This window comes from Pleurodeles waltl, chromosome 12 (genome assembly GCF_031143425.1).
Source record: "Pleurodeles waltl isolate 20211129_DDA chromosome 12, aPleWal1.hap1.20221129, whole genome shotgun sequence".
Classification (NCBI taxonomy): Eukaryota; Metazoa; Chordata; class Amphibia; order Caudata; family Salamandridae; genus Pleurodeles; species Pleurodeles waltl.
The window spans coordinates 218,237,133-218,381,311 of record NC_090451.1 but is presented as its reverse complement, the minus strand read 5'-3'; the positions used below and the strand labels follow the sequence as shown (position 1 = coordinate 218,381,311).

At 46.6% G+C, this 144,179-nt stretch overlaps 1 protein-coding gene across 1 annotated transcript; it reads left to right on the top strand.

Annotated features, from left to right (window-relative positions):
- Window positions 1–66,855: 66,855 nt before the first annotated feature.
- LOC138268300 (cadherin-1-like) lies at window positions 66,856–143,596 on the top strand. The gene is made up of 4 exons (XM_069217813.1): window positions 66,856–67,080; window positions 81,703–81,817; window positions 83,115–83,329; window positions 140,494–143,596. The coding sequence occupies exons 1-3, from the start codon at window positions 67,039–67,041 to the stop codon at window positions 83,219–83,221; spliced, it is 264 nt and encodes an 87-aa protein (XP_069073914.1). The 5' UTR covers window positions 66,856–67,038; the 3' UTR covers window positions 83,222–83,329; window positions 140,494–143,596.
- The last annotated feature ends 583 nt before the right edge of the window (window positions 143,597–144,179 follow it).

Sequence of the window (144,179 nt, the reverse complement as noted above, 5' to 3'; positions counted from 1 at the left end):
TGCTTATTTTATCCTGGAGATTAATGGTTACTTTTCTGCCCTGACTGCAACGTTAGAGGATTTAATAAAGTGTGCTGTGGAATTAAGTTTGTGACGAATTAGCGTAAAAAGAATCACACTAATTCGGCACAAACAGAGTCCTGTCTTTTACTTTTTTAATTTACAGGCCCTGGGCACATGTAGTGCAGTTCACTAGGGACTTATAGGTAAATAAAATATGCCAATTGGGAATTAACCAAAGATACCATGATTAAAGGAGAGAGCATATGAACTTTAGCACTGGTTAGCAGTGGGTACTGTGAGTCCTAAAACCAGCAAAAACAGTGTCAAAAAAGTTGAGGGAGGCAGGCAAAAAGTTGTTGGATGACCACCCGAAGGCTGTCAGGTCTAACATGTGTCCCCACTCTCCCCAGCTGAAAGAGGGGAGAGCTACCCAGTACCCTGGGAGCTCTCAGCACTCCACTCTGAGCATTCACATTCTACATTCGTAAAGCTTTGACGTGAGTGACACTGCCTTCAGTTACATACCCGCAATAACACACCACTTTCTATTTTTTGCATTGACGACATACACAACAATGTGATATAAAACACTGCAGTAATTAATGCTATTTCGCTATACCTTGCTTCCAGATTCAATGTGCGTGAGTGGTAGAAGGTTAAAAACACAAATCTGGTTTCATGCTGACCAAATTGTCCCCCATGAAACCAGTGTAAAAATGGTTAAATTCACATTACTCTACTTCTGCAGTCCATCCTCACAGAACAATTACATGAAGTGGTGGTACTAATTAAATTGAGCGATTAAAGTAACAAAGGCGTAATGAGTGGTAGTTTTGCCAAAAGTGGGTCATTTGAGAGGTGTAAGTTACAGCACAGTTTGAAGGTCACATTGTGTATTAAGCTGTGAAACCGATGTGATCACACAAGTCCTTTGCCTATGCAGGTTTGGACTAAGTATTCTTCCTGCACCTCTGCAATGTGTCGGTCAGCATTCTTATCCATTACCAGATGTAGATCCTGTTCACAAGGCTTGTAAGGGACAATAAATTGGTAATGTTATGTGAGAGGCTAGCTTTTTCAGGCTCTTGTGGACTGGGGGTAAAGTGGGCAAGTAGTTATAATTAACCTGAGTGCTTCATCCGAACAAACATACACAACCACAGGAATGGTTGTTTTCTGAAAGCACTTTCAGAAAAAGGAAAAAACATACTGGTTTAGTCTGTGGACGTTCATTCAGCAAAGCCACTGGAGTCTGCATCCTTATGTACTGGTCAACATGTGTTAGTGCAAATGGCATTGAGCAAACGACCCACGTGGTGCCCGTTCCAAGGTGGGTGGGTACGTTTTTAGACTAAATGAATGGTGGAGGTACTTGGTAAAATGATTGGTAACCACCTGCAGTGATCAAAGGCTCAAGCTGTGAGGACTCGGCAGAAAAGTAATACTATGCAATACATTCTAAATAAGGCATTTACCCATAAGGAGCGGAGCCTGGTGTAGACGAAAAGGCAGGGTGTAGTAGTGGCTGAATTATCAAACCGCGGATAGCAGTGCTAAATCTTGCTGTCCGAGAGGAGATGTTTGCACGGAGTAGAGTCGGTATTCCCCCTTAAAAGTATCGCACCAGCACAGACAAGTGTCGCAGTTTTACGTTTCAAATGTAAGAAGTACAGGTACTCACCGGACAGTACCTTCTCATATCAATGAAGTTAATATTTTATACAGCAAAACAAAAAAGAAAAAATTGAATGTTGCTAACATAATTCTTTAGTTGGCTGCCAAGCACCTTTAACTTTGGGACTCTCATATCATAAGTCATATCGTCAGATGGCTTAAGGAGCAAAGAGAAAGCCTGTGTCACAAGCTCTAAGGGGCGTGGTCGACCCAGGGATGACTGCACGCTCCTGCCTACTTTGTTTCTGCGTCGAAGGGATGGGTTATCCCCTCTAAGCGCTACGCGCTCTCTGTCTCATACAGAGCTTGCTCTCTCTCTTGGACTGGACGCCGGCCGGAACAGGGTCCACAGTAGGTCAGTGCTTAATATTCGTTTTTTACCGCACGTATCAATACACTCTTGTGTTTTTGTTTTATCGAATCTGTCGAAAGTGCATAGTTGCGTTTTATAAACCGCTTGATTTTAGGAGACGACAATGCCTTGTGGAATCTCAATACAGAGAATGCCCCAATTTAGTTTTAATCACTGGATTTCAAGAGGAAATTGGTACTATTGAGTACCTACACTTCTTTAATTTGAAAGAGAGAGTACCTGCGCTTCTCAGTACTGCTGCTATACCGTTCATGGGAAAATACAGGCACTTCCTAGGAGCAAACAGGTACTCTAAATAATGAGTACCTGCACTTCCATTTTTCAGTTTAAAGCACTGATACAGTGCTTACTACCCCCTCTGCCTCAACCCCAGAAGTGGTTCGTGTTTACAGCTCATTTAAAGAGCGAACAGTTTTTAACTGTTTCATCTCATAAATAACGATGTGAAAATGTGTTCAGGGAGATGATTTTCTCCTTTGATGAAAATAAAAGTAGATGACGGGACTAAACCTTTTAGCCAAACCATTATCTCTTTAAATAATTGCAGCACATTTTATATACTCCGATAAAAGGCAGTTTTTAAATGGATTTCCCCCAGGTACAATAATGTAGATACTCTGAATCTTTTCTAAGCTAAAATTTGTATGTTAGTATCATACCAGTGATTTATAAAAAATAAAAAAAATGAAGTCTGCAATGATTCTTTCACGTTTCCATGTTGTCTGTATTTCCTTTGGCACTTTTGTGCAAAGCTTTGAAGAAAGATAGCAGAGGCTGGAGCGTGAAAGGTTGAGAAACGGCCTCATTATACTGGAAACCAGCACGCCTAAAACATCCCGGAACACTACAATGAAATGCTGCTGTGCCTTGCGAGTTCTCAGCACGTTTTTCTTTCACAGATGCCTTCTGTGTCCCCGAGACCCTCTAAATACACGTACCTGCTTGAATGCAGTGATGTGTCCTCGGGTGGCTTCACTTTCGTTTTCATCCTGATCAACAGAAGTCTGTGAAGATGTCCTTCCTGCTTGCCGCGAAGAGTGACACTGTTTTCGCACTGTTTCTATTTTGTAAATGCAGTGCTGACGTCCTCTCTCCGGCATGATGCAGGCAGCGATGTGATATTGCAAAAACATGCATGCTTGACAAAGGGGCCTGCGCGGTGGGGGAAGGAAGGGTGCGCACGCACCTTACAGAGAACATTGGATGTCACCCATTCCTGTCAGGCCACAAGAAGCAAAAATTTGGATGAGGAGTTTCAGTCCCAAGCCCCTTTCATGCTCCTGAAGGTGGGTGAGCTCTAGTCGGGTCGTGGACCAGACCCTAGCAATAATGGTACCCTGCACATGCAAGTGTGAGAGTCAAAGTGCTTGGTCAGTTGCTTCCCTAACAGCACAAGAGCAGATCAGCCTGCCTTGTGTTACCGTTCTGCCCTCACCCCTTCATGGGAGCCCAATATGTCTTGTAGATTCCAGAGAACCTTGCTCTTTAGCAGTGAATGCCTTTTCAGGGTAAAACAGAGACAATGTAGTGATAGGAGATGTACTCTGCTTACATTATTTCAGCTAGGAGGGCAGCATGACATAGGTTTTGGTAGTTCTCATAGGGTTAATCTTAGAGTTGTGAGCTTCTGAAAAACACATTTCATAAGTATCTCCACAAGCTAATTTTCTTTCTGATGTCCTCTGTTAGTCCCTTCCCACCTCCCTCTGTACAGAATGGTATTGGTTATATGCATTTTGCTCACCAGATGCCTCCTTCTACCCCGATTTATGTCTTTCCAAATGTTTTTGGATCTGGTCCACGGTCTTTGATTTACAAATAGACACTTTTCAGATAGCTTGAAGAAACACTCACTCCCAACACTAGATGGCAGGTACTCGTCTGTGTGCAGGAGTACTGGGCATTAGCAGAGCTCTCAACAGGGAAGGATGCAAGGATTAGGAATAAGGCCCTCATTACGAACTCAGCGGGAAATCCGCCGAGTTCGGTGCTGGCGGTCAGAACAACGACCGCCAACACGTTGAAGACCCCGCCGGCCCAATAAACAACATTCCGCTGGTGGGTGGAAAAGCAGAAACAGTGTTTCCGACAGCCGGCCCAGCAGAATGCTGGGCCCGTACATTGCCGACGGCTCCACATGGAGCTGTCATAAGTGTAGCAGTGCAGCAGGTGTAGCAGCACCTGTCGCGCATATCACTGCCCATAAATTGGGCAGTGACATGCGCAACGGGGCTGTGCACGGGGGACCCTGGGCCCCCATTCCGCCAGCCTTTCCTAGGCGGTCTAAACCACCATGGAAAGGCTGGGGGAACACAGGTTCATTATCTGGCGGGCAGCGCTGACCTGTCGGATAAGGAACTCGCCATCATCAGGAAGCCTGGCGGTGGCAGAGTTCAACCTGTGGCAGTCTCCCCTTGTACATTATATGGCGGTCCGGACCGCCATGCCGGTGGGGGTAATTTCCGCCGGCACGGTGGTCCGGACCACCATGTTCATAATGAGGGCCTAAGTATTAAAATAGCTTTCAACGCCCTGCCTGGGTGTTTGGGGAATAAGGGTCCAGCCAACATACATTTGCATTGGCAGAGAGCTTAGATCCATTAAAAATGGAACCCCTTATTAAGCCCTGAAGACTGCTGCACTGATCAGTGGAGACAACCACCCCACTGTTGACTGTCAGTGGGTGCTAGACAGGCACATACTGGAGACACCTCCTGATGCAATTATATAATCTGCAGATGGGGAAATTGACCAATACGATCTTTCACAGGAGACGGTTTCTTTCAAAAATGACATATATGGATATAGGGGCAAGATAAGTACAAATGAAGTCACTTACTCATCAGGGTGTATGTGCAACGGCAGGCTCACTGCTGAGTAAGTTATAGGGATCACTGCTACATATTATAACTTTTTGCCAGATGACATGTTTGGAGTGAAAGGATGCGTCCTACACAAGATTACGTTGGCATTGAGCTTAGATACTGCAGAAAGTGAATCCCTCAGTGAGATCGGGAAAGCGTCACCAATGGGACGGTCAGTGGTTATTAGGAATACTGGAGATGCCCTCTGCTGATGGAAAATTATAACCAGCAGCTGAAAAAAAACCACACAATAGGTTCTTGCACAGAAAACGGTTTGGTCATATATATATATATATATATATATATATATATATATATATATATATATATATATAAAATTCACTTAATTCGCTGGAAAAACCAAAGGTCACAGGGACGTTATAGTTAGGCTCACATTTTAAACGTACGAGATCATATACATTCAGTTATCTAAAGTAACTATAACTCATGTTCCCGCCATGCACAATTTTTGTTTGTCAAAATGTTTACTGCAAATATTACATTGGTATTATCAATGATGTTATCAAAGATGTCATGAGTGTCGTAATTTGTGGGGTAATTAGCAGTGTATGGCGAGGGCACGAGTTATAGTTACTTGACATAACTATAACAGGAGAATTTCTATGGTTTTGTAGGTTTAAAATGTGAGGCTACCTATAACAACCCTGTGACCTTTTTTTTTTTTTTTTTTCACGTGTGCGGCAGTGGACGGATTAACATATAGTAATGAAAATTACTTTTTGCTAAAAAAAACACAGAAATTCACTGTGCACAACCCCCCAACCCCCCAAAAAATATTTAGGATGCCGGGCCCTGGGGTCAGGGTCACTGGGGCCAAAATCAGACGGGGAAGGGGTGTGCAGCTCCCCCTTGACACCCCCCCCAAATACATTTCAGAAGGTTGGGGCCAAAATCGGCTGGGGGATGGGAGTCACAGACCACGCTTCATTTATGGAAGGCCAGGCCCCAAGGGATGTGGTCTCTGAGGCCGAAATCGGCCGGGGGAGGGTGGCCATGCAGCACTGCGGCCAACTCCTGCTGCACATGACAAAGGTTGTGCGCAGCATGGGGCTGACTCATTAGGGGAGTTGAATGCAGAGACTGGCCGCAGGCCAGGTCATGCGGCCAAACCCTGCAATGCACGGGCGGAGGCTGAAGCAGAGCCCCAAGATGGCTGCCAACACTTACTGGCTGAAGTGCTGGCAGCCAATCAAAGCTCTGCAGATCCATGCACGAGCTCCTATTATTTGCGATGCCACTGGATTTACATTAATACCACAAAGTGTAATCTGCATACTGAAAGCTACCTTTCTCCCAAATTTGGTGTAATTCTGTCCAGCAGTTCGGGCTGTAGTTGTGTTCAAAACTCCTATGGGAATTAGTATGAGAAATGCACATTTTTTTCCACCCCCCCACTTCTCGGCCCCAGTTGACAGATCACCAAGAAACTTTCCGTTTGCAACAAGAATCACCGGCACACTTTTTTGGGGAAAATTTATTGATGATTCGTCAAATGGCGTCAGATATAGGCAAGTCAAAAACACACTTTTCTATGAAAACATGGTGCTAACTATAATTACCTACGGGCGCCCGCAACGACATTATACTTAGGAAAAAGAATTAGAAAACCTTAGAAATTCACTAAAAAAACAAAGGTTACAGGGACGCTATAGTTAGGTTCAGATTTTACAAAAGCAAAACCATAGAAATTCAGCTGTTATAGTTAGAGCTATTTCAAGTACCTATAACTTGTGCCCTAAGGTAACTAAAGTGCACTGGTAATTACCCGAGATATTACATCACTCATGACATCTTTGACATAATTGATAATAGTTGTAAGAAACCAGGAACGTTTTCAAGTAGAACTTTGACTGCAACAATGAATGACGGAGTTACTGTCTCCTGCCTCCCCTTCTATGCACTCTTTACTATCTATTACATATATTTTTATACAAAACAATATGCCATTATGACTAATTTTGCCAAAAATCTCTTTCAGGAGAAGCCCCATGTGCCCTTCGAAAGATGATTTTCGAGCCCTATAAATATCCACACTTACATACTTAAATTGATTGAATATACCTTAAATTCCCCAATTAAAGTTGCTCTTTTAAAGGCCTACTTCATTTTTAACCAAAGCCTATGTGCTGTAAAATGTACCACATGCCAGTATTGTCCTCCATAATTGCAGAGATGAAAACCAGAGAGCTGGAATGAAGGGAGAACCTGCTGGATCCCCACTCCAGCAGCTATTATTCATTCGGATCAGGGAATCGTCAGAAATAAACTGAATTAGTCCTGGTGTCTTTTGCCAATATGAGGACACAATTCAGGAGCGCCCACAAGTAGTCTGCATTCTGCATGAAGCAGCAACATGCAGGCTGTGAGGGGGCTGTTTTATTTTCTCTTCCAACTTCAGCCCAAATCAAAGGGCAAATTTAAAGGGCCATCAGCCCTCCTTTTGTTCTATAATCCTGCTGGAAGCTATCTGTACCTTAACACCTAGATGCCAATGCAAAGGGGAAACAAAGGCACACAGATTGTTATCACTTCTCAAGTACTTAAAGGAAACTATGGTTTGGAGCCAGGTTTTTGACTTTGTGCAGCCCCTGTATGTAAGAGATATACATGCACTATAAGAATGTCAGAGATGTATCTGTATGTACCACTATTTACATGAGTAACAATTTAAATAGCACTTGCTATTTGTTTTATTTAATACTTTTATAGCGCTACTCATCGCACTCGAGGGTGTCAGAGTGCTTTACATCACACAAACCCATTACACATTGACAATAAAATAAACCAATGTACAGGATGTTACATAAGACTAAGAGGGTTTCATTGTCTTCGCTGGTAGAGATTATATGCTAAAATTGTATAATTGGGAGAAATACAAAGTCGGCATTTAAAAGTAACGCAGTGCTTGAGGCTGTCCCTACTAATAAGACTGTATTACTACTCAAGGAAACCCTTTTTAGTAGCCTTAGGATAACAAAATGCGAAAAAGCAATAAGGTTCAAATCCCATTTCCTGCAGATTGCATACGGGCCCTTGAAGGCAGTTCACAGTTTACTCTGCTATTGATTGAAATTAAGTAACTGCAAGTAAAAAAGGATCTCTATGTCAAAAGCAGTCACTTACCTATCTACATAATATAAAAACCTGTCATCTGCATGTTAATATGCTTTACAAGAGACACATTACGCCACAATGCTACTGTGACTAAACAAAACAGAGATCTCTCCAGCAAATCCTTCAACCACCAGTTAGCTTATCATCATTATTTTTCCCTGAGATTGGTCCGGCATACAAATCTCTCCGCAGCAGGTGGTTCAACCCATAGGATATTTTAAAATGCAGGCTTTGCAACCAATTCAGACAGAACAGATTTACTGTCACACCTCTCCTTGGTGCTAATTTATGTAACAAAGTTTAAAAAAATACAAGTTTACATTTACTGTCAGACTACTTCTTATGGTGCCACCCATTGTGGCATTTTTGTTGCCAGGGTAAAGTTTTTCCAACGCCAGCACTGGAAGCCCAGGAAAGAGAAGTCACTACTGCTGTACATAGGCCCCAAGAAATGTTCCAATTGTCATTGTAAGTGTAAAAATTCAAACTGTACTTAAAATGTTTTGTTTCTCCACGTTGAGAAAAGGTATATTCTTAATATCATAACACCACATGCATACATGTAAACATTTTGTAAGAGGTAAGTGTGAGATTTTAAAAAAATAATCAGGAGAATGTATTTCACCCATTGACATATTGACCGAGAGGCAACTTCTGGCGGGAGACAGCCAAAATAAAGCCATTTTTTGCTTCAAAAACCTGGGGTCTCCCGCCTGAATCGGGTCTGTTGACATGCATGCACTTGGGAACCAAATGCAAATGTGTGGGGCGAATTACAGTGTGGAATACTGCTCTGCACTGTTTTAAGTGGGCTGGTGTTGGGGAAACAGCGTACCCAATCATACCATCAAGAAAAATCTCCTTGAGAAAGAGCTGCATGGCAGCTTGGACCTGCCAAGGCATGGGCGACGGCATGTAATGCTCCCCACTGCCAGCCAATATTCTCCGCTCACTCCCCCACCCTTAGAACACTCTCCCTCTCCCGCCCCACACACGTGTCCCTGGGGACATGTACCACCTGCTAAAGGCAGGTAGTAAATGTCTGCTTTAATCACCCACCGATCGGGAATTCCATGCAGAACTCTGTCCGGTAATTCCAAATCTACACAGTTATTCCCCACTCGGAGGAATCTACCCCTAAATGAAGAAATCCTCTGGGGAGATTCCAGCCAGTTTACAGAAATCACAGCCGCCCGCAATCTCGACAGATGATTCCTCATAACTTGAAATCAGACTGCAACTGCTAAATATTGATTGTTAACTATTAATATTCCATAAACAGAAAAGGAATAAAAGAGTCTGACAATATATGACAATATAGGGCACACACTGTAATCCGAAAAAAGGATGCACAGAATCACCAAACAATAAATATATCGAACACTTATTTTGAAAGCATTGATTTTTTTCTCCACGTAGGAAATGTAAAAAACAGAGGTGTTCTAGTGCCATCTTGAGATTTCCTTGTGAACTGCAGCTGTAGCCACTGTTCGTCGGATATGTGAGCTGGTTAAAGGCCCACTTCACAGTTAGCGGGTTACTTTACACATAGTATTGAACCGTTTATATAGAGCTTCAGACCCCATTGTTGGGCATGAAATACCTCATCAGGCAGGCAACATGCTACGCGTGGTGGGGGCGGTTAGGAGTGGTTGGAAGAGTGCTGCATTTCTAAGCATTGTGAGTCTGGGACAGAGGAACAAGCAGACATACTCCCAGACAACTCAGAGAAAGAAAACACATCAACACAACATGTCAGTATGACATAATTCTCTTTATGTAGGTATGGATGATGTAACCCTCCCTTGAAAGAGAATCAAGCCAGGACCAAAAGTTCACACACATGGTATACTAAAGATCTTAATGACGAAAGACACTGTCTCAGACTCATCGAACACCCACTGGATGAAACCTTCTAGGAGTCACTGTAAACTTTTTTGTAGCTCTAAACAAACATACAAGAAACAGCTCTTCAATAACAAATATGAGTCCATTAGGTCTCAGGTCGACCTTGACGACCCAAAACGCTTCTTACCGTTGTCAAAGCTGCAACCAAGCCCAGGATTCACCTGGTGACACCCAATCTAGATAGGAAGTACAAAGAATGGACCATGTTTTTAGACACCAATATCGAAAATATTGAAGATTTGCTCCCCATGACACCCACAAACTCCTGCAGTATCCTCAGCAGGGAATCACCCAATAAGTGGTCTACGATTAGGGACAGCCCTCAGCCTGAACTATGTGACATCTTCTCCAAAATGACTCAAATCACTTCATCAACTCTTCTTCCACCTACCTGGCTAAAGAAATGAGTAATTTTCTTCTAACAGCTAGGATAGCCTCTGTCCCTATACTAGGGATTTTATCCTGACTGCTAGACATTTGGTCACGTTTCTCTACTTCTAAGATAACAGATGATCTGGATAAGCTTACCTATCGTCCAATTTCAAGTTTTCCTTTCCTAGCCAAAATTCTTCAGAACTGCGTCAATGTGCAACTAAACCAATTCATAAAGGACAATAATCTGGGTTCAGGGACAGTCAGAGTACAGAGACTGGTATTTTGCAGATAACTCTGGACTATGAATAATGGTAACTCTTGCCTTCTTATTCTTCTTCATCTCTTGCCGGCTTTAGATACAGTCACCCACAACACCCTCATCCTCTCTAGGTTAAAGTCCTCCTGAGGGAGACCAATGTACAAGCAAGGTTGCCTGCATTGTTCAAAAGATTACCAACATTGACCATTCTCACTACCTTGTGAACAAATTGAAGTGTTCACCAGGTAGCTCGTCAACTTCAGACTACTGCCTCACATCTTCTAGAAGTCCATGCATTCAAAAAAATGGGGACACTGAATCAGTCCTTCTCAGGGTGCACACCCAACAGCCCAAAATCTGGAACTCACTACTTCGTAATAAATGGACTATAAACTTACATCCAGCATTCATAAATGACTGAAAGATGATCTCTTGCTGAAATTCTTTCTGAACGTCACTCCCTACTAGTCCTGAGCCAAGTTCAGTTGTGAATAATGGTGGAAATTTATCTCAGGATGGTATATAGTTTCTAATTTGTACACAAATAGAGGGACGCAGAGATGGCCTTCTTTTGAACCTTGTTTTAAATGTAATTTTACTTTCCAGAGTAAGTCACTATGGTTTTAGCAGCACTGAAGAATGGTTTTAGCAGCACTGCAGTGCACTAACTTGTGCAAAAAAAAAAAGTAACACATAATACACTATTATTCATGGTGGGAGGGGGGAGGGCAGATAACATGTAGGTGCAGTATGTGAATTCCTTGGAGGTACATGGTTTGCGAGGTCCAGCTCTTATTTGTAAAGAATAATAAAAACGCTATTTATAGATCTGGATATAAAAGAATGTTTTAATGGGTATGAGTGGCTCGCAGTCGGTGAATAACACATTCGATAATTTAGAAATTGTCCAAAAATGTAGCATAATGATGGAAGAGTGGGGTCGCTAATCGTAAAGGTATGTAAAGGCAATGTGCAGAATAAAAACGTTCAGACTGTTAATGTACTCTAGCTATACAGTGTAACTCAGTAACACTAATGAGAAACCCAAAGGTAGAATTGCATACTTGTGGAGTCAGTGAATAATGCATTACAAATGTTGTTCTATTCTTTTGGTGTACATATATTCGGCATCTTTGTAATGTCTGCTACATACAAATAAAATTGGTCGCCTTTTACTTAACTGTAGTAGCTTGATGCATTAAGCAATTCCAGCAGCCAGCCCTGTGTTCTGTGAAAGGAGAGTGTGCCCAGCTTGCCATAATTTAAGAAGGCACTTGAGTTTGTATGCTGTGCTTTTGTTCTGGAGCATATCCCTGGTGGCCACACTCTTGAGTGTGACTTTGAAAGTCTCATTAATTATTTCCATTTTCTAAAGCCGTCTGTCAAACCTGGGGGTTCCAGATGTGAAGGGAACAGGTTGCACCAATCACTGCGTGAAAAATCCACATCTGTTATGCTTTATCAGGAGTCCTTTAGCAATGTGTGTGAAACCGTGCAAACTATGTGATACTAACAGGAAGGTGCTTTTGGCATTCCACTGTGCTTTTATGAACTGGTTGTTCTTTAGTTGTCAGCCTCGACCTTATCTCCTTCTCCGTGGACAGCAGAGGGAATGCCAAGAACCTGGTTAGAGCAAGTAAGTAGTACATTTTCTTAGCCCTGAAGCTGTTGTACTGCAAAACAGGATTGGAAAGGCCAGTGAATCTGTGTATTGCCGGTTCTTGTGGTTTGTACTCAAGCTGTATAGTATATCGGTGAAATAAAAGCCCATGATGTGCAAAGTGGTTAGACCACCTCCTTGGATTCCCATGCGACTTGAGCTCAGCAAAAGGGAAGAAGTTGTCATCTTTTGACAACAGCACCCACTAGCAAACAGAAAAAAAAAGCTCTAATGAAGTTAGCAGAGCAGCCAGAGAGAGGGGGGGTGGGGTGGGGGAGGGGGGTGGGGGGGGGGGAAAGAGAGAGAGAGAGAGCGAGAGCGAGAGAGAGAGAGAGAGAGAGAGAGAGAGAGAGAGAGAGGCAGGCATATGGTGTTTTTATTTAGTAAAATAAGTTTATTTTAGGAGCCGTTTATCTAGTAAAATAAGCTTATTAGTAAAATAAACTTATTTTAGGAGCATGTCACGACATGGGAGGATGTCCGAGGAACGGAATGCTGCAATAAAATGCAGGCAGCTACCAGCCTAAAACACCCACAGTGAAAGGGGGGCGCCAAAGAAATGTCAAAAATAGCCCGCCAAAGCAACAGATGGGGAAACCAAAGTGGAAGGATACAGTAGTAGGTCACTGATCTTAAACAGAAAAAGGCAGAACTGATCACTAGCGAGCAAGAATTTTTAAAGGACAGAGCAACCGATAAATTAAATTGCTTTAACCCACTGTATAAGTATATTACAAGTATACACTAGGTCGAACGCTAACAGTGAACCTAAAAACTGCTTATAATAGCAAATATTTCCATTTAGTCTCCTCCATAAAAGTTTAGAAAGTAATTGTAACTGTATTTGTATAAAGCTTCATACCACAGATGAGGAGCATACCATTTTGTTCAGAGATTTATGGCCTAATTGTGAGTTTGGCGGTTGGGTTACTCCATCAAAATGCAATGGATATCCTGCCCACCTTTTTAAAAGTACCACAGGATATAATGAACTTGTAATAAGGGGTGTGCTCTCTGAATATTGAGCCTAAAATACTATAGTATAGAAAATGTGAGGACAAAATAATGAAGAATGAAAAGAGTGTGACAATAGATGACATTATAGAGCATACACAGTAAACTGAAAAAAGGATGAACAGAATCACCAAACAATACATCTAACACTTATTTTGAAAGCATTGATTTTTTTCTCCACATAGGAAATGTCAAAACATGAGTGTTCTTCTAGAACCATCTTGCCCTTTCCTTGTAAACTTCAGCTGCAACTACTGTTCAATGGATGCCTGCTGATTAAAGACCCACAGCACAGCTGGTAGGTTACTTTACACACAGATTTGAAGCGTTTATATAGAGCTTCAGATCCCATTGTTGGGCATGAAGTGCCTCCTCAGACAGACAGCATGCTATGCGGGGTGGGGGGGTTAGGAGTGGTTGGAAGTGTGTTGCATTTCTAAGTATTGTGAGTCTGGAATAGAGGGACAGGCAGACATACCCCCAAACAACTCAGAGCAAGCAAACACATTAATACAACATGTCAGCACGATATAATTCACTTTATATATGTATAGATGATGTAGCCCCCCCTTTTAAAGAGAATCAAGCCAGGAACAAAAGTTCACACTAGTGGTATTCTAAAGATCTTAATGACGAAACACAGTGTCTCAGACTCATTGAACACCCATTGGATTAATCCTTCTAGGAGACACTGTGAACTCTTTTGTAGCTTTAAGCAAGCATACAAGAAACATATCTTCAATAACAGGACTCAGCTGGTGACACCCAATTTAGATAGGAAGTACAAACAATGTACCTTCTTCTTCAACACCATTATCGAACATATTGAAGATTTGATTCTCATGACACCCACAAACTCCTGTAGTATCCTCAACAGGGAATCGCCCAATAACTGGTCTACGAACAGGGACAGCCTTCAACCTGAACTATGTGACATCTTCTCCAAAATAACTCAAATCACTTCATCAACTCTACTTCCATCTACCTGGCTAAAGAGGTGAGTAATTTTCTTATAACAGCTAGGCTAGCCTCGTGAACCTGTCCCTATACCAGGAATATGTTCCTGACTGCCTGACATTTGGTAATGTTTCTCTACTTCTAAAATAACAGATGATCTGGATAAGCTTAACTATCATCCAATTTCACGTTTTCCTTTCCTAGCTAGAATCCTTGAGAGCTGCATCAGTGTGCAACTATACCGATTCATAAGGGACAATAATCTGCTTGACAAATCCCATTCGGGGTTCAGGGACAGTCAAGAGTACACAGACAGTTATTCTGCAGATAACTGATGGTGCACTCTGGACTATAAATAATCATAACTCTTGCCTTCTTATTCTTCTTCATCTCTCAGCGGCTTTAGATACAATCAGCCACTACACCCTCATTCAAACCCTGAAAGTTCACACGGGCTTCAGAGCAACAATATTAAACTCATCAAACCTTCATTGAATGCTGCTGGTCACTGAAACTGGTTATTTCAAATGCATCACCTCTGTCCCGTCGTCTCTAGGTTAACTTCCTCCTGAAGGGAGACCAATGTACAAGCAAGGTTGCCTGCATTGTTAAAAAAACTTACCAACATTGACCATTCTCACTACCTGGTGAACAAATTGAAGTGTTCACCAGGTAGCTCGTCAACTTCAGACTACTGCCTCACTTCTTCTAGAAGTCCATGCATTCAAAATAATAGGGACACTTAATCAGTCCTTCTCAGGATACACACCCAACAGCCCAAAATCTGGAAATCACTACTTCGTAGTAAATGGACTATAAACTCATATCCGGTATTCATAATTAACTGAAAGGTGATCTCCTGCTGAAATTCTTCCCGAATATCACTCCCAACTAGTCCCGAGCCAAGTTCAGCTATGAATAATGGGGGAAATGTCAACCATTCCTCATGATCTCGATTATTCTCTTTATGATCCGCCTTACGCATCTTGTTCCCTCTTTAACAGCCACTGTTACTTTAGTCATGTCCTTGGTTATCACTACCCATGTTTGCAGAGTCTATCTTCACTGGTTACTAGCTTTTATATCTGTTAACCTGTAAGATATCAAGCCTTTGGGTCTTCAGTATTTCCAAATTTTGCTCATTGGTCTACCTTTTTCAGTTCAATTACTTTTGTATTCTCTCTACAGTTATGTGTAAAGAGCTCTGAAGCTCTACTGCCCAGTGTGTGTCATATAAAAACCTGAAATAAATAAATAAAATATATGCTACATAATAGATGTATGAAGCTGGCTCTGTATAAACTATATCAAAATGAGATATAGGGGGTCATTCCGACCCCGGCGGTCAAGGACCGCCGGGGCCGGGGTTGGCGGGAGCACCGCCAACAGGCTGGCGGTGCCCCGCAGGGCATTCTGACCGCGGTGGTTTGGCCGCAGTCAGAACAGGAAAACCGGCGGTCTCCCGCCGGTTTTCCGCTGCCCTGGGAATCCCCCATGGCGGCGCAGCTTGCTGCGCCGCCATGGGGGATTCCGACCCCCTCACCGCCATCCTGTTCCTGGCGGTTCCGCCCGCCAGGAACAGGATAGCGGTGAGGGGTGTCGTGGGGCCCCTGGGGGCCCCTGCAGTGCCCATGCCAATGGCATGGGAACTGCAGGGGCCCCCGTAAGAGGGCCCCACTTTGTATTTCAGTGTCTGCTTTGCAGACACTGAAATACGCGACGGGTGCCACTGCACCCGTCTCACATCCTCCACTCCGCCGGCTCCATTCGGAGCCGGCATCCTCATGGAGGGGTGTTTCCCCCTGGGCTGGCGGGCGGCCTTTTGGCGGTCGCCCGCCAGCCCAGTGGGAAACCCAGAATACCCGCGGCGGTCTTTTGACCGCGCAGCGGTATTCTGGCGGTTCCCTCCAGGCGGGCGGCTCCCGCCGCCCGCCGGGGTCAGAATGACCCCCATAGTGTGCACAGAGTCCAGGGGTTCCCCAAGAGGCTTAACAGAAGCTAAAGTAGATAATACTAATGCTCTATTTGTGGTAGTGTGGTCGAGCAGTTAGGCTTATTAGAGGGTAGTGTGAAGCATTTGTTGTACACACACAAGCAACAGAAGAAACGCACACTCAGTGACTTAACTCCAGACCAATAGGATTTTATATAGAAGAATATATTTTTGTTACTTTATTACTAGAACCATAAGACTCAGTTCAGAAGTAAATACTGTTGCACGTAAGTACTTAGCATAGACATCAATGTCACTTTGTTTCACTTTAGTCAGGTAAACAGTTTTTAAGAAAACAGAGAATATCTATTTTAAAAGTGGACACAGTGCATTTTCTGAACAGTTCCTGGGGAAAGAATGTAAAGTACAGTTTTAGAGGTAAGTACATGACTTACAGTTCCAGTCCCCGGGTTTCAGGTAATCTGTGGTTGGGGGTTCAAGTTAACCCCAAACACCCACCACCAGCAGCACGGGCCCGGTTGGGCGCAGAGGTCAAAGTTGAGCAATTTCAACGTGAACTCCTATGGAGACAGGGGGTACTCGGAATTCGGTCTGCCAGCAGGTAAGTACCTGCGGCTCGGAGGGCAGACCAGGGAGGGATTGGAGAAGCACTGGAAGGGCCCCAAGTAGGCACCAATCCCACACCCTCAGCGGCACAGGGGCGGCCGGGTGCAAACAGGGCGTCAGGTTTCCAATGAAACCCTATGAAGAGACCCAGGGGGTCACTAGGGCGCTGCAGGCGATGTCCGGAGAAGGGGGTGGGGTGGGGGGGTGAGGGCAATGTCTCAGCACCCCCCCCGGTCAGACAGGGAAGAGGGCCGCCTGTTGATCGTCGCTGCACCGAGTGTTAATTCCTCCAAGGCCTGGGGGCTCCGGGTGCAGTGGGTCCTTTGACGTTGGTTTTCTTTGTCCAGGGCAGTTGCGGTCAGGGGAGTCTTAGATATTCCCTCTGCGGGCGTTGTCGTGGAGGAGTGGAGAGGTCAACCCGGGGTGGGCACTTGGTCACCGTCGCCTGGGGGGCCTCTCTGGTCGGTTTGGCCCTGGATTCAGGCTGTGGGCGTCGGGTGCAGAGTTGTTAGGACTCACGCTTCTGGAGTGAGGTGGGAGTCTTTCAGAAGAGGTTTCTTCTTCTGTTCTTCTTTGGACAGGGCCGCTGTCCACAGGAGTGCTTGATCCTCTGTGATGGAGGCAGTCCTCTGGAGGTTTTTCAGAGGTCGCTGGACCTGCAGGACGTGTCACTTTTCTTCTGCAGGTTCTTTGAAGCAGGAGACAGGCCGGTAGGGCTGGGGCCAAGTCAGTTGTTGTCTCCTTTCCTTCTCTGCTGGGGTTTCAGCTAAGCAGTCCTTCTTCTTCTTGTGAGGTCGTCAGGAATCTGACTAGCTTGGTTCAGGGAGCCCTTAAATATAAGATTTAGGGGTGTTGTAAGGGTCAGAGGGCAGTAGCCAATGGCTACTGTCCCTGAGGGTGGCTACGCCCTCCTTGTGCTCACTCCCTTTGGGGAGGGAAGCACATTCCTATCCCTATTGGTCCCTGTCCTCCAAACCAAGATGGAGGATTCTGTAAGGAGGGGGTCACTTCAGCCCTGGACACCTTAGGGGTGGTCCTGGGTGAGGTGGTGACTCCTCCTTGTTTTTCCTAATTATCCCTCAGGACTTTCTGTCAAAAGTGGGGCTTTGTCCAGGGGCTGGGCATCTCCACTAGCTGGAGTGCCCCGGGGCATTGTAACATGAAGCCTGAGTCTTTGAGGCTCACCACTATGTGTTACAGTTCCCGCAGGGGGGAGGTGTGAAGCACCTCCACCCAGTGCAGGCTTTGTTTCTTGCCTCAGAGAGCACAAAGGCTCTCACCCCAGGGGGTCAGAAACTCATCTCTCAGTGGCAGGCTGGCGCAGACCAGTCAGTCCTGCACTGAAGGATTGGCTAAAATACAGGGGGCATCTTTAAGATGCCCTCTGTGTGCATTTTTTAATAAATCCAACACTGGCATCAGTGTGGGTTTATTGTTCTGAGAAGTTTGATACCAAACTTCCCAGTATTCAGTGTAGTCATTATGGAAATGTGGAGTTTGTTTTGACAAACTCCCAGACCATATACTTAATATGGCCACACTGTACTTACAATGTCTAAGAATGGACTTAGACCCTGTAGGTGCATATTGCTGATGCAGCTATGCCCTCACCTGTGGTATAGTGCACTCTGCCTTAGGGCTTTAAGGCCCGCAAGAGGGGTGACTTATCTATGCCACAGGCAGTGTTTTGTGTGCATGGCACCCTGAGGGTGATGTTATGTCGACTTTTCCTTTTTCTTCTCACCAACACAAACAATGTGCAATGGCAGTGTGCATGTGTTAGGTGAGGGGTCCCTTAGGGTGGCACAACACATGCTGCAGCCTTTAGGGACCTTCCCTGGTCACAGGGCCCTTGGTACTGCTGGTACCTTTTACAAGGGACTTATCTGTGTGCCAGGGGTGTGCCAATTGTGGAAACAATGGTACATTTTTAGTGAAAGAATACTGGTGCTGGGGCCTGGTTAACAGGGTCCCAGCACACTCTCAGACAAGTCAGCACCAATATCAGGCAAAAAGTGTGTGTGTGTGTGGGGGAGGGGGTAATTGCAACAAAGAGCCATTTTCCTATAATAGATAATTGTGTAGTATGGGCCTATCTTGTCATTGAGAGGCTCTGGTGACATTTACAAACCACAAGGCTTAAGGGCAAGTGGTTTATATTTGTCACTTGAATCCTGAGAAGGCAATACAGGGCTATATTACGCATGTTATTTGTTATGTACTCTTAAAATTACATGAGTTACTAATTGATTTTGGCACAATTTATTAAGATTTGGAGCATTTGGGCATTATCCGTTTATCATTCATTGTTTACCTGAGACTGGAAATATGTCTGTCAATGTTGTGAGAAATGTGTCCTTTTTTTGGGAATAATGTGCTAATACTCAGAATGTGTTTTATGCAACAATGTTTGTTATAATAAATCAAATTGTACATGCAAAGTGCTTTGTAAGAAATTTAAAACCTACATTCTAAAATGTGCTTTCGTTTGCAGTGCATTGACACTATAGGGTAGGGTTAGCTAGACCTATACAAGGAAAGAAAATAATATGCAATGTGGAACAATGTACATTTTTGCTGACAGGGTTGTGTGTTTATAATATTACATTTCACACACATTGAGAGTTCAAGTGAAGATGCCTGCAGCAAAGAAGGCCTGCAAGACTGCGCTTGTCAGATGTGCTGATTAGTGTGGTAAGAGCTGCAATGCCACTGTGAATGCATTTTTATATTACCAGCATTGAAAGAAAGGCAAAATACTGTGGAACTCTTTTATTTGTTTAGGCAAATTAAGTGTCCTGCAAGTTAATTCAGCACTGAGAAAATACAAGTTTGAAACCACAGACAAACATTCAATAAGATGGCTTCACGTGTGTGTTTGTATGTGTGTTGCAGTGCTTGCGCAGCACAAACACTTATTTTTGGGAGCCGGCACTTATTTTTCTGCATCAGGCATTTACTGCTAGCAAAAAGTCACATATGGGAAAGACAGTGGAAGAGAAAAACGAGAAAGCGTCACAAAGGAAGAAAACAGAAAGCTGCCCGAGATGGCTTCAGGATTCCGTGCTCGCACATTTATTTGCAGCAGCCGTGAGTTTCAAAGGAGAACTTTGGGAACTGGCACGTTTGTATTTACAAATTAAGCACTTGTGTGTTGTGTGTGAGTGTGAGCCCTAGCTGGGCATTATAAGGGCATTGCAAGTCAGCAAGAAGCTTCGTGACGCCACAGAGAGATCCTGGAACTCTGAGATGACTAGCAACATCCTTATAATGGATACTACGGCCCGGATTTACTACAAAATGACAGAGCGTGGCACTGCGCCAAATTTGGCAGCGCCACGCTTCGTCATTTGCAAAACACGGGCATGCAAAAAATCTGCCCACATAGAAAGAGCTAAAAACGAGGAGAAATGAAAGCATTTCTCCTTGTTGCGCCACTCTAATGCCACCCTTGGGGTGGCGTTAGATTTTGATGCTGCCTCAGGTATAAGAAATATCATAAATATTAGGCACCATCAAAATGCAATGGGTGTTGCTGTGGCATGCCCACAGCAACACCCATTACATGCCCCTTCAACGCAAAGTGCTGCGTTTGAAGGGGGCGTATTTACAAAGGGACGTTAAGCCACAAAAAGTGGCTTACCGCCACTTTGTAAATACTGCGCAGGGTATTAGGGCCTTGTAAATCTGTCCCTACATTCCTTATAATAGGCTTCCACTGCTAACCTGAAGACATTGTCCCCTCCCAAATTTGCCATGTAGTCATGTGTCATCAACACCACTTGTAGTCTGCCCTACCATTCTTGAAACAATCATAGGGTTTTTTTTTACTATAATTTTCAGGAGTAAGAACTAAGCACACAATTGCAGGACATAACATGTATTTAGCTAAAAAGTCAGGAGTGGCTGAAGATGTGACAAATGAGAAGGTGGGGGGGCACTTGACAGATATGGAACACGGTTATGGGCAAAAATCTATAATCTATAATAATTGTGACAACAAATAAAGTAGGTACTTCCCTTAAAATCCATAAAAATGCTTGTAATAGTAACGATTTCCATCAACTCTCCTCTATTAAAATATAGAAAGTATTTGTAATTGTATTTGTATTAAGTTTCATGCCACAGATGAGGAGCAAACCACTTTGTTCAGAGATTTATGGCCTATTTTTGAGTTTGGCGGTTGGGTTACTCCATCAAATTGTGATGGATATCATGCCCATCTTTTTAAAAGTGCCATAGGATATAATGAACTTGTAATAAGGGGTGTTCTCCCTGAATATCGAACCTAAGATATTGTGGTATAGAAAATTAGAGGCAAAATAACAAAAACAAACTACTGAAATGTAAGTATAGATTTTCTATTCCTAACTCCACATAAATGTACCTTCACACTATATGTATCTTCAAGATACAAAGATGTAGACTGGTCTATCTGCTGCTTGATGAGGAGATGACGGCAGAGAGCAGCAAAAAGGGGGTAAGTATAATGTTATCTGTCTGCAATCGCATAACTCATATTTTTGTTTCCAGAACCACTATATAAGATGGATTAATGGTTGCTACAGCACAACTCTAACAACATACATTATTGAGATATAAGTATTTAATATGCATTTATTGGTATACTGTATTATTCTCTTTCTGTTTTTAGAACAGAATTCAAATTCTCACAACTATGATAATGTTTTAAGAAATGGTGCTAACCGATATGTACATGTGCACAAGGTGTGTAACCCACCATATTTATGTAAGGTGTTGAAATATATGCTGTTTGTGCATTACTACATCAAGAGTTAGCGACCTTTCTAAATTTTTGCATGAAGGAGTGGTTCTGTGATGAAGGCATTGGGAAAATGTGGATATGGATTGTAACAAACACGATGTGTGTTCATTTCTATAGGTTGTTTAGTTAATATCTACTAAAAAGCTCTTTGCATATTGGGTGTTGGCTGAGTGTCAAAAACTAGCATACACCACACTGGCTTTAGCAACCTCATGTCTTTACCTGCCAGACTCAAGCAATTGTAGGGTCATCAAAGAATGGTGTCAAGTCCCTTTGTGAGTGTGCTGTAAGCAGCTCTGTGAAAGGTAAGTTTAACAGGGAATATTTCCAACACACCTATCCAGGCAGGATGGCCCATTCTGCCAACACCTAAGCCACATTTCCACCCTGTATGGAGTTAATATAATAAGAACAGCTGCCAAACTATTTAAACACAATTTATAGAGGGCACAAGGCTGCAGGCACCGAATGGTAATGGTAAAGTAATGTGAATTTTCTTTAAGCTCCACTTGAGTTAACATGCAACTAACCATTAAAGTGGATGTTACATTACCAATCGTAGCATTTAAACATGGTTTCCCTACCTGTTCCCTATCCAAGCTTAACTTGGCATTTCACATTAATTATCACAATGTTAAACAATGGGAGAGGTAGGCCTTACAGTACAGAAAAATACACTTAGGAGCTTTTCCATACCTGGACATTTGAAAGTTAAAAATATATGTTCAACTTTGTATTTATACAGCACCCTGCCATATGGGCTGTGTGGGTCCTACCTCAGGGGTGGCTTATGTGTATTAAAAAGGAACGATTAGGCTTAGGCAAAGGTTACAAGTGGCAAGTCCTCCACACAGGCTGGAATTGTAAACCTGAAATATGCTTTAAAATGCTACTTAAGTGAGTGGCCTTATAAGTGCTAAAAGACCACTAGTAATATATCAGTTATATGGTCTAGGTCCATGTAGTTTGACTGTACTAGGTCCCTAAAATTCAAATACAAGTACCAATTTGCGGTAAGGCAATTCTAACAGGTTTCAAGGATAGTGCGCCAACACTTTAGCGTGCTTAACTAGTCGTAATGTGTACAAACTTATTAAACCTACCTTAATCAGCATCCTCCCTCCTGCTACCCTAAATTTTGGCCAAAACACAGCCACTAAAATGCAGTGGTCTCCTTAACGCCCCGGCACATCAGCTCCTACACCTGTCCATCCCAGCAGTGATGTCTGAGGAAGCTCTAAAATTGTTAAGAAGCTTGTCTGTAGGCCAGACTGCACTGCTGTGTGCCATCTAGGTGTAAGTCACCAGCTGACTAAATTATTGGCCTTCGAGGATGGCATACACAGTGCAGTCTGTGCTATACAGAGAGGCACGGTCCACATCAGATCCCACTCAGAGATCACTGCCTCTCGCCCATCTCCAAATGCCCCTTCCTCTCTTGATACATCCTCTTCCCAAGCCTATTCTCCAACAACCACTCCATACCATCACCTCTGTCCCAACAACCACATCACCAGAAACCAGTTACACACTCAACCACACACACAGACATTAACACACAGAAACTCCAACTAAAAAATAAACACACACACGCACAAACATACACATACAGACACTCAAACTAGCACACCACCATCCACCATCACAGACACATCCGACACATGCAGAGAATCACATACATACATACATCCGCCACTAATCCCTAAAATCAATCTGATACACACAGCCTCAACCACAACCACAACCTCACACAATCACACCCCTCAGCAAAACACACACCATCACCCAAGCCAAAATCCAAACACTCACCCACAGTACAACACACAACCAATCACATATTCAAGTCCACAACCACATGAGGCAAAGGCATCAGAAACACACTCAACTTCACAACATACACATATTTTAACAACCACAGCAACCATCGCAGCACCTTCTACCCAAGGAACCCAGTACACACACCCCATCTACCCCTACTCCCACCTTCCAATCCACCACTTCTCCCAAAGCCCTTAAGGAGTAAATCCTGCCCCTCCATAATTATTTGAGATGCCTGACTTCCACCAGCTTGTGGAGTAAAAAAGCCCCTTTAGGAGAAGGATTTATTACTATGTAGCATGGACTCGGGAGGTACGATATGTAGCTGTTATGCTGCCTCCCACAACTGTGAATTCAGTTGTGTGTATTTTTTGTTTTGTTAAAAAAATAATAAAAAATGTATGTAGAAGGAGTTCTCAGTTGCTAATAAAAATATTGTTACACCATGTTTTGTTTTGTTTGTAACACATATGCAAGGAACAAATGTCATTGTTTTATTACAGTAACAGTTTACACATACTTTCTGTTGTGCTTAACATGAAATGTTTAGATATATCCTTTCACCTGCATTGAAATTTCATAGCAAAGCATAAGACATCTAAAGTGTACAATAAATAAAGGTTACAAATGTTTGTTATAAATTGGGTTGAGGAATTTGCAACCATACTCAAGCAACACCCACAATCCTTGTTAAGGTGAACCACAAAGGTCACTACATAGTTTAGGTTTGGCAGTCACATTTGCAGCTTGCAACCGCACAGAGGCTGGAATGGTAGGCTTGAAACATGTTCGATAAGGACTACTTAAATGGGTGCCACAACAAGTGCCACAGGCCCACTAGTTCATGTAATAAACAGGCCCTGGGTACATGAAGTCGCAGTTTACTAGGGACTTTTCAGCACATCAATGTGTCAATTGGGAGAAAGGCAATGTTACCATGTTTAAAGTAGCGAGAAAAATCACTTTAGCACTGATTATCACTGGAGAAGGGCAGAGAGTACTAAAAACAAACATGTTCTGTTCACATAACAGGAGGGGTGAAGGCAAAAATGTTTGGCGGTGATCCTTCAGAGAGGGCCGAGTCCAACAGGTTTGAAAAGTAGAAAAACTAACAAAGTGACCTAAAAGATATGATGATTGCATTTCTGAATATTTTAAATATGTAATATGGATTTACAACTGCAATAGAATGTCAATATGACACACACATATAAGTGTAAGTGTAATTAAAATGATTTACATGGTATTACTTAGATTTATACTTTGACAGTCATGTAAAGGTAAAATATACGTTGGATATTTGGTGTGTGCTTCTGTCACGATGACTCACAAATGATATTACGCTTGTATGATGAACATTTTTATAAGAATGTAAAACACAATTACTTATTGTTAAAATGATACAGGACAATATTACATTTGTATCACAAAATACATTTAGTAGGTGATGAAAACTTTTGATATGGCAAGATAATGAAATTTTAACAGACTACGTGTCAATTTGGAACAGGTAAGGTAAATGCAAACTTGAATAAAAACATACCTCTTACAATGGCGGCGACTTGGTGGCTCGTCATCCATATTGAGAGGCAGGTAAGCCACACCATGCTACATCAGTTACCTGGTGGAAAATTGGGTTGGAAAGACAGGTAAGGTCAGTTAAACCCTTTTAAAGGTTTGAATCCGCCAGATCAGGAGTGGAGGTTTAACCGCCGTGGTTACGCAGACATAAGTAAATCCTAATTGAGTGCGCAGAGTTGTGGCTGACATGTCTCCATCGACGGAGGACTATGCACACAACGGAGGTTTGACAGAGCTTCACCCCTCATACTGCTAACATATATATCAGGAGGTTGAACAATTTCAACGGTGGACGGATTGAACGCCGGTTTTCGGCAGTCCAGGCGCATTCGCCAGCATATAAATCGTGTCCTTAGTCTTGCAAATTGACCACTTTCTGAGGGGTCAGCAGTGTTAATTAACAAGACGGCAAGGAGGAAGCCAGACACATCAATCCAAAGCTAGAAAAAACAAAATGTACACACACCCCGGTGTGCATATCAACCCTTGAGCAGACAAGTTCGGTCAAGAACAGGACCTCCAGAAATCACGCCCTAAATCAGAGGCCTGCAGCAAGGAACTAATAAGCTCCCTCCATGAGAAGGGTCTGCCCTTGCCCTCTGCACAATCAGGGGTGTTGGCTGGAGCCCATAGCTAGGCCCCCAAACCAAAGACTCACAGGGATAAAGGCACAAATAAGCGCGAAAAAGAAGGTGCTTAACAGAAGTAAAAGCACACCAAGCCCATTTCTAAGCCTGCTAAGAAGCACTGGGAAAGTCCACCACAACAACCATAAACAGAATAGAAGAGAAGCTAAAAGGCTAAACAAGAAAGGGTACATCTAACAGAAGAAGCATATCCAAGGCACTGTCCATCCAAAGCACCAACGTCCAACAAATTATAAAACCACAGAAGCCCAGAGGTGCCACCAGAGGTCCCAAGGTGGAAACCAAACAGAGGAACAGCAGACCAGATCAGTGGAGTAGCAACCTCTTGGAGCAAGCAACCTGGAGCAAAAACTAAGAAAGGACTAAAGAGTGGGAAGGGTAAGACCATCACAGATGGCACACAACAGGAGCTGAGCGGGCCCCACATAAGGCATAATATCCTAGGCATAGGACATCTTGCAGCCACATTACCCAAACACAAAAAGGGACACCCACAACCTAAAGAAGATGACACAAGAGAGGGTGCACATCCCACAAGCGCCAAACCCAAAAGGGAGCAGAGACGAAGCCCAAGGCCAGCCTGCAACCCTGGAAAAAAGAGAGTCAATAGCCTGTTCATCAGTAAAAGGGACCCAAGCTACTAAACCAGCAGGTACACCACCCCATCTCTTACCCAGCAGGACACACGTGGAGGGATGCAAACACCTTCCCCACAACCATGGGCAACACCACTCAGGAGATGTCTTCAACGTCATCAACAAAACTGAACACTAGCTCCAAGCCCGGTAAGGAGTAATGGAAGGGTAGGTAAAGTATTATAACAACATAACTACACTGTCATTCACAACATGCCCAGTAAAGAAGCTGACACACACAACAGACTACATAAAAGGCAAAGAGAAAGAGAGACAGGATGATCAGAACTCCAACCCTAAGTCCAGCAGAGAGCCAGTGAAGGACAGGTGATATACCAGTGCTTCACAGCCCTAAACACATTCAGCAGGTAGGCATGGATGCATTCACTGTTAGAAGAACCCTGGCCATATACCCAGTGGGGAATCAGGAAGCCAACAATAGCAGGAACACAATCCACAGCACAAAACAACTATCAGCATTAAGGATAAAAGGCCCATACAGGGCTCCAATACAGGGGTAACCACCTCTCAGAGGAGACAGAAATAATAGGAGTCCTGGAAGAAGTAGTACACCTGGAAAGAGAGGAGTTTAAAGGTTTGCCCATCCCCAAAGAGTGGACACAACTCATATTTGGACTGGGTTGAGGAGGTGACAAGAATATCACACCCCAATTGGGGGGCCTCAGGGCAGACTGTGGCTACTGGGCATCAATCATGGTGGCTAAGATCGTTCGCCACTTGTGGCTCTGGGTCTGACATGCTATGGCTCTGCCAACTGGGCCATGTACAACATTTTCTACACTTGACTCTATAAGTAGTGAAGGCAAGTAGTCAACTGATTCTCAGTTTGTGTACAGGCCTAGAGCTCAGAACTCAAAAGACAACCAACAGAAACAATAACATATGGTCCAGACTAGTGCTTAGCTGTTAGTTAAAAGAAAGTAATGTATTCTCACAGCAAAACTAAATATTACAAAATTCAATTGAAATGCGATTACAGGGTTGTTCTGTGTTTCATTTCACAGCCCGGCTCTACACCCCTTTTCCAGTCCCCTCTCTCAGCGCTGATGTAGATATCTATTACATATATTGTGGTCACAGGCATCAATTGGGGAAACAGGTGCAGGTTAATTCAGGTGCTCCCCTGTGTTCAACTGAGCAACTCAGTCCACACTGCAGCTTCTGCGCATTCTAATCTTTTGTTTGGATTGCAGGCTAGACCCAGCTTTTACCTGCTGGTTGCCATTGTAGTTCTGGCTGTCAGACTGACACCAGATATACAGCAGCTCTTCAAGTACTCTGCAGAGCATTGCTTTCCTTGGTCATGAAGAACATAGAACTGGAACAAAGTTGGGTGGTTTAGATCCCATATTTATACATATTTTCCAGACAAGGGAAGTGGGTCTATTGCCTAAGACTTTAGATTTGTTTAGGTTTACTTCCCTTTCAAATGTCATTTTCTGGCTGTTCCTCAGATGCATCCTGTGTAAAGTGATAGCTTTCATTGCAGGTCGCAGTGGGGCTGGCTCCAAGCAGGAGTATCCGAAACATGGGCACAATGAAGTGTGGGATCTCTTCAGCTCACTGTCATCAGCTTTGCATAAGCAACGGTCAGAGACAGGCAAAGGGGCAGGCTCTGTCTAGAAAATTCATCACTTTAAAAAACAGAAATTGCTGTCTCACCTGCCTCCCTTTTGATCCACCAAATGGCAGTGCTCAGTAAGAACTAATCAGTGGCCTTTACTAACAAGGACTTCTTTGACATTCTAAGGGAAGACCTGTCTCAATCTTCCTTCACTTTGATGTCTGGGTCTTCACCTCCCAGCCACAGGCACAAAGCAATACACATTCACTGTTTGTGGACGCAGTCCACATCTTCTGTTTTGCGCCATGCTAAACCAGGAGCATCCAAAATGGATCGCACTGGGCCCAGTACTCGGATCTATTCCACACACATACCTGGGCTACAGATTCACAGCATGCACAAGCACCTAACTTGCACACTGGGTGTCACTGCAAGGTTCTAAGGGTCACCTTTAATGCAGAACTTTACACAAGAGGGGACAGTGGTCCACTTTCTCTCCAACACAGAGAAAAAGTTCTGGTCACACAAAATATTCACAAAAGAAAGAACACTCCTAACATTGCCTAATGTGTCTCCACATGGACAGTAGTTCTATGCCTACTGTGGGACACACTCTGTGCGCCCCTCTAGCTTTACCACATTTTTAGCCTTCTTTCTTATGTAAACAATATAATAAGACAGAATCTCTAATTATCCTTTATACATTACCCCTATACCTATCATTTACAATTAGAAAAAACAAATACATTTAGGGTTTTGTATGTAGTTAACTCTGAGAATCAAATGTGTATAGTACAAATCTCCTTAGAGCTTCAATTAACACAAGACTCATACTCTAAAAGCATGAAAGGCAACGAAAAAAATGGATGTTTGGAGTGTTTTCAGAGTTCTATTATTTATCAGACACGAAAACGCGACAAAAATGTATGGATTACCATAAAACAGAAGAAAACAATCGTGAAGGTGATAGCCACACAGTAGCATTTTTAAATATGAATTCTTCCCAGATAAATTCATTTTTATATAATCATTCTACTAAACGTGTTTCACCCTCATCCCATTCAAGGACATTCTCTATCTTTTTACTCAATCATACCCAAACTGAAGAACACACTCACCTTTCTGTTTAATCGTTTATTAAACAAAACTGTACTGAAACGGCACTGTCAGCTCTAAAACGAGCAAAGCTTGCGAAGTATGCAGAAATAAGGAAACCGCCCAATAAGCGTAGGCAAATAATACAAATGACTCAAAATATAAAAGCCGCCATACATAACAAGGAGTCAATCAATTTCAGAAAGCTTTTGTGCAATCTGCTTAAAAAATAAGAGATCTCTGATCACCATGATAATGTCAAATCGTTTCAAGCTCTGAAGAGGAATTAGAAATAATGTGGAAAGAGAAAGCCAGTTCATATAATAATTATGTGCTAGGAAAAAAGATGGGTTCTGATCATTACACTGTCGTTAGAAAAAGGCATGTAAGGCTCACTGAGATGGTAAGTCTATAACTGGTGTGTTATTCTAGCAGAGGCGATAGTTATGGTATCACTTCATAAGGCTCATAAGACAAAACAGAAAGAACAGGGTTTGGGTGCTATGTCCATCTAAGCTCCCCTGTCTGTCTATGCCTACCAAAAGTATCTGTAGTTTGATGCTTTCCTGAACCTTGCAGGAGAGGTACAGAATCCCCCCTCAAATGTTTGAGGAGAGTATGCTTTAATCTGCTAACTCCAGTCCTTGAATACCTTGGGAAAATGTTTGTTTTTGGCCTTACTGCACTTTCGGCAAACCAGAAAAGTAAAAATGTAGCTCTGTCAGTGTACGTCCGCACCAGAGAATGCGGGGTACCGACAGGTGGGGAGATTTGACAGAGGAAACCTGGTCCCAAACGTGGTTGTACTCCTAAAAGAACAGAGCAAAAACACAACATTTAGCAGTACACCAGTGCTTTGCAAACAAAAAGCTTCAGAAATAAATAGGATCCCTACAAGCTCAACTAGATATTTGAAGGAGGCCGCAAATAGGTTTAAAAGTGTAGAAGATCCTGGAGAAGGTATTACATGGTGTCACGTTGTCACTGTATTTCCTGGTAGCACTCGTGGTGCCACATTATTTCTGTAACCATGGTGCAAATATTGCTGCTGCAATTACAGTGAGTACGTTCACACCTGTATTCAGGCCTTGTGCAGATAGCACCATGCTTTTCCTTTATGCTCAAACAACTGTATAGGCTGGAGACCTTGGGCATCTTTATGGGGTTCTAAGAGGTGTATTTCCTTAAATAAAGTAAGTCAAATGATCTCAACTTCATTCCAACCTTTTGCTCACGGTTGAGTCCTTTCTTGCAATTATTCTCTTTTATCACATCCCTTCATAGGCCATTGGAAGGCAGTCCTTCGACTAGAGGGGTCTTCTTCCCTCAGGAGAAACCTCATCCCTCAGTACACCATATACAAATGAAATCAGTAAAAAAATATAATGTGTCTACCTATTTTAATTTTCCTTAGTCTATTTCTACCTTTCCCCTTGCTGTTTCTTTCTTTCTTCCTGTTTTTATCCCTTATGTCCTACTATTTATGTCAAGCCTAGGCAGTGGCATGCTGTATCCACTGTATGGGTTTTGGGCATATCCCTCGATTATAATTGGTTCCTTGGAGTGCTCCTCGTAAAATCTTGCTTTTCTATGGTCCCTTTGTTGTCTTTGTCCTGCCTTTTGGCTCTGTTTCCGTCCTGGAGACTGTCCTTATTCCATGGATCAGTTCACTTTTGACCATTTATGTTAGGTTTGGCGCACTCCTCTTTTTGTTTTGACTCGGCTTGCGGAGCCGGTGACTTCCCCACCCGTCGCTGTGTTTCATGCTCGTATCGGCACCCGTTGCTGATCGTAGTTCATTTATTTGATCTCTGAAAGAACAGGCAGCGTGTGTGGCATCTTTAAATTGCACAAACTTTATTTATATCGTTTTGGGCGCCATGCAGCTTTTATTTTATCAGCACGGAGCCCGCTTCAGGAATGCCGTGCTTCAGGTCATTGTCTCCTTTCCTCACCAGCGCTGGGGTGGGGTGTGTGTGTGTGTGTGTGTGTGTTGCGGGGGATGGTGCTTGGGGGGCATGGCTGCTTCGTTTACACTGGAACCTCGTAAACGTCCACTTTGCATTATGTGGGTATTTTTTCAATTGTAAACCTTTTGTTTCAGGTTTTGAAGCCCGAAATTCTCACACTTTACTACTTCGATCATCAATATTTGAGGAATGGAGAGAAGAGAGCGAACAGCCCAAGCCTGCAGATCCGATGCCTGGGCTCACCTCACAATCCCGGTTTCACCCTCACAACGCACACCAGGGCTTGTCTCACCTGCCACCCGTAGTTCACCTGGCAACGGGAACCAACATAGGTAAAAAGGGACATCAAATATCTAAGCAAGCCAATAGCAAAGTGATTGGGACGCGGACTCCCAATGGAATGAACCAGTGGGTCCTAAACTTTTTCGATCCCCGGCTCCTTTGACCTATTGGTCGTGTTGGCCACGGCTCCCAATTATGTTACTTTTTTTTGGCGGGTGGGGGAACGTAATCCCAGCCTCGGGAGTACTACCATTTTTAGCCTGGAAAATAATTGGGATGAATCTGATGAGGGCATTAGAGAGCTTTAGAAGAGCACCAGATGACACTACATAGGGTCAGGCTTTATTTTTAAATAGGCACCGATGAGATTAAGTAATTTGCACAGAATCAAAGGATGGTAGCTGACGCCAGGACTCCAGCCTGGTTCCCCAGTTCTAAAGTCAACAGCTCTAACTGCTAGGCCACATCTCCTCCTTTGACAAAACTGGTGAAAGGATGTAACCCATCTGGCGGCTGCTTCTGACATCTCCTTCCTGTGCTAGAATGGGTCAGTTATTATTTTTCTGTTTTTCTTGGATATTCTCTTTTCTTCTCAGACACCTTCATACATTATGTCTTTCTGGTATCCGTCATGCTTTGTCAGCGCCAGAGAAATGAACTCTGGTTTCATTGTTCCCACATTCAGATTTGTCACAGAGGCTGGGCGCTCTGGAGTTTCATGTCTGTCTCTATTTACCTGTTCCAACACTATTTACAGTTTGTCTTCTTTATTCTCTCGTTCAGGTTGCTGAAAATCATTTATTGGAAACTATTTTTGTTCTTTTGTCATAGGGATATAATTAATGGTACGTTGGCACCCTCAGCTGGTCACAGTAATTAATGCAGGGTGTTCTGTTTACAATACCATGGTGAAAGCTACCTATTCAAAGCACCTCCAAGTGGTTTCCAAACTGTGTGCGGAGCCCCTGGCTAGTTTTGAAGGCGCACCAGGGAGCCACGGCTCACAGATTGGGAACCACTGAACGGTTGAGCAAGTGTTTTTTATGGCGGCTATATTAGAAGACACAACGTTGCAGACAAACTTCATGTTACCAATTATCAAAAGAAAGCAACATTTAAAATAACGTTCTTTCATTGAAAACAGACTGAATTAAAACAAGTATTAAATCCACCTTAACCATCTAGTATTCTTGAATTGAATAGGTGAGGAATGGTTTCTTATTTTCGTCATTTTTGCTTGAGAACTCGAGCTGTGAGGGCAGTATCAAAAATATGACATTGTTCCGAAACTATTTTGTACATTTAAATGTTAGTTTATTCACATTGCTAAACAGACCTAACACCTCCATGGAGTATGGCCCTGCTCCGGAGGCAGCAAGTCCGGCGCAGGTAAGGGGCAGAGTAGGAACATGTAACGTGGAGTAAATGTGGGAAATAGCCTGCTCAACACAGTCACTAGGGGCACAGGGAACAGCCATTGGTGATCAAGCCAGTCCAAATGACAGCTGTACAGATGGCTTTCAACACAATACATGGAAGCCGACACAGGCAACAGAAGAGTTAGACCCCAATACACAGGTCAATACACTGCTTCAAGCAGTGCAAACTTTGTTGTTCTCTGTTTTTTAATATCCTGTTTTAAACACAACACAGCACCGCACAGAATTTGCATTGTGCGTTGTACTTGCAAATGTCCACTCCATTAGCATCGTTTCGGAGTCTCTGACTGGTTGGAAGTGACAGGCAAGTGAGGCGCGTCTCAGCCTGCACAATACACGAACACCTTGCTGAATGGTTCTGTTCATGTGATGAGAGCTTGAGCTACTATACCGGTTACAGCGTTATAGCATTCAATGCAGCACAGACTGCTCCGGAAGTACGGTTGTTTCTGTGCCAAACGTTTGCTCTTTCTTCGTTCATGCCCTCACCATGCATATGTTTTCTGAATTAAAGGATTCGTTGGAGGGGGCCGGGAAAGGCCAGCAAGGGATGTTACTGCTGAAGATGAGAAACCATCAACATATGGCATTTTACCACGTTGCCAGTTCTACAACGAACATGTGTAATTATTTATGGCACTTTATTTCCTACTGGAAAAATGTGAGCCTCTTCTCTTTTAAAAAAAAGTATTTTTATTATGCATATACGATCAGGTACTACATAAAAGCTTCAAGATTACAAATCATGATTACGAGATATGCATAAAGATCAATACAGTGCAGCACTTTGTGCTGAGTTTTGATGCGCTTCTTTTACATAGTAATAATAATCTGGTAATTCATAAAGACGTGCTAAATCATTATACATTGGATTGGATTAGGTTCTGGAACAAACTGAGGATGGAGAGGTCTTTTCCCAAACAGAATGATACTTCGTGTGACCCCGATTCTTTGTGCCTACAGAAATTCTTTAGCTTGAACTGCTCTCGTTTTCTTTTCCCAGATATCTTATGATGGAGATAGAGGGGGTCTTCCATTGTAAGATCAGGGATTTCGCAATCAATGCTGTACTAAAGAAGTATTGCTTTGCACATTTGGACAGGCCGGGATGATTAGATATGCCAAAAAGTGCCCCAAGCGGTTCTGGTGTCAGCGCTACCTGAAATTTCGAACTAACCGATTGGAAAATTTGAACCCAAAAATTAGTGATAGCAGTTCAAAGATAACAGGCATGCAGCCAATCCCCAACCTCAAAATGACATCGGAAACAGTTGCTTGGAATTGATGGATCCATCTTATTAATTTGAGAGACCATCTTACCCAGCAGCTTTACCGTTTGGAGAGTAGCATGATGCTTTGGGCTTATACTTTGTTGCTGGAGTGCAGGCAGTGTGCTCCAACTCTTTGAAACTGTCTTTTGACGGCTCCCTTGAGCCATGGCTGAGAAACCTTGGGAGACACCTGTGCGCCATGAGCGGTACTTAAACCTGAGAATACATTTGGCAGCATTCCAAGCAAGCTCCTAGTTCACGTTGCTCCCTGTTGATGACAGGCTAAACCCAGAAACACGTGTACAGGGATATACAGCACTTTCTGCACCTATGGAGGTGAAAGACTCTTTTTACTTTTTGAACGGACTACGAATCAACTACACTTTTGGGCTTATACTTTGTTGCTGGAGTGCAGGCAGTGTACTCCCTCTCTTTGAAACCCCTACAGTGTAACACGTGCTGGAAAAAAAAAATAGTCCCCCCACGAACAGATAAATATAGCAAAACGGAAGGATATTGTAATTAGTCCCTGCTCCGTGGGTGGAACAAAAGAGAAAAGGAAGGACAAAGAGGCAGAATTGACCACTAGCAAGCAAATATTTTCAAGGGACACTGAATCAAGCAAATAAGAAAGGGGGATGGATTTAAGCCCACAGAGATGTATATTAAAGTATACACGAGGTCGTACACTTACGCTCGATCTAAAAACAAGCAACCCATACCCCGTTTTCCACTTTCTTGTTTTGGCATGGTCAGTCTTTGTACTGCACAGGGTTTTTTTCTTTACTATCCACATCTCCACCCCTGGAATCCCTGCAATTGGTGTTTCTCTCATTGCAGTGCCCACGCTGTGCCAGCTTCTGCTTTCTGTCACCCTACCTCTTTTTGCACAGTGTCCTTGACAGTGACGCATCAGTTCCTTACTCTCCTTGCAGCTTGACTTCTCTCTACCCAGCTTTTGGGACTTCTCCCGCTCCAGTGCTACCGATGAGCTTTTTGAAGTCAACTATTTATCACATAGATAAGGAACTTTATCCCACTGCCATAATGTTGTTTCTGATGGCTTTGTGCAGGTAGCATTGCACTGTTTAATTACTTGTCATGCAATAGGTACTCCTGCCATTACTTGGTTTGCATATCTATGCATTTAGTAACTCTACCACCCAATTTTTTTTAAACATATATTTTAATAAAGGTTTTGTAATAAACCATAAAGAAACAAAACAGAACAACCAGGTTTAAATTCTTGGGGTTTCGGAGTATAAAGCAAAAGCATGCAAGCGCAGTCTGGCTCGGGACCATTGGCATAGGCGCAACCTAAGAGGTGGTGGGGGGCTTCTCGCCAGCAGGTAATAGTGGAGGGGAGTGGATGTGATGTGATGCTTCACACTGAAACAAGAATTTAGAGGCCGTTTCCTTTTGACACATATTCCCAGCATGGATATAAGTGACAAAACATGTTAGTGATGGCCCATTACAGAGTAGTTTACTGCTGCTTCTTTTTTTAAAGCTTAAAACAAAGCTTTGTTATCAGCATAATGCTTCTTTTGGGCCAAAGTCTGGCACCCCCTGGGATCATTTGAGGCTCCCCCTAGGGGGCCTGCTCCAGGTTGAAGACCCCAGCCTTACATTCTGTTTTGGCCCTCTTTAAAAGAGCAGCTGCCAGGGGTACCGACGGAAGGGGGCTGGAGGCGCAGCTTTCCAAGGGAAGGTGAGCGTGTGCTTGACTAGAGGAGACCCAATTAGCAAAACGTGACACTATACTACCAGTCTTGGAACACTAATAGATCCCAAGGGCTATCATCACCCGTCTTATGGGATAGGTTTGGTGGTAAGGGAGGAGATCAATGCTATGATCTTGGTCCAGTGTGGCACCATAGTGGCACATGACAAAAGCATATGTTGAAAGTCCACTGAAGCGGCGGTACAGTGGGGTCAGATGGCGTAGTATTCGTTAATCACCAATGGGGAGAGGTATGGTCCGTAGAGGATGTAATATTGGATTGATCTTAATTTGGCATTGCAGGATACAGTCTGAGAAAGGCCAGAATTCTGCATCCACTCCGAGACATGGAAGACCCTGCCATCGTTCTATTCCCATTTCTCATTAAGAGAGGTGCGGAGCAGGAAGAATAGGGCTACAAGGCTTTGCATAACCACAAGACATGTCTGCGCCACGATCCCGTTGATTAGATGGCATGGACAAGGGAGTGCGCTTTGGGTTTGGTGTCCACAATGAATCAGAGACTGCGGAGGATGTGCTGCAGTCGTCCTTATGTTAAGTATCGCCCTCTATGTAGTCCAACTGATCTGTAAGGTCTTCAAATGTAAGGTGGTGGTTGTCCTCAAATAGGACACCAAGGGTATATAGAGTGGAGTGGTGTCAGTGCACCAGGTCACCTTGTCTGAATGGTCCATAGGGGTTGAGAAGGGGGATGGCAGAGATGTATGGTTGGGTGCTGCTAGAGCAGTGCAGGGCCAGAGCAGAAGACCATAGCGCTACCCAGAGCAAGTGGGGAAGGGGACGGAGCACAGTGAGATTAGGCAGACGAAGCGGGGGTCCCTCCGCACATGTCTCTTCAAGGGAGAGTACCTCTAGCCAACAACTGAGACAATAGGAAATCGAGTTCAAAGTCTGGCGTCTCTAACCCACCCCTGTCAGCAGGAATGTGCAACTTGGCGAACACCACCCTGCGACGACCGCATGCTAGTGGAGCTCAATGATGAACGAGTCTAAGGCTGCAAAAAAACGTCCAGGGGAGCATGAAAGTCAGGTTAGCAAAATAATATAGAAGGCATAAGAGGATGATCATTCTAGAAAGGGAAATCCACTCAATCTGAGAAAGAAGCAATGACTTCTAGAACACCACCTGGAAAGTCAGGGGGGAACTGCCCTCAACATGTTGCCATCTAGCATGTCACGATCGGGGTGATTGATCCTGATTCCGAAATAGCGGACCAATGTATCCTCCCAGCGAAGGGAATTTCCTTTGAGTCAGAAGTAAGGCAAATGGACTGTGGGGTGAGTGGAAAACCACAGGACTTTGCTCAGAGGCCGGACACCACTGCAGAGTAATCAAGGATCCAGTTTAGTTCGGTGGTGTTGCAATGGAGGTCCTAAAGGTATACCAGAGATCATCACCATAAAGCAAGATGATGTGGACACCTTCTTGCAACGGGATTACCCTGTCTGCTCCTGCTGCTCTCAAATGCACTGCCAATAGCTCTATGGCAGGCGCAAAAAGCAGGGGGGAGGGGGCAAGTCTACCTCGTGCCTTGACAACTTGGGAAAGAATCAGAGATAAGTCAGCCAAGCTGGATGTGGGCCGAGGTCGAGAATAGAGCAGACAGACAAATCAGATGATGCAAGGACCAAAGCAGAGGTGATAGAGCATGGTAAATAGGAAATTCCACCATAGGGTATCAAATGCCTTTCTGAGATCAAGTCTAAAGGCCGTGGGGGCTGGAGGGGGTGTTTAGGCACCTCTGTGAGACTGTAAAGCCAATGTAGATTTAGAGATGTACTTCTGCAGAGGATAAATCCACCCTGATTGGAGTAGATCAGATCAGGGAGCAGGGGTAGGATCTGAGTACCTAGGATTTTTCCAAGGATTTTATAATCAGAACAGTGGATGGTAATCAGTCTGTATGAAGCTGGGTCCTCCAGAGAGTAGTCTTGTTTGTGGATCGAGACAAGCATTGCTTCCCAGAGGAATGCAGGCAAAAGGGACTCCGCCAAGACTGCCACAAAAAGCTCTACCAACTTGCGGACTAAGCTCTTGAAGTAAATACAGTGAAATTCAAGCAGTAAGCCGTCGCTGCCCAGCATTTTGCCTGCACCGATGTCCTTGATGGCAGCCCTTAATGCCGGTGGGACGATTGTGGCATCTACATCTGTGCAGAAGTTAGTCGGCAGTCATGGAAGAAAAGGGGTGGCTAGGAACTCTTCCACTTGGATCCGAGGAGGCTCTGGATCACCTACATAGAGTTGGTGGTAGAATGTCAGAAATTCATGGAAGATGTCCCACTGGATGTGCAGAGGTGCACCGTTGGGGTCGTGCAGAGCAGTAACTGGCATGCAAGCAGTATCCCAGGAGACCAACTAGGCTAGTAGTCTGCTAGCCTTGTCACTCAGAGTGCATGCGAGTTGTGTAAGCTGTGAAGTGTAAGCACCTGAACCTTTCAGAATGGGTGGCCTCATGGACACGGGCTTCAGCGAGGGCCTGCATGAGCGAGGGGTCCAGGACAGCTCCCCAAAGTGAAGGCAGAATAGGTTGTGGAGAAGATTTGTCCAGGCCACCTCTTTTAGAGCCAGGGCACTTTCAGTGCGGTGTTGTGGGACTCCTGGTGGAACACAACCTGGGCATTTTTGCACTTTAGGAACTAATAAATTTGGTAGCGCCGGCTAGCCATATGCATACCCTGGATTTTGCAGGATAAGAAGAAATATCGGGTCGCTCTGCGGCTGGCTTTGGAAAATGAGTAAGATGGTGCCTATCCCCTGGCCTTGAGGGCAATGAGTGTAGGGCTTAGCAGGTTCTTCAACTGAATGGTAAAGGCAACGAGAGGTGCCCAGCGGATCGGTCCAGAGGGTGGAGGAAGGAAGGAAGAACCAAACCGGGAAGCTTGCAAACAGCAGGCCGCAGAAACCAGCATTTGTACTGTCTAGTCTTCATAATGTGGGGGGGAGTGGGCAGCTATGATCATAGTGGAAGGTGGAAGGGCCCACTGTCTATTATCGGAGGTGGAGACCACTCAGGACATTAGGTAGGCTTCCAGGGCTCAGGTCATGGAGGGCATTCCTGGCTCCTGGAGGCAAAGTGGATGCAGCAGGGGATGGCAGCAGGGGCGAGACAACAAGCAGGCTCCTCACGACCCGAGGATGCCCTGGCCATCAGGGAGAGGTGTGAGGATAGTGGTCCCTGGCCATCAGGGAGAGGTGTGAGGATAGTGGTCCCTTTTCCATGATGCCACTGGCATAGTAGTGGGCGCAGTGGGTCCAGTAATGATAAACAGTCTTCATCATCAGAGGAAGTGAGGGCAGCAGAGAGCAGCTCCAGGCCGGAAACACGTAGGGTTGCAGCCACATGGAGAGCCACCTGCTTGTCCACTCTGACCTACTTAGGAGAAGGAGCTGAGAAGATAGGCCTCGGCGGATGTGAATAAGGCCGACGCCAGAGTGGAGACAGTGAGCCGAGCGGCTCGCGTTCCTGCGGTTGGGTACATCTGCCCAGCCCTCCACCCAGTCCCAGGCTTCTGCTGGGTCAGTGAAGCTTTCATTGCATTGAGCACTAATAACCTTTCCACACTTCTACAGAGTCCGTTTGGAGCCAAAAGGGTTCCGCCATAAAACCCACAAGACACTACATCTCCCCCTCTATTAAATAAAAAAACTCAATTTTGTACTCTCTCTCTATTGCTAGACACAAACATATATATAGGTTACAGGGCCCTTATAGTTAGTCTCACATTTTAAATGTACAAAACCACAGCCATTCACCTGTTAGAGTTATCTCAAGTAACTATAACTCGTGTCCTAATGTAACTATAACTCATGCCCTGCCATGCACAGTTTTTTTGTCAAAACTGTTACTGCAAATATTACATTGATATTATCAATGATGTTACCAAAGATGTCATGAGTGCTGTAATTTGTGGTGTAATTAGCAGTGCATGGTGAGGGAGCAAGTTATAGTTACCATAGGGCATGAGGCAACAGCAGTCACTGAGTTCTCAGGATCAGTCTTTCCTTCACCATCTTGATTTGAAGACTGATGGATCGAAGGCTTAAAGTTGGAAGAGTCTCTGGTGACAGACTTCCCCGGGCACTGGGCAGTCACCATGTGTCCCTCAGTAAACACCATGTGGAAAGGTTCAGCATCATATGAAGCATCAGATTCCTTTTTTCGCTTCTGTCAGGCGATCACTAAATCTCCTCTCTTTACAGTTATATTCTTTGCATGTTGCCTCTTGTCGGCATAGGCTTTCATTTTCTGCTTGTTAGCGAAGTCCGTTGTACAAACCATGTTCTCACTTCTTTCTCTCTTGTTAGTCAATTGAGGTAACTTGGTTGTCATTGCTCTCCCGAATATTAAAGTTGCAGGACTTTCACCTGTGGTTGAGTGAGATGTTGAACAATAAGCTTGTAGGGTAGAAGTTAATACCGTTTTCAAACTGAGCTTCTTAAGATTTGCAAGCTGTACTGCTTTCTTTAGGCTACTTATAAAAACGATCAACAAGTCTGTTGGCCTGCGGCCACAAAGGTATTCTCTTTTGATGATTTATATTCAGATGCTCCAGGAAATCCTTGAATTCTTGACTGTTAAAAAGACGGGTCATTATCAGACTTTGAAATGGCTGGAAAGCCCCATATCGCAAAGATGCCATGTAGTCTCTCAATCACTCATTCATCATTTGTAGATGAGAGATCTTCAATTAATGGAAAAAGTGAGTATTCGTCCACAATCACCATCAGGTGATGTCCATTATCGAGTGGATTGAAAACGTTGTTGACTATTCTCTCCCACCCATGCTTAGGGAGTTCTGACATGTTCAGAGTATGCTGAGTAACATTTATTTATAGAAAAGGCAGTTGCATAGATGACACGCCTTGAGTTCTTTTTTAACCCTCTCATCTAAGTATGTAAACAAAACTCGGTCTTAGAGAGCTCTTTTTGCGGCAATGATACCACAGTGTCCTTTGTGAGCCACTTCAGTTGCTTTCTGTTGCAGACTCTCCGGAATCACCCGCATTATAACTCCCTCCTGAGTTATGAACAGTTCATTTCTTACATTTCTGTATTTGTTTTATATTTACCATCATAGGTGAAAGGCCAAGTGTGTCAGTTACATGACTGATTTGTAATCATGGCCCTCATTATGAAATTGGTGGCAACACCGCCGAATGCCGTGCTGACGGCCAACATAAGACCGCCAGTGGCAGTGGATGGCATACCGCTGTATAAAGATGCCAAAAATTAAAATCGCCACAAAATTGTCAACCTCCACCCACCACCAAGGCCAACGACAGCAGAAACCCAGGACACCTCATTACGCCACTGCCACGCATACAACCCCCCGTCCACCAAATAATGATGCACAAATCAGCTCAGCGGCAGTGAAAGTAGAAAGACCATTGGCGGTACTGCCAACAACAAATGCACACTTTGACCGATTTGAAAAGCACACATCTGCCACGCATCTACACCACTATAAAACACACACATACACACCCCACAATCCTCTTTACGCCAATAGCACAACACATATTGACACCCCAACACTCATACACTGAGCATACCATCACACAAGTCACACATACAAAATCAGCACTAAAACACAAACACTGCACACCCACCACCACAAACCACACTCCCAACCACACAACAGCATCGTCACCAACTCACGTACAACACACCACCCGCAACACACACCATGGCACCCCTTAAGCACTCCCACTTCACCGACAGGGAGCTAAGGACCATGGTGGATGAGATACTCAGGGTCGAGCCACAGCTATTCGGGGCACAGGTGCAGCAGACGCCCTTGGCCAGAAAGATGAAGCTATGGCAGAGGATCGTCAACAAGGTTAACGCAGTGGGAACCCATCCAGGTACAAGGGATGACATCAGGAAGAGATGGAACGACCTGCGGGGGAAGGTGCGCTCCATGGCATCACAACACAACATCGCAGTACAGAAGACTGGCAGTGGCCCCCCACCTCCTCCCCCTGAATACACCGACTGGGAAGAGAAGGTTTTGGCTATCCTGCACCCGGAGGGCCTCACTGGATTTACTGGAGGACTGGACTTGGTGAATACCCTGACATCACCACACCTGTAATGCATGTATTACCCCATCCCTCCCGCTACTACCATGCCCCCATCCCCTACCCAGACCACAACACCCAAACACTTCTATCTATGTTTCCAGCATGCTCAAAACCCCCCATGCAAATCACTATCCAGCCCCCTGTGCACAGTCACCAACCGATACATGTAATGTCAGGAGCACTACAACACCCAGAATGCACCACTACACCTCACTAAATGCTTAAAAAATAACACAAAGGGACCATGCATGCTACTACATGGGAATGTAACCACCAATCACTGCTGAGTAGTGCTGCAAGGGACAAGAAAGTGCAGGACACCCATATCTCTATTCCCTCACACACAGGTACCACTACTCATGCCCCCCAGACGGAGACATCAAGGGTTGCGAGTCCTCCACCTGAAGACGAAGGCCCCACTCAGGAGAGTGCAGAGGAATGTCTGGACACAGAGGAAATCCCTGGCCCATCCCACAGTCCTGAGCAGTCACCTTCCAGAAGCCCCACCCAGGACACCACTGACACCCCTACCACTCAGCCACCACCATCAGATCTGGCCCAACGCCCCCACACCAGTGTATCCAGGCCACGGACTGGCTGCCAACATGTATAGAGGCCCGAGTCTCTACCCACCACCAGGCAGGATGATGAAGAGCCCAGTGCAAGTGGGACTGCCAGATCTGTGCAGGAGATACAGGCACAGGGGGCTTAGGCCAGTCGGAGGGTATCAGTGGCCCAGGGGGGTGGCCAAAGGAGGGATGCTGCTGCCCAGGCGGTCACTGCTGAGGCCCTGGGAGCATACCACCATTCCCAGGACAGGATGGGACAGATCCTTGCCACGTTGGAGCAGAATCAGAGGCTGTAGGTAGCACACCACCAGGAGGCCATGGAGCAAACGACACTGCTCAATGCCACCATGGCGTCCATTGCAGGGGTGCTGCAGCACCAGACCAACATCCAGCCTGAGTCCTCCACGCACCTGCAGGCCCCTTACACTAGCCAGGACACTGCCCTGCCATCAACATCTGCACTGCACTGCCAGAGGACTCACAGGAACTCAACACCCCTTCCCCTGCAGCCCAGGAACCCCTGCGCAAACGTGGCCTAAGACCCAGACATCCCAGTCAAACACCAGCCAAGACCAAGACCACCACCAAGAATTGACTCTGCCCTGAACTGTCTCCCTTGTGTGCCACTGGGCTACCTTGTTGACATGGAACTGCCATTTCACCATCTTCCAATAGCCCCATTGACTTTACCCCTGTGCTACCAACAGCTGTGGAAATGTACCTGAGGATATTGTTCACCATGTGCTGACTCCATTCCACTGTCCCATCACTCATGTATGTTTTATCTTCAAATATATACACTTGTACACACAAACAATCTGTCCTCTTTTAATGTCAGCAAGCAAATGTTAATGTGTATGTATTAACCAGTTTCCATCTTAATGCCGCTTTAATTGCAGGAGGGGGTCTGATAGACTGTTGTGTTTGAAGTATGTCACACTGTACATTCCATTGCTGTAACAAACATCTGTTTCTTCATTCATAAAATAGCAACATCACTGGTAAGGGACACCACAGCATTTAGTACCTAAGTCTCCCAGAAACAATGCAGGAAACTCATTTGCAGAATAGGAAATGTACCTCAGAGTCACTGGAAGCATAGCTGGATTAGCTGGGTTCTGGAGTTGATGTCTTCCCCCTCTTCTTCTTCATCACTCTAATCCATCCTCTGAGGTGGCAGGGGGGGTTGGACAGCATCCTCCTCTTCCAAAAGTGGGATAGTTTCCTCACAGCCACGGTGTTTAGCATGCAGCAGGCCACCACTATCTGACACACCTTGTCAGGGCCATAGGACAGGCATCCTCCAGAGAGATGCAGGCAACAAAATCTTGCCTTCAGGAGTCCTATGGTCCGCTCTATCACCTTCCCAGTGCGACCATGTGATTCATTATAATGGAGTTCAGCATCTGTCCTGGGATTTCTCACAGGTGTCAGGAGCCATTGCATGTTTGGGTAGCCAGAATCCCATGGAAAAGTGAGTGAAAGAGGGTTCATACACACACTTACTACTTGCATGTAGCCTGCCTGTCAGGTATGTCACTAGTACAGTGTCATCCACACTCACCTATGAGCCAAGCTCTGTCCCACATGTAGTTGTCCCATCATGTGTGGCACACTGCTGTTTCTCAGGACACAGGAATCATGGATTGATCCTGGGAACCTTGCACTGACATGAGAAATGTACTGATCAGCAGAACACACCAACTGGATATTCATGAAGTGAAAGTTTTTACGATTTCTGAACACCTGTTCATTTAATCTTGGGGGTATGAGGGCTATGTGGGTACCATCAATGGCACCTATCACATGGGGGATATTTGAAAAAGCATAGAATCCCGATTTGATGGTGGTGAAATCAGCCCTTTGGGGGAACTGGACATAACTTTGCAGGTGTTGCATGAATGCATTCAAAACTTTGGACAGGATGTGGCTGAACATTGGCTGAGTAACACCGGCTACCATGCCCACTGTCACTTGGAATGAGCCTGTGGCTAAAAAATGCAGCACATATAGTACCTGCACAGTTGGAGGTATGGCATGGGGATTCTAATTCACTGGCATCAGAACAGGCTCCTTTTGTGCACAGAGTTCCATGATTGTCGCTCGATTCAGCCGGTAAGTGATGATGATGTGACGTTCCTCCATGGTGGCCAGATCTACCAGGGGTTTGTAAACAGATGGGGCCCTCCCTCACCACATGGGCCTGTGCCTATAGGGGAGGAAGAGAGACACATTGAGTTGGGACATACACTTCCATAAAAAGGTTCCACTATTCATGTTGTATATGCAACACAATTGTCCCTCACACAGACACAAAGAACGCGTTATTCCTGTCAGGGTGTCCTGTGTGGTGAGGTATGTATGTTTTATTGCATCACAGTGTAGGCACAATTCCCAACATGATTCCATGAGGAGGACCAATAATCGTAACAGTACTCCATGACGGGGAGATGGAATCAAGCCATGGACTAGGACCCCGGACAGAGAATGAAGGCGTGGTGGATGCAAAACGGCAGCCCCCTGCCCTACAGGTAGTGTAGTGTAGGAAGTGACATCATTCCATTGGCATTAGTCGTCATGGTGGTAGGCGGTGTTCACCGCCGTGCACCCGATCATTGGATAACATTGTTGTCAATGGGGAAGCAGGGCCAATCATGATCACCGCCGCAGTATATTCGCCATTTTGCCATGCCCTTGCCACTTGACTCCTGCACCTCGAGTAGGGAAGAACTCCACTAAGTGTGCTGCTGTGTCCTGATTCTGGTCCTTGAGATGGCATGTGCTACAGGGGAACGGGCCCCGGCCTACATCATGGAGGAGCTGGAGAAGCTGGAGGATGGGGTCCTACCCCTGTATGCAAAGCTGTATTGGCGACCAGAGGAACAGGTGTGTTACTATTTGTCCTCCTTGAATGTGTGTGAATGTGGTGGATGCTTGTAGCCATTTTTTTGGCTGTGTGAATGCGTACCCGTTGTGTGTCTGGCAGTTTTGGGCATGGCTATTGTCTATATGTATGTCTCCATGGGCTATGTCAGGTTGGACTGGCATGGCATTTGTGTATGGGGCACCCACACTGACATCTGTTTCTTTACTCTGTGTGTCCCATGCAGGTCAGCGCCCATCAGAAGAAAGGATTATGGCAAGCCATCACAAAGGAAGTGCGGACAATCAGATGGAGCACCCACTGCAGGAAGCGGTGGGAGGACCTGAGGCGCTGGGCCCAGAAGACCAAAGAGGCCCAGCTGGGGACAGCCTCCGAGGAAGGGGTGCACGCCGGACCCTAACCCCACTAATGGCCCTCATTCTGGCGGTGGCCTATCCGGATTTGGACGGGCGCTTGAAGGCAGCACAGCAGCCACAAGGGGGTGAGTACCAACACTGTTGTGATGCTACTATGATGAGTGAAGTTAGTTGCTATGGGGTGCATGCATTGTGGTGCCAGGCCCATAGGCAGGTGTTCCTTCAGCCCTGTCCCCCTCTACGTCCGTGGGATAGTGTCCTTAGGCAGATATGGCTGGGAGTGTAGGCCTGTGAGGGGTCCCCTGTTTGGGCTATTGGTTTAATGTGGCCTCATGGATTTGCAGATTTGTTGTCTTGGCATCATCTTTCACTGTTTACCATTGTAAAGTGTAGTAGATTAGAGGGCCAGGATGGTAATGTAGTTTACTGTGGGATCATGCCTACCAGTCAGGGGCACATTCATATCATATATTGGGTCTGCTGAGGGTCGGTGCCTGAGATGGGTGGGAGTGTATGTGTTCCAACATGAATATTTTTCCTGGAATTGACATACTTCTTTCTTCTTTTGTCCCCCATCCCCTGTGCTCTTCTGTTCTTGTGTGCTTTAGCATCATCTGGCGAGGGAGGTGAGACAATGGCGAGTGGGGATGCTGCAGCCCACGTGACCCAAGAGGCAGCATCCACCAATGCCAAGGGATCCAGTGGGTTGGAGGGTGAGGGGAGTACCACAGGGGAGGCGACTACCACTGAAGGTTGTGGCTCCGAGATCTCCTCCGATGGCAGGTCCCTGGTGGTGGCGGACCATACTGGGCCCACCCATTCGTTGCCATCTCCCGCCACCCCCCATACCATCACCACCCTCTCAGTAGCTTCCCACTGAGTTTCCCGTGCCTGCTCAACCAGGAAGGAAGGACAACCATTGTGAATGCCATCCAGTGGCTGGCATCCCGAATGCAGCAATACAATGCATTCCTGGAAGTCATTCACAGTGTCATGTCAGACCTACAAAGATCTTTTCAGGCTCTGGCCTGCTCTTTGACGGCAGCCAGTGTCCCTGGTCTTTCTGTCCCCCCACCCACCACCTCTACCCCTTCAAGCACCCCACTCTCTTCACCCATCCCAAGCACACATACAGACAACCGTGCAACCAAATCAACACACATGAAGCACACAGAGAAACACAAGCACCACACGTCCCACCACATGCAGGCACACACCCAACATACCAAAGCAGACACACCAACATCCACCTCCCCCACTGTGTCCACCCACCCTCCTTCCAAAACACACAAACGCTCATACTCATCCACTCCACATACATCCACCACACATAAGCATACTCAACAGGCACCTGGATCCACGTCCAGCACACTTACACCTCGTACCACCACTCCCTCTACCTCCACTCCCAAACCTGTCTCCAAAACCCCTCCTACTGCACCTAGAAAGCTTTTCCTCTCCCGTGTTGACCTGTTTGAACCCACTGGCCCACCCCGTCTTATCCCTAAAGTTCCCTTGGCCTCACCAAGTCTACTCCTTCCTCTTCAAAGTCCTCCCCAGTCTGCCCTTCCCATTCCTGTGCCCCTTCCCCAGGGAGGAAGAAGGCCCATGTTTCCCCTGGTCCCACTGCCACCCCCCAGTCCAGACCCACTCCTCCTCCTTCCAAGTGCAAGCCCAAACTCTCTCCACCTCCAGAACCTGTGCCCAAGACCCCCCTTCCATACCTGAGTCCCCACCCCCACCACCCCTTTCCCCTGAGGTGCCTGACTACCCCATTGATGACCCTTTCTCAGTGGAGGATTTTTCCAATGTAGGAGTCAAGTGTGGCATAAATTTGCCCTTCCAGGACTTGAATATGGACTAGCCTATGGCATTGTTTGAACATTTATTTTTATTCCTGTTCACGTAAATGTTAGTGCCTAGCAGACCTGTTGGCGCAATATTGACCCGTTGTGCAGCGTTTCACTGTGGGGGTGTGGTGTGCACAGGTGTGTGCATTGATGCAGGTATTTGTTGGCTCGTGTTGTGATGGTATGTATGGCTCGGGGTGTTGGGAGGGGTTGGGTGTGCGTTGTGGTGTAGGTGGGGTGGGTGGTTGTGTAATTGTGCCCTTTTCTACTACGTGTGCTAGGCTGTGGTACTAACCATGGTCTTCTTCATCGGAGGTCACAATCCTGGAGGAATATGGCAAGGAAAAGCACTGGCACTGTTCCCAACTCTCGCTCCATGTCGATGTTGGCGTGTTCTGTGGGCCTCCGGTGAGTGTTTCCCTTTATAGGGGTCGTTTCCGCCAGGCTTTGCGTGGCGGTAGTTTCCAGCCCGGAACTGATGGAGGTATGGTGGTTCATTGTATGGTGGCTGTGTAGGGCCTTTCCGCCGGCCTGAAGATGGCATCCGCCGTCGGCAGCGGCGCTCCCGAAATGGTGGTGAGTGGATGGGCCGCTGGCTCTTTCTCATGTGCTTCATTGTGTGGCGGTCTGGACTGCCAGCCTGTTGGCGGTAGTTACCACGACCGCCGGCAGTGTGGTCTTTACCGCCAGGTTCAAAATGACCACCTATGTATTTTAACTTCAGCATGTCGCTAATATGGCTTGTGGCACTGATAATCTTGGTTAAGGAGATACCAGCTGGCACATTTGATTTTATAATGAAATTAAGGTAGGCTTCAGCCATCTTGGACGGAGTACCTTGACCTTGTATAGGGACTCTTGTCAGCAGGGTTTTGATCCCTCCCTGGACGATGCACAATGGTGTCATTGTACTCTTGCAATGGTAGTTCCCATCGGTCAATGTGAGGAGGCATCGTAGCTCTTGGACTGCCAAAAATAGCCAGCAAAACTTGATGATCAGTTACCAGTGTAAAAGGCTTTCCGTACAGAAATACATGGAAATGTCACCAGCCCATAACAGGGTGAAATTTTCTTTCTCAGGTTAAGAGTAAGCTAGTCCTATTTGTTACAAACATCTACTAGCATATGCCATGGGATGCCTTCGAGCATTTGGGTGTCCACTGTGCTGTGCAAGGAAAGCACCTAACCCCACTGGGCTACTGTTAATAACAGACTCTGTATGTAGAAATTTGGATTGAAGTATGCCATTTCAGCAGCATTTTCAATGGCTTGTTTAATTCTCTTGAAACTTTTCTCACATTCTTGTGACTACTGAAATGAAACATTTTTCTTTGTCAACATTTGCAAAGGAGCACTTACAGTGGCAAAGACTTGTTTATATCTTGAACAGTAACTGACCATGCCAAGAAATGAACTTACCATAGAAACATCTTATGGGGTCCGCATTTGACAGAGTTTTTACTTTTGCAGGATCGGGTGTCATACCCCTATCAGAAAAGATATGGCCAAATAATTTTAGATGTGTGTCTTGTGGAACTCACATTTGTCTGCTTTCAAAGTCAAACCTGCATCAGTAAGTAAACAACATACTTGTGTGATATGTCTATCGTGCTCCTTCACTGTACTTTCGAAAAATAATATGTCATCGTTACAACTGAACGCATTCACAACAGGCTGTATGATACATCGAATGATGTATTGGAAGAGCTCTGCAGCTGATGACACACTAAAACTAAGGGCCTGATTTGGAGTTTGGCGTATGGGTTACTCCATCACAAACTTGACAGATATCCTGTCCACCGATTATGATCTCCATAGGTCATTATGGGATCGTAATATGGCAACAGGATATCCGTCATGTCTGTGACAGAGTAACCCCCTACAACAAACTCTAAATTAGGCCCTAAGTCTTTTATATTGAAACAGACGAACATGTGTAGAAAAGGTTGTAATCCACCAACAATTTTCTTTGAGTTCCTACTGATGATAATCTTTATTTAAATCAAGGTGAGGGAAGACCTGTGCACCATTTAATTGCGTTATCATGTCAGCGATATGTGGATTAGATGCCTGACCCATGTCAATGTATATGCGTACAGCTCCTTCACTGTCCTTTTTTGGCCTTACCACTATCAGAGAAGCCCATGGCGTTGAACCTTAGAACGCTCAATAATATCACGCTTGAGTAACAATTCAAGATCTTTTTCAACAGTTTCTTGTCAATGAAAAGCAGTTTGTGTATGTCTCTGAGCAACATGACGGACATCCTCCTTAATATTTAAGAAGCAGTTTTACTTTCATAGTCTTAAGCTTTCCTAAACCATGAAACAATGAAGGGAACTCGTCACGGTGTCTTTTCCTCGGGATCTGCACGCTGCTGAACAAGAAGGCCCACCTCCATGCGTCATCGACTCAGAAAGCTTTAATAGTACAGAGTTATGATGAAGCCAGGCGGGGGGAAGGGAATTAGGGTAGGGAACAGCTGGGAGAGAGATCTGAAAAGGAAGAGGTTAGAACAAGCATACATATACTCATTATTGACAATCTAATTCACCATTTGAGCCTTTGCGTACATGCATCTCCATAATACCAGATTGAAAGTCTTTGTGATTGGGCAATAGCCCCTTCTGTAAATCACAACACCAGAATGAACTGAGACCTCAGAGTCCCAAGAAGACCAGTGCTTTAGACCATGGACAGTCTCTGAAATATCAATCATAAAAACACTTATGCATTGATACAACTCTAAACATTAGATCTCTGTTTAGATGACTCATAAAACACTTGAAGAGGTCTTTTCAAATCATGTAAAACACCTTAATATGTATCTCACATATCATGCATCTTAAACAATGAAACTGTGATTTCTTTATCTTTGAAACCCTTTTTCAATAAAGGTTCTCCTGTGCATGAAAAGCGCTTTTACAGGAGTGCGTTGCTTCTGTGAACTGAAGCACTTTACTGAGGGCGTTTTGCTGCGGTGAACTGAAGCCCTTTTCTGAGCGCATTTGCTGCCATGGACTGAAGCACTTTACTCAGCGCGTTTGCTGCCGTGAACTGAAGCGCCTTACTGGGCGCGTTTGCTGCCGTGTACTGAAGCGGCCTAAAACACCATGCTCGTTAGTCTAGGGGAATGCTGAAAGTTAGGGAGAAACAACTCCCTTCTGACTTGGGCTCTTCACGACCTTACCGCCCACGAGTACAACCTACTCATGTCTAAATTCCCAAAGGGAATAACTGGAACCTTTGAGTTTCTGCCAAGCTGCCTTTGAAGAAATTCTGCTTTGCTCCAGAGGAAGGTCCCTTGAGGTCTGACTGCATCGAAGTCTTCAAAATAGTGAGCCACCAGGTTGGGTGTAGCTGGGCTTTATTTGCCAGCCACACCCCAAGATGGCTGCTGCCTCTAAAAACATGGGAAATGTAGTCCCTTCATAGAATAGCACTGATAAGTGCATCTTGACCACCAATGGCCTGAACCTGCAGCTATGTGGGTTTTACCACAGGGCAAGCGACGCTGCTGGCCATTCTTGGAACACATGGGGATGACCAGTGGTGCGCATAACGCACCGCAAATCCACGCAGCAGACCTTCGGGTGGAACCTGGACCGCGCGCAGCCTTGATCCTGACATTATACCCCTCTTCCAAGCGCGGTCCAGGGCCTGGTTTTTCAGGATGGAGGAGGTGAAATCGCTGCACCGAACGTTTGCAGGTTCCCAAAAGTCATTTCCGGTCCATATCCTTTCCAGGACACCAGATACCAAAGGGAAGATCCCCGATATTTGGAATCTAAGATAGGTCACACTTCATATTCCCAGTGCCCTTGGACTAAGAGAGGAGCAGGTTGTGTGACACTTGAGGGAGAAGCTAGTTTGAGAAGTGAAGTGTGAAATACTGGGTGAATTTTCAAAGACGATGGTAACTTCAGTTTATATGTTACTGGATTCACTTGTCGTAAAACTTCATAGGGCCCTATGAATTTTGGATGGAACATATTTTTATTTTTGAATACAAAGTTTTTTGTGGACAACCAAACTTTATCCTTGTCTGTATATTGAGGACCAGGCTGGTGTTTCTTGTCATATTGTATTTAATATTTTTTCTTAGCTTCATGGAGATTTGTTTGCAGTTGTGAATGTACCTTCTTCATGTGTGTTAGCATGTCCATAACTGCCGGAGTGGTTAGTGTTGAAGCCAGTAATGTGACTGGCAAAATATGTGGATGACGACCATATAACCCAAAGAAAGGTGTTGAGTTTATCGAGGAATGATGAGAGTTATTATAAGCCAGTTCAGCTAGCCACAAAAGAATCAACCAGGTTTTTGGAGATTTTGTTGTATAACATCATAAGTATTGTTTCAGGGTTTGGTTTAGTCTCTCTGTTTGACCATCCGTTTCTGGATGATAACTAGTAGACAAGGTTGAATCAGTTCGTAAAGCCTTGCACCATTGTTGCCAAAAGTGTGCAGAAAATTGTGTTCCTCTGTCAGAGAGGATGAATCTTGGATGTCCATGAAGGCGAACAATGTTTTCTAGGATAATAGTTGCTAAGGTGTCAGAGGTTGGGAGCCCTTTACAAGCGATGAAATGAGCATATTTAGTAAGGCTGTCCACTGCCACTAAAATGGTTGTAAATTGTTTTTTATTTGCAGAAGACCAGTAATGAAGTCCATTGAAATATGTTCCCATGGATGATTGGGAACGGGTAGAGGTATTAGTAGACCTTTAGGCTTGCTATGTTCGCCTTTGCATCTTGAACATACCTCACAGGATTGTAACATTTGCTTAAGATCGTGAACGAATGTAGGCCACCAAAAATACCTCTTCATGAGTTCTACTGTTTTTTGAGGACCTGGATGACCTGCCAGAGGGTGACTATGTAACCAATGAAAAGCTGTTTCTCGTAACTCCTCAGTAGGTGTAGTGGTAAACCTTGTTGAACTGACCTTCTGGTGTCTTGTTTTAACCACTTTTGCCACTTGGTGATATGAATTTTTTTACGAATAAGATCAAAGAATTTCTCAGCTACTATTAAACACAGTACTTTTGAAGGCGTTATAATAGGCATAGGTTTTTGTTCGGTATGAGTAATCGAAAAATCTTGCCTAGACAAGGCATCTGCCTTTCGATTGTCAATTCCTGGTCTAAAGGTCACTATGAAATCAAATTCCGCGAAGAATAGCATCCATCTCAATTGTCTGGGAGTCAATAGTTTGGCAAAACTCATAAATTGTAAATTTCTATGATCAAAATATACAGTTATGGTGTGTTTTGCTCCCAACAGATGTCTCTATTCCTTAAAAGCATTGCGAATTGCTAATAATTCTTTTTCAGCTATGGTGTAGTTCTGTTCCACTTCATTCAATTTCCTTGATGCATAAGGGATGGGGTGCAACTGTCCCGTTTCTCTATGGCGCTGTGATAAGATGGCTCCCACGGCAACATCGGATGCATCAGCTTCCACTATGAATGGTTCCTCCACATTTGGGTGAGCTAGGATGGGAGCTGTATTAAAAGCCTTTTTCAATTCTTGAAATGCTTCCTCAGTTTCTTGGGACCAGTTGAAAATAGCCTTTTTTCTTAGCAATTTAGTGATTGGTGCCACCTTTTGGGAGAAATGATGGATGAAACGTCTATAAAAATTTGCAAATCCCAAAAAGCATTGAACATCACGTACTAATTTCGGTGTGGGCCATTCGGATACTGCTTGAATCTTTCTTTCAGTCATTTGCATGCCATTTGGTGTTATGATGACTCCTAGAAATTCAACTTCTTTGGAACGAAATTCACATTTACTTAATTTACAGAATAGATTGTGTTTTTGCAGGGTTTTTAATACCTTTTTCACATGTTCTTCATGTATTTCCTCTGTGTCTGAATAAATCAATATATCGTCTACATAAACGATAACAAAGATGTTTAAATACTCTCTCAGGACATCATTTAGGAAGTATTGAAAGGCTGCTGGAGCATTACATAGACCAAACTGCATCACTAGATACTCGAAGAGGCCATAACGAGTTTTGAAAGCCGTTTTCCACTCATCTCCCTCTCAAATTCGAACTAAGTGATAAGCACCTCATAAGTCAAGTTTGGTATAGATAACAGCGGATTTTACTTGGTCTAACAAGACTGGAATAAGAGGCAGTGGATATTTGTTCTTGACTGTGATCCTATTGATTGCTCTAAGGTCAATACAATGCCTCAAATCACCATTAGCTTTGGGTACGAAGAATAGGGGAGAAGCTGCTGGAGATCATGATGGCCGAATTAACTTGTTGGCCAAACATTGATCAAGATATTCTCGTAGGACTTGGTTTTCTTTCTCAGATAAAGCATAGATTCTACAATTTGGTATATTAGTGCCAGGTACTAGGTCAATCTGGCAATCGTACAGTCTGTGAGGTGGTAAGAAACTTGCTTTCTTCTCACTGAAAACGTCAGAATATTCTGAGTATAGGGATGGCAGATCAACTTCCTTTTCGGCTGCAGTAGCAATGGAATGTTGAAACTCTTCTTGTTGCGCCGCGGCCGTGAGCACGGGCCGCTGCGTTGCAACTCGAGGAGACCACGGGCGGGCCGCAGGAGAAGCCGCGGCTCTGTTCAAGGGTCGCGGCACCCGCCGCGGCCCTTTTCTCCGGCCGCAAGTTACATGGCAAGTGCGGCAGGGCCGGAGACCCCGAATCGGGTCACGGTCCTTGCCGCGCTCAGAGCGCAAGACACAATTAACGCGCCTTGGATGCCCGGGACTTCCCTCCTTATACCCACTTACCTGTCACACATTCAAAAGCCGTCTGCCTGCACATGACTAGTTTATATGCATGCCTTTCTCCTTCCCAGCATGCTGTTCACTTCCTCTCTTCCCTGCATGCATTGTTTCTCTTTTCTCAGGAGCATGTTTTCTATTTTTAGTTATGACCTTTTCCCAAACCAAGATGGTGGTATTACTACTTCCTGTTTCCCACTTCCTATCTAGGGGTATATAAGGGGAATCTATCTTCCTTCTCATTGCGTTGCAACACTCCTGCGGTGGTAGTCACGCTCCGGCTGATTTCCTCTTGTGGCGCCAGTTGTTCTTGATCTGTCTTCAGTCTCCAGAATTCCAGAATCTTAAATCCTAATTCCTTGTGTCCTCCATCTGTTTCAGGGAGTTCCTGTTGGAGGTTTTTTACCCTTTTGGGGTTTTTCCTCTGGGACTCCTTCTGGAGGGCACGGACTGTAGTGGCTTACTATTGTCAAACAGCACTGTGACTACCGGAAGGGGTCGCCCCTACCTCGGCCAGAGCAGGACTTGCTGGAACCGGGGCCGCTCACCACCTCTCACCAACATTGACGGTAAGCTCAGGGTGAATCGTGACACTTCTTCTTTGTTTCTCTTCATTTGAAAACATTTTTTGCACAAGAGGAAGAAGAAAAATGTAAAACCTGGTTGCGCCAGTCTATGCATGGATTATGTAACATTAACCACGGCATTCCAAGGACAAAACCATACTGGGGTGCCTGTATTATATCGAAGCAAATGATTTCACAATGATTCTGGTTTTCATTATCTTTACAAATCATTTGGATTTGTGAAGTTTGTTTAGTAACTGGGCCTCCGGCCAATTCGCTACCATCAACTGCATAAACAACTTCGGGAATCTTTTTTCCTGACACTGGGTATTTCTAAGTTTAGTGCAGTCTGTTGATCCACAAAATTTTCTGTTGCCCCATAATCATTAGCACTTGTACTTTATGTCTTTTTTCTTGCACAGTCATTTGTACTAGAATTCGAAAATGTTTGACATATCGGTTTGTGCATGAGTACACTGAAGGGATTGTTAATTTGCCCAAGAGGTCCCCTTTATTTTTTCTTGGGCATTTTAGTTTTCCTATGAGTCCTCCAAAGCAATAGCTATCTTTAATCTTTGTTTCGAAAGTTGGGTCCATTTTACCTTTGAGTTTCTTTTGACATTCCTTTATAAAATTACCTTTTTTACGCAATATAAACACTGACCATTTTTTCATTGTTTGTCCATTTCCTCTTTGGTCAATGATGGGCGGACAGTTCCGATATCCATTGGTTCTATCATTGAATCTGAGGACACTTGATGTCTGGGCCTTTCGAGACGACAATTGTTTTTTTCCCATTTTTACCTTACTCCTTTTCTTTCAGAGAGTCTATGATCTAAACGTAGAGTTAGATTAATCAAATCTAAGCAAGTTTCTGGTTGTGGTTCAGCTGGGGCCAATACATCTTTTAGTTCATCTTTTAACCCCTGATAAAATACTGCTGACCTTTTTTCCTCAGGCCAAGCAGTTTCCCCAACTAGTTGGTTGAAATGGGACAAATACGTTATCAAATCTTTATTTCCTTGGCGCAATTCTAGCAACTCTTTGTCTGCAGACATAGTTATAGCGCGCCAATCAAATACTTTTTAAAATTCTTCCACAAAACGGCGCAAATTATACAACAAAGGACTGTCTACTCGAACTAAAGGCACAGCCCAAATACCTGCATCACCACTCAGATACGATATCAGAAATGCAATTCTAGATTGTGCGTCCGGAAAAGCACTGGGACGACATGTAAAATGTAACTCCACCTGAGTGAGAAAAATTTGAACCTTATTAGGGTCGCCTGAAAACCTTTCTGGTGCAGCTAAAGGAATCTGTGGTGGAACGTTCACAGCTATATTAGTAGGTGTGGCAACCATAGGGCGAGTAGTAGAATCAGAACCATCCACCTTACTCTGTAACTGAGTTACTTTACTAACCAAATTATCTGTGACATTTTTGAGTCTGTCAGATCTTTTTGCATCTGAGCTACCGCTTGCATTAGGGTGTCTAAGGTGGCCATTCTTGCGCAGCTAACGTACAGACCAAGAGGAAAGTATTAAATCGTGGGCTCACTATTCTGTCACAGTGTCTTTTCCTCGGGATCTGCACGTTGCTGAACAAGAAGACCCACCACCCGGAGTCATCGACTCAGAAAGCTTTAATAGCACAGAGTTATGATGAAGCCAGGCATGGGGAAGGGAATTAGGGCAGGGAACAGCTGGGAGAGGGATCTGAAAAGGAAGAGGTTAGAACAAGCATGCATATACTCATTAATGACAATCTAATTCACCATTTGAGCCTTTGCGTACATGCATCTCCATAATACCAGATTGAAACTCTTTGTGATTGGGCAATAGCCCCTTCTGTAAATCACAACACCAGAATGAACTGAGACCTCAGAGTCCCAAGTAGACCAGCGATTTGGACCATGGACACTCTCTGAAATATCAATCATAAAACATTAGATCTCTGTTTAGATGACTCATAAAACACTTGAAGAGGTCTTTTCAAATCATGTAAAACACCTTAATATGTATCTCACATATATTCATCTTAAACAATGAAACTGTGATTTATTTTTCTTTGAAACCCTTTTTCAATAAAGGTTCTCCTGTGCATGAAAAGCGCTTTTACTGGAGCGCTGTACTGCCATTTGTTAAATTTTGTTTTGACCAATGACTTTGTGTTTCACCACTGCGCATATTAGTTGCTCAATGTTCACCAGTAGCACATGGTATGTTTTGTTCAGTTTAGCCGCCTATGGGCTTTGACATTGCATTAGCCATTACATTCTGTATTCTGCCTATTGGCTTTGACATGCTGTATCCAGTCTAGCCGCCTATTGGCTTTGACATTGCATTCCTATTGGCTTTGACATGATATTATACATTGTATCTTGTATTCAGCTCCGCTGCCTATTGGCTTTGACATGATATTATATATTGCATTTTGTATTCAGCTCAGCTGCCTATTGGCTTTGACATGATATTATACATTGCATTTTGTATTCAGCTCAGCTGCCTATGGGCTTTGACATGATATAAGACATTGCATTTTGTATTCAGCTTAGATGCTTGTTGGCTTTAACATGACATTGCATTTGATATTTAGGTTAGCTGCCTATTGCCTTTAACGTGGAGTTAGACATTGCAGTTGAGAATCCAAGCTGTATTTTTCCAAGCTGTGTTTTTGCACCAGAGAACCAAGATGTTTTTCTCACAGTAGACTAGACATGATAAGAGAGAGTACATGGGTGTTGTTCTCTCTGCTTGAGCTTGGGAACAGGAGTAGTCTTGGAGACCTGGCCAGTCTCCAAAAGGCTTGCTCAGTTTCCCAGGTCTGAGAGGAGGGGGCACACCTTTGTAACGAATGACACAGGCTGCAGAGGGTCAGATTCGAATCTGCCGGACCTCGTGCTGGAGCTTGGCGCCAGCTGCCAGCAATCCCGTGTGGGTAGATGAATCTCTTTCTCGCGGCTGACAGGGGTCATCAGCTTGCAGACCTTAGAAAGATGAAGCTGTGAATAGTTCCCACACGGTGAAGTATTTGTTTTGCTTTGCATTCAATATCTTATAAATATAACCTGCTGTGTATATTGCAAACTGATATATTTTGTTTGATTAACGCGGACTTGAAAGCTACTAATTCGTCATTCATAAATATTGTGGTTGGGGAAGAATTAACAACAATAAAAGTCTTCTTTGACCTCAGAAGTGCATTTCTGTTGTGTTATGTTAGTGCTTAGAAACTAAATAAGAGGAAAGCACTACAATTGGTACCAGGAGTGGGGTCGGTCATTAAGAGGTGATTAAGAGGGGTTTGACGAGTTAGTAGATTTCTAAGTGCACACTTTAAAAGTGTAATTGTTTTTTTGTTGTTTGGAGAATTACAGAAATTGTTTTTTTGGAGAATCACAGTAGCACGGCAGACCATGTCTGGGAATGCATGTATTGGTAAACTGCCTGATGGTGCTACGAAAAACTGTGAATTGTTTTCTGTTTGGGGAATTACAGAAGAAAATGCATGTGTAGCTAAAATGCCTGATGGTGTTTTGAGAAATAATTCCTGTTGTACATATGTAGAAAACGTGTCTTTTGGAAGTAATGATGACAGAAAGGTTTGGATACCTTTATCTGCTTACAGAGAAATGCAGGAGAAATGTAGGAAGTTGGAACATGAAAATAGGAATTTACGTGAGCAAATTAGCCCGACTGAAAGTTATAAAAAGGCTGTTTTTGAAGAATCTTTCTTGTCCCATTCCAGTAATGAGGGGGTTAAGACAGCTCCGAGCTGCACTGAGCTTTCGTGTGAGCCAGGGTTTTTGGCAGTGAAAGCGCATTCCTTAACTGATAACACGGACGTGAGAGACCAGAATGTGATTTACGAGTTACCGTTGCAAAATGCACAAGTAAAACCAAAGATTTTAGAGAAAGAGCCGACTTTCATTAGCTTGTTTGATTTTTGGAAAAAGAATAGCTCTCATTTGAGTGAAATCCTAACACTTTTGTATATGGTCACTGTGAAAAATTATATGCAGCTGCGCGCTTGTGATTTGGCAAATGAAATAATGCAGACTTTAGGTTTCTGCGCAGTGCAAGAAGGAAATACTTATGTACATGTAACTCAAGAACAAGGAAAGAAAATAGTGCCCCTAGCTAGAATCATACAATGGATCTGGTACTTGCAAGACAGGGCTAGAGTACCACAGATAAAAGAGTTACCGGTGAAATTGTGTGCACCATTTGAATTCGTGTCCACTGAAGATAAAAAGCAGGTTTGTTTTACTAATGATTCATTGACTGAAATGTTGTTTTCTGGCACAGGAGAAGGAATGGAGTTGTATAATGTGTGTCAGATTTTAAAGCAAGAGCTACGTGAGATGTGTCATTTTTATGCTGATTTTTGGTTTATTGCTAATGTTTTAGCTGTTTGTTTTTACATATGGCTTGTACCTAACTGGTTCAATTACCTTGCAGATGTTAATGAGAAAAATTCAGAGAGAGAAGTGTTCACCCAGAATTCTGCCTTAGTGGGGATGGCTAAGTGGGTGCCCCAGAAATGTGAACAGCTGAGAGAAAAAGCCACTTACAGGTGGGCAGAGATGAGAGAGATGCACATTCCCCTAGATTTGATAAAAACTGTGCAGCACGCACAAAAGCAATCTGTCATGCAAGCAGTCACAGAGCAGTTGGGGAGAGGAAAGTTACCAGGACAGGAATGGGAAAGTGATCAGGTTTTAGGGAGAGTGATTGCTGCAAATTACCAAGGAAAAATCGAAATTATGCTGATACCTAGAAAATAATCTGATTCATTCATACAAATTGGAGACAGAATGGCCCAAATTGGCAAAAGTGCAGTGAATGGAGGTTTGTTAAAGAAGGAGTCTGCCCCAGCCCTTCTGACAGTGCAAGAAAAGGGAAGCTGTGGCGCAGCAGATAAAAACCTCAGTGCTGATGTGTGGGCTGAAGCCCTAAGTGACCCTCCAGAACCTGCAGTGAATATAACAAAGGGCCCCAAAAACGTCCTGCTGATCATAAAACAGGGAAAGAAAGAGGAAGGGTGCAGTTTAAATGAAAAATGTTATTTGCAAGAAAAGTCATACTTGTTTCTTTTGCAGATCCTACCACGTTTCGCCACTGTCCCTGAGTGTGCTGTGTGGTCCCCCTTCCGGTGTGTGCGTGTGGGGTCGGGGAAGGGACCGAACCCCCAACCTGAACCTGGCTGAGTAAAGTGCCAGCACCATGGATCCATTTTGCGCAAACTGCGCCTTCAGTTCAAGTTCAACTTGTTTGATTGCATTCTTCCACTGGAACTAAGCTGTGTTTTTTTTTTTTTTCCCTCTCGTATGGAACTCTGACTTTTGCTTACCTTCCAGCTAACCTTTCAGGTGGACCGTGCCCCTTTACATGAGTAGAACTCATGCCACATCAAATTGCTAACACTGTTGAATTAGAGACTCATTCAGAGTACAAATTGCTCAGTCTTTTCTGTATAGATGTATCTGATGTGAAAGGTTATGAAATCAATGTGTTAATCCACTTCTATTGCTTTACAGGGATTGCTTTGATCATTCAAATATGACTTGCTGATAATGTTTTTTTTGTGCTGATGTTTTTTTTTGTTTTTGTTTGAAACAAGAGATATGTGAAACAAAAATTCATTGGTCAAAGGGCGGAATGTACTGCCATTTGTTAAATTTTGTTTTGACCAATGACTTTGTGTTTCACCACTGCGCATATTAGTTGCTCAATGTTCACCAGTAGCACATGGTATGTTTTGTTCAGTTTAGCCGCCTATGGGCTTTGACATTGCATTAGCCATTACATTCTGTATTCTGCCTATTGGCTTTGACATGCTGTATCCAGTCTAGCCGCCTATTGGCTTTGACATTGCATTCCTATTGGCTTTGACATGATATTATACATTGTATTTTGTATTCAGCTCCGCTGCCTATTGGCTTTGACATGATATTATATATTGCATTTTGTATTCAGCTCAGCTGCCTATTGGCTTTGACATGATATTATACATTGCATTTTGTATTCAGCTCAGCTGCCTATGGGCTTTGACATGATATAAGACATTGCATTTTGTATTCAGCTTAGATGCTTGTTGGCTTTAACATGACATTGCATTTGATATTTAGGTTAGCTGCCTATTGCCTTTAACGTGGAGTTAGACATTGCAGTTGAGAATCCAAGCTGTATTTTTCCAAGCTGTGTTTTTGCACCAGAGAACCAAGATGTTTTTCTCACAGTAGACTAGACATGATAAGAGAGAGTACATGGGTGTTGTTCTCTCTGCTTGAGCTTGGGAACAGGAGTAGTCTTGGAGACCTGGCCAGTCTCCAAAAGGCTTGCTCAGATTCCCAGGTCTGAGAGGAGGGGGCACACCTTTGTAACGAATGACACAGGCTGCAGAGGGTCAGATTCGAATCTGCCGGACCTCGTGCTGGAGCTTGGCGCCAGCTGCCAGCAATCCCGTGTGGGTAGATGAATCTCTTTCTCGCGGCTGACAGGGGTCATCAGCTTGCAGACCTTAGAAAGATGAAGCTGTGAATAGTTCCCACACGGTGAAGTATTTGTTTTGCTTTGCATTCAATATCTTATAAATATAACCTGCTGTGTATATTGCAAACTGATATATTTTGTTTGATTAACGCGGACTTGAAAGCTACTAATTCGTCATTCATAAATATTGTGGTTGGGGAAGAATTAACAACAATAAAAGTCTTCTTTGACCTCAGAAGTGCATTTCTGTTGTGTTATGTTAGTGCTTAGAAACTAAATAAGAGGAAAGCACTACAAGCGCGTTTTGCTGCAGTGAACTGAAGCCCTTTTCTGAGCACGTTTGCTGCCGTGAACTGAAGCACTTTACTGAGCGTGTTTGCAGCCGTGAACTGAAGCGCTTTACTGAGCGCGTTTGCTGCCGTAGACTGAAGTGCTTTACTGAGCGCGTTTGCGGCCGTGGACTGAAGCGCTTTACTGAGCGAGTTTGCTGCCGTGGACTGAAGCGGTTTACTGAGCGCGTTTGCTGCCGTGAACTGAAGCGCTTTACTGAGTGCGTTTGCTGCTGTGAACTGAAGCGCTTTTCTGAGCGCGTTTGCTGCCGTGAACTGAAGCGCCCTGAAACTCCATGCTCTTTAGTCAAGGGGAATGCTGAAAGTTAGGGAGAAACAATTCCCTTCTGAGTTGGGCTCTCAGGGCAAGCGACGCTGCTGGCCATTCTTAGAACACGCAGGGATGACCAGTGGTGCGCATAACATACCGCAAATCCACGCAGCGGACCTTCCGGTGGAACCTGGACCACGCGCAGCCTTGATCCTGACAGAACTGACTTAGTATTTCATAATGAGCATTCATGTTGTAATTCACAGAAATCAGTCTCATATCAGCGGCTGTGCTAAAACTGAGTAGACAGGCACTTGACGCTGTACCTTGAAGCACATGGATGGGTTGTGTTTCATTGCCGCTACAAATGAACCGCAGCAGTGGAAATAGTTAATTGTATTTCTCTTCGGGAAGTTGTTTATTGATGCACCACTGTTGATAATGAAAGGCATCTAACAGCTATTTATTTTCAATGTAATCTTTGGACAGTCTTTGTATGATTTCGGTGCTTTGGCATGCTAACTTTTCTTTGGCCGACACTTTTCTTCACATGCGGCCAGTCCAACGTGCACTTGTCTCAACTGATGTCGCCGCTTGGCCTTGCGGGCATGCGTCCAGTGTTGCTTCTGGGAAGTTCTAGTGGCCATTTTGTCTGTGTGTCGTGACACACTTACCTTTCCCTACACTTTAAAAAACTGTCACAAAATGATTCTCTTTCCCACAGCCTTTACATATCTTTCCATCTGCAGGGCATTTACCTTGGGGTGGAAACAAAAATCCACATCTAAAACATAACTTCTTTTAAAGAGTAGACATCACGTTGTGCCCTTCAGTCTTTTGCTTTGGCTTACTTTTCACACTCATGACTGATTGATTCTGGGCAACTCCGGACCCCAATGTCAGCAGCTTGTCTTTCAGCATGCTCTTCAGCTCTGGTAGCCATTAACATCCGCTTAAGACTAAGAGTTTCTCTCAGCATTTGACATCTGAATGACTCTGATGGGCATTCATCAATAACCCTTAAGATGCATAGCTTCTTCATCACTGAATTAATTGAATTTACAGTGTTTGGAGAGTGTATTGAGTCTCTCTACAAATTCATAGATGGTTTCACCAACCTTTTGGCGTTCTTGACTGAAAATTTATCTTTCATAATCAATGTCTGGTAATGGATTGATTTGAGATTCAACGCTGCTTCAATCTGACAGCATGTGACTTCTTTATCAGTTCTCGTCATTTTCTTTATGAAATCATCATCAGCACGATTTCTGAGATATCTGATAATCATTCTATTATCAGTCTCAAAGTTCATCAATGAACTCATCAAATGTCTCTATTCTAGCAGTCCATCTATCGACAATATTTTGCTTTTTGGCAGTATTGAAAGGTGGTGTGGTTTCAGGAAGGCAGCAGCATGGTAACTATTATGGGAGTGGCTGACATTCAGGGTGAAGCTATTTCAGATGATTTCTGCTGCCACTAGGACCTACATCATCTGCGCCACCGCTGAGGACCTCTGATGGATAGGTCTCCAGGTCATCCTGGACACTCTTTGGACTGTGACCTCCTTCTCGGTCTCCATCAGAGCCCTTTCACTTTCTGAGACTTCTGGAGTTGTTCGGAGACACTACCTGGCAGCTATGGTGGTATGCTGCTTTAGGTATTGGGCAACTCAGTAAGCACAACCCCGTGCTTCTTCTTGGGTCTCCTCGCACGGTGCTGAAGTCATAAAGCTCTACTTATCAAGACACTGTAATGACAGTATGCTTCCTTCTTACTTGTTCTGTTTTCATTATAATTTGTTACTTTTTAACTTAAGCAGTTTTTAATGCTTCTTTTCTGTATCTGCATGTAATCGCCTTTTGCAGTAGCGCTCCGGGTAATGTACAACTTTCTCTTGCGTTGTACCTTCATGTATAGTCTGACCAACAAGTTCTCACCCAACGACTTCAACAGCGACACGTGGCAGGCACAAGCAGTTTACTGGGACCACTGCAAACTCTCGGGGAGAGTGTAGGAGGCTGGACTGGCTTGTAGTGAGTACCAAGGGGTACTTGCACCTTGCACCAGGCCCAGTTATCCCTTATTAGTGTATAGGGTGTCTAGCAGCTTAGGCTGATAGATAATGGTAGCTTAGCAGAGCAGCTTAGGCTGAACTAGGAGACGTGTGAAGCTACTACAGTACCACTTAGTGTCATATGCACAATATCATAAGAAAACACAATACACAGTTATACTAAAAATAAAGGTACTTTATTTTTATGACAATATGCCAAAGTATCTTAGAGTGTACCCTCAGTGAGAGGATAGGAAATATACACAAGATATATATACACAATAGCAAAAATATGCAGTATAGTCTTAGAAAACAGTGCAAACAATGTATAGTTACAATAGGATGCAATGGGGAAACATAGGGATAGGGGCAACATAAACCATATACTCCAAAAGTGGAATGCGAACCACGAATGGACCCCAAACCTATGTGACCTTGTAGAGGGTCGCTGGGACTATTAGAAAATAGTGAGAGTTAGAAAAATAACCCTCCCCAAGACCCTGAAAAGTGAGTGCCAAGTGCACTAAAGTTCCCCTAAGGACAAAATAGTCGTGTTAGAGGAATAATGCAGGAAAGACACAAACCAGCAATGCAACAACTGTGGATTTCCAATCTAGGGTACCTGTGGAACAAGGGGACCAAGTCCAAAAGTCACAAGCAAGTCGGAGATGGGCAGATGCCCAGGAAATGCCAGCTGCGGGTGCAAAGAAGCTTCGACTGGACAGAAGAAGCTGAGGTTTCTGCAGGAACGAAAAGGGCTAGAGACTTCCCCTTTGGTGGACGGATCCCTCTCGCAGTGGAGAGTCGTGCAGAAGTGTTTTCCCACTGAAAGAACGCCAACAAGCCTTGCTAGCTGCAAATCGTGCGTTTGGCGTTTTTGGACGCTGCTGGGGCCCAGGAGGGACCAGGAGGTCGCAAATTGGACCTGAAGAGAGAGGGGACGTCGAGCAAGACAAAGAGCCCTCACTGAAGCAGGTAGCACCCGGAGAAGACATGTTACATGGCCATATTCGGAGTTACCATTGTGAAGCTACATATAGGTAGTGACCTATATGTAGTGCACGCGTGTAATGGTGTCCCCGCACTCACAAAGTTCAGGGAATTGGCTCTGAACAATGTGGGGGCACCTTGGCTAGTGCCAGGGTGCCCTCACACTAAGTAACTTTGCACCTAACCTTTACCAGGTAAAGGTTAGACATATAGGTGACTTATAAGTTACTTAAGTGCAGTGTAAAATGGCTGTGAAATAACGTGGACGTTATTTCACTCAGGCTGCAGTGGCAGGCCTGTGTAAGATTTGTTAGAGCTCCCTATGGGTGGCAAAAGAAATGCTGCAGCCCATAGGGATCTCCTGGAACCCCAATACCCTGGGTACCTCAGTACCATATACTAGGGAATTATAAGGGTGTTCCAGTAAGCCAATGTAAATTGGTAAAAATGGTCACTAGCCTGTTAGTGACAATTTGGAAAGAAATGAGAGAGCATAACCACTGAGGTTCTGATTAGCAGAGCCTCAGTGAGACAGTTAGTCACTACACAGGTAACACATTCAGGCACACTTATGAGCACTGGGGCCCTGGGTTACCAGGGTCCCAGTGACACATACAACTAAAACAACATATATACAGTGAAAAATGGGGGTAACATGCCAGGCAAGATGGTACTTTCCTACAGAGAGCACAATCGTTCTTTGGGTTACTTATCCCCTATCTCATCGCCAGTTTTAGCATCCTCCCCAGCATGATCACCCGCCAATGACTACTCCACACACACTGCTGAATATTACACGTCTTTATTCTTCTGCATGTAACTGCACGCTCAACATTCTAAACCAAGCTTTTATTGCATTCCGCTCTAACAACTACGTCACACTTCTACGTAGTCCGTTCGAAGCAAAAAAGGTTGCGTCATAAAACTCGCAAGACACTACAACTACTGCTGCCATAATGTTGTTTCTGTTGACTTTGTACAGGTAGCATTGGTGCTATTATGCGAGCTCTATAACTTTGTGCACACAATACTTGTCATTCTGTTCAACTGACATAACTACATTTACATATATTGCTTGAAATGAGTTGTTTGCACATTTCATTTAAATTTGAGAAATCATGTATACTTTAACTACTGAAAGAACAAAACAAAGGAGGAATGAAGAGAAGGCACCAGTTCCCTGTTGTGGAGCCTGTATTTTCCCTCAAGGCATTCTTTTTGGGCACTGCCAGGCCTTTTTATATTCTTCTGAACTTGTGTGGCTGATGCTGTTCCACTGGCGCTGTTACAACACTTCTGTGCACCCTGAGCACGTAGTACTGATGCTGTCTGTATACCCGGTGAATGTGGCACTGCTGTTGTCACAGTGCCTGCATACCGATCCTTTGCATACATTAGGGCTTGAGCTTGGTCAGGGCAGTGGAATGTGTACAGTATGAGCAAAGCGAGTTCAGTGCTGATCCTGTGTATATGTAATGAAGTTGCCTTGTAAGCAATCTGAAACTAAGGAGCATTAGCTGCGCACCCAGGACCACGAGTAAACTGGGTTTCCTCTACTGGCAATACTTTTGCATTTATGTGTAAGGAGGTAAATCCCTTTGCTTATACCGTACACTGACAACAACACTCAGTTCAGGAAGTTATTTTCTGAGTAAGTCTGTATAGTTTTTAGTGCATAAAGGAAAACTGTTTTAGTTACATCCTTACGTCTTAAGAATCAGGGAGCACTCTTCAACCAGGCCTGTGCAGTTTACAAAATAAACACGGACTGTAAAAGTAGCTAGTCCAGCACCTTCGGTCTGTAGTCACAGGGAGCCCCGGCTCTCTTCACACCGTCCTAGAACAGAGGCCTTCACTAACTTGCAAAACCCGAGACTGGATTCATGAGGAGCAAAAACCGAGTCTCTTGACACAAACGCTGTTCCAACATTTTTCACATTCACGAAAAAGCAGTCCTGTGCCACTGGCCATGAGAGAGGTTCCTGGAACTCCCAAAGCACAGCTGGGGGGGCGGCCTCCCCCGCGCGTGAATAGGTGCAGCTGTGATCTGAAGGTTTTAAGAAACGTATCCCAGAGGCAGATCATTCCAGAAAGAGAGGAGGAAGGGGGAGGAAGTCGCGGCCTCGCCATCCAGTGCCACGCAGCTTCTCTCCGAGGAGAACGAAGCAACTCCGTCAAGAAAAATGTTTGTTCGCCATTTGGGACTTTTATTTATACTCTTGCAGGTAGGTGAGGCATTTTTTTTTTTTAATAAAAGGACAGAAACCTTACCATAGGCTTCCATGAGTCTAACCTCAGAGGAATTACGACAGGAATACCGACGGACAGAAGAAACTGCAAAAGGGCTTGTGTAAGTGCTGCAATATTATGCTCTGCAGCGCTAAGTATGTTGGAGCTGTATAGCACACTCACCAGGAGGCAAACAGTTCATTCGGTTAAAGAACAAGAAAAATAGATTGTGCGATCGTGTTGTCGTGCAAAGAAAGCTTTCTTGAGATAACCCTCCTTTGTGGTAATTCAACTGAGTGCGTATGACAATGATGTATGATACAGAAGGAAATGGAAAGGGCTTACTCAACTGATGCTAGTGCAGCAAACATGACAAATGTGCACACATTTCCCTTCTTCATTCACTAAGCACATCCCCAGATGCACGACAACCCTTGCAAAATACTACAGCTGCTGGTGGGCATAGCACGATACGTGTATAAGTGGGGTATATCTGTAATAAATGAAAAAAGAGAGACGGATACAATGTAAAAAGTTCGAGACTTGTCACATTTCAGATGCTTCTGTCGCCGATCAAAACAAAAATAAGCAAGAAACAAATTAAACGACCAAATGCAATTAAGTTCGATCTTTATCCTTGTAATTGCAATCCAGAGCACATACCAAACAATTTCAGGGCAAAGGCATTTAAAGAATAGGCTTTGGCAATGCCAACAGGTGCTTCAGTCAATGCAGAACTCATTCACCTATCTAACCATCCATCCTTGCAGCAGTTCACTCATCACCCATGTGCTGCTCAGTGACAAATTCTTGCACTCATGCATCTACTCATACAGCCAATGCCTCATTCTCACATTCATCAGTCTACACCACACGCCCATCTTACCCAAACATGAAGAGGCACTTTCGCTTATCCTCCAGACCTAGTGGCTTTTGCTGCTAGTGTGTGCGATACGAGAGTGCTTCCTGCAGTGTGAGACTGCTAGTCTGTGCGAGGGGAAACACCCGGAACAACGACTCCGAAACCACGAAGTTGTCAAAAACGAAAAGGAAACAACGCTTTCGTTTTCCACGACTTCCTGGTTCTGGTACCTTAACCACGCATGTCTGAACCACGTACATGCGTGGTTAAAGTACAAAAGAAGGGAGTCGGAGTCGACGCAGTGAAGGAGGAGGTAAGTTGGGCTGGGACGGGGGCTGTTTTTTTGGGGGGGTCTGGGGCATGGAGTGATAAGGTTTTGGGGGAGGGGGGGTCAGGGTTTAGGTTTAAGGGGTGGGTTGGGGTGTTTAGGTTTTAGGGGCCTCGGGTATTTTTAGTTTTTGGGGTGGGGGGCTGGGAGTGATTAGGGTTTGGGGGGTCAGGGTTTAGGTTTAAGGGGTGGGTTGGGGTGGTTTAGGTTTTAGGGGAGAGGGGTTCGGGTTCTGGTAATTTTGGGGTGGGGGTTGGGGTAGTTGTGGTTATGGGGGGTGTCACGGTAATTTTTGGGGGTGGGGGGTTAGGGGGGAAAGCATGCTGGAACCGTGCATGCTGATCGCTAACGCCTTTACATGGAATGCGTTTACAACGATAAAATCGTTGTAAACGCATTATTGGTAAAGGCATTAGTGGTTAGAACGAGGTCGTTGTTCCGACCTCGTTGTTGAGCCACGGGTGCTTGAAGCACCTGTGGTTCCGACATATAACCCTGTGTGAGTGCTGTTAGTTGTGTGTGGCTGCAAGTCTGTGAAGCCTGTGAGTCATTTTGTTCATGCGTGACTGTTAGTCTGTGAGGTTTGTGAGTGCTGTCAGTAGTATGTGAATAGAGTATGTGTGCGGCGTGAGACTTCCATACATACCAGGATACTCCTACAATGTGACAGTGGTGTTGGTAATGTGAGACTGATTTTAGTGACGGATGTGTGCTATCTGTAGTGTGTGAATCCTAGTTTGTGAGGGGTGTAATAGTGCTTCTGGTAGTGTGTGACTACCACTCCAATGAGCTCTTTCGGTAGTCTGAGACTGCTAAGTTGTGTAGGGTGTTAGAATACTTCTGCCAGTATGTGCTTCATGCTCTGTGAGGGATGTGAGGGTACTTCGATAGTGTGGAACTGCTAGTCTGTGCGGAGTTCTGGTGGTATTTATGGTGTTTTGCTTTTCTATGGAAGGACTTAAATGCTTCCCCATGTTGTTTTCCATGAGGCCCTGGCCGAAGACACGCTCTGTATGAGTTTTAACAAACCACAAATATGACTTTTGAAACGGCATTGCAGCAATCATTCCAAACCTTAGTCCTCATCCTCTGCTTGTAGGCCTCAAAGGGTCATTTTCCCTAATAAGTCTGTCCAGAGATTGTTTTCATTGGAATCATTAGTGACCAAAGCTGTCCATTTATTAACTTTTGAGAATCTTCTCATATTGACTGCTGGCACGAGGGTGGCTCCTCCCACCCCTGAAGATCACATGTGTACTCGGAGCGTGTACTGGTGTCATGAAGCACCAGTTGCACCAGTGGACCTGTCAGTGCTTCCAGACACTTACCTTCTGCCTCGAGCCTCGGCAGCAGTTTCTAGCTACTACTCTCCCTGAGTGATGCAGGTACCAGTGCATCAATCACAAAACCACTCCCAGCTTCCCACCTTTTGTGCACACAGTGTGTCTGTGCAAAAAAGTTCCATTCAATCTAAGAGCATATGTAAAACTTCACTGCTTCAGCTGGCTCAAAACCTGCCACGATCACTAAACTGCGCATGTGCCAAAGAGCTCATACTCAGACATGCACCAATTAACAGCATACTTGCACACCAGCTAGACTGGCATAGCCTGCCCTTCCTATCATCCCCCACTCGGATGGAGGGGCTATGCCTCAGTTAGAATCCTGGCAGTGGAAATATAATTATTATATATATATTTATTTATTTATATATATACATATATATATATATATATATATATATATATATATATATTCTGTCACTCTGTGAGAGTAGGAAGCACACTACAGGAAATGGGCCATTATATATTGCACTCTGTGCATGCTATTTATCACTTTAAGATAGTATATGTAGGAAGTTGGCTCTGTATGTACTATTTCAAAGTAAGAAATAGTATGCACAGAGTCCAAGGGTTCCCCTTAGAGGTAAGATAGTGGCAAAAAGAGATCATTCTAATGCTCTATTTTGTGGTAGTGTGGTCCAGCAGTAGGCTTATCAGAGGGTAGTGTTAAGCATTTGTTGTATATACACACACTCAAAGACAATTCCAAGCCAATAGGTTTTGGTATAGAAAAATATCTTTTCTTGGTTTATTTTAAGAACCACAGGTTCAAGATTTACACACAATACTTTAAATGAAAGGTATTTCATTCAGGTATCTTAGAAACTTTGAATCAACACAATAACATGTACAGTTTTGGCAAAAATGGCAATAAGCTATTTTAAAACTAGACACAGTGCAAAATTCAACAGTTCCTAGGGGAGGTAAGTATTTGTTAGTTTTTCAGGTAAGTAAAGCACTTACAGGGTTCAAAGTTGGGTCCAGGTAGCCCACCATTGGGGGTTCAGAGCAACCCCAAAGTTACCACACCAGCAGCTCAGGGCCGGTCAGGTGCAGAGGTCAAAGTGGTGCCCAAAAACGCATAGGCTTCAATGGAGAAGGGGGTGCCCCGGTTCCAGTCTGCCGGCACTAAGTACACGCAACTTCGGAGGGCAGACCAGGGGGATTTGTAGGGCACCTTGGTGGACACAAGTCAGCACAAAAAGTACACCCTCAGCGGCACAGGGGCGACCGGGTGCAGAGTGCAAACAGGCGTCGGGTTTGCAATGGGTTTCAATGGGAGACCCAGGGGTCTCTTCAGCGATGCAGGCAGGCAAGGGGGGGTGCTCCTCGGGGTAGCCAGCACCTGGGCAAGGGAGAGGGCCACCTGGGGTCGCTCCTGCACTGCAGGTCGGATCCTTCAGGTCCTGGGGGCTGCGGGTGAAGTGTGTTTCCCAGGCGTCGGGTTCTTTGAAGCAGGCAGTCGTGGTCAGGGGGAGCCTCGGGATTCCCTCTGCAGGCGTCGCTGGCGGGGCTCAGGGGGGGTCAACTCTGGCTACTCACAGGGTCGTAGTCGCCGGGGAGTCCTCCCTGTAGTGTTGGTTCTCCACAGGTCGAGCCGGGGGCGTCGGGTGCAGAGTGGAAAGTCTCACGCTTCCGCTGGGAAACGTGTGGTCCTGTAAAAGTTGTTTCTTTGTAGCAAGTTTCAGTATTTGTGGAACAGGGCTGCTGTCCTCAGGAGTTCTTGGTCCTTTTAGATGCAGGGTAGTCCCCTGAGGCTTCAGAGGTCGCTGGACCCTGGGGGACGCGTCGCTGTTGCAGTTTGTCTTGAAGTGGGGAGACAGGCCGGTAGGGCTGGGGCCAAAGCAGTTGTTGTCTCCGTCTTCTCTGCAGGGCTTCAGGTCAGCAGTCCTTCTTCGTCTTCATGTTGCAGGAATCTATCTTCCTCGGTTCTGGGAGCCCCTAAATACTCAATTTAGGCGTGTGTTTAGGTCTGGGAGGATAGTTTTCCAGGCTCCAACACCTCTTTTTCACCCTGAGCTCTGCACTGTGGCATTGTCTTGACACACACCAGTTCAGGGATACCCAGCATGGCTGCATGGGTTTTGAGTTCTACCTCAGCCCATGCTGAGGACTCCAGGTCATTTCCAAGCAAACAGTCTACAGGGATATTTGAGGAGACTACCACCTGTTTCAGGCCAGTGACCCCTCCCCATTCTAAAGTTACCATAGCCATGTGATGTACTTTAGTCTGATTGTCAGCGTTGGTGACTGGATAAGTTTGTCCACTCAGGTATTGTCCTGGGGAAACCAGTTTGTCTGTCAACATTGTGACACTGGCACCTGTATCCCTCAGGCCTTCTACACTAGTCCCATTAATTAAGAGTTGCTGCCTGTATTTTTGCATATTAGGGGGCCAGGCAGCCAGTGTGGCTAAGTCCACCCCACCCTCAGAAACTAATGTAGCTTCAGTGTGAACCCTGATTTGCTCTGGGCACACTGTTGATCCCATCTGGAGACTGGCTATTCCAGTGCTAACTGGAGTAGAGTTTTAAGTGGAACCTTTCTTAGGACAGGCCTTGTCTCCAGTTTGGTGTCCCTGCTGATTACAGCTACGACACCAGGCCTTTTTGGGATCAAAGTTTTTACCCTTGTACCCAAAATTGGATTGTGAAGAGGCTTTATACCCTCCCTCCTGAGCAGGTTTTTGGGGCCCTGTAGAAGACTCTTTACTTTTACCCTTGGATGTCTCAACACTCTTCCCCTGGGGAGTCTTTGTGACCCCTTTCTTTGGGTCACCCCCTGTGGAAGTCTTGGTCACCCTAGTCTTGACCCAATGGTCCGCCTTCTTTCCCAATTCTTGGGGAGAAATTGGTCCTAGGTCTACCAGATGCTGATGCAGTTTATCATTGAAACAATTACTTAAAAGGTGTTCTTTCATAAACAGGTTGTACAGACCATCATAATCATTTACACCACTGCCTTGAATCCAGCCATCCAGTGTTTTGACTGAGAAGTCAACAAAATCAACCCAGTTCTGGCTCGAGGATTTTTGAGCCCCTCTGAACCTAATCCTGTACTCCTCAGTTGAGAATCCAAAGCCCTCAATCAGGGTAGCCTTCATGAGGTCATAGGATTCTGTATCTTTTCCAGAGAGTGTGAGGAGTCTATCCCTACACTTTCCAGTGAACATTTCCCAAAGGAGAGCACCCCAGTGAGATCTGCTGACTTTTCTGGTTGCACAAGCTCTCTCAAAAGCTGTGAACCATTTGGTGATGTCATCACCATCTTCATATTTAGTTACAATCCCTTTGGGGATTTTTAGCATGTCAGGAGTATCTCTGACCCTATTTAAGTTGCTGCCACCATTGATGGGAGCTAAGCCCATCTCTTGTCTTTCCCTTTCTATGGCTAGGAGCTGTCTCTCCAAAGCCAATCTTTTGGCCATCCTGGCTAACAGGAGGTCATCTTCATTGAGGCTGCCCTCAATGCTTCCAGAGCTGTTGGACTCTCCTGTGAGAGAAGCAACATCTCTGACTATCACTTCTGGAGTCAGGGTTGGAGAAACCCTGGGCTCCCTAACTAGGACTGGAGGTGGGAATTCCTCCACATCACTAGTATCCCCCTCTGTGAGGCCATCATCAGAGGGGTTGTTTTTAGCAAACTCTGCCAAAAGCTCCTGGAGCTGAACTTTGGTAGGGTTTGAACCAGTTTTTATCTTTTTGATTTTGCAGAGAGACCTTAACTCTGACATCCTAAGATGCAGGTAAGGGGTGAGGTTGAGTTCCACCACCATCTCTTCTGCAGCAGACATTTTGTTTCTAAAGGTTGGAATACTTTTTAAGAATCTAAAGCTATCTCTAGAACTTAATTCAAACTTTTACAAAACTTTTAAACTCTAAAAGAAATGCTAACAGGGACTAACACAAGGCCCTAGCAGGACTTTTACAAATTTAGAAAAATAGCTCAAATTTAAAAAAACAGTTTCTAATGACAGGTTTTGGAATTTAGTTGTGTGATCGGGTATTGGCCAAGTAGTCCAGCAAATGCAAAGTGTTGTACCCCACCGCTGATCCACCAATGTAGGAAGTTGGCTCTGTATGTACTATTTCAAAGTAAGAAATTGCATGCACATAGTCCAAGGGTTCCCCTTAGAGGTAAGATAGTGGCAAAAAGAGATAATTCGAATGCTCTATTTTGTGGTAGTGTGGTCGAGCAGTAGGCTTATCAGAGGGTAGTGTTAAGCATTTGTTGTACACACACAGGCAATAAATGAGGAACACACACTCAAAGACAATTCCAGGCCAATAGGTTTTTATATAGAAAAATATATTTTCTTAGTTTATTTTAAGAACCACAGGTTCAAGATTTTACAAACAATACTTTAAATGAAAGGTATTTCACTCAGGTATCTTAGGAACTTTGAATCATCACAATAGCATGTACAGTTTTGGCAAAAATGGCAATAAGTAATTTTTAAAATGGACACACTGCAAAAATCAACAGTTTCTGGGGGAGGTAAGTAGTTGTTAGGTTCACAAGTAAGTAAAGCACTTACAAGGTTCAAAGTTGGGTCCAAGGTAGCCCACCGTTGGGGGTTCAAAGCAACCCCAAAGTTACCACACCAGCAGCTCAGGGCCGGTCAGGAGCAGAGGTCAAAGTGGTTGAAACACATAGGGGGTCATTACGACAAAGATCTGACCGCCATGCGGCCGCGGCCATTTGGAGATCCCCGCTGGCCCAGCGGGGATCACGGCCGCAACATAGAAGCCGGCTCCAAATGGAGCCGGCGGTGTTGCGGATGTGCGACGGGTGCAGTTGCACCAATCGCGCTTTTCACTGTCTGCACAGCAGACAGTGAAAAGCCGCATGGGGCCCTCTCAGGGGGCCCCTGCACTGCCCATGCCTCCCCGTACCGCCAGCCTTTTCCTGGTGGTTCAGTCGCCAGAAAAAGGCTGGCGGTCTGGGACTGGTAATCCCCTGGGCAGCGCTGCAAGCAGCGCTGCCCTGGCGGATTACATCCGCCGGGGCCATTGTGGCGGTAAACCGCCGGCCCCGGCGGTGCGACTGCGGCGCTACCGCAGCGGTCAAAATACGCCGGGATGCACCGCCAGCCTGTTGGCGGTGCTCCCGTCGTTTTGGCCCTGCGGTTATAATACCGCCAGGGTCATAATGACCACCATAGGCTTCAATGGAAATAGGGGTGCCCCGGTTCCAGTCTGCCAGCAGGTAAGTACCCGCGACTTCGGAGGGCAGACCAGGGGGGTTTTGTAAGGCACTGGGGGGGACACAAGCAGGCACAGAAAGTACACCCTCAGCGGCACAGGGGCGGCCGGGTGCAGAGTGCAAACAGGCGTCGGGTTCGCAATAGGATTCAATGGGAGACCCAGGGGTCTCTTCAGCGATGCAGGCAGGCAAAGGGGGGGCTCCTCGGGGTAGCCACCACCTGGGCTAGGAAGAGGGCCACCTGGGGGTAGCTCCTGCACTGGAGTCCGGTTCCTTCAGGTCCTGGGGGCTGCGGGTGCAGTGTCTTTACCAGGCGTCGGATTCCTTGAAGCAGGCAGTCGCGGTCAGGGGGAGCCTCTGGATTCCCTCTGCAGGTGTCGCTGTGGGGGTTCAGGGGGGTCAACTCTGGCTACTCACGGGCTCGCAGTCACCGGGGAGTCATCCCTGTAGAGTTAGTTTTCCGCAGGTCGAGCCGGGGGCGTCGGGTGCACAGTGGAAAGTCTCACGCTTCCGGCGGGAAACGTGTGGTCTTTAAAAGCTGCTTCTTTGTTGCAAAGTTGCAGTCTTTGTGGATCAGGGCCGCTGTCCTCTGGAGTTTCTTGGTCCTTTTAGATGCAGGGTAGTCCTCTGAGGCTTCAGAGGTCGCTGGACCCTGGGGGATGCGTCGCTGTTGCAGTTTTTCTTGAAGTGGGGAGACAGGCCGGTAGGGCTGGGGCCAAAGCAGTTGGTGTCTCCGTCTTCTCTGCAGGGCTTCAGGTCAGCAGTCCTTCTTCGTCTTCAGGTTGCAGGAATCTATCTTCCTCGGTTCTGGGAGCCCCTAAATATTCAATTTAGGGTTGTGTTTAGGTCTGGGAGGATAGTAGCCAATGGCTACTAGCCCTGAGGGTGGCTACACCCACTTTGTGCCTCCTCCCGGTGGGGAGGGGGTCACATCCCTAATCCTATTGGGGGAATCCTCCATCTGCAAGATGGAGGATTTCTAAAAGTCAGAGTCACCTCAGCTCAGGACACCTTAGGGGTTGTCCTGACTGGCCAGTGACTCCTCCTTGTTTTTCTCATTATCTCCTCCGTCCTTGCCGCCAAAAGTGGGGGCAGTGTCCAGAGGGGCGGGCATCTCCACTATCTGGGATGCCCTGTCGTGCTGTAACAAAGGGGGTGAGCCATTGAGGCTCACCGCCAGGTGTTACAGTTCCTGCAGGGGGAGGTGAGAAGCACCTCCACCCAGTACAGGCTTTGTTCCTGGCCACAGAGTGACAAAGGCACTCTCCCCATGTGGCCAGCAACATGTCTGGTGTGTGGCAGGCTGGTAAAACTAGTCAGCCCACACTGGAAGTCGGGTATGTTTTCAGGGGGCATCTCTAAGATGCCCTCTGGGTGTATTTCACAATAAAATGTACACTGGCATCAGTGTGCATTTATTGTGCTGAGAAGTTTGATACCAAACTTCCCAGTTTTCAGTGTAGCCATTATGGTGCTGTGTAGTTCGTGTTTGACAGACTCCCAGGCCATATACTCTTATGGCTACCCTGCACTTACAATGTCTAAGGTTTTGCTTAGACACTGTAGGGGCATAGTGCTCATGCACCTATGCCCTCACCTGTGGTATAGTGCACCCTGCCTTAGGGCTGTAAGGCCTGCTACAGGGGTGACTTATCTATGCCATAGGCAGTGTGAGGTTGGCATGGCACCCTGAGGGGAGTGCCATGTCGAATTAGTCATTTTTCTCCCCACCAGCACACACAAGCTGGCAAGCAGTGTGTCTGTGCTGAGTGAGGGGTCCCTAGGGTGGCATAAGACATGCTGCAGCCCTTAGAGACCTTCCCTGGCATCAGGGCCCTTAGTACCAGGGGTACCAGTTACAAGGGACTTACCTGGGTGCCAGGGTGGTGCCAATTGTGGAGACAAAGGACAGTTTAGGGAAAGAACACTGGTGCTGGGGCCTGGTTAGCAGGCCTCCGCACACTTTCAAATCATAACTTGGCATCAGCAAAGGCAAAAAGTCAGGGGATAACCATGCCAAGGAGGCATTTCCTTACAGTCTCCACAAAAGGGGATTCTTTCTGATGAGGAAGAACCAAGAATAAAAACCGCTTCCTCGTTGCGAAGAGGGGACCACCTCTATCGCCCCTTTGGATAACACGCCCTCTATCTCCAGGAGGAGAAGATGTAGATGTTGTTGATGCTCCCGGGAAGGTGGAGTTTCGGGCGGCCTGCAAGTGAATTCTAGAAGGTGGCCATAAGTTATGATATCCAGAACCCACTTGTCGGTTGTGATCTGCCTCCAACGCTGCAGGTGAAGAGTCAAGGAGGGAGAGGTAGCCGGCCCCTGGAGAATGTCATTGCCTGCGCAAGGCGTCTTTAGACTGTCTTCATGATCTTCCTCTAGGCGGAGGTCTGCTGTATGCCGCAGGAGGCTGCCTCTGATGGTACTGGGGTCTGGATGATTGATACTGGGAGGAGTAGGCTGGATATGGAAAAGATTGGTAAACATCCCGAAAGGAGGAATGGCCTCTACCCCTGGCTCCTCGAAAGGGAGTATGCTTATACTGTAGGGACCCCAAAGACCTGGCACTATCAGTACCAGCTATAATCGCCTGAAGCGCATCATCAAAATGCTTGCCAATTACGTCTTGACCACTGAACGGGAGGTCCAGGATCTTGGGTTGGACGTCCGGTCTGAAATTTGTGGCTTTAAGCCATCCCTGGCACCTTAGGACGGCTGAACCAGCCAGAAGCCGAAAACCCATGACTGCAGTGTCCAGGGTGCAGTAAATCACTTCTGCAGAGGTCCGCTGGCCCTCCATAAGGATCTTTTTTGCTTCCGACTTGCTGGAATCCGGAAGGCCATCCACAGAGTGCGAGATGTCGGACCACAGCTGTCTGTCGTGCCTGCCCAGGAGCGCCAAGGAATTCGCAGCACGGACTACAATCGCAGACATAGACGAGAACCTCTTTCCGATATTGTCAAGACACCTTCCATCTTTGCCAGGAGGGGCCGATAAAGGTGCTGAAGGGTTCTTGGAGCGCCTCTGGGTAGCCAGAGAAACTACTGAGTCTGGTTTTGGGTGGTCCACCAGACACGCAGGAGCGTCCTCTGTTGCCTTATATTTTTTGTCCAGCTTTGGTTCTTCATTATCTTAATCCCTTGATTCCAGACATGGTCAATAATCGGTATAGCCTTGACCGATTTTCTGTGCGGCTCTCTGAAATCATATAGAAAGCAGTCCTGCTGCGTAGATGGCATCTGCAGCTCAAACCTCGCCGCAGCTTTTTCCAAGAGGTTACGAAAAGAGCCAATATCCTCAGGAGGAGGCTTGACTGCCAATGGTTCAGGTGAAAGGGGTGCTGGGAGTACATACTCATCTCATTCGTCCTGGTCTGAGAGAACCTCCCCCTCTTCTGCCGCCTCATCCGAAGAGGCCTGGACCTGGGGACTCTGTGGAGCCTGAAGAGGAATTTGTAGTGTCACAAGAAAAACTGGCAGAGGTGCCGGAGCAGCTGGTGCAGCCACTGTTGGCGTGGGGTCCTTCCCAGGCTGAGGGTAGAAGCGCTCTCTGTAATCTGCCAGCATAGCCTGGAGATCGGACACAAGACCGGAGGGCAAAGATACTGCTCCCTGTTGTTGTGGTACTGGGTCATAATACTGCTGACCATGATATGAATCGTCATCTGAATACTCCTGGCATTAGATGTGCAACTGCAAAGGACTCCTAACCACTCCAAAGAGTGCATCCTGATCTGAGTCCTCATCATTACATCATCACCATCCAAAAACCTAGATGGCAAGAGCCTTGATACCTTGCTTGGTGATGTGATAGGTGTCAAATGAGCCTTAGAGAGTCTTTTTAGAGGAGTATGCTGCGCAGATTGACTCAAAGGCAATGTAAATGGTCTTTGCCTCTTCAATGGCAACAATTTTGCAGTCGAAGACAAGAAACCAGCTGTCTTCGACGGGGCATTGACGATATCGTCGTCGCTGGAAGCATTGTAGCCGACGACGGTTGAACCGCCGACGAGAGCGTCTTCGACGGAGGCATCGTCGGAATCATCGTCGACGGGGGTGCCGTCGACGGGAGTGAGGTAAGATCAATCATCACCGGGAGTGTCGTCGGCGAGAAAAGCGTCAATGAGATGGGGGCGCCCCGTCGACGAGGATGACAACGTCGTCAATGAAGATCCTGTAGCCGCTGCCGTCGACATGGAGATACGTTACTACCACTGGTGTCACCGATGAGACAGTCGTCGACGAGGGTACCGATGACGATTGCGCCGTTGACGCACTGAACCAGGCTTCTTAAACTTGTCAAACACTTTAAGAGGAGGAGTAGCCGGTTCAGAAGCAGTTTTCTTTGCTTTCTTGAGGGATTCTGCACCCGCTTTCTTTTTCTGTGGAGAGCCATGACTCCTAGCAGAGGCACCTGCTGTCTTTTCTGCCATTTGTCTAGGTGGCTCTTGAACCTCAGAGCTTTCCTGTTTTCTTTTCACATGTGTTTTAGGGGCAAAAATAGAAGAAGAGGCACTGTCCTCATCAGAGGCAGAGTGTCCAGTCTTACCTCTTCGAAGCCACAACAGAAGGCGACCCTCCCTGTCCTTCAGGGTCTTTGTAGAAAGTTTTCTGCAGATTTTGCAGTCCTTAGTCTTGTGGCTGGGGTAGAGGCAATAAATACACTCCTCATGTGGGTCCTCCACATATAACCTTTTCTTTAAACATCTGAAAAGGCCTTTCTTTGGTGTCTCTGAGATGGCAGCCAGTTTGAATCACTAGAGTAGAAAATAAATGTCCAAAAGCTGTAGAAACAGATCTTCTGAGAGAAAATCTTGAGCAGAGCTCAAAGGAGACTCCTCAGCACAATGTGCGGTGGAAAATCTGAGGGAAGGCAGCTCTTCACAGGAGATTCTAGAAGGGTGAGGCAATCTGATTGGTTCAAGTTAGAGTATGGGTCTATTTTACAAAACGACTATGATGGGTTATTGCGTTGAGGCCTAGTCCATGTATTGCGTGTATACATCTTCAGGCCTGATTTTATATTCCACCGGGGACTCCCATCTCGACGACAGGGAAGTACTCAAGCATGTGAATCTAAGAAAGTTCCAATACTGGAGTAATCATATTTACTAAAAGATAAGTACCCAACACTCACAAATGAGACCAAATGTCAAGCCTCCAGCATCAAACAGACAAGCAGGAAGATCTACAATAAACCATCCTTAAAGATTACACCAATCAGATCCGAACCATTTGCTAAAGCAAAGATGCAACATAAAAGGCACAAATAAATAATGTAAGAATATCCATTCATGGTCCAAAATATACTTCTTTTTGAGTCTGACAAAAACGTCTTTTTTGATCTGAGAAAACGTAAAATATTGCTTAGTTTTACACCCTGGATTACTCTGCATGTTAGTTGTAAATGACGTCCTGGTAGCAGATGTCTGAACTACAAAATGTGTGTGAATTTTGTTCTCCCACCATCATGGTTTTGCTGTCCAATCAAACAAAATTGTATACTAAAGTGTTAAACATACATACTCACTAAACTAAAACTTTACCTTCTATTACTTACGCCATATTACAAATCCTATTCCAAAAACATTGGTGTGAAAAACTGCAAGAATTGGATGACAATGTATCACTGACATGCATAAATATGCAAAGTTATGCATAACTACACACTTTGTGGTTATCTACCATCCATATGCCTGATAATATCACTAATAAAATTAACTAATGTACATGAAATTACATTTAGATCCTGCACAGTCTCGTATCAATCTGCATCCGGAGAATATCCCAAACAATATGGCACCAAATAAATAGCATGACTAACTGGACCCCGTATACTTTACTAAACGTTATAACTGGACTCCTGCAGGGTAGCATGCTCCCCTTCCACAATGTGCTGCAGGGCCTTGTCAGTATAAATACCCATAATATACCATACATTTTTCATCTACAGTTTATATTTCCTATTAGCACAGCTGATCATGCTTGTGCATTTGCCTTTCTCTGCATTGCACATGTTAATTTGGCAGTATCTGCCTGCTACATTCTGATAGCTACTTGTGTGTTCTTATCTTAATGTGTGAGTTTGTACGTGTGTGTGTGTGTATATATGTATATGTGTCTAGCTCTATGGTTTTCTATATTTCATTTTAAACATAGTTCTACAGCAGACTGCTCCCTCTTTGTGTCTGACCCTTTGTGATTATAAATACATTTCTGTGGCTTAATATTTTGTGGGAGGTACTTCGATCTGTCTCCATTTATATATGCATGTATCGCTACTTTTGCCTTTCTACATAGTTGGGTTTCCACAGGGGTGTAGTTTCGGGGGAAACAATGTTTTTGTTGTTGTTCTCTTTTTGCTAAGAGCTTTTAACTTGTTTGTTTTTTGGAGCAAAAATTTAAGTGTGTGTAGTGACTAGTTTATCAAATAAATAAATGTATAAATCTGCACCCACAGACCTAGTCCTTAAATGGGAACAGATGTAATACTTTGTGGAATATACAAGCATTGGCAATAGTAGACTTGGCGAGACAATCAAACATCCAAAAAGTGATGGGATGAATGCTTGCAAATAATCTAACCAGTGGCAATTACTCAGGGTAGCATTCCAACCCACTGTTTTTTACCCACAGTGCCATTCTAGTCATCGGCTCAATTAATGCAAACCAGTTTTGACCCCATTCCTCGTGGAAACAACCCATCCGAACCCTGGTCATCTCACCCCTTCACCGCTATTTTCCTGGACCACCCTGACTAAGCTATACCTCAGGGTTTCCCTGTGTGCATCTATATTTCTCTGACGCTGTGGGTGGTTATCACCTGTGTATTTCTGCCTGTATGTATATATGTAACTCTTTCCTCTGTTATTGTAGGCTGGAGAAAGTTTTGGTGAAGAAACCGAACAATGTCAGCCGGGCTTCAGCACTGACACATATGTCTTCAAAGTGACCCGGAAAATCCTAGAGCGGGGCAGAGTGTTGGGCAAAGGTAAGAAAACCTCACTGCACCAACTTTCAGTTCTTGAGCATACACATGCAGTACAGGGACCAGGCAGGCCATAGGGAGCCCATCCCAGAAGAGGCATTTGATGCTGAAGGTAGAAGAATCGAAAACAGCAAGGTTTTCAGCTTTTCTGAAAATTAATAGATCAGTTTTGCTTCTGGAAACCAAGGAATGCGTGACGATGGAGCAAAGTAAAGCTCAGCCCTCGGCAAATCCCTGTTGTAAATGGTTTGGTGCTTTGCTTCTTAACCAGAGTCGGACTTGCCCGTAGGCAAGCTTGACTTTCATGATTGTCATGTGTGAATGATGTTGGTACTGCTGCTCCTCTGTCCTTTATGGGTGAATCCTCAAGCAGGGCCAGCACTGAGTGCAGGTAAAGGTCATATGTGCTTCCCATCAGCTAATGCACTTCGGCACATCAGTTCTGAGGCGCTATATAAGTGCAATGGCAGTACAATACTGTTGTAGATGCCTAAATACCATCCTTTGCCCACTGGTGCTGCTGCTCAACCAGATGTTTTCTGTTCTTTTTCAGTTTAGTAAAAGAAGCAGACGCCTGGGCTTCCGCCATTGGCGATATATTTAAATTATCTAACTAGAAGCTGCAGAACAGAGCTGAACGTGCACCGCTGGTCTTATGTGCACTATCACTTACAAGAGAAAAATAACTCTGAAGTGCACTAGTGACAGTGAATCTCATCATTGAGCGATTAGTCTATGACATGTATTCGTTCAGTAACGTGATGGTTACCCATGAAGGGGGACAGGGGCTCAAGTGAAACACCGAGGCAGGGACTTTCTTTCATGATGCGAGTGTGAAGAATCACGGCAGCCTTTCTTAAACCAACATCCTCTGTGTCGTGCAGCCATGTTATCTTAATACGTGAGGTGGAAGGGATGCCAGGCATGTGATGGGCTCGAGAGGGCATCGGAAACAGGTTTTCACAGATTCTTGTGTGGTTTGTTATGGAGTGAGATACTTCCACCACCTGGCCCTCCATGGGTTTTGACTTTTAGAAGCAGGGATACCGTGGCTCTTTCAAGCATAGACTTGCCTCCCAATGTAATTGTATTGTATTGTATTGTATTGAGTTATTTGTAGAGCGCATTCCGGCAAAAGCATCGAAGCGCTATTCATGTAATGAACTGAAACTCATTCAAATAAATTAGCAGCTTTGCAAATATTCTTTTTGTTCTTTCAAACCACTTACGTTTCTACATCACAACTCCAGAAACAAGCCAATTAACGCTGCCTCTTTCTCTTCGACTTTGAAATGCATAGTGGGCTTTGATGACTGCACGGGGAGGCGCCTCCAAGCGTACAGCGCGGGAGACAACCGCTTCCGGGTGGCTCCGGACGGAGCCGTGTCACTGAAGAGGCAGGTGTAGCTCCACCACGGGCTGAAAACCTTCACAGTCCGCACCTGGGACGCTGCTGGCAACACTTTCTCTGCTGCGGTGGCGATCCGGAATGAAAAAGAGCACCCGAGCACAGAGGTAAATCACAACAGCAGTGCCACTAGCAGGGCCCGTTTAATTCGTTAGGTAATATTCAAGTTCCCGAATGATTTCATGTACTTACAATGCACCACGGCTCTGTGAATTATAACATTTTTAGAGTCTGCATCAGTTAATGTTTTTTTAATGTTGATTCACCTTTACACCAATTTTACTTCTTTGGGTTTTCAGAGAATGAGCTGTCATAATGTTCCAATTATTAAACACTGTCATTCTCAATTGTTGCCCGTAATGCACATCACTGCTTTCTAGAATGTGCTGTGATTTATAATATCTGTTTACTTGATGCCAAGAATTACGCATATTCACCAGCAGTGAAAACAAGAGCTCGTTCACAACTCACTAAAACACCAGCTCATCTCCTTCTCAGGTGCTTTCTGTACAATCCCCAGTGTCCTGAAGTGACCGATCGCCTAGATAAATTGATCTACAAAACGTCCAAATAAATAACCAGATTAGATCATCTGTGGTTTGGCTAGTGGGCCTCGTGTTGAAGTGATAAATCACTTAGTGCTAGCAGAATTACTATGTGCAATGCATTATGGTACCGGCCTACAGTTCTCTGGCTGTGCAGTGTGAGATGACACACCCTGACCCATGGGACACAAACATATTAAGGTTTCCTCTGTTGGAACAGTCTGTTCCTTTTAGGACAAGATCAGCCTGCATCTTGTGATGGACACCATTCATATAGCAGAAGGCCTCCTCACACTGCACACTGTAGTCAAAAGCTCTGCTGTCCAGACACGTTCAACACAGAAGATGGGCAGATGCTTGTGAATTCTGTTCAAACAGGGGAGTGCTGTTTTTTACTGGCATTGTTGGTTCAATGAGCGTTTCAAAGGAAGCACTGGGCGTCTGACTGACAGCTCACACCAAGCCAGTACCAGCAAGCAGTGCAGAGGCACAAAGTCCAAACAGGGAGTCAATCGCACAAGTAGCAGTGAACCTCAGTAGATGGGTGCCACACATGCTTGGGAGGCTTGGGTGGAAGTATCATGGCCCGCATATAGAGCACACAACATCTTAAGGTTCTACTGGAGTGGGACCAAAATGTACCACCGGCAAATTGAAGGCGCAGGCTTGTGAGAAAGTAGCCTCTTTCTAGCCTTGTTACCCCCACTTTTGGCCTGTTTGTGAGTGTATGCCAGGGTGTTTTCACTGTCTCACTGGGATCCTGCTAGCCAGGGCCCAGTGCTCATAGTGAAAACCCTATGTTTTCAGTATGTTTGTTATGTGTCACTGGGACCCTGCTAGTCAGGACCCCAGTGCTCATAAGGTTGTGGCCTATATGTGTGTGTTCCCTGTGTAGTGCCTAACTGTCTCACTGAGGCTCTGCTAACCAGAACCTCAGTGGTTATGCTCTCTCATTTCTTACAAATTGTCACTAACAGGCTAGTGACCAATTTTACCAATTTACATTGGCTTACTGGAACACCCTTATAATTCCCTAGTATATGGTACTGAGGTACCCAGGGTGTTGGGGTTCCAGGAGATCCCTATGGGCTGCAACATTTCTTTTGCCACCCATAGGGAGCTCTGACAATTCTTACACAGGCCTGCCACTGCAGCCTGAGTGAAATAACGTCCACGTTATTTCACAGCCATTTTACACTGCACTTAAGTAACTTATAAGTCACCTATATGTCTAACCTTTACCTGGTAAAGGTTAGGTGCAAAGTTACTTAGTGTGAGGGCACCCTGGCACTAGCCAAGGTGCCCCCACATTGTTCAGAGCCAATTCCCTGAACTTTGTGAGTGCAGGGACACCATTACACGCGTGCACTACATATAGGTCACTACCTATATGTAGCTTCACAATGGTAACTCCGAATATTGCCATGTAACATGTCTATGATCATGGAATTGCCCCCTCTATGCCATCCTGGCATAGTTGGCACAATCCCATGATCCCAGTGGTCTGTAGCACAGACCCTGGTACTGCCAAACTGCCCTTCCTGGGGTTTCACTGCAGCTGCTGCCAACCCCTCAGACAGGCATCTGCCCTCCTGGGGTCCAGCCAGGCCTGGCCCAGGATGGCAGAACAAAGAACTTCCTCTGAGAGAGGGTGTGACACCCTCTCCCTTTGGAAAATGGTGTGAAGGCAGGGGAGGAGTAGCCTCCCCCAGCCTCTGGAAATGCTTTCTTGGGCACAGATGTGCCCAATTCTGCATAAGCCAGTGTACACCGGTTCAGGGGACCCCTTAGCCCTGCTCTGGCGCGAAACTGGAAAAAGGAAAGGGGAGTGACCACTCCCCTGACCTGCACCTCCCCTGGGAGGTGTCCAGAGCTCCTCCAGTGTGCTCCAGACCTCTGCCATCTTGGAAACAGAGGTGCTGCTGGCACACTGGACTGCTCTGAGTGGCCAGTGCCACCAGGTGACGTCAGAGACTCCTTGTGATAGGCTCCTTCAGGTGTTGCTAGCCTATCCTCTCTCCTATGTAGCCAAACCCTCTTTTCTGGCTATTTAGGGTCTCTGTCTCTGGGGAAACTTTAGATAACGAATGCAAGAGCTCATCCGAGTTCCTCTGCATCTCTCTCTTCACCTTCTGCCAAGGAATCGACTGCTGACCGCGCTGGAAGCCTGCAACACTGCAACAAAGTAGCAAAGGCGACTACTGCAACTCTGTAACGCTGATCCTGCCGCCTTCTCGACTGTTTTCCTGGTGGTGCATGCTGTGGGGGTAGTCTGCCTCCTCTCTGCACTAGAAGCTCCGAAGAAATCTCCCGTGGGTCGACGGAATCTTCCCCCTGCAACCGCAGACACCAAAAAGCTGCATTACCGGTCTCTTGGGTCTCCTCTCAGCACGACGAGCGAGGTCCCTCGAATCCAGCAACTCTGTCCAAGTGCCCCCCACAGTCCAGTGACTCTTCAGTCCAAGTTTGGTGGAGGTAAGTCCTTGCCTCACCTCGCTAGACTGCATTGCTGGGAACCGCGACTTTTGCAGCTACTCCGGCCTCCGTGCACTTCCGGCGGAAATCCTTTGTGCACAGTCCAGCCTGGGTCCACGGCACTCTAACCTGCATAGCACGACCTCCTAAGTTGTTCTCCGGCGACGTGGGACTTCTTTGTGCGACTTCGGGTGAGCACTGTTTCACGCATCCTCGTAGTGCCTGTTTCTGGCACTTCTCCGGGTGCTACCTGCTGCTAAGAGGGCTCCTTGTCTTGCTCGACGTCCCCTCTCTCTCCTGGTCCAATTTGCGACCTCCTGGGCCACAGCAGCATCCAAAAACGCTAACCGCACGATTTGCAGCTAGCAAGGCTTGTTGGCGTTCTTTCGGCGGGAAAACACTTCTGCACGACTCTACAAGGCGAGAAGGATCCGTCCTCCAAAGGGGAAGTCTCTAGCCCTTTGCGTTCCTGCAGAAACCGCAGCTTCTTCTGTCCAGTAGAAGCTTCTTTGCACCCGCAGCTGGCATTTCCTGGGCATATGCCCATCTCCGACTTGCTTGTGACTTTTGGACTTGGCCCCCTTGTTCCACAGGTACCCTAGATTGGAAATCCACAGTTGTTGCATTGTTGGTTTGTGTCTTTCCTGCATTATTCCTCTAACACGACTTCTTTGTCCTTAGGGGAACTTTAGTGCACTTTGCACTCACTTTTCAGGGTCTTGGGGAGGGTTATTTTTCTAACTCTCACTATTTTCTAATAGTCCCAGCGACCCTCTCAAGGTCACATAGGTTTGGGGTCCATTCGTGGTTCGCATTCCACTTTTGGAGTATATGGTTTGTGTTGCCCCTATCCCTATGTTTCCCCATTGCATCCTATTGTAACTATACATTGTTTGCACTGTTTTCTAAGACTATACTGCATATTTTTGCTATTGTGTATATATATCTTGTGTATATTTCCTATCCTCTCACTGAGGGTACACTCTAAGATACTTTGGCATATTGTCATAAAAATAAAGTACCTTTATTTTTAGTATAACTGTGTATTGTGTTTTCTTATGATATTGTGCAAGTGACACTTGTGGTACTGTAGTAGCTTCACACGTCTCCTAGTTCAGCCTAAGCTGCTCTGCTAAGCTACCATTATCTATCAGCCTAAGCTGCTAGACACCCTATACACTAATAAGGGATAACTGGGCCTGGTGCAAGGTGCAAGTACCCCTTGGTACTCACTACAAGCCAGTCCAGCCTCCTACAAGGCTAGATAAACCTAATTACAAATGTATGATGAGCCATGAACCGCCAAGAAATGTTCTTCCAACTACAAGCCAGCAGTCAAAAATCCTACACCAGGTACTAAACTCAATATTCCCACCTGAAACTCTAGTTCAGGAATCCACGTGCACACACCAACCCTACAAGATGCCGTTGCAACCCACTGGAACAAGAGGCCCACTGCAGAGTGAGGCTTGTCACTGTGGTCACTACACCTGTATATGGATTTTTACTTCCCTGAGAATGAGTAATTTCTATGGCATTATGGGTCAACAGCTACAGTGTTGGTGGATAAAAACTAAAAACATGTCCTTTAACATGATTTGGTTTCAAGAATACCCATAAGAGATGTTCTGTAGCAACAAAAGTCAGTCTAGAGCCTCTGAAGATCCCATCAATAAACAATGGGCCAGACAGAAGACACTACCACCTCTTAATACCTTCAGAGGATGCACTTCTGTCTAAACAAATATTTTCGATTTAATGTGACTTCTTACACACAATCGTCATATTTTTTTATCAACATAATATTTTCAGCAACAACACAATAATTTTAGGGACAGCAAACATTCAAACTAAATAACAATGCCAACGTTTTGAGTACATTGGAGACGAGATTACCCTGGGACATTAAAATCAAACTAAGAACCATAGACATCTACCTTCTGCTGATCAACACCACTGTTACTGCCAAAACTGATGCTGCCCCAGGCCTAAACGGATCATATATAGTAACCCACCCCTTCTGTAAGCCCCTCCTCACCCTCAGGTCTGAAGAATCAGTTCTTGCTCCAGAGAAACCAAAGTTTAGCAATCCAGAAGAGGAACAAATGCTCCTGAGAAAAAAGGAGATGTAGTCCCACTTATCAAATTGAAGTGTGGTGGAAACCAGCAACTACGTTTGAAAAGAAGATCTGGAAGCTATGTAAGTCGCAGGATTATAGGGTCCATAGAGGCATAGCCTCCCCAGGACGAGGTAATCACAAACTAAAAACAAGCACTGGCAATATCAACATGTCACATTTATGAATGCACTGTCAAGCCAGACCTAAAAATCCATCTAGGTTAATGACTGGGCTCCTCCCATCTGTGCTGATGCCAGATAAATACTCGTTCCTAACATTGTTCTTAAGGGGGGCTCTCCAGAAATTGTGGAAGGGATTGTGTGCCTTGTTAAACTACGAATGTATGGAAAGTGCAAAGTCAAGCATGTGTGGAGAAGAATCTCTTTAGACAAGACAGTGCAGACAGCCAAGAGAATAATGGGATTCACTGGCAGAAGAACAGCAAATTTATTTTATTTACTTTTTTTGATCTATACATAGCACTTATACTGTTCAAAGTTGTTTCCGACGGTAATGTGGACGTGGATAAATGGGTGGGAAATATTCAGGAATGAAGCATTTATTAGGGAAGTGGAGAAGTCTTTATGCTGAGCAGAAAGGCCATGTTGTCAGATTCATGGCAAATGTGCACGGGGGGCAGAGCTTGTAGTACAAGAAGTACTATAGATGGTCAGATATTCTCATCTTTCGGAGGGATGGCAGGCTTTAGGGGGCTGACTTAGGTAAGGTAGATCTCAGTAGGGTGACAAACTACAGGGCAGACTTATGCAGGACGGTAAGAGTTAGAAATAGAGCTTTGAAACATCAGAATACCTTCTTCTGTAGTTAGCACAGAGATTTCCTAGCCTTTTGGATGTGGTCAGAACACTTCACTTCAAAATGAGACAGACACATATTGCTGGAATGTCTTTCACTGCCAAAGGTCGCAGCCTCTCAAGTCATGCCTCCAGGCCAAGCAAACTTCGTGCAACTCAGTGATGAACACGTGGCCCATCATAAGCACGACAAGCATTTAACCCTGACATTTTATGCGCCAACATCCCTAAGCACTGCGCTACACATCTGAGGAATTTCTCTGAGGAGACTGTTGAAAGATGAAGAGAGAGAGATCCAGATATGTATCGAAGGGTAGAGAAAAACAGAGAACTGATGTCAGTGCACTGGGATGTGCTCTTTATGGCATCAGTGACATCACCACTGGCTGAGATGGAGTCAAGAGCACCCTACTCACGTGGGAGAGCTATGAAAGTTGCCAGATCCCATCTGGCACCCCGGGATATACAACAGGTGAGGAGTCTGAAGGTAAAGGTCCCCATCAGAATATATGTGTTTAAAAAAGCTACTAATGAACTTGCTACTTACCAGTAATCTTCATTACCGCAATTAGAGGGTCCTCTTCTTCCTAGTCCTAACAAACTGAGGGTATTCTCATCCCACGACAGCCATAGCATGCAAGTCCTTTCTTTATTTTTATTACTCTGCCCCCTTTTTTATATAAACCACCCTCACCACCTCCTCCTGTTATGTCACAAAGCTATAGCCACAAGGTACAACCAGCGAGGGAGGGAAGAGAGAGGACTGGGGCAAGGAGGACCCTAATCGGGATAGTGAAGATTACTGGAAAGTAACAAGCTCATTACTCACGCATTGGGTCCTCCTTGCCCGAGCCCTAACAAAATGAGGACATAACAAGCTCAGCAAAGACAAGGTTGCACCCACATAAAATGCAGAAGGTTTTATTAAAAAAACTGAAAACATCATTTAGTAGCAGTAGCCAAAACTGCCGTCCAAATCATTACAAACTAAGACGATAATTAGGCTGAAAAGTGAGGGGGGGACACCAGTTGGCCGTCCACCATATCTCCAAGATGGACACAACCCCCAGCATCCGCCTATGAAGTAGAAACTGCTCTAGCTCGCCTACCCCGGACATCTGATGGAACAGACTCTCCCACCACTTCATAGGTGTGGACAATTACCTGACAGACCCAGCGACTAAGAATTTGAGTACAGACCTTCCTACCCTTTGCCACTGACCCATAAGCAATGAACTAAGAGTTTGACAACCAAAAAGTCTTTGTGCACTCCAGACAGAGTAGAAGGGGAGTGCAGAGGAAGGTCCAAAAAAGCGAAAAAATGATATTCTGAACTGAGCGAAAAAAAGTAGACACCTTAAGAATGAACTTAGGAGCCAGTCTAAGAACCAGACAGTCAGGAAAAACTTTCAGATAGGGAAAAAGGGCCATGAGTGCCCCAATCTCACTGGGATGCCTAGCATAAGTAATGGCCACCAAAAAGACCACTTACGCTGACAACCACACCAACTCCCCCTCTTCCAAAAGAGGCACCTTGCAACCCTCCAAGGACAATGGCTAGATCCCTAGAAGGAATCTCCCTTCTGATAGAGGGATGCTGCAGCCTGAAACTTCTGGGTAACCTGAAAACCTGTGGACAAATAGTAGAAAAGTCATCTGAAAAGGACCTGAATGCCTTTATCGCAGCCAACTGAGCAGACAGAGTACAAGACGTCAGGCCCTTGACAAACCCATCTCGCAACAAAGTCAAGAACTTTAAAGCAATCAATGACTGTAGAAACCCCAGGCCGAGCCAACCACCTTTTAGAAAAGGAAGCCCATTGTTTGTAGGGTATCCTGCCTACGAGATGACTGAATGTCCCCAGCCACGTAAGAGGAGCAACCCAGATTCTCCAACCCTACTCACTCCACAGCCACGCCGTCAGACACAACCTGAGTACCACCAGGTGAGACAGCCCTATATAAGAGGAGAATGCATGCAAGGGAGATGAAAAGCCCAACCCTTGGACACAGCCTGAATGAAAGGAAACAAATGGCACCTTGGCTAGTAAGGAGCAATCAGGGTCACCTGAACCGTCTCCCTCTGGACCACCTGGAAGACCCTTGACAGGAGGGGAATTGGAGGAAAGGCATACAGCAACCTTTGAGGCCACAGGACTGAGAGGGCATCCACCGCCCATGCAGGGGAGATGTAATCAAATCTCTGTATAAATCCCCAGGCACTGAGCAGTCTGTAGGGAGGTGAAAAGGTCCAGCAAAATTCCCCAAACTCCTGGCAGACAAGGCGGAAGAGGAGAAGGGACAAAAAATGGTATGTCACTGAGGATGGAATGTTTCTGCTGAGACTGTCCGCCCAAAGATTCAACTCCCCCTGAATGTAAACCGCAGTAAGACACAGAACATACTTCTCTGCCCAGAGACAAAGCAGGGATGCAAGCTCATTAAGGGACCTGCTTTTCATACCCACTGCCTGTTCAGGTACACCTTGGAACTTGATTGTCGGTTCTGACTACCACATTTCTGCCCTTTGAGAAGCTCTGAAAGGCAGCCAAGGCCTTCCACATAGCCATCAGCTCCCTCCAATTTGAGGACTGCTGACTCTCCCATGAAGACCAGGGTGCACTCATCTCCTTTGGATTCAACACTGCCTCCCAGCCCCGCATGCTGGTATCGGTCATCAATAGAACAGGAGTCAGAAGCTGGAAAGGAACCTCCTTCAACAGATTGCCCCAAACCAGCCACCAAGACAGGGCTTGCACTATCTGATCTGAAAGGGCAATCAACAGTTCGCAGTTCTGTGAGCTGGGATTCCAGTGGTGGAGGATGTGGTTCACAATTGGCTTTAAATTAAACCATGCCCATGAGACCACTACCGTTGATGCTGCCAAAAGACCTTGCACCTGTAACCAGCATCTTGCAGAACTTTGTGAACGTGTTAATAAAGCCCTCACACCTGACTGGAGAGAAATAATTCTGACCTCCAGCAGAAAAGCTGCACCCACCTGAGTGTCCAGGCGAATACAGATGAAAGACTATTCCTGAGAAGCGTGTGAGATGCGACTTGGACAGATTCACCAGAAGCCAAAATCCTGCAGACTGATCAGGACCAAATCTACATCTTGGCATGCCTTGGAAAAAGGAGGAGCAGACAACAATAAATCGTCAAGATAACGATACAAAACAATACATCAATCAGTATGTTCTTGTAGAGCGCCGGCTTGTGACCCCTTAGGGTCCTCCAGGCACTGTGGCAGTGCTGCGGGTTTGGCCCAGTGGGAGATGGCAGTCGAATAGCCAGGTCTTGAGCTGCTTTCTGAAGTCCTCGAGTGAGGGGGATGTGCATAGGTGAACGGGAAATTTGTTCCAGGACTTGGCGAGGTAGAAGGATCTCCCCCAGAGCCGTTCACTGCGGATGCGGGGGACGTGGGCCAGGGCACGGGTGGCTGATCGGAGTTCTCTGTTTCGTTGGTGGAAGGAGAGGCAGTGGTTGAGATAGTAGGTCCAGTGTTGTGGAGGGCCTTCTAGGCATAAGTGAGGAGCCTGAAGAGACATCTGTGCTGTATGGGGAGCCAGTGGAGGGCCCTGAAGTGAGGAGAGATCCTGGCTCTTCTGGGGAAATTGAAAATTAGTCTTGCTGCAGCGTTTTAGATGCTCTGGAGGCGGTTGGTGAGCTACTTTGTGGTTTCGACGCAGAGTGAGTTACATTAGTCTAGGCGGCTGGAGATGAGAGCCTCAGTGACTGTCTTCCTAGATGAGATGGGTGTCCAGTGGAAGTTTCTTCGGAGCATGCGGAGAGTGTGGAAGCAGACGGTGGAGACGGCGTTGATCTGTTGTTTCATGGTGAGTTGGGTGTCCAGGATTATCCGAGGATGCGAGCTGATGACAATTCTACTTGAAAGGTGCCTTAACTTGGAGGTGTATCTTAAAAGAAGTGTTGTGTTCCCGAAAAACTAACCAGAAACATCAATAGAAAGTAGAAATCCATGAACAGTAAGGAAATGTGTGTATTTCCCTGGTCCCACACCCAATCTTTTGTAACCCCCCTTGTCCCCAAAGGAATTGTTGAGAGCTTGCATGTAACTTGTATGAGTGAGCCCCAGTTAACAATGGATCAGCAGCTCTTAAGAGCAGGGGGTGCTAATAGAGGAGCATTATTGATGCAGTGAAAAGTAATCTCTGCAAGATGTTACAACAAAATATGTAAAATATGCTGGGTCTAGGGATCAATAAAGAAGCAGAAGAGTGAACACGGACTGAATTTTATTTGCCACTGGTTTGCCATCTAGTCGAGGAAACTGAGTTAATGCTGAAAGAAGAGGCTATTGTTTTCTCCATATTGAAAAATACCATAACCACAAAACCCACAGTGGAGGAAGCCATACATTTTAATAAAGTATCTAAGGATCACATTTTGCAGGTGTATAAGTTAGTTCAACATATTTGACAAAAACACCACCTGTTGAGTAGGGTTGTATGATGGGTTTTAGACCAGGATAGAGTCACAATTGCTAATAAAAGGGCTGTATTCACTTCTGTAGAGGTATAAAAATAGATTGCGAGGGGTTTGTCAGAACGGTATAGTATCACAACGTCAACTCCGCCTCGCTCCTCAAAAACATGAAGAGCATTGGACTCTCCCAGCTGGTCACCACTCCCACCCACAATGCAGGACACACCCTGGATCCCATATTCTCCACACGCAACTGCACCAAATTCTCCCACACCACCAAACTAACATGGACCGACCACATCGTACACTTCACCTTTGAGAAACGCCACAACACCTCAACCAGGCCCCCTAACTCTCCTTGCCGCATCTGGGGCAAGGTCACCCCTCCCTGGATTGCTGCCCTCAAAGATACCAGAGCCAGCCCAGCGAACACCCTGCAACGCAACGTCCCAAACCTCTCCAACTGGCTCTCATCCACAGCTGACACAGTAGACCCCTGATAAGCACCACTAGTGACAAACCTCCAAACAGACCACCTGGTTCATCCCCGAACTACAGACCCTCGAACGCCATTGCAGGAAATTGGAAAGACACTGGCGCGTCAACAAAACGCCTGCCAAGACCTCAACTCCTTCAGGTCCGCCTTCAAGACATACGACCACCGACTCAAGGAGACCAAGAAAAAAGCACTCTGCACACGCATTGAAGAGAGCACCAACCAAACCAGAGAGCTCTTCAGCGTAGTCAAAGAATGCTCCCACTCCTCCACCACCGAAAACATGATCCATCCCTCCCAAGCTCTCTGTGACAAGCTAGCAGACTACTTCAACCATAGAATCACCAACATATACAGCAACTTTGATTCCCAGCCCACCACACTCCAGCTCCCCCAACCCCTGACCACCCCCACTGAATGACCGGATGGAAGCTCCTGTCCACCGAAGACATCATTACTATCATGGCTTCCATCCACTCTGGCTCCTCCTACGCAAACCTGCCCTCACCACTTTTTAAACCTTGGAAAGCAGATTATAGGAGCTCCCCTCACTGAAATCCTGAACTCCTCCATCACCACAGTCGCCGTCCCCAGTGCCTGGAACACACCAAAGTCAAATCCCTTCTGAAGAAGCCTTCAGTGGACCCCAACAAGCTCAAGAACTGTCGCCTCATCTCCCTCCTCCCTTTTCCTGCCAAAGTTCTGGAAAAAGCATCAACTGCCAGCTCATGGAGTACCTCGAACACAAACACCTGCTTGACCCATCCCAATCTGGCTTCTGACCAAACCACAGCACAGAGACCGCCCTGATCACAGCAACAAGCAACATCAGGCACCTCCTAGACCTCGGGGGATCAGCGGCCCTCATCCTTCTCGACCTCTCTGCAGCCTGTGACATCGTCTTCCACCACACCCTCATCAACAGGCTCCACAGCATCGATATCCAAGAGAACGCTCTCAACAGCATCTCCTCCTTCCTCAACAGCCAAACACAAAGGAGCTGCCTCCCTACCTACATCTCCACACCCAAAGACATCATCTGTGGCATTCCACAAGGCTCGTCACTCAGCCCCACCCTCTTCAATGCCTACATGACCCCCTTATCCAACATTGCATGCACCCACGGACTCAACATCATCTCCTATGCCGACGACACATAGCTCGTCCTCTCCCTCACTGATGACGCCGCCTCCATGCGCTCCAATTTGCAAAACATCATGATCAGCATTGCCCGCTGGATAAAGACCAACTGCCTCAAGCTGAACTCAGACAAAACAGAGATCCTCATCATCGGCAACAAGCCATGCCCATAGGACGATTCATGGTGGCCTTCCACCCTCGACCCCCTCCTGCGTCCTCCAACCAAGCCTTTCAGGTGCCCCCTAATATTCTCCTCAACTGTCTGCCTTAACTGACTGTGTTCTGCAGATAAGACTAGCTGCTGAACACAGTTAGTTCAAGCAGACCGCTGGCCTTGAATGATCCTTAAACGTAGATTTTTAAAAGTATTGTAAAAGTGTATTTTAGAAGTGCCTCTCCTTTTGAAAAATGTGAAGGAGATTACAGAGATTATTTGTTATGTTACTGAACTGTTCATGTATCATGTTATTTAAACAGGTCTCTATAGTGCTGTCTAATGCATATATTATAATTATTATTAGATATAAACACATTTAGCAGCGATACCAGAGTGTCGCCCATTTACATGTTGTTTTTTGCATACTACTCCACACCTACTTTGTGTTAGCATATTTTTACATTCATAAAGCTGGTATATAGTGTCTCCCATCACACGAGTCATTGGTGACGGCACCTTTCTGTACAAGATCAGTTTTTCAATCCTATATTCCTACAAGGAAAGTCACATATTCCATCATGTGCGGTCCTCATTCCACTTCCAAGCACACTCTGCTCTATTTGCTGAGACCCAGTCACTAGTGCGAGGCAAGCTTCCTTAGTATCGGCCAATGTGCGGAACATGGATGGGGGTCTGGTGGGAGTGTGTAAGCAGTTTGCAGTGCTGCTGCCCTCCTAATACAGTGTCTGAGAGCGAGGTCCTGCTTCCGGCAGTTCTTCGTGAAGGACGTTTAAACTCTTTATGCATCTTCCTCACTTCAGGCACACCTATAGTGCTGCTGCCCGCAGTGATCTGTTGTGCGTGTGATGGGACCTTGAAAACCTGAACCTTCCTATGCTTGGCCAATGTTGTCCAAGAGAGGCTTTACCTGAAAATGCCTGTTTTGTGCCTTAAGGAAGCTTACTGTTGCTGTCTGTTCTTTTTGAGCGATGTTTGTCTTAGTACTGCCTGGGTTATGCAAAGCATGTTTCTTCTGCTACTGTTCCACTGGATATGTTCTCTTTCTCAGGGAGGCTTGCACTGCTACTGCCTAATTGTGTCCCTTTCATAAACCTCTAATGTTCAACATCGACAAATGCTAGAACTTCTCAATGCCAGCTACGTATAGCGCCTAAAAAAACTACCTACAACATAGTGGCCCCTGGTTTTAGTTTTCTTTCATTTATCTGTGTGTGCTGTGGAAATGGACGGGTTGCCTTGTGATACATTTTTGTTGGTTTTGAAAGTTTGACATCTACAACACTTTGTACAATCTGCTCTTCAGATTGCTGCATACAAGTGAGATCATAACTCTCCCACTGCTGGCTAGATATTTCCCCATATTAATACCTATATTAGTACTTCCAGAATAGCTTTATGGATGTTTAGAACTCCTGTCTGAGACCTAAGTATGTAACACCTGCGCAGGATAGTTCCTCTGCCTCACTTTGGAACTGTAGCCTGTATGACATTTGTACCCTGCTGTGTATTTTAGCTGTACAAAGTGCGAGCCTGTGAGATCTGTTTAACATGACGTACTACTGTTTGATGCCTTAGCTGGTAAGTTTTACGTAGGTGAAGTTCCAGGTTAAATTCCCGAGCCAGTGGGATTTCTTTAACATGGTAATAGCTCTGCTCTCAAAGGCCTCAGTCTGTAGAATCTGGGTAACTGGAGTAATAGTTTGCTTTTCAGGTGCCTAAACAGGTAAAGCTACTGTAATCTGAGGGTAGTCCTGAAGTTAGAGGCCTGAGTTTGTAACATCTGTGAAATTAGTGGGTTGGCATTGCCAAGAGATGCCTAAACTGTGAGTTTGTGGGATCTCTCTAACATGTGGATTGGCCCTGTCTCAGGTCCGAACTTGTACAAACTGCCTAACATGCAGTGGCTTAATTTGAGTCGGTAAAGGTTTCCAGTGCCCGGCACTTCCTTCTGAACACTGGCACCTATGGCAGTCCACCACATGGTGGTGCTGTTTGCATCATTGTGAGATGAGCACAACAGTGTTTAATATTTCAATAGACAGTAAAACATTAACAATGGCTGACACTCACGCCATTCGTATAGCACTGAGTGCCTAAAATAATCAAGATTATCATAGTTATAGGAGTGTGATAGTTGGATGTTGTGTTGGTACTATCAGCAGCAGCACTGACAGGGGCAATGTGTGGTGCAAGCTACAGTCTCCTCTTGAGAAGGGCCATGGCACATATTTTGTTTAAAAAAAAAAAAGAAAAAAAGTAAGTACTGCTTGGGTGTTGCTTTCCTTCGGGATTGCTGAGTCTATAAAGAGATGCGTGTAAAAAGAGACAATGTTTTGTTTTTGAAAGCTTGAGTGTGTCTGTTTGTGCTAAAGGCCCAAAACTCAGCTCACTAAAGTCAGATCCTGTGACATCTGTGCTGACAACAGACACTGCATAATAAACGTTTAACAATGCATAATTAACATAAAATGATCCTCCTAAAAAGGCTGCAATACATCCCACATTTTATTTTTTAAATTCCGTCTTATTAAGTTTCCTGATTTTCAAGTCCGTCTGCTGTGTTTGACAAACTCGGGCTGTGGTTCTTCTAAGTCACTTTGCTTGTAGTGCTTCTTCCGCCCACCCAGGCAATCACATAGGATTGTATCCTGGAAATGTGCAATGTAATTTTAACTATGTATTAAGTCTCAATCGTCTAAGCATAGGTCTATAAATAATTTGTGTTCAATTACTCTGGCTGTGCACTGTCCCCAAAATGTATTTGAACCAGCGCGCCAACATTACTTAGATGTCCCTGCACCACCACCGGCCATCAGTTCAACTTCTTTCCTGGAAAAGAAAGTGCTAAGTAAGAGTAGGGTAGCAACAAAGACAGTCCATTAATAAAAATATAGACAAACCGTATGGCTAAAGGGGCTTTGTGACAGAGTCATGTAAATACCTCAGGGTTAAGACTGCAAGACAGGATACAGCTCATTCCGATGGGATTCTGAAGCAGTGTTTGTCCCCTAATTCATATTCCAAGTCACGGGCAAATTGCAGAGGGATTCCAGGTATTTTGCTGCACAAATCCCTTCCAATGTGTGTGACAATGGACTTTCCGTAATCTCATTGTAGGAAAATGCCACTGTTGGCATGGTCACCCCCCACTTTTTGCCTAAGTGCTGATGCCAGCTTTGAATGGAAGTGTGCTGGGACCCTGGTAACCAGGCCCCATCACAAGTGTTCTTTCACTAAAACTGTACCTTTGTTTCCACAATTAGCACAGCCCTGGCACACTGTTAAGTCCCTTGTAAAAGGTAACCCTGGTACCAAGGGCCCTGTGGCCACGGAAGGTCCCTAAGGGTTGCAGCATGTATTATGCGACCCGCAGGGACCCCTCACTCAGTGCATGCACACTGCTTTGCAGCTTGTGTGTGCTGGTTGGGAGAAAAGACAAAGACGGCATGGCACTCCCCTCGGAGTGCCATGCCCACAAATCACTGCCTGTGGCATAGGTAAGTCACCCCTCTAACAGGCCTTACAGCCCTAAGGCATGGTGCACTATACCACAGGTGAGAGCACAGGGGTGTGGAATTTATTAAAATATCTACTTGTCCAGGGGACAGGTTGCTTCTCAAATCTACTTGTCCTGTAAAAAGATCTACTTGTCCCTTTGGTGCCATGTAGTGTGGCGACAAATTATGGCAGCAATTAATAGCCTCTCTGATTATGCCAGGGCTACTACCATAGTAGGGCTTGAATACTTGGAGTTTCAATCCCTACTGTAGAAATTTCCTTATTTTGCCACCTTTCTGCAGATCTGCATACTGGGGCTGGAGGAAGCAGTAAGCAATAGTTCCAGGGCTGGAATGCCTTTGAGTCTGCAAACCTACTAACCTGCATGTTTTAAAGAGTTTTACCAGCTTCTCTCTAATATTTTCCCATAATAAGAAAGGTTGGACATTTACTCCTGACAATGGCAGAATTAGAACTTCTTCCAGGGTTGGGAAGAAAGTGGCTGGAGGGAAAATGAACTTGCAAATGCTCAATAGATTTTCACATGAGCAAATCTACACATCGTATTTACCCACGCTAAAATACAGTTCACAAATATTTTATAGGGGTACGACATATACCATGGGTGCACTTTTGTGACTTTCTTTAAGAATTTGGGGCCACAAGTAGGTAGGTTCAGATTTGTGACCTGCAAATTGCGAGTCGCAAATCCGAATGTAGGATGGTGTCCTTGACACCATCTGTGATTCGCAAGGGCTTCGCAAATGCCCACATCATGAATAATCATGAGGTGGGTCGCAATTTGCGACCCCCTCACGAATGGTGGCCTGCTGGAGACAGCAGACCACCATGTCTGTGACTGCTTTTCAATAAAGCAGTTTTTTTTGTAATGCAGCCCGTTTTCCTTAAAGGAAAACGAGATGCATAACAAAAACGAAAAATGAAACGTTTTCGTTTCATTTTTTCAGAGCAGGCAGTGGTCCACAGGACACTGCTTGCTCTGAAATTTTTTTTACAGTGACATTCACAATGGGAAAGGGGTTCCATGGGGATCCCTTCCCTTTTGCGAAAGTGTTAGCACCCATTTGAAATGGGTGCAAACTGCGATTGGTTTGCGCCCGCGTTCGCAGTCACAAAACAATCCTACATTGCACTGCGAGTTGCAATTAGGAAGGGAACACCTCTTACTAATTGCGAGTCGCAAACCCGTTTTGTGATTCGGTAACCAGGTTACTGAATCGCAAAACTGGGTTTGTGCATCGCAATGTGCTTTTTGCACGTCGCAAACAGCGAAAGTCGCTGTTTGCGACATGCAAAAAGCTACCTACATGTGGGTCTTGGTCCCTAATTAGGTCTGGTGTTAGCAAAGACATTTTGTTTTTATTAAACTTCTATTTCTCTCTCTTTTGGCTGGCTTTACTGTGAGTGATCGCATTCTGCTCTTCCACAAGGAGCATATTGCCACACAAAGTAGTTTTGTTCAGTGTCAGGAACTACAGTGGCAATCAGTGACGTAACGAAACTGGAGGGTGCCCCTTTGCAAAGAACATGGAGGAGCACCCTCTCCAGACTCACTCAGGGCAGGTGCTGTGCTGACGGGGCCCCCTGGAGGGCAGCTGCGGGGCCTTTGTTATGCCGCTGGTGGCAACGTGTGCTTTAAGAGTTCAAAAACTTTTTGGGGGGGTTTTGCCAATGTTTGTTACAATGTTGAGGGCCTGGTAGCTGCCACAACAATGAAGTGTTACAAAAGCCATGTCAAAACAAGACACGCATTGATAAAACTAAAAGACTTATAAAAATATGTCAGATCAGTTGGCTTTGTCAGTGTTTGTTTATTTTCATGCTTCCCATAATAGTGTTGAAAATGGTTACACTGATTTTCCATTAGAAATATTTTTGGGAAATACTAGCATGCATCAACACATTTTACTAAATGACACTTCATTTGCATATAATCAGAGAGCATTCTGGGAGCATTATACTTAGCCTCTTAGCCTAAACTTTTCAAACGTGTGTACACGTTTTATTTTTTTGTACTGGAACCAACGTCAGTAGTGAAGTGTGACCTTAAAACATTTATTTACAGCACGCACCCTAATAATGAAGGCTTTCAAATAATGAACCATAAATACAAGTTCGAACAGCATTATCCTTTGGAAACACATTATCTCAACTGCAGAGAGTTCAACTCTCTGTAAACAGGCAGCCAAAGGGTTTGTGCTGCAGGGGGTTGGGCCTACTTGTCCCAAGGACAAAGTAAACATAAAAACTTGTTGCCCTTGACCCCAAACAAGATGTCCCCGGCGTAAGTCAATTCTTAGACATTGTAAGTGCAGGGTAGCCACGTCTCAGCACAATAAACACACAATGATGCCAGAGTGGGATTTATTGAGAAATGCACACAGAGTGCATCTTAGAAATGTCCCCTGTATGACCGGTCTGTGCCTGCATGCCACTTCCAGACGAGATTCTGACCACATAGGGTGAGTGCCTTTGTGCACTGTGGTCAGAAACAAATCCTCTCCTGGGTGGAGGTGCTTCACACCTCCCCCTGCAGGAGCTGGAACACCTGGCGGTGAGCCTCAAAGGCTCAAGCTTGGTGTTATAGTGCCCCAGGGCACTCATGCTAGTGGAGATGCCGGCCCCCCAGAGGAGCGCCCACTTTTGGCAGCAATTCCGGAGGGATAATGAGAAAAACAAGGAGGAGTCACCCCTCCAGCCAGGTCCACCCCTAAAGTGGTCAGAGCTGAAGAGACCCCTCCTTGAGAAATTCTCCATCTTGCTTTGGGGGACTAGGACCAAAAGGGGTAGAGATGTGCTCCCCTCCCCAGTGGGAGTGGGCACAAGGAGGGTGTAGCCACCCTCGGGGACAGTAGCCATTGACTACTGCCTTCTAACCCTAACACACCCCTAAATTCAGTATTTAGGGGCGACCCTGAACCTAGCTCTTCAGATTCCTGACGACCTCACAAGAAGAAGGACTACTAAGCTCAAAACCCCACAGAGAAGAGAAGGAGACCACAACTGACTTGGCCTCAGCCCTACCGGCCTGTCTCCTGATTCAAAGACCATGCAACTGAAAAGCGACGCGTTCTACAGAACCAGCGACCCCCTGAAAAGCCTCCAGGGGGACTCCCTGCAACACCGAGGACCAAGAACTCTTGTGGGCAGCGGCTCAGCCCAACCAGAAGAAAAGACATAGGGCCAGATGTAGCAAATCGGCAATTTGCGACTTGCAAATTGCGAGTCCCTGCGACTCGCAATTTGCAAGTCGCAAATTGCTATGCAGTACGGTGTCTCAGACACCGACTGCGACTCGCTATGGGGTCGCAATGACCCACCTCATGAATATTCATGAGGTGGGTCGCAAATTGCGGCCCCATAGCGAGTATAGGCACTCGCTAACATGGAGGCCTGCTGACGTCAGCAGACCTCCATGTTCGTGACCTGCTTTTCAATAAAGCAGTTTTTTTTTTTAAGTGTAGCCCGTTTTCCTTCAAGGAAAACGAGCTGCAGTTAAAAAAAAAAACCGAAACCTTTTGTTTCGGTATTTTTTCAGGGCAGGGAGTGGTCCCTTGCCCTGAAAAAATATTTTTGGGTCCAGTCACAAACTGGAAGGGGTCCCATGGGGACCCCTTCCAATTTACGAGTGGGTTACCATCCACTTGAAGTGGATGGGGTCGCAAATGGTATTGCATCCCACTGCGACTCGCAAATAGGAAGGGAACACCCCTTCCTATTTGCGAGTCGGAAATGCATATTGCGAGTCGGTAACGACTCGCAATATGCATTTCTGCATTGGGAAACGCGTTAAGCGAGTCGCAAACGGCAAATTTTGCCTTTTGCGACTTGCTAAACGTTTGCTACATCTGGCCCCAAATCTTTAAAGGGACTCCCATCTCACTCCAGAAGCATGAGTCCCCACTACTCTGCACCCAACGCCACCGGCCCGTGTCCAGAGACACCAACTATCTAGAGAGGACCCCCAGGCGACTCCAACGACGTGTCCACCCTGGGTTGACCTCTATGCACCCCCACCACGACGCCTGCAGAGGGAATCCCGAGGACCCCCTGACCGCGACTGCCCGGAACGAAGATATCTGACGCCTGGAGAAGCATTGCACCCGCAGTCCCCAGGCCCGTGACCACTGATGCAGCAACTACTAACAGGCGGCCCTCACCCTTGCCCAGTCGGTGGCTTGCCCGAGAGGCCCCCCTGTGCCCTGCATGCAGCGCCTAAGTGACCCCTGGGTACCTCCATAGAGTTCTATTGAGAACCCAACGTCCTGTTTGCACACTGCACACGGCCGCCCCTGTGCTGCTGAGGGTGTGGTTTTTGTACCTACCTGAGGCCCCTCCAGTGCTCCTCCAAACCTCCCTGGTCTGCCCTCCGACAACGTGGGCACTTACCTGCAAGCAGACTGGAACCGGAGCACCCCCTGTCTCCATAGGCACCCATGTTATTTTGGCTCTTCTTTGACCTCTGCACCTGACCGGCCTGTGTTGCTGGTGCTGGGTGTTTGGGTGTTTGGGGTTGACTTGAACCCCCAATGGTGGGCTACCTATGTCCTGGAGACTGAACTTGTAAGTGCTTTACTTACCATGATAACTAAACTGTACTTACCTCCCCCAGGAACTGTTGAAAATTGCAGTGTCAACTTTTAAAATAGCTTATTGCCATTTTATGAAAAACTGTGTACATTACTGTTTTGCTACAAAGTTCTAAGTAGTACTATGCAAAGCACCTTTCATTTAATGTACTTACCTGCAATCTGAATCTTATGGTTCTAAAAATAAATTAACAAAATAATATTTTTCTATATAAAAACCTAATGGTCTGGAGTTAAGTCATTGAGTGTGTGTCTTCACTAATTGCTTGTGTGTGTGTACAACAAATGTTTAACACTATCCTCTGATAAGCCTAACTGCTCAACCACACTACCCCAAATAGAGCATAGTATTATTTATTATTGCCTCTGGTCAAGCCTCTTGGTGAACCCTATATCTCATTTTGATATAGTATATACAGAGCCAGCTTCCTACATTGGTGGATCAGCGGTAGATTCTAAGACTTTGCATTTGCTGGACTTCTCAGCCAATACCTGATCACACAACTGAATTCCAAAACTGTCATTAGAAAATTGATTTGTGAATTTTGCCTATTTTTCAAAATCTTTAAAAGCCCTGTTAGGGCCTTGTGTAAGTCCCCGTTAGCATCTCTTTTTTAAGTTTAATAGTTTTGTAAAAGTTAGGATTTAAGTACTAGAAGTAGTTTTTAGTTTCTTAAAAACGAATCCCAACTTTTAGAGACATAATGAGTAACTCAGAGGATACGGTGATGGAACTAAACCTCACCCCTTACCAGCATGTAGGGATGATACAGCTTAGGTCCCTCTGTAAGTTAAGAAAAATTAAAACTGGGCCCAACCCTACCAAGGTTAAGCTCCAGGAGCTCTTGGCAGAGTACACCAGGGATCACCCTACTGAAGAGGAAGACCTCCCCTCAGATGGGGACGAAGTTCCGGATCAGGAGGTAGAACGTCCCCTTCCTACCCTAACTAGGGAGACCAGTGTTCCAAGACCCCTGTCTCCACAAATCAGAATTAGAGATTCTGGTTCTTCCACAGGGGAGTCCAGTCCCTCTGGGAACACTGAGGACAGCCTAAATGAGGAGGACATCCATTTAGCAAGGATGACCAAAAGACTAGCTTTGGAGAAACAGCTCCTAGCTATAGAAAGGGAGAGAGCAGAAATGTGTTTAGCACCGATAAATGGTGGCAGCAATATAAATAGAATAGGGTCAGCGAGAATACTGACATACTAAAAAGCCTTAAAGGGATTGTTTCAAAATATGAAGAAGGTGATGATATCACCAAATGGTTCATAGCTTTTGAAAGGGCTTGTGCAACCAGAAAACTAAACAGATCTCACTGGGGAGCTCTCCTTTGGGAACTGTTTACTGGTAAGTATAGGGATAGACTCCTCACACCCTCTGGTAAAGATGCAGGATCCTATGACCTCATGAAGGCTACCCTGATTGAGGGCTTTTGCTTCTCAACTGAGGAGTACAGAATTAGGTTCAGGGGAGGGTGGTGGTGGGGGGGGGGGGGGGCTCACAAAACCTCGATACAGTCCTGTGTTGATTTTGTTGACTACTCAGTCAAAACACTAGATGGTTGGATAACTGGCAGTGGAGTGCATGACTATGATGGGCTGTATAATTTATTTCTGAAAGAACATCTGTGAAGTAACTGCTTCAATGACAAGTTGCATCAACATCTGGTAAGCCTACGTCTAATTTCTCCCCAAGAATTGGGAAAGAAGGCAGACCACTGGGTCAAGACAAGGGTGACCAAGACTTCCACAAGGGGTGACCAAAAGAAAGGGGTCACAAAGCCTCCCCAGGGAAAGGGTAGTAAAACATCCAAGGACAAAACTAAAGAGTCTTAAGGGCCTCAAAGAGCTGCTCAGGAGGGTTCGCCCCAAGCCTCTTCACAGTCCACAAATGGGTATAAGGGTAAAAACTTTGATCCCAAGAAGGCCTGGTGTCACACCTGTAAACAGCATGGACATCAAACTGGAAACAAGGCCTGTCCCAAGAAAACTCCCACAACTTCTACTCCATTTAGCACTGGAATAGCCAGTCTCCAAGTGGGATCAACAGTGTGCCCACAGCAAATCAGGGTTCACACTGAAGCTACTTTAGTCTCGGAAGGTGGGGTGGATATAGCCACACTAGCTGCCTGGTCACCTAACATGCAGAAACACAGGCAGCAGCTCTTAAAAAATGGGACAAAGGTAGAAGCCCTGAGGGATACAGGTGCCAGTGTCACCATGGTAACAGACAAACTGGTTTCCCCACAACCGTTTTTGGCTGATTTGGCTGGACAAACATATCCAGCCACCAATGCTGACAATGAAACTAAGGTCCATCCCATGGCAATGGTGACTTTAGAATTGGGAGGGGTTACTGGCTTGAAACAGGTAGTGGTCTCTTCTACAATCCCAGTAGAATGTTTGCTAGGGAATGATTTGGAGTCCTCAGCATGGGCTGAGGTACAACTCAAAATCCATGCAGCCATGCTGGGTACCCCTAAACTGGTGTGTGTAAAAACAAGAGCACAGAGCAGAGCACAGGGTGAAAAAGGAAGTGTTGGAGCCTGGAATAATGGCCCAACCTTCCAAGAGAAAAGGTAAGAGGACTGGGGGACCAGCCTCTGTACAGCAAAAGAAGCAGGACCTCTCTTCACAGGAAGATGTCCTATCCCCTGAGGGACCTGAGTCCATGGAGCTGGAAACTTACCAGGTAGAGCTCTTGGCCCCAGGGCGACCATGAAGGGAACAGCTGTGTCAGGGACAAAAGGCTTTGCCTACTCTTGAAGGCCTGAGACAGCAACCTGCTGAACAGAAGAAAGGAGATGTCAGTGGCTCCCACAGGATCTATTGGGAGGATGGACTCCTTTACACTGAGGCAAGAGATCCAAAACCTGGTGCCACTAGGAGAGTGGTGGTGCCTCAGGAGTTCAGAGAGTTTATCCTCACTTTGGCCCATGACTTCCCCCTAGCTGGGCATGTGGGACAAAACAAGACATGGGACAGATTAGTGAACCATTTCTATTGGCCCAACATGTACCAGAAAGTAAGGGAGTTTCGTAGCTCCTGTGTCACCTGTCAATCAAGTGGCAAGACAGGTGGCCATCCAAAGGCCCTCCCTCATTCCACTTCCAGTGGTGGGGGTCCCCTTTGAAATGGTTGGTGTGGACATTGTGGGTCCACTGAAACCTCCCACAGCCTCTGGGAACCAGTACACACTGGTAGTAGTGGATCATGCTACCAAGTACCCTGAAGCAATTCCCCTTAGGTCAACTACCGCCCCTGCAGTAGCCAAGGCCCTAACTGGAATTTTGTTTACCAGGGTGGGTTTCCCTAAGGAGGTGGTTTCTGACAGAGGTACCAACTTCACATCAGTTTACCTCAAACACATGTGGAATGATTGTGGGATGACTTATAGGTTCAACACACCTTATCATCCACAAACCAATGGCCTTGTTGAAAGTTTTAACAAGAGATTGAAGGGCATGATCATGGGGCTCCCTGAAAAATTCAAAATGAGATAGGAGGTCCTCCTGCCATGCCTGATTTTCACCTACAGAGAGGTGCCACAGATGGGAGTAGGGTTTTCCCCTTTGAACTTCTGTTTGGCAATCCTGTAAGGGGACCACAGGCATTTGTAAAAGAAGGCTGGGAGAGACCTCTTCATGAGCCTAAACAAGATGTGGTGGACAATGTGCTTGGCCTCCGCTCAAAGATGGCTGAGTATATGAAAAAGGCATCCAAACAACTTGAGGCCAGCCAGCAACTCCAGAACTTGTGGTATGACCAAAAGGCTGCAATGGTTGAATTCCAACCAGGGCAGAATGTCTGGGTTCTGAAAGCTGTGTGTGATGGGTCTCTCCGATCCGACTTGTGCTGACACTGCCTCTTCCACACTGGAAGTAACCGAGGATGGCGGCGCTAGCATTGGTTACCTGACAACAACGCGGGACTTGACGGGATTCAAAAGACGGCTTCCTCTCCTTTCCAAGGAGAGCGCCGGGAATAGGAGCTGGAAGGCCCCGCAGTATGAGGACACAGAAGAACGGACGATTCAAGAGGACGCCGACACCAAAGACGAAGACGCCGCTCTTTGGAGGAGCGGAACACAGTCGGAGCCAACGGAAATCCTTGAAGAAGACCGCTGACCCCGGGGAGCTTTGCGAATTAGCCGCCACGCTTCAGGAGAAGCGTGGCCACTCCAGGTACGGGGTGCAGAACAAGGGGAAGCGGGCGGGAGGTAAAAGAGAGGGTGGGGAAGGAAAAACAAAGGGGCGGAGCACGGGGAGAAAAGGGGGAGAGATTGTGAGGAGAGACCTAAGACGTAAGAAGACACAGAAGAAAAGGGAGAGAGAGAAAGACAAAGACAGCGGAGAGACCTATATATGCATACTAACATATAACATTAATCAAAAGAGACGAAAGGGAGAAACAGGAAAGGAAGGAAGACTTTAATATACGAACAACAGGAAAAGAAGGAAAAAAAAAGAGAGAAAGAAAAGACAGCGAGGAAAGAAATAGAACAGACCTAAGAGAGAACCAGGGAAGAATAAGAAAGTAAAGAAGAAAAGAAAGGAGAAAGTTAAATAGAGAAGAAAAGAGAGAGAAGAAAGAAAAATTAAACCACAACCCCGCACTTACCAGATCTATTTTCTTGTCTTTCCGCACGCTTCCCGTGAGGTCCTGGGAGGGAGAAAAGAAGAAGACGCAAGTTAATATCCAGAAGGAGAAGACGCCGCAACCTACCATAACATAACAACTATCTATGTCTGTTCCCTATATACTGCCTATCAGACCAATAAATCAAACCTACTAAAACAAAATCCCGTGCAGTCTGGTGTCTAGAACAGCCATCCTCGTACAAAGTGGTGTCAGAAGTGGGATACTTGCCGATCTTTTAAAGAGAAGATGGAGGAAAAACCTACCATGGCAGATGTCATCGCACAACTTGCAGAAGGACAATGACATCTTCAGTTGATGTGGGAGCAACAAATGAAGGAGGCTAAAGAGGAGAGAGGCGCATTGCAAACCGCGCTTAAAAGTCAGGCCACAATTATGCCCAACAACCAACTCGTCCACGAAACTGCCCTGAGTAAGTTAACAGAAACCATTGCTCACACAAAGGTACATCCTAATGTACCCAGCAGCTTGCTCCAAAAATATCAAGATCAGGAGGATCCTGACTCCTTCTTTCTTAATTTTGAGAGGGTGGCCAGCTCAGACAACTGGCCCGAAGATAAATGGGGTCAATATATTGCTCCACTATTGACCGGACAATTACAGGCGACCTATCAGGCCATAAATCCTACAGGTACCCTACCGTATAAAGACATCAAAAAGACCATCCTGGAAAGAGTGGGCCTGGACAGCGAAAGTTATCAAAATAAATTTAGACACATGAAATGGATGGTACAGGAAAGGCCCCGCACTTTATATTACTGGGTTCAACACGCTGCTGGGCGATGGCTGCGACCCACAGAAAAAACTCGGGAGGAGATGTTCGATGTCGTAGTACTGGAACAATTCCTGGATGCCCTACCTCCTTCCACAAGGAACTGGGTTCGCCAACATCCCGGGTTAAGCAATGAAACGGCCATTGAGTTAGCATGTGCCTTTCACAGGAGCCCGGATTTTAAAGCCAATCCCAGCAGGAACCCTGTACCAACCTCTATGCGTCCAGGCATGGGAAAGGGACTACTTCCTCGACCTCCGACTTCCCACGAACCGGAAAAAATTCTTATACCCCATCCAAATCCAGCCACATATCCCACAAATGGACCTCCATGCTATAATTGTTCGGAATGGGGTCACATCGCACTATTCTGTCCACAAAAAAGGGATGTAGAAGAGCCAATGAAAATCGGTGTCACTAAAGGAAGGGTATTCTGGGCAGGGGAGACCAAACCCACATATACTCTACCCATACTTCTGAACGGGCAGGAGAAAGTAGCTCTGGTTGATTCGGGTTGCAGTCAGAGTGTGATAAGACAAGATCTGGTGAGCCCAAGACAAACTGTGCCCCAGGCCCATGTGTTAATCGCCTGTGTCCATGGGGACCAATCCTATTACCCTGTCGCTATGATCAAGTTTCAGTGGAGGGGTGAGGAGGAACCTCTCAAGGTGGGGGTGTTGCCACATCTTGAAGAAGACATTATCATTGGGACTGATTATACAGCCTTCACACGGTTGTTGAGTAAAGCTGGGGAGGAACACATAATGAAGAAATGGTGGGAAGAAATACCCTATGATACCGAGATAGCCGAAACTCGTCCTATCAAACCCCACTTAAGTAGAAGACAGAAAATAAATCAGAGACAATTGCATTGGGAAGAGAACTGTGGGAACATTGATGTACCAGAAGTCATGAGAAAGGTATATACCGTAGCGAGTGACTTTAGACAAAGTCAGAGAGAGGATCCCTCATTGAAAAATGCATGGGAAAAAGCACTTAGTAACGAGAGTGCAGGAGCAGGACCCTCATTTCACATCTGTTAGAAATGGGGTTTTTGGTTGGCAGTCAGATTACCCCCTGTCCAAGCAAAAGCCCTCACTCTAGTCAGGGTAAGTCACACACAATCCAAGATTATCCTGTGCCCACCCTCTGGTAGCTTGGCACGAGCAGTCAGGCTTAACTTAGAAGGCAATGTGTAAAGTATTTGTGCAGTAAATCATACAATACCACCATATAGTACCACAAAAATACACCACACAGTGTTTAGAAAAATATATAATATTTATCAGGATAATTGTAGGTCAAAAAAAGAATAAAGTTGCAATGGAAGATTGTAGAAATATCACGGAAAAGTGATATAAAGTGTCTTAAGTCTTTAGAATATAAACAAAGTCTCTTTCAAGCACAAGTACCTGGTTGGGAGTGGAAAAATCTCCTCAGAGGGCCACAAGAGAAGAGGTGCGTGGAAAAAGGGTGTGTGCGTCGATTTCTCCCCAGCACACACGGACTTGCGTCGTTATTTTCCACGCGGGGAAGTCGGGCGTCGTTTTCCGGCGCGCGGACAGTCTCTTTCTGTGGATCGCGGGGATTACCAGATGTCCCGGGTCTGTGAGTGGATTTTCCTGCTTGTTCTCCGGCTGCGCGTCGGTCTGCGGGGCTGCGCGTCGGAATAACGATCTCACGGCAGGCGTCGCGTCGATTTCTCCTCTAGACTTCGATCTGCGTGGCTGCGCGTTGAAATTACGATCTCACGGCAGGCGTTGCGTCGATTTCTCCTCTAGAGGTCGGGCGGCGTCCTTGCGTCGGATCTTCGATCGTCCCAAGAGCATCGCGTCGATCAGCGTCGGAGTGCGGCGTTTTTCTCGCCGCGAAACAAGCTGTGCGTCTAAATTTTCGGCGCACGGAGCGTCCAAGTAAAAGAGAGAAGTCTTTTTGGTCCTGAGACTTCAGGGAACAGGAGGCAAGCTCTATCCAAGCCCTTGGAGAGCACTTTCACAGCCAGACAAGAGTTCAGCAAGGCAGCAGGGCAACAGCAAGGCAGCAGTCCTTTGTAGAAAGCAGACAGGTGAGTCCTTTGAGCAGCCAGGCAGTTGTTCTTGGCAGGATGTAGTTTCTGGTTCAGGTTTCTTCTCCAGCAAGTGTCTTGATGAGGTAGGGCAGAGGCCCTGTTTTATACCCAAATGTGCCTTTGAAGTGGGGGAGACTTCAAAGAGTGGCTAAGAAGTGCACCAGGTCCCCTTTCAGTTCAATCCTGTCTGCCAGGGTCCCAGTAGGGGGTGTGGCAGTCCTTTGTGTGAGGGCAGGCCCTCCACCCTCCCAGCCCAGGAAGACCCATTCAAAATGCAGATGTATGCAAGTGAGGCTGAGTACCCTGTGTTTGGGGTGTGTCTGAGTGAATGCACAAGGGGCTGTCAACCAAGCCCAGCCAGACGTGGATTGTAAGGCACAGAAGGATTTAAGTGCAAAGAAATGCTCACTTTCTAAAAGTGGCATTTCTGGAATAGTAATATTAAATCCGACTTCACCAGTCAGTAGGACTCTGTATTACCATTCTGGCCATACTAACTATGACCTTCCTGCTCCTTTCAGATCAGCAGCTGCCACTTCAACAGTGTATGAGGGCAGCCCCAATGTTAGCCTATGAAGGGAGCATGCCTCACAGTAGTGTGAAAACAAATTTAGGAGTTTTACACTACCAGGACATATAACTACACAGGTACATGTCCTGCCTTTTACCTACACAGCACCCTGCCTTAGGGGTTACCTAGGGCACACATTAAGGGTGACTTATATGTAGAAAAAGGGGAGTTCTAGGCTTGGCAAGAACTTTTAAATGCCAAGTCGATGTGGCAGTGAAACTGCACACACAGGCCTTGCAATGGCAGGCCTGAGACAAGGAAAAGGGGCTACTTAAGTGGGTGGCACAACCAGTGCTGCTGGCCCACTAGTAGCATTTAATTTACCAGCCCTATGCACATAAAGTGCACCTTACTAGGGACTTATAAGTAAATTAATAGTCCAATCAGGTATGATTCCAGGTTACCATGTTTTAGGGGAGAGAGCATATGCACTTTAGCCCTGGTTAGCAGGGGTAAAGTGCACAGAGTCTATAAACCAGCAAAAACAGTGTCCAAAAAGTGGAGGGAGGCAGGCAAAAAGTTAGGGGTGACTACCCTAAGGCTGTCAGGTCTAACATGTGTCCCCCCCAGCTGAAAGTGGGGAGAGCTACCCCCCCTCCTGGGAGCTCTCATCGCTAAGGCGGTAGTACCTGGAGAGACCATCAGCATTGGCGTGGTCAACCCCTGGGCGATGTTCCACCGTAAAGTCCATCCCCTGTAGGGAAATGGACCACCTCAAGAGTTTTGGATTCTCACCCCTCATCTGCATGAGCCATCTGAGGGGCCTGTGGTCTGTCTGAACCCGGAAGTGAGTCCCAAACAGGTAGGGTCTTAGCTTCTTCAGTGCCCAGACCACAGCAAGAGCTTCTCTCTCAATAGCACTCCACCTCTGTTCCCGTGGTAATAGCCTTCTGCTAATAAAGACTACCGTTTGATCTCTGCCCTCCTCATTCAGCTGTGCTAGGACTGCCCCTATGCCATGCTCTGAAGCGCCTGTCTGCACGATAAATTCCTGGGAGTAGTCAGGGGCCATGAGCACGGGGGCCGTGCACATGGCTTCCTTCAGGGCGTCAAAGGCTTTCTGACAAGCCTCTGTCCAATTCACCAACCTAGGTTGTTTCTTGGAAGTGAGTTCTGTCAAGGGTGTTACAATGGTACCATAGCCCTTGACAAATCTGCGGTAGTATCCTGTGAGGCCTAGAAAGGCTCTCACCTCAGTCTGCCTTCGCGGTGGTTGCCAGGCCTTGATAGTTTCAATCTTGGCCTGGAGTGGCTGCACCTTGCCACCACCCACTAGGTGTCCCAAGTACACCACGGAACCCTGCCCAATCTGGCACTTACTAGCCTTGATGGTCAGGCCTGCCTGTTGCAGGGCCTGAAGCACCTCCTTGAGGTGAAGCAGGTGTTCCTCCCAGCTGGAACTGTAGACAGCTATGTCATCCAGGTAGGCTGCACAGAAGGCATCCTTGCCAGCTAGGACCCCGTTAACCAACCGTTGGAAGGTGGCGGGGACATTTTTCAACCCAAACGGCATCACCCGGAACTGGTAATGGCCATCAAGGGTTGAAAATGCGGATCTTTCCTTAGCCCCCTCAGTCAGGGCGATCTGCCAGTACCCTGAAGTAAGATCAAACGTACTCGGGAACTTGGCAGCGCCTAGCCTGTCCACAAGCTCATCAGCTCGGGGATGGGGTGAGCATCAGTCCGTGTGACTGAGTTGAGACCCCGGTAGTCCACGCAGAACCGGAGTTCTGGCTTCGCACCTGGGGCAGTAGCCTTAGGGACCAACACCACTGGGCTGGCCCAGGGACTACTGGATTTCTCGATAACCCCTAGAGTCAACATCTTGGAGACCTCCTCCTTGATGCTGGCCTTCACCTTATCCGACAAACTGTAAATTTTGTTCTTCACAGGGACACTGTCACCAGTGTCAATATCATGAACACAGAGGTGGGTCAGTCCAGGAGTAAGGGAGAACAGGGGGGAGAACTTCTCCAACAGCTCATAGCAGTCTCCTTTCTGGTTTAGAGTCAGGGAGTCAGACAGAATGACCCCGCTTACTGACCCATCACCTTCTTGGGCAGAGAGGAGGTCGGGGAGAGGTTCACTCTCCTCTTCCATTCCTTCATCTGTGACCAGAAGCTTGTTGATCTCCGACCTCTCAAAATTAGCTTTTAGTCGGTTCACATGGAGCACCCTTAGGGGATTCCTAGGGGTTTGGAGGTCCACGAGGTAAGTGGCCTCCCCTTTCCGCTCCTTTATTTCAAATGGGCCAGACCAGCGGTCCTGCAGAGCTCTGGGCTCTACTGGCTCCATTACCCACACTTTGTCTCCAGGTTGAAACTCTACCAGGGTGGCCTTCTGGTCATACCAGTGTTTCATTACCTCTTGACTGGCCTCAAGGTTACTTTGGGCCTCTTTCCAGAAGCGGGTCATCTGGTTGCGGAGGGCCAACATGTAGCTGACCACATCCTGAGGGGGTGTCTTTGGAGCTTTCTCCAATCCCTCCTTGACAATGCTTAAGGGTCCCGTGACAGGGTACCCGTAGAGAAGCTCAAAGGGACTGAACCCTACCCCCCTCTGGGGGACCTCTCTGTAGGCAAAGAGAAGGCATGGTAAGAGGACGTCCCACTTCCGCCTCATGGCCTCAGGGAGGCCACCAATCATGCCTTTCAGGGTCTTGTTGAATCTCTCCACAAGACCATTAGACTGGGGGTGATAGGGTGTGGTGAACTTGTAGGTTACACCACACGCATCCCATAGAGACTTCATGCATGCAGACATGAAGTTAGTGCCTCTGTCAGACACTATCTCCTTGGGGAACCCCACACGGGTAAATATCCCCATCAGAGTTCTGGTCACCACCGGTGCGGTTACGGTCCTCAGAGGGATTGCCTCTGGGTAACGGGTGGCATGGTCCACCAAAACCAGGATGAACATGTTGCCTAAGGCAGTTTTGGGGTCCAAGGGACCAACAATGTCGATGCCCACCCTTTCAAAGGGGGTGCCAACGACAGGAAGTGGAATCAGGGGGGTTTTAACCCTTTTTCCTGCTTTACCACTGGCCTGGCAGGTAGGACAAGATCTGCAGAACTTATCTGAGTGTGTCCTCATTTTGGGCCAATAAAAGTGGGTGACAAGCCTGTTAAAGGTCTTGCCCTGCCCCAAATGTCCTGCCAGGGGAATGTCGTGAGCCAGACCCAGTAGGAAGGTTCGGTAACATTGGGGGACCACCAGCATACGTGCTGCCCCAAAGGCCGGAACCTTAGGCTCACTGTAGAGGAGATAATTCTCCCAATATAGGTGGTGATTGCCAGAGGCGTCACCTGCTGCCTGGTTTGAGGCTTGTTTCATCAAACCTTCCAGAGTGGGACATTCTTTCTGCGCCTTGCAGAATTCCTCCCTGGTGGGTCCACCCTCAACTTGCCAGCCAGCAAGCTCAGGTAAGTCACCTAGTGTGGCAATGTCTTCCCCAGTTGGCTCGGGAGCCTCCTCCTCAGGAGCCCCGCCAGCCACTGCGGGAACTTCTGGGGCCGGTTTCCCGCGCCCCTGGTCCCTCCTCCTGGCAGCTCTCTGGGCCATCGTTCCAGGCTCCAGATGCCCTTGACTTCCCTCTCGGTCAGCCATGGACCGTGTGGTCATGCAGACCCACTCAGGTAACCCTAACATCTCCAGGTGAGACCTGAGCTCCACTTCTTTCCAAGAAGTGTGCTCAAGATCATTGCCTAACAGACAATCTACAGGCATGTCAGGACTCACAGCTACTTTCAGAGTACCAGAGACCCCCCCCCACTCAAAGGGAATCAGAGCCACCGGTAGGTGACTCTCGCGATTGTCAGCGACTATGACCTGGTGGAATGTATTAGGGACTATCTGCTCTGTTGACACCAGCTGACTCTTGATAGTAGTCATACTGGCTCCTGTGTCACGCAGAGCCTCCACCTTCTGCCCATCAATGGTGACCCACTGCCGGTACTTGGAAGTATTTTTGGGCATGTGGGCCTTGGGCACCATTTCTCCTTCTCCCAGGGACACTAGGGAAATCTCTACCTGCTCCCCAAAGCTACTTGGGTCCATCTCCCCCCGAGCGCTACACTAGTCAACCCAGGTGCCTGTCCGGTAGTGGACGGTGCCCTCTTGGGGCACTGTGGATCGCCTTTGTAGTGACCATACTGGTAACACTCCATGCATTTGGGGCTAGATTTCCCTGACTTGTCATATGTCCCTGGCTTTTTCCCAAATTTGGAAAAGGAAGGGTTGCCACCCCCTCCCTGGGAATTCTTTTGGGGGCCTTTGGAGAGTTCCTTATCTGCAAGTTTATCTCCCCCCTCTTTCTTCTGTTGGGAACCCTGACCACCTTTGTGGGAGTCCCCCCCAGGTACCTTCTTGGACACTCTGGTGCTAACCCAGAGGTCCGCCTCCTCAGCAAGCTTCCTGGGATCAGTCAGCTTACTATCCACTAGGTGCTGGCGCAACTCTGTATAAGTAGTATTAAGCATATGCTCTCTCAGAATCAAGTCATATAAACCTTTATAATCTGCTACTTTGTTGCCCCGCACCCATCCATTCAGTGCCTTACTGGAGAAATCAAAGAAATCTACCCATGTTTGTGTGGTTTGTTTGGTGCTGTCCCTGAACCTCTGACGGTATCCCTCAGGGGTCAGCCCAAACTTGGCAAGTAAAGTGGCCTTCTGAAGTGGGTATGTGTTTTGATCAGGTTGATCCAATGTGAGAAGTGTGTCCCTCCCCAATGGCGGCACATAACCCCACATAGCTACCCCCCATTGCCCTTCAGGAACCTCATGAGCCCTTAGTGCAACTTCATAAGCAGCTAACCATTTATCTATGTCATCTCCCACCACAAAACTGGGCACCACATTTTTGGGTATACGAACCTTCTTTTCTCCAGCAGGTCCTGTCTGTATGCTGCCACCATTATTGCTGGATTCAGACTGTCTTGCCTTGATCTCCAGCTCCTTGAGACTCAGTTCATGAGCCAACAATAGTTTCTTTTCAGCCAAAGCTCTTTCAGCTTCCACCTGTTTGGCTGCTCTTTCAGCTTCTGCTTGTTTGGCTGCCCTTTCAGCTTCTGCTTGAATCTGTTTGGCTGTTCTTTCAGCTTCAATCTGTTTGGCTGCTCTTTCAGCCTCAGCTTGTTTGGCTTCTCTCTCTGCCCTCCTCTCCTCCTGTTGAGCCTCAATTTTCAGTTTAGCCATTTGCAATTGGAACTCCCTTTCCTCTCTCCTTTCCTCTGCGGTCAGGCTTTGCAAAGAGACACTGCTCCCTGGTCTGGAAGGGGGCACAATTGCAGTGGTAACACCATCCACAGATAGTGAAAATTCCTCTGAGGGGCCATGTTCTGGCTCCTCTTCCTCATCATCCTCTAAATGGGCTTCTGCCCAGGCCCTCAGCGCCACTTGAAAGTCCTCCTTTCTGGAGGCCCCTTGGGTGGGTACCCTCAATGCCCTGCAGAATCCTCTTAGTTGTTTGACCGTATATGCATCCAACTGGACTAGGTCAAAGTCCCCTGTCTGAGACCCAGTCAGAGACATGTTGAGTGAGGATTTAGTTTTTGAAAATTGTCAGGAAAAAAAATCGGGTTTTCAAAAAGAGATAAAAACCAAGTTGACCTTCAACTGTGGGTAGGTAGTGAAATACTTAGCTACTGTATGTCACTGCACAAATACAAGTCCTATCCTCACCGCTGATCACCAATGTTAGAAATGGGTTTTTTGGTTGGCAGTCAGATTACCCCCTGTCCAAGCAAAAGCCCTCACTCTAGTCAGGGTAAGTCACACACAATCCAAGATTATCCTGTGCCCACCCTCTGGTAGCTTGGCAAGAGCAGTCAGGCTTAACTTAGAAGGCAAAGTGTAAAGTATTTGTGCAGTAAATCATACAATACCACCATATAGCACGACAAAAATACACCACACAGTGTTTAGAAAAATATATAATATTTATCAGGATAATTGTAGGTCAAAAAAATAATAAAGTTGCAATGGAAGATTGTAGAAATATCACGGAAAAGTGATATAAAGGGGGTCATTCTAACCCTGGCGGTAAAAACCGCCAGGGCGAATGACCGCGGTAGCACCGCCAACAGGCTGGCGGTGCACCGCTGGGCATTCTGACCGCGGCGGTTCAGCCGCGGGCAGAAACGGAAAGTCGGCGGTGTCCCGCCGACTTTCCGCTGCCCTTGAGAATCCTCCATGGCGGCGGAGCGCGCTCCGCCGCCATGGGGATTCTGACACCCCCTACCGCCATCCTGTTCCTGGCGGGTCTCCTGCCAGGAACAGGATGGCGGTAGGGTGTGCCGCGGGGCCCCTGGTGGCCCCTGCAGTGCCCATGCCAATGGCATGGGCACTGCAGGGGCCCCCGTAAGAGGGCCCCAAAAGGAATTTCAGTGTCTGCCTAGCAGACACTGAAATTCGCGACGGGTGCTACTGCACCCGTCGCACTCCAGCAACTCCGCCAGCTCCATTCGGAGCCGGCTTCATCGTTGCTGGGTCTTTCCCGCTGTGCTGGCGGGCGGCCTTTTGGCGGTCGCCCGCCAGCACAGCGGGAAAGCCAGAATGGCCGCCGCGGTCTTGTGACCGCGGTGCGGTCATTTGGCGGTAACCGCATGGCGGGCGGCGATCGCCGCCCGCCGCGGTTAGAATCACCGCCAAAGTGTCTTAAGTCTTTAGAATATAAACAAAGTCTCTTTCAAGCACAAGTACCTGGTTGGGAGTGGAAAAATCTCCTCAGAGGGCCACAAGAGAAGAGGTGTGTGGAAAAAGGGTGTGTGCGTCGATTTCTCCCCAGCACACACGGACTTGTGTCGTTATTTTCCACGCGGGGAAGTCGGGCGTCGTTTTCCGGCGCGCGGACAGTCTCTTTCTGTGGATCGGGGGGATTACCAGATGTCCCGGGTCTGTGCGTGGATTTTCCTGCTTGTTCTCCGGCTGCGCGTCGGTCTGCGGGGCTGCGCGTCGGAATAACAATCTCACAGCAGGCGTCGCGTAGATTTCTCCTCTAGACTTCGATCTGCGGGGCTGCGCGTTGAAATTACGATCTCACGGCAGGCGTCGCGTCGATTTCTCCTCTAGAGGTCGGGCGGCGTTGTCCTTGCGAGGCCGTGCGTCGGATCTTCGATCGTCCCAAGAGCGTCGCGTCGATCAGCGTCGGAGTGCGGCGTTTTTCTCGCCGCAAAACAAGCTGTGCGTCGAAATGTTCGCCGCACGGAGCGTCCAAGTAAAAGAGAGAAGTCTTTTTGGTCCTGAGACTTCAGGGAACAGGAGGCAAGCTCTATCCAAGCCCTTGGAGAGCACTTTCACAGCCAGACAAGAGTTCAGCAAGGCAGCAGGGCAACAGCAAGGCAGCAGTCCTTTGTAGAAAGCAGACAGGTGAGTCCTTTGAGCAGCCAGGCAGTTCTTCTTGGCAGGATGTAGTTTCTGGTTCAGGTTTCTTCTCCAGCAAGTGTCTAATGAGGTAGGGCAGAGGACCTGTTTTATACCCAAATGTGCCTTTGAAGTGGGGGAGACTTCAAAGAGTGGCTAAGAAGTGCACCAGGTCCCCTTTCAGTTCAATCTTGTCTGCCAGGGTCCCAGTAGGGGGTGTGGCAGTCCTTTGTGTGAGGGCAGGCCCTCCATCCTCCCAGCCCAGGAAGACCCATTCAAAATGCAGATGTATGCAAGTGAGGCTGAGTACCCTGTGTTTGGGGTGTGTCTGAGTGAATGCACAAGGGGCTGTCAACCAAGCCCAGCCAGACGTGGATTGTAAGGCACAGAAGGATTTAAGTGCAAAGAAATGCTCACTTTCTAAAAGTGGCATTTCTAGAATAGTAATATTAAATCCGACTTCACCAGTCAGTAGGACTCTGTATTACCATTCTGGCCATACTAAATATGACCTTCCTGCTCCTTTCAGATCAGCAGCTGCCACTTCAACAGTGTATGAGGGCAGCCCCAATGTTAGCCTATGAAGGGAGCAGGCCTCACAGTAGTGTGAAAACAAATTTAGGAGTTTTACACTACCAGGACATATAACTACACAGGTACATGTCCTGCCTTTTACCTACACAGCACCCTGCCTTAGGGGTTACCTAGGGCACACATTAAGGGTGACTTATATGTAGAAAAAGGGGAGTTCTAGGCTTGGCAAGAACTTTTAAATGCCAAGTCGATGTGGCAGTGAAACTGCACACACAGGCCTTGCAATGGCAGGCCTGAGACAAGGAAAAGCGGCTACTTAAGTGGGTGGCACAACCAGTGCTGCTGGCCCACTATTAGCATTTAATTTACCAGCCCTATGCACATAAAGTGCACCTTACTAGGGACTTATAAGTAAATTAATAGTCCAATCAGGTATGATTCCAGGTTACCATGTTTTAGGGGAGATAGCATATGCACTTTAGCCCTGGTTAGCAGGGGTAAAGTGCACAGAGTCTATAAACCAGCAAAAACAGTGTCCAAAAAGTGGAGGGAGGCAGGCAAAAAGTTAGGGGTGACTACCCTAAGGCTGTCAGGTCTAACAACATCCATAATAATCTGTTATATAGGATACCCCAGTCGGGAGACAATCCTCACCGACAATTAGTAGTCCCTAACAGCTATCGAATGCAGGTGCTGCAGGTAGCACATGGGGGAGCAGGGGAAGGGCCTCTCGGACGGGATAACACAGAGGAGGCGATACTTAAACGATTTTACTGGCCCGGGATATACGGGGAGATAGGTAGGTTCTGCCAAAATTGTCAGAAATGCCAGCTATATAATCCAGTCACGCAACCCCCAGCCCCGTTACAGCCCCTCCCAATCCTAGAAACTCCTTTCTCTCGGGTGGGAATGGACCTTATTGGTCCCCTCACTCCATCTACTTGAGGGAGACAATATGTTCTGGTGCTGGTTGACTATGCCACTCGATATCCTGAGGCAATTCGCCTCCAGAGTATGCACACAAAGGTAGTAGCTCAGGCTATGATTGAGTTCTTTTCACGGGTCGGTTTCCCTAAAGAGATCTTGACTGATCAAGGCACCCTATTCATGTCCCGACTTATGGGAGAGGTCTGTAAAACATTGGGAATAAAACAAATTAGGACCTCCATATACCACCCCCAAACCGACGGACTAGTGGAACGCTATAATCGGACTATTAAGTCATTACTTAGGAAAAGTATTGCGGAAGACGGAAAGGATTGGGAAAAAAAGTTACCCCTTGTACTATACGCAATACGTACACACACTCAATCATCCCTTGGACATAGCCCCTATGAACTATTATTTGGCCGAACCCCTCGCACTCTCCTAGACATGTTAGTAGAACAGTGGGAAGAGACAGATGAGGAAACAAAGGATCTCCTGACCTACACTAAAAAATTAAGAGAGAATCTGCAGTCAGTTTGGGATAGGGCACATGGTAACCTACGAGAAGCTCAAGAAAGACAGAAGAAATATCAAGATACTAGAAGTGTACTACGTACTCTTAATGTTGGGGACAAGGCACTGATCCTCCTCCCCAGTAGTGAGAATAAATTATTGGCCCGATGGCAAGGACCTTATGAAGTATTAGAACGGATTAACCCCACAACATATAGGTTGGCCCTTCCCCACAGAATCCATCGAGACCAGATCTATCACATAAACCTGTAAAAAAAATGGCAGAAGACAGACGACATACATAAAATTCAACATATCACAACCGATCATAGAGACGACATACCATATCCCTCCTTTTACCCCTCCCAAAACCCAGAGGACAGTATACCTCAAATCAACTCCAACCTGTTGGACCTATATAAAAAGTCCCTCTCACAAATGGTTAAATCCTATGCAGATGTTTTTTCCCAACAACCCGGTCACACTACCTTAACTGAACATAGCATCCACACGAAAAGTGAGGCAATAGCAAGACAAAGACCCTACAGAATCCTCGAGGCCAAGAAAGCGATAATGGAACAAGAAGTTCAAAAGATGTTACGGACAGGTATTCTAGAACCGTCCAATAGTCCCTGGTGTTCTCCGGTGGTGTTGGTACCTAAGCCGGATGGGACTACCAGATTTTGCGTAGACTACAGAAGGGTCAACGTGCTTATTTTGACGCATATCCTATGCCACGCATAGACGAATTATTGGAGAAGATAGGTCACGCCAAGTTCATGTCTACCCTAGATCTATCAAAAGGGTATTGGCAGATCCCTCTAACCAAAACAGACTGAGAAAAAAACGCCTTTGCAACACCTTCCGGGTTGTATCAATTTACCATCTTGCCTTTTGGGTTACATGGAGCCCCCGCCACCTTTCAGAGATTAATGGATATGGTCTTACGACCCCATTACCTGTATGCAACAGCATACTTAGATGACATCGTGATATTTAGTGAAACATGGTCTGACCACCTCCAACAGCAGCGGTATTACAGGCATTAAGGGAAGCCCACTTGACCGCCAATCCAGAAAAGTGTAAACTGGGATGTACGTCTATAAGATATTTAGGCTACATCTTAGGACAGGGGTAGGTCCGCCCTCAAATAGAAAAGTGGAAGCTATCCAACATATCCCAATTCCAATGTCAAAAAAAGACGTACGTGCCTTTCTAGGTCTCGTTGGGTACTACAGACGGTTTATACCCAGGTTTTCTACCATTGCCGAGCCCTTTACTAACTTACTGAAAAACACGTCCCCCAAAACCTTCACTTCGTTGACCGAGGCTAGTATGCGTAGCTTTCTCCAGCTCAAGAATGCCTTATCTACTGATCCTGTTTTATGTTGTCCTGACTTCAATAGCCCATTTTGCTTACAAACTGATGCTTCCGGAGTGGGGCTAGGGGCTGTATTGTCTCAACCACAACCTGATGGTACTACCCGGCCCATCTTATACATTAGTAGGAAGCTACTCCCACGAGAACAGCACTATCCGACCATTGAGAAAAAGTGCCTGGCCATTAAGTGGGCCATTGAGTCCCTCCGTTATTATCTCAGTGGCCGTCCCTTTACCCTCTTGACTGATCACGCTCCTCTCACCTGGCTAGCTCGCAATAAGGATACCAACCCTAGAATCCTGAGATGGTTTCTTTCTCTGCAACCTTTTTCTTTCCAGGTGCTTCATTCTCCAGGCCGAGCCATGGTCCATGCGGATTTTCTCTCCCGGCATCCCGTTACGGAGCGTCATCGACAGACGCTCTCGAGGGGGAGTGTTTGTGATGGGTCTCTCTGATCCAATCCACACTCTCCCCGGACTTGTGCTGACACTGCCTCTTCCGCACCGGAAGTAACCCAGGATGGCGGCGCTAGCATTGGTTACCTGACAACAATGTGGGACTTGACGGGATTCAAAAGACGGCTTCCTCTCCTTTCCAAGGAGAGCGCCGGGAATAGGAGCTGGAAGGCCCCGGAGTATGAGGACACAGAAGAACGGACGATTCAAGAGGACGCCGACACCAAAGACGAAGACGCCGCTCTTTGGAGGAGCGGAACACCGCCGGAGTCTGAGCCGACGGAAATCCTTGAAGAAGACCGCTGACCCCGGGGAGCTTTGCGAAAGAGACGCCACGCTTCAGGAGAAGCGTGGCCACTCCAGGTACGGGTGCGGAACAAGGGGAAGCGGCGGGAGGTAAAAGAGAGGGCGGGGAAGGGAAAACAAAGGGGCACTGCACGGGGAGCACGGGGAGAAAAGGGGGAGAGATTGTGAGGAGAGATGTAAGAAGACACAGAAGAAAAGGGAGAGAGAGAAAGACAAAGACAGTGGAGAGACCTATATATGCATGCTAACATATAACATTAATCAAAAGAGACGAAAGGGAAAAACAGGAAAGGAAGGAAGACTTTAGTATACGAACAACAGGAAAAGAAGGAAAAAAAAAAAGAGAGAAAGAAAAGACAGCGAGGAAAGAAATAGAACAGACCCAAGAGAGAACCAGGGAAGAATAAGAAAGTAAAGAAGAAAAGACAGGAGAAAGGTAAATAGAGACGAGAAGAAAAGAGAGAGAAGAAATAAAAATTCAACCACAACCCCGCACTTACCAGATCTATTTTCTTCTCTTTCCGCACGCTTCCCGCGAGGTCCTGGGAGGGAGAAAAGAAGAAGAAGACGGGAGTTAATATCCAGAAGGAGAAGACGCCCCAACCTACCATAACATAACAACTATCTATGTCTGTTCCCTATATACTGCCTATCAGACCAATAAATCAAACCTACTAAAACAAAAACCTGCGCAGTCTGGTGTCTAGAACAGCCATCCTCGTACACTGTGGCTCCCAGGGCACTTCAGGACAGACAGAGTGGCCCTTACCCAGTGCTTGAGAAAAAGAGTCAGGTCACTTACTTGGTGGACCTGGGCACTAGCAGGACACCCCAGAGGGTGATCCATGTTAACCCCCTTAAGCTCTATAATGATAGGGCAGATATAGTCATGTTGATGGTTACTGATGAGGATCAGGAAGCAGAGAGTGAACCTCTCCCTGACCTCCTCTCCACTAACCCTAAGGATGGGACAGTAGATGGTGTGTTCTATTCAGACACTCTCTCTGCCCAACAGCAAGCTGACTGTAGGCAAGTCCTACAACAGTATGCTGACCTCTTTTCTTTGACCCCTGGTCAGACACATCTGTGTACCCATGATGTGGACACAGGAGACAGTTTACCTGTCAAAACCGAAATATTCAATCTAACCAAGTCAAAGAAAGCATCAAAGTAGAAGTCCACAAGATGATGGAGGTAGGGGTAATAGAGCACTCTTAGAGTCCCTGAGCTAGCTCAGTGGTCTTGGTCCCCAAACCTCATACCATAGATGGAAAGAGAGAAATAAGGTTTTGTGTGGACTACAGAGGACTGAATTCTGTCACCAAGACAGATGCTCACCCCATACCCAGATCAGATGAGCTGATTGACAAGTTAGGTGCAGCCAAATTTCTGAGAACCTTTGACTTAACTGCAGGGTACTGGCAAATTAGGATAGCACCTGGAGCAAAAGAGAATACAGCATTCTCAACACCGGATGGGCATTATCAGTTTACTGTTATGCCCTTTACCTTTAAGAATGCCCCTGCCACCTTCCAAAGGTTGGTGAATCAAGTCATTGCTGGGTTGCTGGCTTGGTATCAAACGTCTCAGAATAATAAACCCACACTGATGCCAGTGTTGGATTTATTAAAAAATGCACACAAAGGGCATCTTAGAGATGCCCCCTGTATTTTACCCAATCCTTCAGTGCAGGACTGACTGTTCTGTGCCAGCCTGCCACTGAGAGACAAGTTTCGGATCCCCTGGGGTGAGCGCTTTTGTGCTCTCTGGGGCCAGAAACAAATCATGCACTGGGTGGAGGTGCTTCACACCCCCCCTGTAGGAACTGTAACATCTAGCAGTGAGCCTAAAAGGCTCAGGCTTCCTGTTACAACGCCCCAGGGTACTCCACCAAGTGGAGATGCCCGCCCCGGACAAGCCCCCACTTTTGGCGGCAAGTCCAGGGAGAGATAATGAGAAAAACAAGGAGGAGTCACCCCCTCAGCCAGGTCCACCCCTAAGGTGACCAGAGCTGAAGTGTACCCCTCCTTGGAAAATCCTCCATCTTGTTTTGGAGGATTTAGCCCAACAGGAATAGGGATGTACCCCCTCCCCAAAGGGAGGAGGCACAAGGAGGGTGTAGCCACCTTTAAAGACAGTAGCCATTGGCTACTGTTCTCCAGCCCTAACACACCCCTAAATTTAGTATTTAGGGGTGACCTTGAACCCAGGAAATCAGATTCCTGAAGGCCTACAAAGAAGAAGGGCTGCCTAGCTGAAAAACCCAGCAGAGAAGAAGGAAGACGACAACTGCTTTGGCCCAAACCCTACCGGCCTGTCTCCAACTTCAAAGAACCTGCACCAGCGATGCACCCTACGGGCCCAGTGACCTCTCCCAACTCAGAGGACTGCCCTACACCTAGGAAGGATCAAGATGTCCTGTGGACAGCAGACCTGTCCAACAAAGAAAGAAGAAACCATCTTTAAAGGGACTCCCACCTCAAACCTGAAGCGTAAGTCCCCACCACTCTGCACCCGACGCCCCTGGCCCGTGTCCAGAGAAACCAATGACCCAGAGAGGACCCCCAGGTAACTTCGACGATGTGTCCACTCTGGGCTGACCTCTCTGCACCCCCACGATGACGCCCCCAGAGGGAATCCCGAGGACCCCCCCGACCGCGACTGCCTGGGACGAACAAATCTGACGCCTAGAAGAAACACTGCACCCGCAGCCCCCAGGCCCGCGAAGAACCGACCACTGGTGCATCAGTGACTAGCAGATGGCCCTCACCGTTGCCCAGTTGATAACTGGCCCGAGAAGTCCCCCTGTGCCCTGCCTGCAAAGTCTGAGTGACCCCTACGTCTCTCCATTGAAACCAATTGAACACCCGAAGCCCTGTTTGCCCACTGCACCCAGCCACCCCTGTGCCACTGAGGATGTGTGTTGTGTGCCTACCTGGGGACACCCAGTGCTCTACTAAACCTCCCTCGTCTGCCCTGCGAGGACACAGGTACTTACTTGCCAGCAGACCGGAACCGGAGCACCCCCTGTCTCCATAGGCGCCCATGTTATTGTGGCTCCTCTTTGACCTCTGCACCTGACCAGCCCGTGTTGGGTGCTGGGTGTTTGGGGTTGACTTGAACCCCCAACGGTGGGCTACCTATCCCCCGGAAACTGAACTTGTAAGTGCTTTACTTACCATAATAACTAAACTGTAGTTACCTCCCCCAGGAACTGCTGAAAATTTCAGTGTCCACTTTTAAAATAGCTTATTGACATTTTATGAAAAACTGTGTTTATTACTGGTTTGCTTCAAAGTTCTAAGTAGTACTATGCAAAATACCTTTCATTTAATGTACTTACCTGCAATCTGAATCTTATGGTTCTAAAAATAAATTAACAAAATAATATTTTTCTATATAAAAACCTATTGGTCTGGAGTTAAGTCATTGAGTGTGTGTTTTCACTTATTGCTTGTGTGTGTACAACAAATGCTTAACACTACCCTCAGATAAGCCTAACTGCTTGACCACACTACCACAAATAGAGCATTAGTATTATCTATTATTGCCTCTGCCAAGCCTCTTGAGGAACCCTAGACTCTGTGCACACTATGGTGGTAATTACAACCCTGGCGGACGGTGTTAAAGCGGCGGTAAGACCGCCAACAGGCCGGCAGTAAAAAAAATTGGAATTACGACCATGGCGGAAACCGTCAACAAAGACAGCCACTTTAACACACCGACCGCCACGGCGGTACAGACAAAACAGCTTGGCGGTCACCGCCAACAGACAGGCGGAAGACAATGTACCGCCCACAGAATCACAACCTACCAATCCGCCACCTTTTCTGGGGTGGATTCCCCGTGGACAAAAACACGGGAGAAACAGGATTCCGAAGGGAAAACGCTCACCTCTACATACCCCACGAGGAATCCGGACGCCACATCCTGCCAGCCCTCATCTTCTTGCTCCTCTACCAGGAGCACGAACGCCAGCGGTGAAACAACGGTGAGTACTGCACCTACGACACAGGGGAGGGAAACACAGACACACACACACGCAACACCCCCACCCCCATCCTCACCCACTACAACACACACACACAAATAAATATTTATTTATACATTATAGCTACACCCCGTAACCCCCCAGGAAGAATGCAAAGACAAAAGGAAATGAGTGTAACCACTGTAATGTATTAAAATCAAGTACGCAAAAATATATATATACACCATAAACAAAATATACACCAAGCTTAGTAGTCCAGGTACTGCTCCAATGAAGTCCGTGGAACACTGGGCCCACATGGTATGGGCGAGGCCCACACAAGATCCCTGACCATGACGGAGAGAACACTGCAGGAGCATCAGAGAGCAAGAAAACAGGCACCTCAGGGGGAGGGAAAGGGGGGGCACCTCAGCCGGTTGAGTCCACAACGCCAAATCTACGAGGGGGCCACATGCCCATTTCCATCCTGGGGAGTGCAAAGCCACAGTCTCTCAAGTCTATACAGTGGGTGGGTTGCCCACTGTGCCATCCTGGGGAGTGCAAAGCCACAGTCTCTCAAGTCTATACAGTGGGTGGGTTGCCCACTGTTCCATCCTGGGGAGTGCAAAGCCACAGTCTCTCAAGTCTCTACAGTGGGTGGGTTGCCCACTGTTCAATCCTGGGGAGTGCAAAACCACAGTCTCTCAAGTCTATACAGTGGGTGGGTTGCCCACTGTGCCATCCTGGGGAGTGCAAAGCCACAGTCTCTCAAGTCTATACAGTGGGTAGGTTGCCCACTGTGCCATGCTGGGGAGTGCAAAGCCAGTCTCTCAAGTGGATGACAGTCTCCACTGGTTCTGGAGGGGGCATGGTGCCCAGAGTGGTTCATTCTGCAAAGAACAGAGGTAGTGGATGACAGTCTCCACTGGTTCCGGAGGGGGCATGGTGCCCAGAGTGCTTCATCCTGCTAAGGACAGAGGTAGTGGATGGGAATATCCACTGGTTCTGGAGGGGGCTCTGTGCCTAGAGTGCTTCATCCTGCTAGTGATGGACTCAGTAGCGTCAGTGCCCTTGGCGGTGCCCTGTTCTGCGGTGCGTGTTGCCACGGTGCCCTGTTCAGCGGTGCTTGTAGTGGCGGTGCCCTGTTCAGCGGTGCTGCCCTGTTCAGCGGTGCATGAGGCGGCAGTGCCCTGTTCAGCGGTGCTTGAGGCAGCGGCCTCCTTTTCAGTGACTCAGCTGCTGGCGGTCCTCTCTGTCCCAGCGGGGCTTGTGCTGGCGGTCCTCTCTAGCCCAGCAGGGCTTGTGCTGGCGGTCCTCTCTAGCCCAGCGGGGCTTGTGCTGGCGGTGGCCTCCTGGGCAGCGGGGATGATGGCGGTGGCCTCCTGGGCAGCGGTGATGATGGTAGTCTCCTCCCCGTGCTGCTCTTCCCAGACTTTCTGGGTTTCTTGTGGCCTTTTCCCACCTTGGAAGGTGTCGCAGCTGACTCCACACTCCCACCGGGACCCCTGGGAGCGGCTTTGGTGGCTGGAGTATTCCCCCTCTCCCGCCGGGCACTGGCCAACTTTTGATGCTTGACAGGTGAGGGACTGTCCGTGCTGTGGCTCCGTGCCACACTGGCTGCCCTGGTGGCCGGTGCACTCCAGATTTCGGTGACTACAGGCACCACTGGTCCCGGAGATGTTGTGGCTGAGGTGCTAGGTTGGGACCTGGAGAGTCGGGCCCTAGGACACGGACGGGGCGGGGGATGTGTGGGAAAGAGGTCAAGGTTGGACAGGAAAAGTTTTTGGGAGACACTGGGACGGGTAGCTGAAGGGGGTTTGCGAGTGGAGGAAGAGGTTGTGGTTGTAGGAGGTGTTCGTTTGGTGACTTTGGGTGAAGGTGCATGCGCTGGAGGCTGTCGTGAGGTGGATGGCTGTTGGGTGGGTGTGTGCCTGCGTTTGTGTATCTTGGGAGGAGGCGTCACAGACACACTGGGAGAGGACACAGGGGACATGTGAATGGTAGTGGGGTGGTGACTGCACATGAGCGGGGTGTGGTGGTGGGTGTGCTGGTGATGGCAGTAGTGGCTGTAGATGTAGTGCATGCAGGTGTGAGTGTAGATGAGACTGGGACGGAGGAGGGAGACGAGGAGGAGGGGGACACAGCGGAGGCAGTGGATGTTGGTGTGTCTGCATGTGTGTGATGCTTGCGTGAGTGCCTGTGGGATGTGTGGTGCTTATGTTTGCCTGAGCTTCCCTTGTGTGTTGACGTGTGCATGCTGGTCTGAAGGTGTGCTTGGGATAGGCTGGGGTACAGGGGATTGGGTCTGGGTGGAGGAAGTTGGAGGGGGGAGGCTAGAGACAGGGACAATGGCTGCCATCAGTGCTGAGGCCAGAGTCTGAAAAGCTCGCTGAAGGGCCGCCTGACCAGAATGAATGCCTTCCAGGAATGCATTGGTTTGTTGCAACTGCCTTCCGACACCCTGGATGGCATTCAAAATGGTAGACTGCCCAATAGTGAGGGACCTGAGGAGGTCAATGGCCTACTCACTGAGGGCAGCAGGGGTGACTGGGGCAGGGCCTGAGGTTCCTCGGGCGAAGGAGATGGCCACCCACCTGGGTGAGCGGGCACAGGAAACACGCTGAGGGGCTGCTGGGAGGGCAGTTCTGGTAGGGGTGGTGGCTGTACCTGTTGTTGGGGTGGGCACAGAGGTGTCCCCCACCGCCAGGGAGCTTCCATCAGAGGAGGAGTCGCTGTCTGTGGTCTCCCCTCCTGTCCCCGTCGTGGTGCTCCCCTCGCCCTCCGTCCCACTGGCGCCCTCACCCTCAGTGGATTCGGCCTCCAGGCCCCTGTGGGATGCAGCTCCCTCCGTCGCTGGTGCCTCTGCTCCTCTGCCAGATGATGGTAATGCACATAAGGACAGGGTGACAAAGCAAAAAGTGGGGGAGAGACAGAGGATACACTTGGTCAATACTGTTGGCGTACACAACACACAGGGAGCAGCCCTATGCACTAGGCCATGCCCAACCAGTTACTAAGATAGGCACCAGCCCATGGGGTACAATGCCTAACACCATCAGCTGCGCACCAGAAACCCACAGGACCCTGCCCAGTAGTAGGTGCCAACTATCACTATTGGGGTAGGAGTGCTTCAGAGCCTGCCCAATATGGGACCTACCCTGCTATCTTTGCCCTGGTCTAGAGGCACCCATAGCACACATCCCCCACCCAGGTAACTCTTAACGTGCGCAAAGTCAGGAGTCAGATTCTGTACTCACCCCCTTGTGGCTGCTGTGATGCCTTCAAGCGCCAATCCAACTCTAGATGGGCCACCGCCAGGATGCGGAACATCAGGGGGGTCATGGTGCGACGGGCACCTCTTCCTCGTTGGGAGGCCAGCCGCAGCTGGGCCTCCGCCGTCTTCTTGGCCAAGCGGCGCAGGTCCTCCCATCTCTTGCGGCAGTGGGTGCTCCGCCTGTCAAAGACCCCCAGGGCCCGCAGCTCCTTGGCGATGGCCCACCAAATACTCTTTTTCTGGTGGGCACTGACCTGCAGGGAAAAGACAGCAGAAAAGGGAATTCGTCAACCATCAGACTCATGGCCCACCAGATCCCTCCCATACCCTGATGCACATACATTGACCACCTTACATGCTGCACTCTGGCCAAGACGCCTCTACCCCCCTACATGTTGCTTACATACACAGCGCTCCATACATTCATGCCCACACATCATGCTCACAGTGTACTCACCTGATTGTCTGGAGGGCCGTAAAGTAATGTGTACTGGGGTAAGACCCCATCCACCAGTTTCTCCAACTCCTCCGCAGTGAAGGCAGGGGCCCTTTCCCTAGACATATGAGCCATAGTCGGTTCCAGACACAGGTCACAGCAGCACTTGCAGTGTAGGTCCTCTCCTGTTGAAGGTCAGGTAGCAAGTGAGTGGATAGATAGAAAATGGCGGTGACGTCCGCGGCGGTGCTTACCGTCACTGCCGGCGTAGATCGCCATTGCCTTCTGGAACCCACAGGGCCCAATGATAACCAATTTGAAGTTGCGCGGCGGTCATCGACCGCCTACTGCGACAGCGCACTACGCCAGCGCAATTACCTAATTTCCACTTGTCCCTCCTCACAGGTAAGGCATCCGCCATTTCAGGGGGGCACAGGGCATGGCACCTAACTGCGTCACAGCAGACACTGGCACAGCAACTGATTGTCAGATTCACATTTTGTTTCTATAAAAGTAAAGAAATCAACATTAGTGCAATAGATGTGGGAATATGACCCTCTGCTCACCGTTCTCTTCCACAGGCTTCAACCGCTGACGCTGAATATGAGATGGCGGCATCCTCCGGTGTACAGACCCCTAGTGGACCTTGCAACAATGGAGGACAGACACATTAGCATTAAATACAGACCTTATCGTGCCACAATCCAAGAACTGTGTGCCCAATTGGAGCCAGACCTGATGTCAGCTATCCGCCAGCCCACAGGTATCCCCCCTCCAGTGCAGGTCCTGTCAGTGCTCCATTTCCTGGCAAGTGGTTCCTTCCAAACAACAGTGCCCATCGCATCAGGGATGTCTCGGCCAATGGTCTCCAAAGAGTTGACCAGAGTGTTGTCTGCCCTGCTGAAACACATGCGCAGCTACATCGTGTTCCCCCAGGTGGAGGATTTGGCTACAGTGAAAGCTGACTTTTATGCTGTGGGTCATATCCCCAATATCATTGGTGCCAATGATGGTACACATGTGTGCTTTTGTACCCCCCCCGGTGAAATGAACACGTTTTCAGGAATAGAAAAAGCTATCACTCTATGAATGTGCAGTTGGTGTGTTTGTTGGACCATCTCCCATGTGAATGCCAAATATCCTGGCTCTGTGCATGACGCCTTTATCTTGAGGAATAGCAGCATCCCATATGTGATGGGCCAACTCCGGAGGCACCAGGTGTGGCTAATAGGTGAGCCTAAGGTCCCCACACACTATGAGTAGGTGTCTGGGTATGGGGTTGTCCCTAAGGGTTAGCGTGTGTCTAACTCGATACTTGGAGGTGACTCTGGTTACCCCAACCGCTCATGGCTACTGCCCCCAGTGAGGAATGCCTGGACAAGGGCAAAGGAATGTTACAATGAGGCATATGGGCGTACAAGAAGGATTACTGAAAGGACCTTCAGTCTCCTGAAGGCCAGGCTCCGGTGCCTCCATCTGACAGGTGGCTCCCTGTACTACTCACCCAAGAAGGTGTGCCAAATCATCGTTGCATGTTGCACAACCTGACCTTGAGACGCCAGGTGCCTTTTCTGCAGGAAGATGTGCCTGGAGATGGTCTTGTGGCAGCGGTGGAGCCTGTGGACAGTGAGGAAGAGGAGTCAGGAAGAAGATGTTGACAACAGAAGCAATATATTTCAGCAGTACTTCCAGTGACACACAGGTAAGACACTGTACGTTCACTTTACATTTCAGTTATCTGTTGGACATTGTACAAGGCAGCCTCTTACCCTATGTCTATGGCCACTGACTGTACCCTTTGGCATCTTTATTTTCAGATCTATGTGCCCCACTCTGGCTCCTGCTATGTGTACTGCTGCCCACCAAAGGTCATTCCAAAGTATATTTCACTGTACATTTGAGTTGCAATGCTTTGATAAAGTTGTACTAATACATTTGTGAATCATTTGACAGACTCCAGATTAGTATATGTTCCAAGGGTGTTTATTTAGGTGCTCATAAGTAGAGGGGGATGTGCAATGGGCTGAGCTGATGGTGGAGGAAAGTCCCGGGTAGAGTCCAGTCTCTTGGTATCACAGGTGCATTGTCCAATGGGGCATAGGAAGGGGAGTAATTGCAGTTCCAGGTGGACAGGGTGGCAGAGTGGGACAGAAGGGTGACAATCAGGAGAGTCTTATTTCCTGGTGGGGGTCTTGGCAATGTTCTCTCGCTTTTGCCTGGATTGCAGGGATCGTTTGCGGGGTGGTTCTCCTTCTCCAGGTGGTGGGGTGCTGGTGGCCTGTTGTTCCTGTGTGGGGGCCTCCTGTTCACTAGCGCTGGCGCTGGCGGAGGTGGAAGGCGGTTCATCAGTGTGGCTAGTGTCAGGCGCTCGTTGTTTTGCCACTGCCTCCCTCATGGTCTTGGCCATGTCAGCCAGCACCCCTGCAATGGTGACCAGGATGGTGTAGATGTTTGTTAGGTCATCCCTGATCCCCAGATACTGTCCCTCCTGCAGCCGCTGGGTCTCCTGCAGCTTGGCCAGTATCTGGCCCATGGTCTCCTGGGAATGGTGGTATGCTCCCAGGATGTTGGAGAGTGCCTCGTGGAGAGTGGGTTCCCTGGGCCTGTCCTCCCCCTGTCGCACAGCAGTCCTCCCAGATTCCCTGTTGTCCTGTGCCTCTGTTCCCTGAACCGTGTGCCCACTGCCACTGACCCCAGGTCTCTGATCATACTGTGTTTGTGGGGTTGCCTGGGGTCCCTGTAGTGGTGGACACACTGCTGATTGACGTGTCCTGGGGACAGAGGGATGGGCCCGCTGGGTAGGTGCTGTGCTCGTGTTTCCAGAGGGGGGCTCTGTGGTGGGTTGAGACTGTAGCAGGGGAACCGACTGTCCAGAGGTCCCGGATGGGCCAGGTTGGTCATCCTGATCCAGACGTGCAGAGCTGCTGTCGTCACTGTGGGCATCTTCATGGGGGGCTGGATGTATCTGGCACGTCCTCTCCGGGGACGTTGAGTAGTGGTCCTGTGGGGATGCAAATGCAGTGTTCATGTATTTGTGTGTGCCATCTTGTGCATGGGTGTGTTTCCCTGTATGGTTGTGATTTCCCTGTCAGCTTGGCCTTGTGTGAGTGGTGATTTTGTGGGCTGGGTGAGTCTCTTTACTGGGTATGCTGTGGTAATAGGTGTCAATGCAGGTCTGTGTTGGGGGTCCATGCTTTGGTGTTGCATGCGGGGCTTGGTATTGGGATGGGTGGGTTGTGGTGGTGGGGTATATGTGAGGTGTTGGAGTGATTGGTGTGACGGTAGAGGTAGGAGTTTGTGATGACATGCAAGTTGGGGGTGAAGTAGTAAAGATTTGACTTACCAGAGTCCAGTTCTCCTGCTAGGCCCTCAGGGTGCATGACCGCCAGGACTTGCTCCTCCCATGTTGTTAGTTTTGGGGGAGAAGGTGGGGGACCACCGCCAGTCCTCTGTATGGCTACCTGGTGTCTTGCAACCATGGAAAGCACCTTCCCCCGTAGCTCGTTCCACCTCTTCCTGATGTCATCCCTGGTTCTTGGGTGCTGTCCCACGGCGTTGACCCTGTCCACGATTCTCTGCCATAGCTCCATCTTCCTAGCAATGGACCACTGCTGCACCTATGATCCGAATAGCTGTGGCTCTACCCTGATGATTTCCTCCACCATGACCCTTAGCCCCTCCTCTGAAAACCTGGGGTGTCTTTGGGGTGCCATGGTTGTGGTGTGAGTGTATGTGTGAGGATGTGTGGGGTGATGTGTTGGGGTGTATCCTGTGATGTGTGTGGATGGTGTATGGGTGATGGTGTGCTGTGCCTCTGATTGAGTGGTTGCTCCTGGCTTGTGTCTCTCTGTGTTGGCAATCTTTTTTTTCGTTGAAAGGGTTGTGGGTGTGTTTTATAGTGGTGTGGGTGCGGTGTGTGTATGTGTGTCAGGTGTGTGTAGTTTGAATTGTCCAATGTGGTGGTGTTTTGTAAATGTGGGTGTATTTTGAGCGCAGCGGTGTGTACGCCAATGGTTTACCGCGATTGAAAGACCGCTGCGGTGATTCGTGGGTCATGATACTCTGGGCATATTCCTGTTGCGTAACAGTGTGGGTTTGGATATCGCCAATTTATCACGGACCTTTGGGCTGGCGGACTTGTGTGGGTGTCTGTATTGTGGCAGAATTCTCAGTGTGGGTCGTAATACCCATAGCGGAATACCGCCGCTGGCACGGTATGTTGGCGTCCGTCAGCACGGCGGCCAGGGTTGTAATGAGGGCCTATATCTCATTTTGATACAGTATATACAGAGCCAGCTTCCAACACTCATGTAGAGAGCCGCAAAAAGATTTCATTTACCTCTGATTAAACAATCTGATTGCTTCTTGAAAGACTTTAAAGATCCTACCAAGAAACCTATTATGGTGATCCCAATAGTGGATTACTACCTCTGAAGATTAAACAATCAGATTTGCTTTTTGTATGACTTTAAAGAGCCTACCTAGAAATCTATAAGAGCATTTTCAATTGTGGATTACATTTGGGAGGAAGGCATAAAAATCATGAAAAATACAGCCACAGTCGCTGTCCTGCCAAAGACTGACAAAGAATACAAGGCACCAGAGAACTTGCCTGCATGTCTGGTTCGACACACAAAGCCAGATTCGGAAGTGACTCAGGCAGCTTAGTCCGAATATCCTTCAATGCCCACATCAACCCCGCAAAAATCCTTCAATGCCATATCAGCCCTGCCTGACACGGAAGGTAGACGCCTGGCTAATACCGGCAAAAGTTTTTCTACAATGTCAGTGAGGACGGTTCGAGCGGCCAATTCACAAGCAAAAATGGCCAGGTACGACAGACAATTGTAGTCAGAAGTTGCCGCATTTATATAGATCTTTTGCTTGAAGATAAAAAAGAGGAAGCACAGAAAATTCTGCAGAAGGGAGAGAGATCCTCTTCAGAGATCAAAGATTGGGCTACGGATATAGCATCAACATGATTCAGACAGGAGCTGCGGTGCTAAAACAAATATCATTCAGACCTCAAGTACAGAGCAAAATTTTAGATATGTCATATGACAGAGAGGCATTGTTTGGAAAACATATTGACGGTACTTTGCAGACAATGGCCCTCATTCTGACCTTGGCGGGCGGCGGAGGCCGCCCGCCAAAGTCCCGCCGTCAGGTTACCGTTCCGCGGTCGAAAGACCGCGGCGGTAATTCTGACTTTCCCGCTGGGCTGGCGGGCGGTCTCCTTCAGACCGCCAGCCAGCCCAGCGGGAAAGAGGCTTCCACGATGAAGCCGGCTCGGAATCGAGCCGGCGGAGTGGAAGCTGTGCGACGGGTGCAGTTGCACCCGTCGCGTATTTCACTGTCTGCGCAGCAGACAGTGAAATACATTTAGGGGCCCTCTTACGGGGGCCCCTGCAATGCCCATGCCAGTGGCATGGGCACTGCAGGGGCCCCCAGGGGCCCCGCGACCCCCCCTACCGCCATCCGGATCTCGGCGGTCCGACCGCCGGGATCTGGATGGCGGTAGGGGGGGTCGGAATCCCCGCGGCGGTGCAGCAAGCTGCGCCGCCGCGGAGGATTCAATGGGGCCGCGGTACACTGGCGGGACCCCGCCAGTGGTGCCGGTCCGACCGCGGCTTTACCGCCGCGGTCGGAATCCCCATTGGAGCACCGCCGGCTTGTCGGCGGTGCTCCCGCGGTCCTCCGCCCTGGCGGTCAAAGACCGCCAGGGTCAGAATGAGGGCCAATGTGTGCTGACACAGATACCACAAAATTCTTGGGCACCTTGCAAATAATAAATACCTTTTCGAGGAGCATGTGGAAGAGGTTTGTTTTCATATAGAAGGGGCTAGAAAAAGTATTAACACTATCAGCCCTTTCAGCAGCAATACAGGCCTTCTTACCAACAACAGCCATATTGATCACCACCACCAGCAGCTTACATGAAGCAAGCACCTAGAAGAAAACAAACATCACAGGAAAGAGACACTGGCAGAAAGAAGTGACACTGCAGGAGTGCCTGTTGTACTCCTTACAGATCACCAACCTGTTGGAGCAAAAATGTCCAACTTTTATCATCGATGGAGACAAATAACATCGGATATATAGGTGTTAGATCTGATCACATAATGTTGTACTTTAGAATTCATACAAACACAGCCAAACACTCCCCCAAAGGGAGTGCACTCACCTCATCCACTTTGAAAAGAATTGTTCACCATGCTACCGAAAGGAGCTATAGGGAAAGTACCCCGTTCTAAAAAAGGAATGCGTTTTTACTCCTGTTTTTTCTTCATAAATAAGAAATTAGAGTAATGACGACTCATTTTGGATCTCAGGAAGTCAAACAAATACTAGAAGAAACAGTCCTTTCACACGGTAAGCCTTCAAGACATCCTGCATCTCCTCAATCATGGAGATTACATGAAAACTTTAGATATACAGGATGCTTACTTTCATATTCTCATCCATCTGAAACATTTCAAATTCCTCAAATTCAGGGCAGCTGGCATTCACTATCAATTCAAAGGCCTGCCATTTGGGCTCAAATCTTTACAAAATGCATCTTTACAAAATGTCTAGCTTCAGCAGCAGCCCACCTAAGACAACAAAGTTTCCAGCCATTGCCGTACCTCGACGATTAACTGATAAAAGCACCAACTGTCCATCAAGCGTCGAAGCCTACAACGGCTTGTCTGACATTGTTCGAAAACTTGGTTTTAGCCACATATCATTAGAAGTCCTTGCTACATCCATCAACAAGGATAATGTTCCTAGGAGCAATTCTAGATACAATCCAAAACAAAACATTCTTATCACACCAAAGGCAGAAAAGGTCATTAACATTAGCACACATCCCATTGAAAAGAAAGTCTGTTTCAGTACGCCTTTTCAATTCCTTCTAAGGATGATGTCCTTTGACATCTCACTAATACCTTTTATCAGTCTGAGAATGAGGCCTCTACAGAAAGAATTGGACAAGCAATGGATTCAAATAGAAAGATCATTCGACAATCTCATCATGATCACTGTAAGCCTGACAAAAGCTCTACCCTGGTGGACAGAAGCAGACAATCTTTTATCAGAACTACTTTTCTTACAACCAGATACCCGACTACATTATTACCACAGTTGCCTCCCTGGAGGGTTGGGTTGTCCATTTACAAGACATACAAATAAGTGGGAAATGGTCTCCGAGTCAGTAGAAGATGAATATAAATTTGTTAAAGCTCAAAGCAATTTAATTAAGTCTCCAAGCATTCATGCCAAGGATAATAGGCTCATCAGTGTTAATACGCACAGACAACACCACTAGTATGCACTGTGTGAACAAACAAGGGGGCACAAGATCTCTGGCCCTATTCAAAGACACTCAAAGAATATGGAAATGGGTGTTAACACATCAAATAACATTGCAAAAGGAACATGAAACAGGTACGCATGACACTTTGGCAGACACACTGAGTAGAACCAAAAACAATGCCACGAACGGGAGCTCAATCAGTCCACTTTGAACAAGATCGTCCAACAATGGGGCAAACCAACACTGGATTTCTCTGTGAAACAAGGGAACCAGAAATGCCAATTTTGTGTAAGCTGGCACTCTCCAAAAGGGTCGTGGGGCAATGCGTTTTCAATTAGATGGTCAGGGAGCTTTGCATACGCTTTTACGTCAATCCCTTTAAGACCCCGGCTCCTCAGCAAAACGAAGACACAGCCATGTCAAAAAGGGTTGAGGGGGAATGCATTTTCAATCAGATAGTCAGGGAGCTTTGCATACGCTTTTCCCTCAATCCCTTTAATACCCAGGCTCCTCACCAAAATTAAGACAGAGCTATGTCAAATTATTTTGGTTGCTTCAAGATGGCCCAGACAGCAATGGTTCACAACACTGTTACTACTCAGAGACAAATCGCATTCAGCTAAAACCTCTACAGCACTATGGACAATGAACCACAACTAAGTACTTCATCGGATCCCAACTTCCATGCACTTATCTGCCTGGCTCCTGAATAACACAAGTTTGCAAGTATAAACATCCCTCAAGAATGCAAAGACTTTCTTGCAAGAGCCAGAGCTAACACAATAATGTAGCATATAAACTAAAGTGGAAGCATTTTTGTTTATGATGCCAGAAAACGAATATTCACTCTATCGCAGCATCACCAGAGCAGAGTTTATCCCATCTTTTATCATTGGCAAAAATCAGGTTTCGTTCATGCGTGTATTAAAGTGCCTCTAGCAGCAATCTCCAGGTACAGATTGGGTCACCATGCTTATGGTCTAATAGAATCATTAAACAGTTCCTTAAAGGTCTTTTAAGAGTTTTCCCTCCATAAGGTCTCTTCCTCTGGCTTAGCAACTTAAAACAGTACTTTCACAACTAATGAAGAGTCCACTTGAATCTATGCACAGGGTGGAGGTCACATTTCTAACGTGGAAAGTGGGACTGTTGTTGGCTCTTCCATCAGCCAGAAGAGTTAGTGAAATGCAAGCCTTCACAATTAAATAAACTTTCTTACAGTTTAAGGATGATACTGTGATTCTTAGAACAATTCCCAGGGTCATTACCAAAGTCCCTATGAATGTTTGTCTTAATGAATCTATTGTACTAAAGATTTTCTTTCCGAATCCACAGAAAGAAGCAGAGAGATCGCTGCATATAGTGGATGTAAAGAGATACGTGTGATTTTATTTGCATTGCACCAAGCAGTTCGGAAAGACAGACCAACTGTTAATAGCATATGGGAACCATCACAGAGGTGGTGCAGTTTCGAAGGCAAGCATAACTTTGTGGATCTCAGCTGCTATCCAATTCTGCCATTCCAAGACCGGACAAACAAGGTCAATGCATACACTACTAAATCAGTGTCTACCTCAACCGCTATATTTGCTGGGTTGACTCTTGAAAGTATATGCAGAGCAGCAACATTATTGCTTGGAACCGTCACAACGCAATGCAGTGATGTGGCTGTGAAACAAGCAGTGTTACGCCATTTATTTCAATAATGTGAGCACTGTTCATGTTTATACCCACCGTCTGCTATGGTGTTCTTTTTATGATGATCTTATAAATACTCCAACTGCTATCCATTCTAATTCAAGCATGTAAATCTATGAAAGATTTAATACTGGAGAAGAAAATAAGTTGCTTACCTGTATCTATTGTTCTCCAGTATTGGTATCTTTCATAAATTTGCATGCGATCCACACTCCTCCCCATACATGTTCCCCTTATTATATAATTATTTAGTTCCCACTAGTGCTTAAAGATCTGAGGGTAGATGCCTCTGTGAAGAGTGTTCTAGAGGGTGCTGTCGCCTGACTGGCTGGAGTTTGGTTTTTCATAAATGATGTGGAGAAGCTAATCCAATGAATGTCTTTCAACCATTATAAGCTAGGTGTGCTTTACTGTACTGCTTTAGAAGGTACCGTGGGACTCCCACTTCGACGACAGGGAATGACTCAAGCATGTGAATCTATGAAAAATACCAATACTGGAGAACGGTAGTTACAAGTAAGTAACTTTTTTCATACTGTTTAATGCTGGACACTTGGTGTTAATGTTGTTTTTGCACCTTCATGCAGTGTAAATATAGAGGCATAATTTCACTGGTATCAGTGCAATCTACCTAAGATGGCTGCTTGTAAACACATACACTATACTTAAGATACACCATTCTTCTGGATTAACTTTGATGTATTTGCTCCTCCCACAGGTTATATCCAATGATGGGCAGCAGGAACCCCAAGGATTGGCAACTTTAACATTACGTCCCACACTTAGCAGAAAGAAGAGAAATCTAATCATTCCTCCTATCTCTGTATCTGAAAATGAAAGGGGGTCTATGTTGAATTAAGTATACTTCCTTTGCCATATAACTGTGAACTTCTACATTACTTACTCCACCACCATCATTTTACCACCACAAGCCCCTGAGTGGTATTGACGGTCACATGGTTAAAGCCTACTTCCATATGCAGGCATGGTGCAGCCTATGGTGACAATAGGCAAGATTCTTGGTGCCCATAGACAGATTCATATGAACGCATTGTAGCTCATGCTCCTTCTTTTGTTCCTTCCTCCAGGCCATCGGAAAGGACTGTGCACCAGTAGAGTGCTCCCAAAGTGCTGTGGCAAAAAAAGGAATGGACATCACACAATTAATGGCTCAGTTAATTTGGACAACCCCTGGCTTTACTGAATTAGTAATGACGGGACATGTTGGGCGTTCATTGGCAAGTTACAGGAAATACCTTTCTGGGGGATGAAGTCCACCTTGGCCCTAGGCGATTCCCAGCCATGACAATAGACAAGCATAACCCTCATTTGCTTTAGGTTCTACTGGCTTCTCACCTGTACAATGAGGTTACTCTTGGCGTAGGCGATTCTCATCCATCGGAAGCAACTAACACTCCTCTATCTGGGCACTGCTTAAGGCTGAATTCCCCCAAGCAAGTTGTGCCACCATAACCAGCTAGTTCATCCCTCTCAACCCTAACTGCATGGATTGTCTGTGGATTTGTAACAACTAGCCTTGCAGACTGCCAGTCATCTGGACTGGACTAGGGTAGAGTGGTGCCCAAGTCCCTTTTACCCCACCAAGAGGGCTGGAGGACTAGTAATATTGGCCATTTAATGGTCCTGCTACCGGTCTGCCCACTGCATTGCCCAAGGGGACCAGGGCCAATCTGGATCTTCCAGAGCGTGGTAGAAAGTGAGTACATGAAAAGGCTTCTCCAGAGGATCATTCACCACTGGCTCAATCTGGCCTACAGTCCTTGTCCAGCTTGTAGAATAAAGTCCCTGATGCATGTCCTCATTATGAAGGCAGCTCCCTCAGGAGCACTTTAAACGTCCTCCCTTCCCATGCTGGGTTCTCCCAGTGTGACACTTCCTGGCTGTAGAGCTTCTCAGCATGTAAACTGAAAACCAGGTAAACTTGTCATTGATATAAGGACTTTTGTAGTTATCCCACACCCTCTAGGTGATACTGCTGCACTGCCATCAACTGGCACAAGAAGATCCAGTGCACAGGTCATTCTCACCTTGCATATCTGGATATGCACACTGTAGTAGGATAAACAGGGATAGAGGGGCCCCAAAGGCATTATTCTTGGGCCCGGAAACTGGAAGGAACAAAAACAACAGAAAGGACGGGGTAGGACATTTTAAAAAGCTGGGAAGCAGGCTCAAACCAAACCACCAATGTACCACTCCGTCCATCAAGGCGGTAACAGCCGCCGGGCTGGAGACTTCCAGCCAGGCGACCGTCACTAGCCCGTCCGCGGGATTATGATCCTGCATACCGCCATTGTTTTTCGTGGCTTCCTTACTGCCACAAAAACTATGGCAGTAGGCACTATCAGTGACAGGGAATTCCTTCCCTGTCACTGATAGGCGTCTTCCCCACCCCCTACCACTCCCCAGGTTCACCTCTCCTCCCTCTCCAGACCCCCCACGACATACACGCACCATCGAACACATGCATTTACACTCATACCCACATTCATCCACGCATGCATACATCCATTCACACACACATCCACACACTTGCATACATACATGCACACACGCATTCACACAACACAACATACATGCACTCACACATTCATACATGCACACTCACGTCCATGCGCACACAAACATACACACACACCCCTACACACACAACACCCTCCTCCCCTGTCGGAGCATCCAACTTACCTGATTTCAGGGGGTCCTCTGGCAGGAAACGGGAAGGGGCGCTGCTGCCAGCAGCAGCATCCGCCAGCAGAACACTGCCAGGCCGTATCATGTGTCTTGATACGGTCTGCAGCGGTCTACTGGCGTGGCGATGCTGCTGGCAGTAGCACCACCTTACCGCCATTGCCGCAGCCAGAATTCCGCCATCCTTCTGGCAGAATTCTGGCTACGGTCATAATTTGGCAGACGGGTGGAGGCCGCAGCAACAGTATTTTGGCGGCTGTCACAGCGGCGGTAGGCGGTTTTTACCGCCAATGTTATAATGAGGGCCATAATCTTCTACTGGCTTGACTCTGTGGAGCATGGTTTTCTGTTCCTCGCTAGATTTAGTAAATTTATTGCAAAAATTGGTCTTCAACTTTTTCCATAGTCTCTCCTCCATTTCACTCCACACCCTCAGAATTTGTAAGGTAGGGACCCCATCAATTTTTAACCCTTCAATGAGATTCATGTTACTCAGAGAAGAAACGCTGTAGGTGAAATGAGACCTTTAAAAGTTAATTCCTATGAGCACAACAGTAAACACTTACCTCACTTAATTTGTGTGTCCCAAGTAGGTCTTTGTCAGCTCAGGCACATGAGGAAGGCTGGTTTGCCCCTTGGTTTGCTTCTGAATTTTAGGCTAAGATATGTAAGAAAAGGGAGTTTTACACAGATCATCGTGTGATGAATTGAAATATGCAAATGCTAGCTTCTTCATTATTACTCTTGTCTCGCAAGGGTTGTTTTTTTAGCACGCATATGTTTTTACCTTGCATGCCATTACTATTCATTATTAGTCTAGGTAAGGTAAGTATTAGTAAGGTAAATTTAAATAAATATGTTTATATACATATATATTTTTTAATCTTTTCGGGAGGAGACCCTTCCAAGCCCCCATACTTACCTTGAATGCATGGTAAAGGCATGCGTGGGTAAAGGCCTATACGTGGTAAATACGTGTGTGGTAATAAATGCATCGTAAATGTACTGCAAGGTAAAAATCTTGCTGCCCTTAGTGTCATTATATTCCGGGCAGTTTTTCCAGAGGCATGTTGGTTTCTCATATGTTGGCCACAAACGCATTAAACCATGAATCTGCCTTTTTAAAACTGAAACCTGTGTCCTGCAGATTAGGCAAGATAGGTCTATATCACAAGGCATGTATGATAATTTTAAGTGATAACTTGTTTTTTTATATAGGCCTACATACTGTATTTCTACTGTGTCTAAACGTTATAAGAACAGCAGGTGCCACTATTTGCTGGCGAGTGTGACTGAGTAAAAAATCACCCGGGCTACCTGGGGTTGAGAATCGACCAATAAGCCTGTTCCGTCCCAGGATACTTTTTTGGTTTAGGTGCTGTAGAAATGCTAAGGACAGAGCTAGACACTAATCAGGGATGTATCACCTATGCGCAACTATGTAACTTAACCTTCCATCTCTTGGCCTTCATCCTAACCCCGCCCTCTACGTTCCATGTAATGGCAAAGAGAAATGGGCTACAATCCACTTGTTACAATGTTCACTTCTTCAAATGGTGGCCAAGCCTTTCTCGTCCTAGGACGTCCCTCCCTGCAAAGAGAAGGTTGTGCTTTATTACGCAAGGTTAATCACAATAAGACTACTCATTCGTCCTGTTATTTGTCAAGGACAGCTGAACCTTATACCCAGTGATC

Coding starts and splice junctions, on each gene's coding strand:
- LOC138268300 (XM_069217813.1), top strand. CDS start 67,039: ATGTTTGTTCGCCATTTGGGACTTTTATTTATACTCTTGCAG. Junction 67,081..81,702: donor TTTTATTTATACTCTTGCAG/GTAGGTGAGGCA, acceptor CTGTTATTGTAG/GCTGGAGAAAGTTTTGGTGA. Junction 81,818..83,114: donor GGGCAGAGTGTTGGGCAAAG/GTAAGAAAACCT, acceptor TGAAATGCATAG/TGGGCTTTGATGACTGCACG.